The sequence below is a fragment of the Equus asinus genome, chromosome 26 (genome assembly GCF_041296235.1).
Source record: "Equus asinus isolate D_3611 breed Donkey chromosome 26, EquAss-T2T_v2, whole genome shotgun sequence".
Taxonomy (NCBI): domain Eukaryota; kingdom Metazoa; phylum Chordata; class Mammalia; order Perissodactyla; family Equidae; genus Equus; species Equus asinus.
Genome location: NC_091815.1, coordinates 40,055,047 through 40,169,454, shown reverse-complemented (window position 1 = coordinate 40,169,454; position 114,408 = coordinate 40,055,047). Strand labels below are relative to the sequence as shown.

Here is a 114,408-nt window from a genome sequence, read left to right as displayed (position 1 = left end):
ACCTCCACTCCTCCAATGCTCTTGTCCAAACGCCCTTAGCCATCCACTCTCTTTGTCATTTTCTTTATCAATAACCAACACCGCTCCATCACCTCAGTTCAAGCATCTCATTGCCAACATCACCTCCAAAATTCCAGGTCCCTCTTTCTTCTCCTCTGATGCCAAAATCCCTTTATCACTTTGGGACCAACACCCCATTGATTCAACCACTTTCCACTGACCTCATCCCCATCCCAAGGTCACTTTCCAGGGCCAATCACTAGAATCAATCTTCATCCTACACTTGAGTAACTTTTTCATGTTCTTCTTCCTGTTACTCTCTGGGACAAGCCGTACCCTGCACGCGTCTAATTTACATGCTCTCTTCCTCACCTTGAGGACACATTTGCTGGTGTGGATAATCAACTCCCCACTGTCTGTTCTCATGCTAATGTCCTGGGGGGACTCATCTCAGAAGATTCTTAGCTCTGCCCGGGAACTGGACCAGCTCCCCACTCAGCCCCTCCTCCATCAATACCTGCTGCACACCCACTATTCTAGCCTCAGACATCCAACCCTCTCATCTTCATTGTCACTTGATTCCTATATCCTTCATAAAAGTAACGACAAAAGAGAAGAGTTTAATAAATTTTCATAAGAAATTAGGAATAGTTGTTATCTTTTCTATTTGAATTTTTTGATTCTCAGTAAGAAATATGGCACCAGCAGTAACCCAGAAACTTAGCTCCATTTTTGTACCACGCTCCTCGGAGTTTTCATTCCGATGGAGGGAGAGAAGGTAATGAAATAAGCAAAACAGAGAAGCAGTGGCAGCATTGTGATGGAAACAAGGCAGGGATGTGATTTGAGGGCCTATGGGGATGGCAGTCAGTGAGGGCTTCCCAGAGGAGGTTCCCTTTGATCAGAGCCCTGAATACAGACAGGAAATAACCCATGTAAAACCTGGGGTGGAGTGGAGGGAGCAACACCTGCAAAGGCCCTGAGATCAGCTATTTGAGGGGTGGAGAAAGGCCAGTGTGGCTGGAGCCAAGTGATGAAGGGGGAGACAGAGTCACCAAGGGCTTGAAGACCTCATCAGGGCCTGGCATTTCAGAGAACTTTTTGTTTATTCTGAGGGAAGAGGGAAGTGTCTAGGGGTTTTAATCAGGACTGTGCATAACTTCGTATACTCTGGAAGGTTTCTGTTGGCCGCTGAGGGAAGTATTGAAAGGGACTGAAGGATAGTGGAGGGAGCAGGAGACAATGGAAGAAACTGCGGCCACTCAATTGAGAGATGGAGGGATCTGGATGAGGTCATCCTGAATGTGGAAACCCCAAGAAATCACTGTGTGAGTATCTTCCTGGCTCATTTCCTGAATCCTTTCTCTGCCTGACTCTGCATTTCTGCTGCAGGTTCCCATGGCAACCAGAGCTTCGCCTTCCTGACACTCTATCCTATTTGAGAGATGTGATTCATCCACTTATAAGATCATCTGGAAGACACAAAACTGTAGGGAGGAGGGGACCTTTTGGAGGTTGATGGGGAAAAGGGGAGAGGGAGGCTGTGATTATAAAAGGGAGGCATGAGGGAGTATGCTGGGATGGTGGAAACATCCTGAATCCTGATCCTGGTGGTGGGGGCCACACAAAGCTAGCAAAGCGTTAAAATTCATGGAGCCATACAACAAAATTAAGTATTATTAAAAGTACTATTTCAATACTAGTCATCCATTGAATATTATATTGTAGAAGAAGACCCAATAGCAAAAAAAAGGTTTGCTAGGTGTGGTTAAAGGAAAAAAGCAAGATTCCAAAACCCTATCCTCAGTATAATCTCTTTCATGCCAGAAGAGAAACTCAGGAAGAGTATAATCCATGGTTCCCAGACTCTGTGCCAAGATACCCTGCATAGTTTGAATTTGTGAGAAGCAGATAGCTGTCAGATGCCACACAGACAACCAAGTCCCATGGCTCACATTTTCAGCATTAGTCTCACTACAATCCATTCAAAGACATCATGTATTTGTGGAGCCGTGTTTTCAGTGATTGCCGTAAAGAAATCAGGTACCATATGCAAATCCACATGGAATTAGGAATGAGGGGGCACTGTCCAGTCTGATTCTGAGGTGTGAGAGGTTGTACAGTGAACAACATGCACAGACAACATTATGTGTGCATCATCTGCAACCACATCCCTGTTCCTACCTCAGTTTCCTTTCTTTGTCTTTCTGATACTCTCTGTCACTTCCTGCATCTCACTAGAATTCCTCCACTCCCTTTCTCTCTCTGATTTTCTCTATTTCTTCCTATTTACTTCTCTCCTAGAATCTCCTTCTATCTGAATGTACTGTTCTCCCACTTTTGGAATTTCTGTCCCCCTCCCTATTTTCACTCTCCTTCTCCCATATTGTCCTCTTTCTTCTTTTCTTATTATCTGTGCATCCGCAGACTAAGATTTTTATCAGAGTCTATGGAAAGCTCATTTATTTAGCAATCAACACATTTTATGCACAGGCACTGCTCTGCACCATTGGGGAAACAACAACATGATCATTGCAATAATCAGTTGAGTACCTGCAGACACACCACAGACTTAAGGCATTTTGAATTCAGAGATCATATATTCATGTCCACATGTTCTCATTATCTAAATGCTCTATTCTTGCAGCACCCAGCACCTATCATATGTATAAGGGAAGTGACTGTGGAGTGATGGGATAAATACATACCCAGGCTTTATGAGTGGCTGAAAGCACATCATGCCCCCGTTGGGGCCTTTTCTTCTTCTTTAAAAAACAATGGAGCTTGACTTCACTTTACTCCATAAATATGCTTTAAGGTCACCTTTGCACAAGACAGTTAGCATCACCTGCCTCCCTTAGCCGTCATCGAGACCATAGTCTCACTGTGATTTCAGCACCACGGACAGATCTCACATAACAGAGGGGTAGGGCAGATTGAGTCAAAGGCTTAACCATGGAGATAGTTGCCTGCTTTCTCCGTGCAAAGTACCAGTCTTTCCTATAAAGATAATATCGAACTTATGGACAAGGAAACAATGCAAGTAAAGTAATTTGGAGAGTTTAGTACACAGCAGTAGTTAAACATGCCACCTATGATTATGATTTTCAAAATTCTCTGCAAAATGGGAAAGTATGACACCTCTGTCATAGGGGATAGTGTAGAGTCAGCCAGGCCAGGACAGAAGGGAACAACAGCCAGCTGAAGACTTAATATCTAGTCTTTTCCTTGCAATATTCAGCAATGATATGCTGCAAGGGCACATCACATCAGATGAACTGGTTTCAATCTTGCCTGTACCAGTGTCAAGTGGTGGTCTTGGGCTAGTCTGTCACTCTATGTGCTTCAATTTTCCCCTTTTGCCAAATGGGACCACACTAGAGAGCACTGGAGAGGGAAGGGAGGGTGTTGGGAGAAGCAATCATCACCGGGTCCTGAGTGTCCATGCAGCTTCTTCATGGGAATGCCAGGACTGCAAACCAGATGACTCTTTCCCAAGGACAACCTTTAGGCTTGTGTTGGCAGTGAGAAACCTTGCAGCATGAAAAGACGTCTCCTACACAGAGAAAGAGCACACTTGCTTCCACTGACTATAAAGGCAGTAAATCCTCCAAACTCAGTGTTCCTCTCTTATAACACAACTAACTCTATTGATGGCATCCACCATAGGTCCTCTGGGTCACCCCTACGGAACTTGGAGGACATGAAGAAGTGATGTAAAATAGCATGAAGTGTTGACTACTACTTAAACCACAAGTAATCAAGTCCTTTCTCTCTGACTCAGAATTCTCTAGTCTTCTACCAGCATCCGCATAACAGGCTAGTTGATATGTAGAGTGAAATCCCAGATCTTTCACAGTTCTTGACAGAGAGACACTATCCAGGCAGGAAAGTCCAAATCCACAGAGCCCACTAAGGGAGCGATACCAGTGCCTTTGTAATACGCACACCATTCGTGGCTTCTTATGGTGAGCTAGAGGCAGCAGAGGAGGCTACAGTCAGTTCTTCCTGGAGCCTGGCCACTGAGGCATGAAACCAGCCATGAGTGGAGTAGGTCAACAAGTGAAGGGGACCTCTATTCATGTTTTTCTATCCTCCAACTACAGAGAACTTCAGAGGTATACACGCACTTACTGGACATGAGCCTCCTTCATTCTTTGGCTGCCTACTTCTTCCTTTGTTCTACTGCCTGTTCTTCCTGGTAGAGGCAGTAGCATAGAACTACTCTTTCAAAATGTGAGTGAGTGAGTGTGTGTGTGTGTGTGTGCATGAATAACACACTCTCAATAGAAATGTTGAAAAGAATAATTCATTATTCCCAGTGAGAAGTAGACACTCTGAAATAATAGTTTATTTCTTTTCCCCTCAACATCAGAACTTAAAGGTCAATCTTTTTCCCCAAGAGCCTCCTGAAGGCCTCTTTCATGTCCTTGTTCCGCAGGCTGTAGATGAGGGGGTTCATCATGGGGGTGAGGACGCCATAGGAGATGGAGATGATCTTGTCTCGGTCACGGATGGTCTTGTTCTGAGGCATCATATACATGGAGATGGCCGTGCCATAAAAGAGGACCACGACAATCAGGTGTGAGCCACATGTGGAAAAAGCCTTGCCATGGCCCTGCATGGACTGCACCCGCATCACAGCCATCAGGATTCTTCCATAGGAGCCCACAATGAAGGAAAAAGGAGCCAGCAGGGTCAAGGCACCGGTGCCCACCACTAACGACTCGTAGAACCTCAGGTCAGAGCAGGCAAGCTTGAGCAGAGCTGGGAGCTCACATGAGAAGTGATTGATGACCTGGTGACCACAGAACTCCAAGGGCATAGTCAGCACAGGGACCACAGTCAGAAGGAAGGCTGCAGTCCATGAAGTCCCAGCCAACAGGCCACAAAGCTGGGGTCCCATGTGCACAGAGTAACGCAGGGGGTCAACAATGGCCACACAGCGATCATAGGCCATGGCAGCTAGTAGAAGACACTCAACACCACCCAGATAAAGTCCTGTGGCCATCTGGACCCAACAATGTCCTAGCGAGATAACAGGAATGGTTGCCAAGCAGTTGATGAGCATCTGGGGTACACTGCATGTGGTGTAGCACATGTCCAGGAAGGACAGGTTGCTGAGGAAGAAGTACATGGGCGTATGGAGCCGGGTATCACAGTAGATCAGGAGCAAGATGAGGCTGTTCCCAAAAAGGGTGATGATGTAGGACATGAGTAATAGGCAGAAGAAGATGGTCTGAGCCCATGGGTACTGGGAGAACCCAAGCAGAAGGAAGTAGACCTCTTCTGTGCTGTTCTGGCTGTCCATGCTCCTGCTGAAACTCTAGCTGGGTGGGAAAATATGGATCATCTTCAGGGGGTGTTCAGAAACTGGCAGCTTCATATAGATAAGGTTTGACTCTTTCATTCACCAACATGAATGTGCTCCTGCACACTGCTGTCCAGATTTCTGCCACTTTACCCTGCAATCCTGTGTCCGATCCTGGAAACGTTGCCTAATACCTTCTACCATTCAGCAGCACTCAGTGACTAATTCAATTATACAATCATTCATTGATTCATGGATTGAGGGGCTGTGGGATGGATTGCATTATTCATTTGTTGACTATTTTACATACTGGATAGTGGATTATTTCCTTCACTCATTTATAAGTGAGTCATTCACTCATGAATCCATTTAGGGATGCATTCAGTCGTTGTTTCTCTAAAGGATTCATTTACTCATTCAACAAACATTCTTGAACAGCTACTAACTAGGTCCAGGCTTTATCCCAGGGAAGAGAATTACAATGGGAAACAAGGGAAACAGGTTCTGCCCTCACAAGGTTGACAGCCTAAGGGAAAATTGGAAAACCCTAGTGTTCTAAGTTTGGCTCACATTTGTTCTTTAATTGGCTCCCATTTAGCAATGAAAACATTTAAAATCATTTAGAGACGGGATGTGGACCTGCCCTATTCTGATGTGGACTCTCTCCAGCTTACTTATCACAGTCTCTGGGACACTGAATATGTGTGTCAGCTGCCATTTACCATCATGCTGAAGCTGTAGAACCTTTCCTTCTGGCCTGATTCGCCTGTTGAGCTGTCTGCTTGGTGTCCACATTTGTGTTTATGTGTCATGATGGAACAGAACTCTTCTTCCTCTCAAGTGTGGGATATGCAGACAGCTTTCTTTCCTCCTACATCATTCATTTATTAATTCTTTAAGAGAACTAACTTACATTTTTAAGCTTTAAATTAATATACATAAAACTCACTGGTTTTGCAGCTCTGTGAGTTTTAACATATGTATAGATTCCTGTAATCACGCCCAGAATGGAGATAGTTCTGGGTGATCCTCAGGTGTCACTTTTGCCAGAGTTTAAATCCTAGCTCTGTCACTCAGTTGCTGTGTAAACTTGTAAAAGCCTAGTCAGGATCCTGAGTTCATCTGTAAAATCAGAATAATTAAAGAATCTTCCTCACAGGGATGTTGGGAGGATTACTTGCAATATGCTTAAGAAGTACCAAGCACAGAGGCTGCCATGTTGTAGATGCAAAATAAAGGCGACTATTTATTTTATTAATTATCCCCAATGTTCAATTAATCATGTCTAAAAACTTGCAGAAATGGAAAAAAATACTGCAAAGATAGAACAAAACCCATGAGTCCATTACCAGCTATTTCCAACTGTTAATAATTTCACTATAACTCATTTGCAATCTATTTGTGGCTGCACAAAATCATGGAGACACACAGGCACAAATGCATACGCAGAAGCAAAACAGAAATGTATATTTCATCCTATCTTGTTACCTGCTGTTCTTCACTTACCAAGCTAGCATTGATATATTTCCATATAAATGAATCAGACTTACATAATCCTTTCAAATCATGTTGTAGTTCAAGGCATCAACAGGTGTGTCGTGGTTTATGTATTTAATCCATACTTTTGAAATTTTAGATTACTTCCATTTTTAACTACAATAAGTAATACTTCCTTAAGTATTATTATATACACATCTTTGCACACTTGTAAGATTATTTCCTTAGGATAATTAACAAGCAGGGAAATCCCTCAGCATAGGTTAAAGCTAGATATTAAGAATAATATTAATAACAAAGGTGAGGTATAAAGGAAATCTAAAAGAAAAATAGCATGCCCTGCCGTTTATTCATTCAACATTACTTCAACAAATGTTTAACACCCATTTCCCAAGACTTTGTTCCAGGTACAGAGACAAGCAGTAAAGAAGTTAACGTGCCTGAAATCAAAATAATTCCAGTTGGAGTGGAGACGAGATTATAGCCAACAAGCATGTAAATAAATTACCAAACAAACCCCCCAACCCTGAAGTGGGGTATCGTGGGGACTGGGGAGGAAAGGTATGCAGATTGTGCTGGGTTTTGTCCTTGGTGAAGAATTTGAACATCCTTAAGGAAAAGGGTCTGGCAAGGGGACTGATCATGGCCCCTACCTCACAGGAAGAGTCACCACGCTCTGGAAGCCGGTGTCACTGTCACCAAGTCTTTTCACTGCTCATGGTCTCAGCTCCTCATCCGGGAACTGGGAAGAATTGCCCCCACCATGTGTAGATGTGAGTTGGGGGACTGAATGAGAGGAGAGCAGTGAGGCAGGAGACTGGCCAAGTCCATCCTAAACACTGAATAAATACAAGCTCTCCCACCTTTTCCCTTACCAACCAGGAGCTCCCACTGCTCCTGGAACGACCAAAGACTTTGCTCTGTTCCCACTGCTCTCCCTTCCCTGAGAAACTGTATCTGCATGTATCCTTCACCAAGTCCTGCAACTTCTAGGAATTCATCATACGGATATGATCACACACACAAAATGAGAGATCAATAGGACTAGTTTCAAACACAATTTTAAAAAATGTTAAGTACTAGTTTATATTCCGGAAGATGGAAAACTATCTCAATATCTATAAATTTGAGACCAGGTAAAAAAAATTATGATCCGTCCATAACACAAAATACTATGCAGAAAGGAACAGAATAAGGCAACTTTTTATACTGATACAAATAGATTTCTAATGCATTGTTAAATGAAAATGAGGGGGAAGCAAGTTTGATGGAGGCAGTAAGTGGGACGGGAGCAGTGAGTGTGCTACAGTGAGGGAAAGAACAGTGGGCATGCAGCAATTTTTTTAACATGGAGGAGAAAATGTCTGTATACCTTTATCTCCTCCTGTGACCTGACACCCAAATTGAATACTGTCATTTGAAGGGGATGCAGGGGGATATGTGTGTAGGATGAGACAGCACAATGAGAACACTACAGTATCTGCCTGGCGCCTGTAGGAATTTGAGTTTCTGACATGAGTGAAAGTGACCCTGCCCTAATCTGAGAGGACAAAAATGCTTCCCAAGGAACTGATGGAAGAATGTTGGGAGAAAAATTGACCCTGTCAACATGGCAAAGAGGGAGAAGGAAGAGCATACCAGGGAGAGGGAACAGGTTGGAGATGGAAGGATGGAAGCATGGCCGGATGATGAATGAATGGATGTGTGGATGGATGAATGGGTGCGTGGATGGATGGATGGATGGATGAAGAGATAAAGATGTATGGATGCAACATCCTCTTCCCACACTTCTCCCATACCCAGCCACACACCTGGACCTAGAAGGGTCTAATCCAGGAACTTCATCCTTTCCTTCCATGAAGAGACCACACACAAACAGGATTCAGGCTGCTCTTGAACATAGAGGAGAAGAAGAACATAATTCCTAGCAGCGCATGTACAAATTCTTGGATCCCAGCACTTTCTCAAGCAGTATCCCTGAGAATAATAATGTCCCATCTCCCTCTCTCTCTATCTTCCCCTTCAGTCTCCCACACAGCCTTCTGAAAGCCCTGTGGAAATGGAGAGGCAGGGAAAGAACTGAGGAAGCTGAGACAGCTGAGTAATTGAAAGCCCCTTCCCCTTGCAGTCTCTGGAGGTTCCTGGGCACCACCTGGGGAATCGATGCTCATTAGCAGAAGATTGGATGTGAGTGTTGGAAAAAAGAAAACTTTCAGGATCCCTCAGAGTCATTAGGGGAAACTTTCAGTGTGAGTGGTTCCTCTTTCCCACCAGCATCTGTGCTGCTGTGAGTGTGCAGGTGACTGCAGATGGAAACTCACGGTCTGGACATGTGGGTGTGATCCCAGCTACATCATGGATCATTTACAGGGCCTTCTGAGGGTGACACTCCTTATGTGTGAAATGGACAGTGAGATCCCAGTTGTTGTGGCCCCAAGAGGACTCACAGACTTGGAGTGAGAACACTGTGGGTGACTCTGATGTGAGAAAGAGAGAAGCAGCCCTGGACACACAGAGACTGGCACTCACAGCCAGGCCTTGGTGTTCTCCTGTGGAACATCCACAATGTCACAACATACTGACATCAGACAAGGCCATTCTGTGACAGTCATGGGATGAGACATAAGCAAGACCACCTTGTAATCTGTGTGAACACAGACAAAGACGTGCATTGGCCAAATGTAACCAAGGCCTCTCCAACTTTTAGGGTGACTGATACACCACAGTTTTCCCCAGCCTGTCCATGTTTTAGGACTGAAAGTCCTGTGTCCCAGAAACTTCTCAGTGCTGTGCAAACTAGGAGGTTGGTCAGCCTACCTGGAATCTTGAGAAGGCATGTTGCTATCCTTGGGCTTCAGCTTGTGCAAAGCAAGTGAGGGGCTTGGACCCTTAACTGGTTTTCAAAATCTCTCTAGGGAGAAAGTAGGTTTCTGTTGGTTGTTTGTTGGCCCAAAAGAAACAAAGGCAAAAGCAAAGCTTTCTGGGAAAACCACACGATCTCACTTATACATAGAATCTAAAAATGTCAAGTACATAGAAGCAGAGAGTGGATGGCATAACCAGGGGCGGGGAGGTGGGGAGTGGGAGATGTGGGTCAAATGGCACAGAGCTGCAGTTACATGGAACGAACAAGTCTTGAGGTCTAATGTACAGCATGATGACTATAGTTAATAATACTGTGGTGAACACTGGAAATGTGCTGAGAGAGTAGACCTCAGGTGCTCTCATCACACGCAAAAAAATGGTACCTTTGTGAGGAGATGGAATATTAATTAGCATGACCATAGGAATCATTTCACTATATAGTATACACAGTATATATAGTACATAATGTATATACATTGTATCAAATCATCCTGCTGTATGCCTTAAATACATACAATTTTTATGCAAAAGTTACATAAAAAGAAGAAATTAAAGAGGACCTACATAAACAGAAGCATGGTATGAATTTGAATAGTCAATCACTGTAAGTTTCATTTTTACCTGTAATAGTTTATAGATTTTGTCATCCCAATCAAAATCCCACCTATGTATATGTTTGCAGTTATAAGTGTGTGTGTGTGTGTGTGACCAGACCAACTGAATTTAAAACTTACATGGGAACATAAAGGACCAACTCTAATGGAAGGCAATGCTTATCTCAAACCTACAAAAATTAACAGTAAGGAAATCTGACCAACAAATCAGCCAAGAGAGCAAAGAAACAGACCAACATATGGAGGTTTACTTCATTTATAGGAAAAAATGGCATTGTCAAGAAGTGAAGAAAGAACAGCGTTTTCAATAAGTGGCTTTAGTCCAAGTCACTACTACTAAGAAAAAATGTGTGATTTTCTCAGACTCAAACTATTCTGCAAATTAGGTTCCCTCTAGAGTGACGTCAGCATCATGGCAGAGTGAGCTTGCCCGGACTCTCTCCCCTCCAACATACAACACAAAGGAGCAACCATATTCCAACAAAAAATATCCTAATAGCACAGGAATCCTCGGAAACCCACAGCAGCAAAATGACGGAGGGTGGAGAGGCTGGAGCACCACCCCCCCCCCCCCCCCCCCCCCCCCGCAGGAGCTGGAACATGGTAAGAGAGATCTTTGCTCCCTCCCCTAACGACTGGGATCGCGGGGGTGAGGGAAGGAGTGGGGCGGGGGGGGGGGGGGGGGATGTGTGTCCGCAGGATCACCCAGGATTCCCTAGTGCCCTTGCAGCCTGGAGGGAAGCCCTCTAACAGGGTGAAAGCTTTTGCCTGGGGTGACCTCATCTAGCCAAGACCCAGGAGACCAGATAGTGAGAGCTGATTGGGAAACCTGGGTCTGCAGGCAAGAGAAAGTGCCGCCACCCCAACCGGCGCTGTGCCGGCCATCTCGGCTGAAGGCGGAGGGCTCAGAAGACACGGTTCTCAACCCACCCCACCTAATGGCAACAGGCTGTAACTGCAACTGAATAATATCACTGAAGAAAAACCGTACTTCTAGCGTCAAACAATTCATAAAAGCTCCAGACCAGAAGGAAAACAATAAAAACACAGAATTATGTCCTGAGGACTTGGAAATAAATAAACTAAATGACAATGATTCAGAATAGCTATAGTCAGAAAACTCAATGAGGTAAAGGAAAATGTAGAGAAACAAGTCAACGAGTTCTGGAGTTACTTCACAGAAGAGATTGAAACTATAAAGAAGAATCAATCAGAAATACTAGAGATGAAAAATACAGTTGATCAGATAAAACAAAATATGGATTCCCTGAATGCCCGTGTGGACGCCCTAGAGGAGCAAATTAGCATAATCGAAGATAGACAGGTTGAATGGCTCCAGACAGAGGAAGAGAGAGAACTAAGACTAAAAAGAAATGAAGAAAATCTCCAAGAAATAGCTGACTCAATCAGGAAATGCAACATAAGAATTATAGATATCCCCGAAGGCAAAGAAAAGGAGAATGGAGCAGAAAGCTTGCTCAAAGAAATAATAGAGAACTTCCCAAATCTAGGGAATGAGAGAGAAATGTGTGTGGAGGAAGATTTCAGATCTCCTAGATATGTCAATGTGAAAAGACCTACTGCAAGTCATATAGTAGTATGGCAAAAATGAATGACAAAGAAAGAATACTCAGGGCAGCAAGGCAGAAGAAAAGAACCTACAAGGAACCTGTATCAGACTTTCAGCAGATTTCTCTGCAGAAACCTTACAAGCTAGGAGAGATTGGAATGACGTATTCAAAACTTTAAAAGATAAAAATCTTCAGCCAAGAATACTCTATCCAGCAAAAAATATCCTTCAGATAGGAGGGAGAAATTAAATCTTTCCCAGACAAACAAAAGCTAAGGGACTTTGTAGCCATGAGAGCCCCTCTACAAGAAATCCTCAAGAAGGCCCTCATACCTGAAAAAAGAAAAAAAGGGAGAAAGTGGTCACAAAACCAGAGTAGGGAGACACATAGATAGAATCAGAATAGGATAGCAAATATTCAACTATAGCATTAGGATAAAGGGAAGGAAAACACCAAAAGCAAAGACAATCTTGTCACTTTAACCACAAACTCACAACACAAGTTGGAATAAGAGATGGAGGGGAGGGGGAAAGGGACTGAATCAGTCTAGGCTAAGGAAATAAGAGACCACCAGAAAATGGACTATGTTATACACGAGATTCTGAATACAAACTTCAGGGTACCCACTAAACTAAAAAACAGAACAGAGACACAAAAAATAAATAAGTAAAAAGCTAAGAAACCCAGCATAAGAAACTGCAGAAGTCAAAGGGTAGGCTAAAACAGGATGAGAAGCAAAGGAAACGCAGGAAAATCAGAAAATTAGTGACAGAATGACAGCATTAAGCCCTCATGCATCAATAATCACCCTCAATGTGAATGGATTGAACTCTCCAATAAAAAGACACAGAGTGGCAAGATGGATTAAAGAAAAAGATCCAACAATTTGTTGCCTCCAGGAAACACACCTCAGCTCCAATGACAAATACAGGCTCCGAGTGAAGGGGTGGAAGACGATACTCCAAGCTAATGGCAAACAAAAGAAAGCAGGCGTCGCAATATTTATACCAGACAAAGTAGATTTCAAGATAAAGCAGGTAAAGAGAGAAATAGAGGGTCAGTATATAATGATCAAAGGGACACTACATCAAGAAGAAATAATGCTTATAAATATCTATGCACCCAACACAGGAGCTCCAAAGTTCATAAAGCAACTCTTAACAAACGTAAAAGAAGATATCAAAAATAACATAATAATAGTAGGGGACCTCAACAGCCCACTCACATCATTGGATAGATCATCCAGACAGAAAATCAACATGGAAACAGTGGAATTAAATGAAAAGCTAAAACAGTTGGACTTAATAGACATATATAGAAAACTCCATCCAAAAACAGCAGAATACACATTCTTCTCAAGTGCACATGGAACATTCTCAAGGATGGACCATATGTTGGGAAACAAGGCAAGCCTCTATAAATTAAAAAAAAAATGAAATAATAACAAGCATCTTCTCCAATCATAATACTATAGAGCTAGAAATTAATTACAAGAAAAAAGCTGAGAAAGGGACAAAGATGTGGAGATGAAACAATATGCTATTGAACATGCAATGGATCCTTGAAGAAATTAAAGAAGAAATCAAAAAACATCTGGAGACAAATGAAAATGATAACATGCCATACCAACTCATATGGGATACAGCAAAAGCTGTATTAAGAGGGAAATTGATCGCAATACAGACACATCTTAACAAACAAGAAAAATCCCAAATCAACAATCTCAAATTACACCTAACTGAATTAGAGAAAGAAGAACAAAGCCCAAAGTCAGCAGAAGGAGAGAAATAATAAAAATCAGAGCAGACATAAATGCTATTGAAACCAAAAAGGCAGTAGAAAGGATCAATGAAACAAAGAGCTGGTTCTTTGAGAAGATAAATAAAATTGACAAACCCCTAGCCAGACTTACAAAGCAAAAAAGAGAAAAAGCTCAAACAAACAAAATCAGAAATGAAAGAGGAGAAATAACAGACTGCACAGAAATACAACGGATTATAAGAGAATACTGCGAAAAACTATATGCCAACAAAATGGATAACCTAGAGGAAATGGATAAATTCTTAGACTCTTAACAATCTCCCAAAGCTAAATCAAGAAGAAGCAGACAATCTGAACAGACCAATCACAAGTAAAGAGATTGAAACAGTAATCAAAAGCATCCCAAAGAATAAAACCCCAGGACCAGATGGCTTTCCTGGGGAATTCTACCAAACTTTCAGAGAAGATTTAATACCTATGCTTTTCAAGCTATTTCAAAAAATTAGGGAGGATGGAACACTTCCTAACACATTCTACAAGGCCAACATCACACTGATACCAAAGCCTGACAAGGACAGCATGAAAAAGGAGAACTACAGGCCAATATAGCTGATGAACATAGATGCAAAAATTCTCAACAAAATTTTGGCAACTCACATTCAGCAATTCATCAAAAGGATCACACATCATGATCGAGTGGGATTCATACCAGGGACACAGGGATAGTTCAACAACGGCAAATCAATCAACGTGATACATGACATCAACAAATTGAGGAATAAAAACCACATGATCATCTCAATAGATGCAGAGAAAGCATTTGACAAGATCCAACAGCCATTTATGATAAAAACTCTGAACAAAATGGGGATATAATGAAATTACCTCAACATAATAAAGGCCATATATGACAAACCCACAGCCAACATCATACTCAATGTGCAAAAACTGAGCACCATCCCCCTGAAAACAGGAATGAGACAAGGATGCCTTCTATCACCACTCTTATTCAACATAGTACTGGAGGTTTTGGCCAGAGCAATTAGGCAAGAGAAAGGAATAAAAGGAATCCAAATAGGGAGGTAAGAAGTGAAACTCTCGCTGTTTGCAGATGACATGATCTTATATATAGAAAACCTCAAAGAATCCATTGGAAAACATTTAGAAATAATCAACAACTACAACAAAGTTGCAGGGTATAAAATCAACTTACATAAATCAGTAGCATTTATATACTCTAATAATACACTAACAGAAAAAGAACTAAAGAACACAGTACCATTCACAATCGTAACAAAAAGAATAAAATACCTTGGGGAGAATTTGACTAAGGAAGTGAAAGACCTATACAACGAAAACTACAAGGCTTTCCTGAAAGAAATGGATGACAACATAAAGAGATGGAAAGACATTCTATGTACATGGATTGAAAGAATAAACATAGTTAAAATGTCCATACTAGCTAAAGCAGTCTACAGATTCAACGCAATCCCAATCAGAATCTCAATGACATTCTTTACAGAAATAGAACAAAGAACCCTAAAATTCATATGGGGCAAGAAAAGACCCTGAATTGCTAAAGCAATCCTGTGAAAAAAGAACACAGCTGGAGGCATCACAATCCCTGACTTCAAAACATACTACAAAGCTACAGTAATCAAAACAGCATGGTACTGGTACAAAAACAGGTGCACAGATCAATGGAACAGAATTGAAAGCCCAGAAATAAAACCACACATCTATGGAGAGTTAATCTTTGACAAAGAAGCTGAGGGCATACAATGGAGAAAAGAAAGTCTTTTCAACAAATGGTGCCGTGAAAACTGGAAAGCCACATGTAAAAGAATGAAAATTGACCATTCCTTTTCACCATTCACAAAAACAAACTCAAAACGGATCAAAGACCTAAAGGTAAGACCTGAAACCATAAAATTTCTGGAAGAAAATATAGGCAGTACACTCTTTGCCATCAGTATTAAAAGGATTTTTTCGGACACCATGTCTTCTCAGACAAGGGAAACAATAGAAAGAATAAACAAATGGGACTTCATCAGACTAAAGAGCTTCTTCAAGGCAAGGGAAAACAGGATTGAAACAAAAAAACAACCCACTAATTGGGAAAAAATATTTGCAAGTAATATATCTGACAAACAGTTAATCTCCGTAATACATAAAGAACTCACACAACTCAACAACAAAAAATCAAACCCAATAAAAAAATGGGCAGGAGACATGAACAGACATTTCTCCAAAGAAGATATATGGATGGCCAATAAGCACATGAAAAGATGTTCATCATCACTGATCATCAGGGAAATGCAAATCAAAACTACACTAAGATATCACCTTACACCCATTAGAATGGCAAAATAAGCAAAACAAAAAGTAACAAATGTTGGAGAGGTTGTGGAGAAAAAGGAACCCTCATACACTGCTGGTGGGACTGCAAACTGGTGCAGCCACTATGGAAAACAGTATGGAGATTTCTCAAAAGATTAAAAATAGAACTACCATATGACCCAGCCATCCCACTACTAGGTATCTATCCAAAGAGCTTGAAGTCATCAATTCCAAAAGTCCCATGCACCCCCATGTTCATTGCAGCATTATTTAAAATAGCCAAGATGTGGAAGCAACCTAAGTGCCCATCAAGTGACGATTGGATAAAGAAGATATGGTGTATATATATACAATGGAATACTACTCAGCCATAAAAAGGATAAAATCGTCCCATTCACAACAACATGGATGGACCTTGAGGGTATTGCATTAAGTGAAATAAGCCAGATAGAGAAAGATGGTCTCTGTATGACTCCACTCATATGAGGAATTTAAACATGTAGACAGAGAGAACAGATTAGTGGTTACCAGGGGAAAGGGGGATGGGGGTGGGCACAAAGGGTGAAGGGGTGCAGCTACAACACGACTGACAAACAATAATGTACAACTGAAATCTCACACGTTTGTAAACTATCATAAACTCAATAAAAATTGACTTAAAAAATTAGATTCCCTCTAAAGAAAAAGATGAAACTAAAGTGAAAAAAAATAAATGTCTTAGAGGATAATATGAGATGCCTTTCTCTGGAGAATGTTTACACTTCTGAACCAGCACAATTGATAAACTCAACTACTTAGTTAAAGTAGTTAGACTACGTTAAAACTAAGCACTCTATCCCTCAAAAAAAAAAGTCAAGATCCAGTGTGGGAAATAATTTGTCACAGATATATTTCAGAAAGAGCTCATATCCTGAACACAGACATAACTCTTATAAAGAGAGAAAAAAACTTCAGAAAAAAAATTGGGGAAGAAATTTGAACTAACATATCACAAAGGAGAATATGAAAGGCTATTAGTACAAGGAAAAATCCCCAAACTCGACAGCAACTAGGAAAATGCAAAAGAAAACCCCATGTGATATTACTACAAACCCTTGTATACAGCTAACGTCAAAACAGCGCTAACTGCCAAGTTTGGGGATGGAAGATACATGGCAATACCCATTCACTATTACTTGGAATGTAAATTGGTCAACTCTGGCGACAAATTTGGCAGTATTGTTACCGAACCTGAAGTGAGTTCGCTCACCTGTTGCGCAGCAAGCCAATCTCTGACACCGGGTGTGGTGGAAGAAAGTAGGAATTTTATTTTTGCACAGCGCGGAGCAAGGAGAGAGGGCAGCTAACGCTGAAATCCCAAACTCCCCGAAAAGCTAAAAGGAAAGGTTTTCATTTGGGGCTTTAGGTAGGGGAGGGGGAGCATATGGCCTTGCTGGTTGGAGCTTTCCCACCAGCCTGTCTTTGGCCTTGAGACACTTGCAGACAGGAGGGAGCTCATGACCTTGCTGGTCAGCAGCTTTCCCACCAGCCCGTATCTCTTTGCGGGAGGAGATAGTCCAGGTGCTTGTCCTTGACAGTGTCTGTCTCCATGGAGGATGGTGGATTCAGGAGCCACGAAGCCAGAGAGTAAGCAGGGAATGGGTGTTTTGGTTTTAACCCCATATATGCTGGGTTTAATGTGGGGAAACTGATATCAGGGTCGATATCAGTATTTGCTAAAGGTTAACGTACGAAATTCTATGACAAAGCAATTCCGCTCTCACACGTGCATTTGATGGTCGTGCACGGACCTGAGCGCCAAGACAAGTACAAGAACATTTACAGCAGCGTCAAACAGGAACCACACAAATGTCCACTAACGAGTGTGTGAAAAATTTGACCCAAAAAAAGCAATAAAAATGTGCAAATGTCACTTACATGCAACAACATAGTTAAATCTCACAAATGTGTTGACCAAGATACCCAAGAAGATCTAGTGTATGAATTCATGTATATAAAATCCAAAAACAGCTAAAACGAAATTAGACTGTCAGACACCAGGATTGTGCCTGTGTTTTGGGGGAAGACCGAGGGTAGTGATGGAAGGAAGCATGAGTCTTTGAAATACTAAAATAGATTATCTTACTAGACATGGGTATGGTTGTATGTGATTACTGTTGAATAATCCATTGCATTGTAAAATTTTGTTCTGTGTACTTTTTCTATACGTATTATGTTTCACAATAAGAAGGTTTGAAGTAAACAAACTGTTTACTTTTCCATGACTCAAGAGCGCCCCCCAGGGACTACACAGGCACTTGATGAACTCAGAGGTATTCTCTCAAATTAGAATAGAGAAAATAAATGAGATACTTTTATACTGAGTATGTTCATATTTGTTTGGGATTTTTATTTAATAAGACTTTTCCCCCAGATTCTGGTCATTGTGCACATGGCCGGGAAAGGCTGCAGGACTGTGCATATGTCAGCGTCACGCCTCAGTGGGATCCTGCAGCCCTGGCATGGACACAGATGGGTGAGTGACTGAGGCTGGGTGTCACATCAGCTCACCTCCCAGACGGGTGCCTCAGAGCAGAGTGAAATGACACAGGCACGCCCAGCACTCCTGCTGTGAGCGTGGTCCTAGGAGGGTGCGCATTTGACAAGTGAGAACTCTGAGCTCAGAGAGGGGAGTCTCCTGGCTGTCTGGCCCTGAGCCCAGGTCTCTCTCATCAGCACCCCATCCTCTCTCTATGAACATCCAGGGCCAGGTGTCCTGGGCCACCTCCCAGAGGAGGGATTTCAGACCTGGCTTCCCTCTTCCCCTCTTGGCTCGCACATTTGGGGTTTAGGGAGGGTCTTAATAAGGTACATATGGGGCAGGGAAAATGCCTGAGACTCCAGTTTGGTTGTCCATGGAGTAGTCTCAAAAACTCTCTTTCAACCACACACACTCACACTCACACACACACACATACATACACACAGATGAAGAGATGCGTCTGAGTTCTCCTGGGGCTCATACAAATGGGGTTCATAATTACACGAATCACAATATTTCACATCCAACATGTAAACAGATCTGGAAATGACTGTCGTTAAAAGATAGTTTGTTACTCACATTTCCAAGAGGCGGGACCTGCCATGCCAAGAGGGGTCGCATGGGGAAGCACCAGGTGGGTCACCAGGCAGAGTGAGGGGGCTTCTTGATTGTGGCTTCTGTGGGGAGGAAGGGGGAAGGCTGGCTGAGCAGGCTTGCGATGGGCTGGTTTGTATCATTTCAGCGGGCTCTGTGCGTAAGGACTGTTCCTGGGTGTCTGGTCCTGCCCTGGGAGATGAGGGCAGGAGGATAGCCCCTGGGAGTGTGAGAAACCATAGGGGAGGTGGGGGGCCGTGGGCTCAGGATGGGTTGGTTTGCATATGAGGGCACACTCTCAGAAGAGTTGTTTCCCGTCTCCAGGAATTGGCCCGCCCTGGGAGGAGCAGTCCCTCCAGGGTCGGCAATGCCCCAGAAAAAAAAAAAATCAGAAATACAGAAAATAGGGGCCATCCCCATGGTGTAGTGGTTAAATTTGGCCTGCTCTACTTCAGCAGCCTGGCTTCACGGGTTTGGATCCCAGGCAGGGACCTACTCCACTCATCAGCCATGCTAGGGTGGCGACTGACATACAAAAAACAGAGGAAGATTGGCAAAGATGTTAGCTCAGGGCTAATCTCCCTCAGCAAAATAAAAAAGAAATACAGAAAATAAAAACCATGGTTGGAACATACATCCTCACGAAGGCCCCCTTACTCCCTTTGGATCTTAGCCATCTGTGGAGGTGGATGGTTATCTTCACCGACATCACTTCCCTTGAAATTCCAGGGGATTTAAATATCACATAGATGAGTGTTTCTCAACCAGGGGCAATTTTGCCCCCAGGGGACATTTTTGGTTGTCACCACAGGAGGGGGCTGCTGAGATGCAGGGATGCTGCTCAACACCATACAGTGCGCTGGACAGCCCTGCCCCAGTGCAGCAAAGAAGTATCCGGCCAAAACTTTCAGTGGTGCTGAGATGAAGAGACGCTGATACAGATGATCCCTGCCACACCCTGGACTACTTACATATGGATGGCAGCTCCTCCAGACATGTCCTGTCTGAACACCCGTAGCCATGCACTCTCATCGGCATTGATATTATCAGTAATTGAAGTTGATCCATCTCCTGGGCTCAAATATCTCATCTCCATCATCACCTCCCATCTTCCAAGTCAATACCTCTCTTCGCCTGATACCAAAAATCCCTTCATCGCTTTGGGACCGACACGCCGTTGACTCAACCATCTTCCGCTGACCTCACCCCATCCCAAGGTCACCTCCCATGGTCAATCACTAGACTCACTTCCTCATCACACACTAGACTCTCTTTTCCACATTCTGCCTCCTGTTGCTCTCCTGGACAAACCCACCCTGCACAGCTCTGCCTGCCTGCTCTCTTCCTCGCTATGAGGACGCACGTGCTGGTGTGGGCCATCCACTCCCCACTGACTGACAAGGCAGGGGGTACACTGAGAGTCTCTGGGGATGGCAGTCACGGGGGGCTTCCCTGAGGAGGTGACTTCTGATTAGAGGCCTAGATGGAGACAAGAAAGAACCACATAATGACTCGGAGGAGGAGCAGTGGGAGGAACAGCAGGTGCAAAGGTCCTGAGGTTAGTTCTTTGGAGGGACAAAGAAAGGCTGGTTGGCTAGAATCTAGTGATCAAGGGGTAGATAAAGTCAGCAAGGGTTTGGGGATCTCAGCAGGGCCTGGCAGGACACCAAAGAATTTATTCTGAGGAAAGAAAGAAGCCATTGGGGGATTTAATCAAGCTTGTGCCTTCACTTCACTTTCTTCGTTCTCTAATTCATGCAGCTGAATGTGGCTGTGGCAAAACCTCTTGGATTCCACCCCTAAAAAAGATATGTTGGAATCCTAACCCTCAGCCCCTGTGAAGGTGACCTTATTTGGAAGTAGGGTCTTTGTAGCTGGTCAAGTTAAGATGAGCACATTAGGGTGGGCTTTAAGCCCTAATGGTGCCCTTATGAAAAGAAATTTGGACACGGAGACACATGCACACAGGGAGAGCACCTTATGAGGATGAAGGCAGAGATCGGGGAGACGCATTGACAAGCCAAGAAACGCCAAAGATTGCCCGCAGACCACCAGAAGCTAGGAGAGAGGCATGGGACCGAAGAAGCCAACACTGCTGACACCTCGATCTCGTGCTTCCAGCCTCCAGAACTGCAGGAGAATCCATTTCTGTCACTTAAGCGCTCTGTGTGTGGGACTTGGCTACCGCAGCCCCAGGAAGCTAGGGCACTGTCACTTTAAATTCATGATGACTCCTCTCAAGCGGGCTCTGAGTGTTGCCTGGCAACCAGCCCAGCTGGTCCTGCTCCTCACTCTCCTGCTCCCCCTGAAGAACATCCATCCCCTCTGTGCCCCCACACCCAACCCCCATGCAATGTTCTCCCCATTCTCACTCTCCTGGGTGAGCTTGCTTTATTATCCACTGAGAGAGAAGCAACCAGAAGACAATATGCTCAAGCGCTCACTGTCCTTTCTACCCACATGCCACTGTCTGTCCTGTGAACCCTGCCTTCCACTCCTTTGAGCTCATCGCAACCAGCTCTCCATCCACGCAGTGACTCCCATCCCTTCTCCCCACCCCTAGGACACAGCTTTAGAAATCCTCTCCTTTCTCCCACTGCATCAGCCTGGTCCCTCTCCTGGATCATTCGCACCAGTTAACAAATATATCTTATTGCTTTTTTTTAATGATATGGGTTGAATTGTGTCCCCCCAAAACTCCTGTGTTGAAGTCCTAACCCCCAGCACCCCAGAATGTGACCCTATTTCAACCAGAGTCTTTGCGGGTATAATTAGTTAAGATGAGGTCATACTGGAGAAGGGTGGGTCCTACTCCAATATGATCAGTGTCCTTATGGAAAGGGGAAATGGGGTCACAAAGACAGGTACAGAGGGAGAATGCCATGTGAATATGGGAGTTATGCGTCCACAAGCCAAGGAACCGCCTGCAGCGAGGAGAGAGGCCCGGCACGGAGCCTTCCCCAGCGCCGTCAGAGGGAGCCGGCCCGCTGCCACCGTGATCGCAGACCTCCGGCCTCCAGAACTGAGAGAGAACAGGTTTCTGTGGTTTAAGCTGCCCAGTCTGTGGCACTTTGTCCGACAGCCCTACCAAACTCATAGTTTAAAAAATATGTCCCTGAGCCACATTCTCTGCGATGGCCCTATTTCTATCTTTAAAATGAAATGTTAAGAAATATTGACTTCAAAATGTTTTAAAAAGCAAAATTAAAAAACATCTAATCAAAAGTTTACAAAATATGACATTATTTCAACTAGATAATTTCAACTCAACCAAATAACTGTTACTGAGGGATGTCGTGCATTTCGTGTGACAGGGCATCCTGTGGGTGGCGTGTCCGGGGCCTGTGGAATTCATAACGTCGGTGGATGATGGATTCATCTTATAGTTTCCTATCATTTCCAATTTTCTAGTATGAGTACATACTGCCAGAAGAAGGAAAAAAATTCAGTGAATGTTTTGAAAAAATATTTTAATGAAAAAGCTTAGGAAAGATTTGGGATGAAGAAGCCCCTGTCTCCTTATCTCAGTAAAGACTTGTGGACTGTGTATAAATACATAAACAAAAAACCCAAACAGATAGATAAGTAAATAAATAATGTTCCATGTCAATTATATCTCAATAAAGCTGGAAAAATTGATTTAAAAAATGAAGTTCTCAAAAGAGTTTTCTAGACAGCTCGAATGGGTGGACAACTCCATCAATACTGTTCTTACTGTGGTCTACGGCGCCCTGCGCTCTGCAGGGCCCAGTGGGAAATTCTCAGTCTTCCTTGGCCCAGAAGCATGACTTTACCTGGTTATTTATGCTTCCTCCCTAAATACTTCTTTTCTTGCCTGTCGAACACTGCACCTGGTTGTTCTGTCTCAGTCTCCTCTGCAGATTCTCTCTTTTTTTTTTTTTTTAAGATTCTATTTTTTTCCTTTTTCTCCCCAAAGCCCCCCCAGTACATAGTTGTATATTCTTCGTTGTGGGTCCTTCTAGTTGTGGCATGTGGGACGCTGCCTCAGCGTGGTTTGATGAGCAGTGCCATGTCCGCGCCCAGGATTCGAACCAACGAAACACTGGGCCGCCTGCAGCAGAGCGCGCGAACTTAACCACTCAGCCACGGGGCCAGCCCCTGCAGATTCTCTCTTTTCTCCTACATCTTAACTTTGGCCGGAGCCAGGCACCCATCCTTGGACCTCTCATTTCCTCCTCTGAATGAATTTCAATACCATCTTTTATGCTAGCGACTCCCAAGTTTAGACCTTTAGTCCAGTCTCCTCCCACGAAGCCCAGACTCCTCTATGTAACTGCCCTCTGGAAACCTTCAGTTGAGATCTATAGGAGAACTCAAACGTGGCACCCTCACCAAAGAGACCCTAAAGTGCCACCACCCTGTCTGCCTCTCCCACGATTTCCACCACCTCAGTTAACAGTAACTTGATGATTCGTGTTGCTCAGCGTTGAAAACTTCGGTGTCACGCTTGCCATTGTTTCTGACATACAAATTATAAGCCAGTAGTTATCAATTTCTAGCATACTAGATAGTTAACTTATTCAGTCATTAAGAGTCTTTCTTCTTCCAACAGAATAGAAGACTCAGGAAGGCAGGAATTTTTATTTTATTAGGAGATGTGTCCCTGGTGACTAGAGCAGTTTCTGGCACGGTAGGTACTAAAGAGATAGACAGATAGATAGATAGATAGATGGATGACAGATTTGTTGAATGAATGAATAAGCTCTCCAATTCTCATCATAGCCCTATGAGGGAAGTACATTTATTGTCTCCACTTTACTGATGAGAAAATGGAATCTCAATGTATCGATGCTTCTGAAACATTACATATTGTATTTCTGAGACCAAAACCCAGAAATTCTGATCTGGTGAACCTGATTGGGCCCCAGCATCAGCACCATCACCACCACCACCATCATCATCACCATGGTTCCTATATGGCACTTACCAGGTCAGACACCCTTCTGGGTTCTCTGAACTGCACAACACCCGCAAGAGGCGCTGCTGTTCCCAGCATTCTCCCCATCTTACACATGGGAGAAATTAAGGCACAAGAGCTAATGTGGCCTAGCCAGGAGCCAAAGCACAGAAGTCTAGCTCCATCATCCACACTTTTAATTACTGTATTTTTCAGCTGTCTCTAAAGCAGTGCCTTTAATCCGTGGGATGGTATATAGCAGAGGCTCATGTAATTAATCCCATTCATCATAACCAGCATATTTTTAATGAAATAAAATAGGAGAGGCTGGAATGTAATTTTTAAAACAGCAGCGCGCATTGCTATGGAGGATTTCATCCCTGGGGACACCACCCTGCCCTCCCCATAAGCGGGGAGGCACACGGAGGCTAAATCGTTGGCCCAAGGACATTCAGCTAGGAGGTGGTGGAATCAGGTTGGAACCTGGGTCCTGTGCAGCACAACCGCGGCGGCTCCTCACCACGGCTTCATCCTCACCCCGTCAGACCAGCGCCGCGAGGGTTAAAGATAAAGGCGCGTCAGGACGCCGGCTGCACTCCTGGCCCGGGCTGCACCGTCGTCATGGCAACCTTTATCTCCTCCGCTCCCCGCAAGCGGGGCCCCGGCCTCCGAGAGGCGAGCGGGCAGGAACATAGTGTTCCTTTCAAAGTCAGATCCCTTTTCACTCTTAGAAAATTGCGTTCAGAAAAACGCGTGCATTTTAAGTGTATTCCTTGCGCTTCCAGGAGCCCGTTGGCGAGGATTATTCGGAGGCAGAGGGAGCTTAAAACTGCCTTTCCTGGGCCTAAGGGACTGAGGATCCCAAGTCGGCTTAGAGTGACCTTTGTGCCATCCCCGCCCTCCCCCTTGATCGCAGAGCCATCGCTGCAATCTTCTATTTTTTCCATTTTCAAGGGAAAGACTTCGAGCAGGTTTTCCCCTTCTTCCTGTGGGGCAACAGCGCCCTCACGTGATCAATAGAGCCGACACTCCACCTCCTTTGAGAAATGAGGACGCATGTATCTTTGCAGCCTCTTTGGAGGGGACTGAAGAACAAAATTGTATTTATCGTGGTTTACATTTGGCCTATTTCCTTTTAACTTTTTTGAAAATAGAACTTATTGGTGATTTTTCTAATTATACTTAGAGCTAACGTTTCTCATCTGTCTTTCTCTGCCACTTCTCTCTACACATCCCCCTCCTACCCACTTTCCCATGAGACTCCTGCAATGGCTAATTTTTTATGTGTCAACTTGTCCAGGCTCTCGTACTCAGCGACTGAATCAAATGCTAATTCAGGTGTTTCTGTGAAGGCGTTTTGTAGATGCGGTCAACATCTGTAATCAGCTTGCACGAAGTAAAGATTACCCTCAATAATGTGGGTGGGCCTTGTCCAATCAGTTGAAGGCCCTAAGACCAAAAACTGAGGTTTCCCAGAGAAGGAATTCTGTCTCAAGACTGCAGCGGCAACTCCTGCCTGAGTTTCCAGCCTGCGGGCCAGCCCAACAATCTTTAGATCTACCACTGCCCACAGTCACCTGAGCCAATTCCTTAAAAGACATCTCAAGCTCTTGATAGATAGATAGATACAGATGACAAATATAAATACATATGTAGAGAGATCTATATATCTATACTATTGATTCTGTTTCTCTGGAGAACCCTAACTGATTCTATTTATATTATCACCCATTTTTTAAAACTTTTTATTGAGACTATGATAGTTTACAACCTTGTGAAATTTCAGTTGTACCTTATTGTTTGTCAGTCTTGTTGTAGGTGCACCGCTTCACCCTTTGTGCCCACTCCCAACCCCACCCTCCTTTCCCCTGGTAACCGCTAATCTGTTCTCTTGGTCTACATGTTTAACTTCCACATATGAGTGGAGTCATACAGAGATTGTTTTTTTCTATCTGGCTTATTTCACTTAACATAATTCCCTCGAGGTCCATCCATGTTGCTGTGAATGGGACAATTTTATCCTTTTCTATGGCTGAGTAGTATTCCATTGTATATATACACCATATCTTGTTTATCCAATCATCAGTTGATGGGCACTTAGCTTGCTTCCATCACCCACTTTTAAACTGGGAAAACCTAGAAATTAACAGCAACATCTTTCATCACAGTGAGAATCTGGAAACCTCATACGTGCTCTTCAGCTGAGGAGTGGCTCAATAAGTGTAAGGTGGCATTTGTGCACATGCCAACCTTGGACTTCTTTTACCAATAAGGAACAGAGAGATTAAAGTTGTACTTGAGAATACATCATAACATGACAATAATTATGTCTGAAAGGGGCCGACCTGATATGCAAGGTCTGGAAGTAACGTCACTTGAGAAGTAGTTAAAAGATCTTTGCACATTCTTTATAGAGGAGGAGTGTGTGTGTGAGCCCAGACTGTATCCAGTTCACCATATTTATGTGTGTGTGTGTGACAGATCGCAAAACAATGACCCTAATTTTCCATCCCTCCTTGAACCCACCCCCTTTGCGGCATGTCCATTTTTCCACTCCTCGAGTCTGGACTGTACTTGTAGTTCGCTTTGGCCAACAGAATGCCATGAAAGTGAAAACGTGTTCATGCAGAGCCTACAATTTGGTGGCTTTGCAGATTCGGCTCGCTCCCCGGGATCCTACCCAGCTGCATGTGAACAAGGTCAGGCTGGCCTGTTGGAGGACGAGAGACCACGTGGAGCAGAAATAAGCCGCCTCAGCTGAGGCCATCTCAAAGGAGCCAGCCCCCGTCGGCCCCGCAGCTGGCCGCAGAAGCGTGAGTGGGCCGGGTAAGACCAGCCCCGCTGCTCAGCCAAACCCAGCCCACAGCAAATTAAATAAAACATGGTTGTTGTTTATAGGCTCCGTGTTACTTTGCTGGGGAAGCCGCAACAAAGCGCCGCAGACTGGGCGGCTCACACAACAGAAATTCATCGCCGCACAGCTCTGGAGGCTGAAAGTCTGAAACCAGGGTGTCGGCAGGGCTGGTTCCTTCTAAGGGCTGGGAGGGAAGGATGCGTCCCAGGCTCCCTCCCTCACTGTGGATGGACATCCACTGCTCCACTGCCCGTATCCTTTTGCCGCATCTTCCTTCTCTGTGTCCAAATTTCCCCTTCTTATAAGGACACCAGACATAGTGGATTCGGACCCACCCGAATGACTTCATTTTAACTCAGTCACCTCTGTAAAGACCCCATCTCCAAATAAGGTCACATTCTGAGATACTGAGGTTAGGACTCCAACACGTCACTGGGGGAGGGGGCACAATTCAGCCCATAACAGGTAAACATACCTTTATAAAGAAAATGCTTGAAAAATCCTACTTAAAGGAAAGGAATGTTTGAGCTGTTCCCTTGAGAAAAATGTCCCTTCTAATGACTTCAGCAGAGTGGACAGGGGGAAGGTAGCAAATCACTGTAGTAAAACCATCACTGTTTTCCACCAAAGAAAAAATAGTGACATTTCTCTTGGTATACATATGGACTATTCTGCTTTTCTTCAGTAAAATCATACTTGCTGCTGTTTTCTATCAAAAATAAAGCTAATTGGGGCCGGCGCGGTGGTGCAGCCGTTAAGTGCACATGTTCCGCTTCAGCGGCCTGGGGTTCACCCGTTTGGATCCCAGGTGCAGACATGGCACCGTTTGTCGAGCCATGCTGTGGCAGGCGTCCCACATATAAAGCAGAGGAAGATGGGCACGGATATTAGCTGAGGGCCAGGCTTCCTCAGCAAAAAGAGGAGGATTGGCAGCAGATGTTAGCTCAGGGCTAATCTTCCTCCAAAAATAAAGAAATAAATAAAGCTAATTTTAATTAAGAACATGGACTTCTGCTTCTGGCCAAGATGGAGTAACAGGGACCAGATTTCCTCTCCCTTATGAAATAACCATAAAATGTGCAAAATAGAAAATACGCTGGTTTTTAAGACAGTGGACATCAGGCTACAAATGACAGTGATTTCTGAGATGTGGGAAGTGAAGGAGGGAGCCCTTTGATTGCCCAGCTTACCGTCTTCAGAGAGGTTCCAGGTCACGGTGCAGGGGAGGAATTGGGCCAGGCCCTGTGAACCCCTGAGTGGAAGAGACGGAGCTGAGAGTGCAGGAAGACCAAGGTGGCCGGAGTTTGTGGGAAGAGCCCCGAAGGGGATGGAGCTGCAGAGAGAGACCTCCAGAGAGCCGCAGAGTGACCCCTCCAGCACTTAGCAGAGCAATGACCCGAGGCCAGGGAAAGAACCACCCAGAAGGGTTAGAGGGAAGAGTGTGCTCACATCAGGCAGGGACACATATTGTCATAAATGCAGACTCTTCCAGCTTTAAAAGAAGAAAAAGCACAGCCGTGACCCCTACCACCCTCAGGAGATGCTCTTAGCACAGCCCACAGGAACCTGAATTACCTACATCTGCAGCCTCATCTCTTGGCCTTGCCTCTGTCGCAGTCAGCAATTCCCACTAAACTGCCATGTAACAAACAGCCCCTCCACTCAGCGGTCTGCTCCTGGATCGCTCCTCTTGAAGCCCTGAACCACCATGTAGAAGTCCTACCACTCCGAGCCCACTGTGCCCAAGCTGGCCACACGGAGATGTCCGGCCGGCCCCAACAGCCACCATGTGGAGAAGAGCCCAGATCCCAGACCAACGGCCCCGATTGAGTCATCCAGCCATCTCCAACTGTCCAAGCCACCCCAGAGGACACCCCACCATGGAGCAGGGATGAAGCCCTCCCGCTGTGTCCCGCCTGTCTTTCTAAAGCACAGAATAATGAAACAAGCAGAACAGAATGTTTTTCCACGTGATAGGCCTGAGTACAAGGGTCCTTTCCTCTGTTTGAATAACTCCTGCTTCTTATTTCCCGGGGTAGGGTGGGGGGATGGAAGCTTCTTAGTGATCAAAAATGCTGCAGTTTTCTGAACTCCCAACATGGGTTGTAAAGAATATGTGAGCAATATTTTAAAAATACAGTCATGCATCGCTTAACAACAGTGCTGCGTTCTGAGAAATGCATGGCTAGGCGATTCCGTCGTTGTGCAAACATCATGCAGTGTCCTTACACAAACCCCGATAGTACAGCCCACTACCCACCGGGGCTCCGTGGTGCTAATCTTATGGGACCACCGTCATATGTGCGGCCTGTTCCTGACTGAAACGTTCTATAGCACATGACTATATTCAGATGTAAACCTAAACCAGAAAAAAAAACTTCGGTGGCTTAAACCCACAATCCTTTCTTCTCACACTCATGGGTCTGTGGATTCGCCGGGAGGCCCTGCTCCAGGAGTCCCAGGCTTGGAGACACACTGGGCATGTTCTCACCATGACGAGGCCAGAAGCTTCCAGAAGGATGAGGGGAAACACACGTCTCTTGAGATCTACATATAAAATAAAAATTTGCCGTGTAAAGAAAGTGTGTGTGGTGGTTTAACGAGGAACCTGGGGGAACATGAAATCATGTGTCTCACAAGGAAGGGTGTGTTGGTTTTGGTGAGATACATTTATCTTCCACTCTGTGTTCATGTTTCTCTGCTTTCCCAATTATCAAAAAAATCTTTTTTGCCCATTTTTCTAATGGCCAAGGAAAGAATTTATGAAAGTTAACAAGATTCCATCATAGGAAGCATCTCGTAGGAAACTGGCCAATAGTAAATCCTATGTACATGTGAGCTATTATACTCATTTGCCCAAGTCAGTGGATTTGTCATCTTTGCTCTGGATTGGAATTACATCAAATTCCTGAGACAGACGATTTCCATGAATTAACGGTGAACTGTGGCTTGCAAACCCCAGCTCCCATCCTTTCTGTGCTGTGTGGCCTGGGGTAAGTAATTTAGCCTCTCTGATCCTTAGATTCTTTTTTTCTAAGCTTATGGACTCTGCCCCGCCCCTTGAGGCAGAAGAGTCCCGCCCCTATGTTGCTGGCCCCGCCCACCGCTCCCCTGGCGGACACACCCAGGCCCCGCCCCCAGCCGTCCCGCCCTCCTCGCTCTGGTTGCTGGGACCCGTCGTCCCATTGCGTGAAGGCGCAAGGCCTTCTGGGAGTTGCAGTTTCGGTGACCCAGGAGCTGCGGGCCTGAGCGGCGGCGCCCGAGGGGCGCGATGCCTTCTGGGAGTTGTAGTTCTTGGGAGCCGCCCGCGGGCCGTAACTCTGCCGGCGCGTACGCGCAGTCCGCGCCGGCCTGGCGCTTGGGCCTGTCTGCGGTGGGCTCATCCTTGATCTGTGCGGATGGCACATTCGCGCCTCCACGGGACGAGGGGTCACCGGGGATCGGCGAGGGCCCGGTAGGGCCGGAGACCGAGGAGAATCTGACCCGTGCCCACAATGCTGGCAGGAGCCGCTCCGGGCCTTCAAAGCCGTTCCGGAGGCGAGGGCGCCCGTGTGTGGCGTGCGCATGCGCGAGTGAGTGTGCGCAAGTGTGTCTGTGTATGTTCATGATCCCAGCGGCGTGTGCATGTGAGTCCCGCCCCGCGTGTCACCGTGTTTGCATGTGCATGCCCGTGCAACTGTGCATGTGACGCTGAGTGTGAGTCCATCCCCGCATGTTGGCTTGTTGGTGACTCCATCAGTTTGTGCCCTCGCTAGTGTGTTACTTGTTCATGCGACTCAGTGTGTGAGACTGCCCCACGTGTCACTGAGTGTTTGCACGTGCCTGACCCCGGCGGCGTGTGCCCAGGAAGGGGAAGTAGTATGCATAACTGAGCATGTGTCTGTGCATTTGGGGACCTCTGCCCATGTGTGACTTGGGGCATGTGTGGAATTCTCCTGGGTGTGAGGTGTGCGATGAGACGTGTGTGTGTCTGGGTGTGCAGCTGTGTAGGATGGGCCTGCCAGCATGGAGCTGGCGGCCTGGGTGTGCCAGTGTCATTCTGTGTGTGCCTGAGCATGACTGTGTGTGTGGAGGGCCGTGCAGGTTGTGACAGGATGTGTTTGTGAGAGACACCGTGCAGGTATGGCGTCGCTGTGTGTGTGCTTCTGTGCATGGGGAGATCCTGCACACATGTGACTCTGAGCACATGCAAAGCTCTGCCCAGTGCATGTGACTGTGTGTGTTGGGGTGCACCATGGTGGTGATATCCCAGTGCGTTACCTGCCTGTGTGAAGCAGGGTGGTGTTGTGACCTTGTTGTGTGTGCAGCTGCGTGTGCCCAAGACCCTGTGTGAATGCACAAGGGTGACTATAGGTGTGCTTGGAGCCACGAGGGTGTGCGAGTCTGCCTGTCTCCTTGTGTGTGGGGAGGACTGTGTACCACAACAGAAGGGTGTGTGTGGCAGGGCGGGGGTGGTGTAACTGCCCCCCAAAGTGTGCTTGCATGTGACTCTGTGTGTGTGTCTGTGTGTGACGTGACGTGGGTGTCTGCCTCTGAGCGTGTCTGTGTCTCTTTGGCTGCCTCTTTGCGTGTGTGACCATCCTGGGTTCTCCCCGCCCTGAATCCACCTACCCTTCCCCCACACAGAAAAAACGTCCTGCGTTTTGCTCCGTGCACCTGCATCTACCCCACCATCTTCCTTCATGGTCCCTGTTTCTTTCTCCTACAGATGCCAACTGGACCCACTGAGGCACAGTGGCCAGAGTGGGGACCACAGCCTGAGTGACATGGACAGGACCTGATGCTCCCGAGACCACAAGTGGGTACCACTGCCTGCTCTGGGGACCCAGCCAGGCCTGACGGGGCTGAGGGCTGCCTGTGGACGGGGACTCCCATCAGCAGAGTTCCGCTGCACAAGACCCTGCACGACGGTCTGACCCTCCCCCCACCACACTTAAGGGCCCTGCTCTCCGCCTCGGTTGCTCTGGTCCAGCCCCCCAACCCCGGCCTTGTACTTTTCCTCTCTGACCCCAGTCATGGTCTTGCCCAAGGACCCTTGCACCTGCTGTGCTTGCAGCCCAGAACACTCACTCCATCACTTCCATCAGGTCTGCGCTCAGAAGTCTCCTTCTCAGTGAGGCCTGTGCTGGGGGAAGAGCATTCCAGGCAGATGGAACAGCCGGTGCAAAGACCCTGAGGTAGGAATGTGCCTGGCACGTTTGTGGAACAGCGAGGAGGCCTGTGGGTGGAACAGGGCAAGCCCAGGGCAGGCGTGAGTGTTGTACAGGATGAGGTTGGAGAGGTGCCGTGCAGACTGGAAAGGAATGTGCTTTTGTGAAGCCATTAGTGTATTCAAGCCAGGGAGTGAGAGGAAGAGGGAGAAGTCTGGCAGCCTGGGCGTGGGCCCTGGCACTGCCGCGTCTGCGAGCCTCAGTGAGGAATAAATGAACTAATGCATGGCAAGAGCTTTAAGGATGCTGGGCACACAGCTCTGTTCCACAAGTGCTGGTGGTCATTGCTACTGTAATAACATCCTGTGTTGGCTTCAGAGTGGCCGAGACCAGCGCCTCTCAGACGTTCCTGTGCCCACGAATCCCCTGGGGCTCTTGTTGAAAAGCAGGTTCCAAGTCACCAGGCCTGGGGAGGGGCCCAAGCTCTGCATCTGTCACAGGCGATGCCCACGCTGCTAGTCCTCAGGCCAGGGCAGAGCAGCGAACTTTTGCCACATATGTTCATAATCCCTAAAAAATAAATGGCTTAGTTTTGCCTGTTTTTAGGCCTCAATAGCGTCATTCCTGATGAATTCTTGTGCATCTTTCCTTGTTTGCCGACACTGTGTATTTGAGGCTCTGAGCTGCCGCACTAGCTGACGGGCATTCGTGTCGTGCTGTGAGATGTTCCCTCGTGCGAACACACCCCCGTTTATTTGTCCATCCCTTTGCTAGTGGACGGTTGGATTGTTTCTAGTCTTCGGCAGTTACAGACAATCTCAGACAGGGCTGCTAGTGCACACATGTGCACGTTTCTCTTGCTCACATTCCAGAAGAGGTAATTATAGGGCCACAGCAGATGTGCGTCTTCAGTTTTCCTAGAAGATGCCAGCGGTCCTCCCAGGGCATCCTCCCCCCCAGTAGCAGATTATGCACGGAATGTGGGGGCTGCTTTTTCCTGTGTGTAGGGAGCAGACTGATTTCCTCTGGGAAAGAAAACCGTCTCTCTAGGCATGACGGTCAGCTTGGGCTGCCATAAGAAAATACTGATGCGGGGTCGGTGAGCCGAGGAGTCAAAAGAAAGATTTCTTAGACTCTCAAGATCTGGCAGTAGTGCTCTTTTATTTAGAGACTAGTGTGGAATAGCATGGGGACAGGACCCATGGGCAGTCAGAGCTTCTGCTGCCACCGCTTCTGCTGCCCCCGCTGGCATGGGGACAGGGCCCATGGGCAGGCAGAGCAGCTGCTGCTGCCCCCGCTGGCATGGGGACAGGACCCATGGGCAGGCAGAGCTGGTGTGTGGGGACAGGACCCACGGGCGGTCAGAGCTCCTGCTGCTGCCCCCGCTGGCATGGGGACAGGACCCATGGGCAGGCAGAGCTGGTGTGTGAGGACAAGACCCACAGGCAGTCAGAGTTCCTGCTGCTGCCCTGAGTTGAGGGTTAGGGCTAATTTTATAAGGCATGGGTACGTGACTTATTTTTACTGGAGAAAAGAAAAGATGATGTAAAAAGTCATTAAATGATTTCAGTGCAGATGGGGTCTGGTTATTGTGCGGTCATATAACTTTAGATACGAATCTAGCCATATAGATCGGCATGTAGGTGAGGATGCCCTGGGCTTCTCTCCCTGGGGCGGTCCTAATTCATACCATAAAAAAAGTCCACTGGGTCATATAGTTTGGCGTGTAGGCCAGGTCACCTTGGGCTTCTCTAGCTGGGGAAGCCTTAATCCACATCAATACCATAGACTGGGCGGCTTAAGTGACAGAATTTTATTTCCTTGAAGTTTAGGAGGCTGGAAGTCCAAGATCCGGGCGTTGGCACCGTCAGGGTCCTGGTTTGTGGCCCTCCGGCTGTGTCCTCACATGCTGGAGAGGGGGCTCTGCTGTCTGCCTTTTCTTCTGAGGACACTAACCCCATCCTGGGGCCCCACCCTCATGACTTCAGCTAAAGCTAATCACCTCCCAAAGGCCCCCTCTCCAAACACCAGCACTTTGGGGGCTTAGGGCTTCCACATATGAACTTGGGGGGCACCACTCGGGCCATAGCACACGTTACGAGGCTATCTTTAAGAGCTGACAGATTCATATTTTTTCCAGAGATCTTTAAAATTGTTTTCACTTCCGTTAAGTCAGTGGTTCTCAGCCAGGGACCGTTTTGCCCCCCAGGGGACACTTGCAATGTCTGGGGAAATTTTTGGTTGTCACCCTGGGGGTGGGGGTGGAGGTTGAGGGGAGAGTGCTACTGGCATCTGGAGTGTGGAGGCCCCGGATGCTGGTCAACATCCTGCGATGCACAGCCTGGCCCCACCACAAACAGTGACCTGACCCAGCTGTCACTAGCCCGGAGGTCAACACCCTGTGCTAAGCCTTTCCACCCTGTGACAAATGACAAAGCTGTTTGGTTTTTTTTCTTTCTTTCAGATCTGGTAGAGATGTGAAACCGAGGCAGCAGCTTGAGAAGCGGGGATGGAAGGACTCTTGACCGTGGGCGGCCCCCAGGAATCGGAGTTGGGAGAAACCTGGAAACACGGGGCTCAGCTCAAGGGCCGACACGAAAGCTGTTTGAAGCAAGAAGCCGAGGGCCACGAGGGGGACCCCACCGGGGCCGGCCTCCCGGAGCGCGATGAGCTGGGCGGAATCCCAGGAACCAGATTGAGACTCCCCACCCCCGAGGTGGGCAGCAGGCCCCAGAGGCGGGGGCCGCCCAGGAAGAGCCCCAAGCCGAAGACCACAGAGGCCAGCGAGGAGGAGCGCGGTGGCGGCCGTAGGAAGCTGTGGGAGTGCGAGGTCTGCGGCAAGGCCTTCAGCTACTGCTCGGCGTTCACACTGCACCGGAGAACGCACACCAGGGAGAAGCCGTTCGCCTGCAGCGAGTGCGGCAAGGCCTTCAGCCAGAGTGTCCACCTAACGCTGCACCGGCGTACGCACACTGGCGAGCGGCCCTATGCGTGCCCCGAGTGCGGCAAGGCCTTCAGCCAGGGCTCCTACCTGGCCTCGCACTGGCGCGTGCACACGGGCGAGCGGCCGCACCGCTGCGCCGACTGCGGCAAGGCCTTCGCGCGCCCCGCGCACCTGGCGCAGCACCGGCGCGTGCACACGGGCGAGCGGCCCTTCGCGTGCGTCCAGTGTGCCAAGGCCTTCGGCAGCCGCGCGGCCCTGCGCGAGCACCAGCGCATCCACACGGGCGAGAAGCCGTTCGCGTGCGCGCAGTGCCACAAGGCCTTCCGCTTCTCCTCGGCGCTGCTGCGCCACCAGCGCACCCACACGGCCGAGCGGCCCTATGCGTGCGGCCAGTGCGCCAAGGCCTTCACGCAGATCGCGCACCTGGCGCAGCACCGGCGCGTGCACACGGGCGAGAAGCCCTACACGTGCCCCGAGTGCGGCGCGCCCTTCAGCCAGAGCGCCTCGCTGGCCGAGCACCGGCGCATCCACACGGGCGAGAAGCCGTTCGCGTGCGCGCAGTGCGGGAAGGCCTTCACGCAGGTGTCGCACCTGAGCCAGCACCGGCGCGTGCACACGGGCGAGCGGCCCTACGCGTGCCAGGACTGCGGTCGCGCCTTCAGCAACCGCTCCCACCTCGTGCAGCACCACCTCGTGCACACGGGCGCCAAGCCCTACAAGTGCCTGGAGTGCGGCGCCGCCTTCAGCCACGTGTCCTCCCTCATCGAGCACCAGAAGATCCACACGGGCGAGAAGCCCTACCGCTGCGGGGACTGCGGCAAGGCCTTCGGCCAGGGCTCGTCGCTCACACTGCACCGGCGCACGCACACGGGCGAGCGGCCCTACGCGTGCCCCGAGTGCGGCAAGGCCTTCAGCAACCGCTCCTACCTGATCCAGCACCACATCGTGCACACCGGCGAGAAGCCCTACGAGTGCGGCGGCTGCGGCAAGGCCTTCAGCTTCTCCTCGGCCCTCATCCGACACCAGAGGACGCACGCCGACAAGAAGCCCTACTCATGCAGCCAGGGCCGGGAGGCCTTTGCCCAGCTGCCGCACCTCACCCGACACCTGAGCCCCCACCAGGAGGAGAAGCCGGTCGGCAGCAGCGACCTTGTGGACACCGCGCTGGACCAGCAGCAGAATAACGGCTGACGTTTACCAGGGCCTCCTTCTGCCAGGCACTCCTCTGAGCACTTTCACACCTCATTTCCAACCTCAAGGCACCAGGGGGAGATACCCATCGTCCCCATGTTGCCCGTGAGGAAACCAAGGCTCAGAGAAGCTCAGTGACTTGCCCGAGGTCACACAGGGAGGAAGTCACAGGGCTGGGACTGGACCCCACATCTGCCAGACTCCCCTCCAGCGCCTCCCTGGTTCAGAATTACAAATGTGACCCTCCAGAGTAGACCCAGAGACATCTCTGTGGGTCTCTGGCTGGCCTTTTAATTGATGTTATGATTGAGTCGGCATTTGTTCAATAAATGTAATTGAATAAAAGGTCCATCCCCCTTAGTGAGGTTCACATATTAACTAAGCAGGATCTGAAGGAGAAATGTGGATTCTCTAGGACTTAAGACAGTGCTTCTGACATCAGAGAAAATGAGTGGGAGAAATCATAGCAGGAATAGTTATTCTATGCATATATAAGCACATGTTTATACGAATGTTTGTTTCTATCATAAATATGCTATAAAGTTGTATAGTAGACAGTACACCGACGGTGCACGTGGCATGCAGTTTTCCATCCTGCTTTTGTTCACTCGTATTCTGAGGCACCCTGGTTCGTTAGGCAAGGGGATGGGCATTCTCCTTTCGCAACGTTTGGATCTGAGGTCTCTTAGGTAATAGAATCACTTATGATTGTTCTGATCTTCTTGCTGAGGTTTCTTTGGCTCCAGAAAAAAAATCAATGAAAAATATTTTTCAATTATGAGTTAAGAACACCTTTCTTACAAGGTTGACTGACAAATTGTCCTGTGTCATAGGACAACACAGCCCCTTCCGCATAAAAAAGAATTCCCCGTGTTTTAAAAAAAGTTTGTTGTGGTTTTTCAATTATACAGAAAAGTGTGAAGTACAATAAACACCCATACATCCACCTAGATTCAATGCCTTTAAAAAAAATAATTTTAATAAATACCTATACAAATTTTTAAGTATCAAAAGTTACCATATTTTACAATATATATTTGCTTTTAAAAATAGGTCATGAAAATACGTATGTATATTTTCCTGGTCTATTTCAAAGTAAACTACAGACGTAATCTCACCTCACTGCTGGTGCATCTCTAAGAAAAAGAAAATATCTTCTATGGAACCACAATACCAGTATCACACCTAACGAAATTAATAACTTCTTAACATCCAGTGTCCAATCCATACTCAGATTTCCTTGCCTTTCCAAAAAAGTTTGAAGAAGTGACAACCTATCAGAAAATGATGTGCCAAGCCTTGAAAATAACACAACTGATCTTTAATATAACTGTGAATAGTCGGGGGGAAGCTAAGACCTGCAGTGGGGAGAGACAGACACATCTGCCTCCCTGCCCACGAGCTCCCTCAACGCAGCCCTCCCAAGGGAGCTGGTGAGGGGCCTGGGAGAAGACAATCCGTCTGCGTGTTTCACTTCTGGCATCACGTGCACAGGCCTTGGCACACAGTAGGTCCTCAGGAAATGTCAGGTGAAGGAATGAATAAGTGAAAAACCTCTGACCTGGCTCTGGCGTCCTGCAGGGTCAGAAACCACAGTGTCTGAGTCTTCCCTGTGCTCCAGACATCACCTAGGCCACAACACCCAATAGGTCCTCAGGAAGCGCCCGGTGACTGAATGGCTTATCGTACATCTCCAGCCCTGGGAGGCATTCAGGGTCAGGGACCACACAGTTGGTGCTCCCTGGGCTCCAGACGTTGCCGAGCTCAAGCCTCAGCACACAGTAGGTCCTCAAGAAATACCGAGTGACTGAGTGAATACATAGTTGAACATGCCCAGCCCCAGCCCTAGAGCCCTTCAGGGTCGTGGACCACACAGTCTGGCTCCTCCCTCTGACCTTCGCCCAGACCGGGCCTCTGCATACAGTAGGTGCTCAGGGAATGCCGAGGGAACGGGTAAATGAGTGAAATGGGATCCTCGTTTACAGACGTGGGGCTGAGTTCAGCCACCCAAGACAGCAAGAAGGCAGGATCTCGACCGTGGAGAGCCTGGGGGTCAGCCCGGCTGTGGGCGGGACCGTGGGCGGGGCGTCGGTACCCCCAAACCTTCCGCCAAGACTGAGGGGGCCGGGTGGTCTAGTGCGCAGGCGCAGGGGGCTCGCACGCCCCGCCAAGCGCGCAGGTGCCGGGCTGTATTCTCCGGGAGCGGCGTCTTTGCGCTGCTCTGGCGCTGCTTCCCGTGTTGGCTTGTTGGCCGGCTGTGACCTCCTGTGCCTGCAGCGGAGCAGGGCTGGGAGGTGGGGTGTTTGTGACGAGAGTCTGCCCCGAGTCGCTCCTGCTGCAAGGGGAGCTGCGACCTGGAGGAGGAGAGAATCGACCCCCATGCAGCCCGCAGCCCCCGAGGAAGCGGCAGTTTGTTTGTAGTCCCCCCCTGCTGAGGGCAGAGCGGAGCACCGAGAGCTGAGTCTGCCCTGAGTCTCTCCAGCTGTGGAAGGAGCTGAGCCCCTGGAGGCGGAGTTGTCAAAAATATTTGTTTCCGAATTTTTGAAAGTTAGGGATTACAGATAACGTAAAGAAGAAAAGGAATTGGCATTCCGTGAACGCCACAGCCCAGGATGCTGAAGCTGCTTCCTGGTGACGGCGTGAGGCAGTCCCAGCAACCCGAAACCACTCCCGCAATCGGAAGTGCAGATCCTGGGAGTCGGCGCGGTTTCAAGATGAGAATTACAAGCTGTGGGCCACGTGGCGGGCCCGACAGGCGCCCGGGTTATTTCCCTCTGATTTCAGATTTGCCATATTTGCCACCTTATTTCACATATTTCCTCCTCCTGGATGTTTACCAAATACTGTTTGCAGATACTACCTTAGGGCCAACCTGTCCTGTTCTAGGAGGGGCGGAGCATCTTTAAGTGCGTGGGGGAGGGAGCAGAAAAGGTGGGCCCCGCAAGCTGATGTGGGTGTGCGGGGAGTTCGGGGAGACAGAGGCTGAACTTGAACTCCACAACCCCCTCCCCCAACTCCACGTTCCCAGGACTTAGACCATCCAGGGAGAGTCACCAGAGGAGGAGGAACGGCCCTTGAGGACGCCAGATAAGAACAGCATTAAACCGGTATTTGTCAGATACTGATACAGGCTGTAAAGACAAGTGGAGAATTACCTGCAGAGGGAGGTGCTACTCGAGGGTGGTCAGGGGAGGCCTCTCTAAGGAAGCAACACTGGAGCGGAGAGCTGAAGGAGGTGAGGGAGCCATGTGAGCTTCTGGGGGAAGAGCATTCCTGGCAGAGGTATATTCCAGAGCCAGTGCAAACGTCCTGAGGCAGGCACATGATGATCTTGTTAGAGAAACAGCAAGGAGGCCAGTGTGGCTGGAGTTGAGGGAGGGAGAGTGGGAGGAATGGAAACTAGGCCAGTTCTTGTGGGGCTGGACAGCCGTTGTGAGAACTTGGGTTGTTACCCACTGAAGTAGGTGGATTATGAATGGTCTTAACCATGGTTTAAAGGGATCTGTCTGCCTGTGAGGTTCCTGGGACATGATAGAGCCCAAATGAATGACTACTGCTAATATGATTTTTGTCACTATCCTGATTGTTGTCAACATCCCACAGATTTGATTAAGACGCGGCACTGTCTGAGCCAATCACAGCCCTGTCAGCCCCTCTGGCCTGGACATCAAGGACGAGGATGGTCTCCACAGCTGTCTCCCTGTCTCCACCTTTGCCCTGCCATAGGCCATCCTCCGCCATTCCTCCAACAGCGTGTTCCTTCCTCGGGCCTCTCTTGGTCCCTGATCTCAACACCCAGGTCCCTGCAGCAGAGCAGCGATGGGAGGTGGGGTGTGTGAGGAGACTCTGCCCTGAGTTCCACTTTGCCACGTGGAAGAGGTGATCATGGGGTGGTGGTCAGCATCCCCCCAGCCATGTGGAGGAGAGGGACATCACCCCCAAAAGGGAGTGTAACTGTGAGGTCAATGGAGAGGACCGGGAACCAGCCATAAATTAAGCCAATTTCATCCCAAACTTTGGTGTAACATGAACCAACAATTAACCTCTTTGCTTATTTGAATTGAGCTTCTCTTATTTGCAACTGATAAAAGCCTAACAAATGTAACAGCTGAGGCTTGTATTCCTCTCTCTGAAGGGCCAGTTGTGGCTTGTTGGATGCAATCAGCCCGAGTGAGGATGGAGAAAGAGACAATCCCCTATTTTGCCCTGCCCTCACTTCTCCAGCAAACTTAGGAGGGGCCATGGTAAGTCCTATTAAAACAAAATGACACAAAGAGTCTAAAAAGATATGCACACAGAGGAATTTTAAAAGAGCAGGATGGAAATATCAACCAGTATGAGACGGTAAAATTTAAGGAAAAGGATTAGATTGGTTAAAGACGATCATTTTATATTTGACAAAGGATTCAGAATCAGGTTTTAACCAACATTTATTGAGTGCCACTCTATACCTGGCACTGTGCTTGGTGTTTACATATGTTATTTGATCGCAAAGACATAACAGTACTGTCCTTATATGCATCAAGTTACACAGTAGGGAATATGTAAAGCAAGGATTATAAAAATATATTGACAAACAATTGCACTCACAGATTTTCACATAAGCTTACTGGGTTTTGACAAACAGGGTAGGCCAAAATTAAAAAACACAGGAATCTGAGCAACATAATTGACATGTGAGATGATTAATGGACATGTAGAGTTTTGAATTCTACAGACAGAAAATACATATTCATCTTAAATGTCTATGAAACAAGTGCAAACACAGGCCATGTTCTAGTCCACAATAAAAGCTTTTAAAAAGGTTTTGGAAGCAGATATGTTGTAGGCCCCATTCTCTGTTCACAGTGCAGTAAAGAAAACTTTTTAAATAAACCGGATCGCTGAGTTTCCAAGCACTCTTTAGAAACAGTACAATATAGTATTTGGACAACAACATAAACAGGAACATGAACTATCAAACGTAAAGATGTGCACAAGGCTATAACCAGAAGTACATTTATCTATTAACTATACTGTTATTGCAAATAATTTTGTAGGAAAGAGAATATAAATCAATTAAGTACTCAAAAATTGAGACAAGGAAGAAATGACTAAAAAATAACCAGTCTACACTAAAGAAAAACAGATTACAAACTAGAGAAATAATGGACGTAAATTAATCTGAATGCTGGCTCTTCAGAAAAATAATAATAAACTAGATAAACATTTGACAAATCTAATAATGGGTAAACCACAAACAGAAGTCGAAAGGAAGAAAGGGGATAGGACAAAATAAAGAGGATATTTTGTTTAATGATAAAATAGTATGCATAATTAAGCTAATAATCTGAAAAGGTCAATAAAAAGAATATTCTAGAGGATAAAAGAACACTATAAATCATCAAAATTGATGAAGTGAAAAATATTAATAAGCTGATAACATGGAAAGAAACTGAGAAAGCCATGCAAGAATTAGCTGAAACTTCCCCTCCATATAGGACCTGATTACTGGTAAATTCTTTCAAAATGTCAAGGAATTGATGCTTCTCAAGCTAGAGAAACCATTCAAAAGCATAGAAAAGGCTAAAAGTTACTTAAGTCCTCCTAAGATGCGATCTTAGCCATGATACCAAAACTTGACAAAGATAGCACCAATCTTGCATATGAAAATAGAGGCGAGAATCCCACACAAAATATCAAGAAACAGAATTCAGTATCTGAAAAGACTGGTGCACAACAATCCTAAGAATGCAAAGATGACTTGATATGAAGAATCTACCAGATTTCATCCATCCTAAATTGTGCGTTTTTTTCTCCTTCTCTGAAGGCAGGTCAGGATGCATCTTCTAGTTGGTAACATCTTACAATTAAGCAGCATCTTTTACTTTCTCAGTGGTATATAAAATAATAGGTGTTTTGCAATCGATGGTGTCTTAAGTTCCATGAAATACAGTAATGCAAAACCTCACGCCAAAGGTTAAATACAAAATAAAAATCATCTTGATGGATGTTTTAAAAGGTATTTGATAATATCCAATACCCATTCCTGAATTTTAACCAGGACACTTCCTCAACATGACACAGGGCATCTATTTTGACACAATAGCCACCATTATAGTTAAATGTGAAACATCATAGGCATTCCCGTTAAAACCAGGAACAAAAAAAGGACACACACGACCAAGACGATGGTCGTTTGCTGTGGAGCTTTTGGCCACTCCACAAAGCCCTGAAATAGAAAAAAGAAGAGAAAGTATAAATACTGGGAAGGGAGGGGCCACCATTGTTACCTGCAAGAAAATGATCTGGATTATAGGACCGGGAATGAAACAGCACATCAACTGAAAAGCTATTTGAATTAAAAACTGCAATGAAGTGACTAGATATAATATAAAGTAAGAAATAGACCTATGACCTAGAAGAGGAAATATCATAGCAATGGTAGATGTGATTTCAAAATGATATATAGTCTCCCACTTTTAAATACCATACATCCTCCGATGACTCTCGTGTGTGTGTGTGTGTGTGTGTGTGTGTGTGTGTGTGTATTTCTTGACCCAACCCCTGTCCTAAATTCTTGAATTATAAATTTCACTATCTGCTTGCTGTCTCCTCTTGGATTCCTGCTGGGCATCTTAAACTTTACATGTCCAGAATCTCCCACCCGAAGAAAGCTCCTCGTGCAGTTTCCCCATGTCTCTCCCCAGGCCCTTCCAGGCCTCCAGCTGTGGCTCCTTGACTCCTCTCTCTCAACACCCGCATCAGCAAATGCTTTGTATCTTCAAAATACATCCAGCAGCTGAGCCTTTCCAGCCTCTCCCCTATCACCACCCTGGTCAAAGCCACCACCATCCTTGTTTCTTATCTCAATGCTACCGCCACCCCCAGCTTCCTCTCCGTGGCTCAGCCATGGTGTTCCTACCAAGGGCTGAGCTCGCTCTGCCCCAGCCACTCTCGCCTCCAAGCCTTTGCATTACGGATTCCTCTGCCTGCCTGGAACGCCTTTCCCCCCAGATATCCTCAAGGCTTTGTCCATCATATCTTCCCTCTCTCAGTTTAAACATCAGTTCCTTAGAAAACCCTTCACACACTACTCTATTTAGAACAGCACACCCTGACACCTTCCCCCAGAAGACCCCAGCACTACCCCTGGCCCTTACTCAACTTTTGTTTTCTCCTGGCCCAAGGAGGGCAAAGACTTTGGTTTGCTCATGGCTGTATCCCTGTGCCTGACACAGAGTATAAGCTTGTAAATATTTGTCGAATGAATGAATAGAAAGCCATACCATGATGAAGGGTGGGAAGACAAACTTTTAACAGTGGCAATTCTCCAAATTAGCATTGAGTTTAGTGCAATTGCTATTAAAACATCGTGGAGATTTTGGGAATGGACATGACATAATGAGTTATCTGGAAAACTAGGCAGTGGTGAACCTAAAAAAAATCCTGTAAAAGAAGAGAAATGGAGGGACACATACTACAAGATGCTGGAGCATATTACAAATCATGGATGGAATTCACGTCTCCAGTCTTTGGAAAAGAACCAATTCCTCCCTCTAGCCTGCTCTCCGCTGTGGATGCCATCTCATTTCAAACCTCCCTTTCACGTCCTGGAGGGAAGAACCCACATCAGCAGCTCCCAAGCCTGGCAGAGCATCCAAAACCTCTGGAGGGTTTTCCAAGTATCTTGGGCTCCACTCTTGGAGTCTCTGATTCGGTGGCTCTCGGGTAGGACCAGAGAATGTGGGTTTCTATAAAGTTCCTCATAATCCATGCTACAGAAAATTAGGCCAACTGGACAAATATTCATTCTCCTGTGGCGACAGCAACAATGACAACCTAACAGTTCACCAGCTGAGGACATGGGTGAAGAACCATACTATAGAATATTCAGCAGCTGTAAAAAGTAAATTTAAAAAAGAATGAAAGTGATCAACATATATCCATATGGAAAGCTATCCAGAATATATTGGTGAAAACACCAAATGGCAGAATAATAATTTTGCTATATTCTCCTTTGGGGGGCAGGTTAGGAAATACACGTAGTTTGCCGTAGGATTCTATTTAGGTGAAGTTCAACAACAGGCAAAACTAATCTCTGTGAGCAGAAATTAGAATGCAGTTGTCTCCAGGGCAGGGGAGGGAGAGAGACTGGAAAGAAAGATGAGGGAATTGTCGATGCTGACAGCAGCGCTCAGCGGCTTGATCAGGGTGTTGGTTACACGGGCACGTATGTGTGTCAACACTCACTGACCTGTGCAGTTTATTGGAAATGCCTATGCCTCAATTTTAAAAAGCAGAGTATAAAGTTAAGGAAATGTCATAAGTACAGGTCATCTGAAACCCCCAATTTTACACACACAGCACTCCGCATGTCAGAGACCCGTCAGTCCCTCACTTGGTTCTCCTCTGTGTCTCCTCCGGCTGCTGTGGCTATTGGCTGCCAGCTCCATGGTCTGTGCTTATGTCTGTGGTGGCCCCCTTCTTCTAAGAAATGCCTTTTGCTAACGGGAGCCCCCTCCTTGGAGAATTTCCTAGGCTGTAACACATCCACAACCAGCGGTGTGGCGTAAAAGGCCTCCCCATTGGCTCAGAGGAGGACTGGGGTGCTAGTCACACTCCAGAGCTTATGTGGGATCAGGTTGAGGCGGGACTGCAGTTAAACCCATATATCTGCCTCACTCCTTCTCCCCCTTTCCAGCCTCCCTCACCCCCGACAGGTTCACCCGAGAGCACGCTCCCTCAATAAATGCCTTGCACAAAAATCCCAGCTCGGTCTCAGCTTCTAGGAAAAATACGCCTGAAGGATATAGGGCAGCTTTAGAAAACATTCTGTAGAAGTATGACATGCAAAGGGAAAATTGCACGCATCCTAAGTGTACAGCTTGATGAACCTTCAGAGAGGGAATGCCCCGTGTAACCAACACCCAGAACAAGAAGCAGCTCGTGACTAGCACCCCAAGATCCCCCCTCTCATGTTCCCTCCCTCCCTCCCTCATCTAAGCCACCGCAAAGGTCGTGCCTATCTCGATTTTAATGCTGTAGACACTTCTGCCTGTACAGCAGCTTTTACCAGGGTCATTTCTGGGTGTTGGTATTTCTTTTTTATCTCATACACTTAAACAAGGTTTGCATTTGTGACACATGCTGGTATCTTATGGGATGAGAGTGATGGGACTATTTCCTGCTCCCTGATTTCCTGTGGGGCCACAGAGGGGGAACTTCTGCCCTCTTGAGAATGTCAGAAAAGTAACTCCACTCATTCACTCACTCCTCCTGGTGAGAGGTGGAGGGACTCCGCTGACTAGCGGGATGGGGAGAGGCCCTCATCCCTCACCCTCAGTCCTCTCTTGGGATATCTTAGTGGTTAAGAGACATACTGGATTCAGATCCCAGCTCTACCACGCACAAGCTGAGTGACCTAGGGAAAGTTACTTTACCTCTCCGTGCCTTAGTTTCCCCATTTGTAAAATGGGATCAGGACAGATCCTACCTCAAGAACTGTTAAGAGAATCAAATAAATTGAGGTAGCCACGTGGTGAGGGCTGTGGGGCCTGGCAATTATTATTATGAAAGGTCTCTGGTCCCGGATGGCCTGATGTGCTTTCTTTTTTGGAAGGGGGCCACCTGCAGAAAGGAGGAGGCTCTGGCCATGCAGAAAGCTCAGCTGGGTCAGCATCTGACCATGAGGGGCACCCTCGCCCCACCCAAGTGTGTGTTCCGTCAATGGTGGTTGAATGAGCCGGGATGGGCTGAATGAGTGAACGAATGAATGATGTCACAGAGGCCTCTAGGCGCCTCCGCCTGCTCGAGTTTCCTTATCTAAAAGGGAGGGAGACCATGCTAATAACCTCACAGGGCTCATGAGCTAATAATGAGAGTTAGCGACTATCGGTTAATAAAGGAGTCAATAATGAGAAGACCTTAGAATTGCGTCAGGCTCCTAACACGCACGAGGTGAGTGGAGGCTCTCATCTGCATCATTCTCACCCATTTTTTTCCTAACTGGAGTTTCCTGATCGGCTCCTACACCTTCCCTTTCCCTCCGCCTCATCCAACCCCTTTCTTTCCACATGGGCTACGGTTTCTGTAGATCCTCAGATCCCTTCAGTGGCCTCCACCGCCTACGAGACACACCCAACCTCCATGACATGATTTCGGCAGCCAGAGGGGTCCTGTTGAAATGTAAGTTGAAATACGTCGCTCCCCTGTCCAGAGCACTCCTACAGCTCCCACCCTACTCAAGAGTAAAAGCCAAATTTCTACCATGGTAGACAAGACCCTACGTCGTACTCTATCGTCACCTCCATGACGTCGTCTCCAACTTCTCTCTCCCCCTCTTCTCCAGCCACGCTGACCCCCCTTCTTTCCTCACATGTGCCAGCCACACTCCTGCCTCAGGGCGTTTGCACCTGCTTTGCCCCTCTGCCCAGAACCTCCTCCCTCTAGATGTCTGCCAGTCTCACTCCTCCACCTCCTTCACATCTTTACTCCAATATCTTCCTTTCAGAGGGACTCCCCTGACAGTCTTCTTAAAATAGTAACACCCACCCTACTCTGTACTCCTGAAACCCCTTCCTGCTCTGTTTTTCTCCATGGCACTTATTCCCATCCAGTGTAATTTATAGTTTAGCTACTTATTTTGCTTATTTCAGTCAACATCAGTGACAGTAAGCCAAGTGAAGGCAGGCACCATTTCTACCCCATTCACTATTTACCCTCAGTGCCTTGAACACTGCCTGGTATGGAGTGGGGCTCAAAAAATGGTTGTGGAATGAATGAATGATCTCCTCCCAGCCAGATTTTCACGCACATCTCCCACTGCCCTCCCCTTAACTCCAACGTTCCTGCAAATGTGCCTTGCTATGTCATGTTTCCATGCCTTTGTACATGCTGTTCCTTTCACTTGACAGGAAGAAAATATGATTTTCCTCAGGAGTTTCCTCTCCTGCTCTGTTTGGGGAATTTTTGCTCATCCCTAAAATCCCAAGTCTGTTGTCTCCTTCTCTCTGGAACAGTCTAGAAGAAGCCTCTTGGCCCACAGAGTTAACTTCTTCCCCTTTGAGCCATCCCACAGCCATGAGCACTCATTTCTGCACTGTCATGGTTTGCCTCCCTTCCCCCACTGTGAGTCAATAAACATCTTTTCTGGCTTAAACCAACTTGAGTTGTATTTCTGACATATGATCCTCCGGTGCTGCTGAGAGCAGTTATGTGATTTTTCTGATACATAGATAAATTTATAAATAAAAGAACCACTGTTGTTATTTCACATATTGATGCCTTCTACCCTCAAGAGAAAACAGTAGGTCTCTAAATGCAAGGAATGTGCTTGATAATTCTGTTTGGTTTTACTCATAGTATTTGGATTAAAACCTAGTAGGTAGTTAGTGAATGGATGGATATATGGATGGATGATGGTTAAGTGGATGGACTAGTGGTGCATTGATGGATGGATCAATAAATGGGCTGGCAGATGGGTTGATGGGGGGTTGGATAGAGGTGGATGAAGGGATGAGTAGGCATACAGGTGCGTGAATAGCAGCCAAATCTTTACTATGGCCAATAGGGAGTAAATGGATGGATGGGAGGGTGGATAGATGAGTGGATAGACGGATGGGTGAGTGGGTGGGCTGAATGGATGAACTGATCGCATATGAATGCATGAGTGGATGAATACGCATATAGATAACTGAATAAATGGATGGATAGGATGGGTATATGGATGATTATGCAAATGAAAGTTTAGGTAGATGAATGAGCAGACAGATGAATGAATGGTTGGTGGATGTTTGAGGAGTAGAAGGATGGATGAGTGGATGGAGGGGTGAGTGGATAAATGGGAGGGTGAGTGGACGGGAGGGCCAATGGGTAGATGGATAAGTGGGTAGACAGATGAAGTGCATGGATGGATGGATGGTTGGAGGTGTGGATGGAATGGGTATGTGGATGAGTAGGCAAATGAAAGTTGGGTGGATGAATGAGTGGACATATGAATGAATGATTAATTTATGATAAATTAAGAGTTTGAGGGTATATGTGGATGGAGTTACATACACCACATGGAGACCCTTCATTCTGTGTCTGACTAAATACGAATAGGTCCTATTTCCCATGGGAGATCCTTTGGGGCTCACAAACCTGAACAGAATTTTGTGGGACAGGAAAATCCCATGCTGAGGAAGAGAATGTGACAACCCACTGAGATCTGCAGGGCAGAGCATTTGCAAAAGAGGAAAGAACCCCCAACTTACCTGGGAGCCCTCTGACTCATCATCTTCCTCCAAGGAGCTCCACTCCTGGGGACGCCCAGTCTCTTGAGAAGACAGGTCTGGGTGGGGGCGTGGAGGAGAAAGGAGCCATGAGTGAGTGACCAGGCCAGCTGGGGTGGACTCTGCTTGCTCTTCCCACCTGGCATCCTATCCCTTTTCTGCTATATCCTATCACACACACACACATTCTAGCCTATGTGGTTCGCGGGGGTGGAAAGAATACGAGATCTGAATTCTGATCCCGTTTCTATCACTGAGTACCAGGAAGACTTCAAGTGGGTCACCTGATGTGCTCCACCACCTGAGCCTCTGTTCCTTCCACTGTCAAATGGGTAAAATAGTTCCTCCTCTGTAGGCTTCCAGCAAAAACTAAGTGAGGGAGCAAAAGAAAAAACCACAGAATTAAACCGGGAAGATGGAGGGCTGATGGAGACTTCCTCAGCTTCAGCCACCGGTGGAGAAATCTCCCCACATTCAAACTTCGGCATCCTTCTCACTCCTAAACCCAGTAGAACTGGGAGGTCAGGCCAAAGATCGGCATTTCCCACCCTTCCTGCACCCAGGCCCTGCTAGGAGCCCCCAAACCTCCTCCTCACAGCCAGAGCTGGCATCCAGATTACCCATGCCTCTGCTCCAGACCTGCTTATCTCCTGTGGAAGAAAGAAGGACCCCGACCTTGTAGAAGGTCCAGCCCCCACTACTGTCTTTCAGGTGTCCACACCTCAGCAAATGGCACCACCCTTTGTCCAGCTGTTTGTGTCAAAACACCAGGAGTCATCCTTGACGTCTCTCTTGTCCTCCCCTCCCCCACGTCCATCAGCAAGAACTCTGATTCTCCCTAGCAAATGTGTCCTGAATCTCTCCTCTTATCTTGTGTCCACCACTACCACACCCAGCTGGGTCATCTCTCTCCTAGACAGTTGCAGGAGTCTCCTAACTGGGCTCCCAGCTTCCACCCTTGACCTCCTAACCCTGCAATTCATTCTCACTGCAGCTGGACTCAGTGGTTCCCAACCTCGGTGCTAGTAACATTTGGGGCTGCGTAATTCCTTGTGGTGGGGGTCTGTCCTGTACATTGTAGGATGTCTAGCAGCATTGCTGGCCTCTACCCACTAGATGGCAGGAGCATCTTCCTGGATATGACAACTTCAACTGTCTCCAGGCTTGGCCAAAAATCCCCAGGAGAGGGGCAGGGAGGGGAGGTGTAACATTGCCCCCAGTTGAGAACCACTCATTTAGAAGGATCTTTTTGAAATACAAATGAGATCTGTCTTTCTCCTCTTCAAAACCTTCCTAATATTCAAGTACCATACAAACTCCTAACCGCGGTCTGCAAGATGCCCTATCACTGGCCCCGGCTGATGTCTACCTTTTTTCCCTCTCCTCTCTGGCTCCATTCGCCACTCTCTCCTCGATCACAGCAAGCTTGCGGCCACTGCGGGGTCATTGAATGTGTAGCTCTGGCTACATGATGCTGTCCCCAGCTCTTGGAACAAGTCACACACTCTCCTGCTTCTCTCACCTTCCCTGACCACACTTAAGTCACTCTGCATTCATCCTCCTGTTTTACTGTCTTCATAGCTCTCATCGGACATACGTTTCTTTTCATTTCTCAACTTGTTAATTGCCTGTTTTCTCCACTAAACTCTGAGCTCCACTAGGGCCATCTTGTTCACTGTTAGATCCCTGGCCCTCAGCACATAGTAGGTGCTTGTGGTAGCTTTTTGCCCCAAATGGCCTCCAACTTGTTCATCACTCCCTATGTCCACACCCTTGGGCAACCCCCTCCCTCACTCAGTCTCAGCTTGACCATGTGGCTTACTTTGACCAATGGCCCTGAGCATTTGGGTTGCCAGTAGAGGCTAACAAAGTGATTTGGGACTTTCTCTCTCTTGCTGCTTGTAAGAACTCTGCAACCTCCCCCTGTGAGAATAAGCCTGGGCTAGCTTGCTGGGGACCCCTGGCCTGTCATCAGCACCATCAAGCCAGCCAGCAGCCGACACCAGCCAGACATGCAAGTAAGGTCATCTTAGACCAACCAGCTGCCCTGCTGGCTTACTGTGGCTACAATGTGGCTCATATGAGCAAACGCAGGCAAATGCAGCAGGAGAATTGTCCCCTGAGGCCACGTCACATTGCTGACCTGTAGAATCATGAGTGGAGAAGTGACTGTTGCTTTAAGCCACTAAGTTTTGGGGTGACTTGTTGCACAGCAAAAGCTGACTGATACAGGGCTCCATACATATTTGTTGAATGAATGAGTGAAAGAAGGAATGTTGTATCTTTCCCTAGGCTCTGACACGACCTTCTCCCCCACCTCCCATGGGACCCTGCCCCCCTCACCTTTCTCGTCAGTGTCACAGCTGGAGGCCCCAACCTCCACGGCCACCCAGTCTTTGGTGATGGAGGCGCGCTTCTCCCAGGCCCTGTTCTCCCGAGGCAGCAGCGTCTTGGTCCTCTCGGGCTCCAGCAGCCCCCGCAGTTGCTCAGGCCTGAGACCCTGCATCTCCCCAGGAGGTGGAACTTCCAAGGCAGGCGTCTTCTTCTCCACCCGTTCCAGGGTCCTGCTGGCTTCCCCGGAAAACAGGAGTCAGAACCTGAGGACTGACAGGCATTTAGTCACTCAACAAATATTTACAGAGTGCCAGCTGTGTGCCAGACATGATTTCTAGGTGCCAGAGATACAGCAGTGATCAAAACAAAGCTCCCTGGGGGCCGGCCCCGCGGCTGAGTGGTTAAGTTCACGCGCTGCACTTTGGTGGCCCAGGGTTCTGTGGGTTCAGATCCTGGGCGCAGACGTGGCATCGCTCATCAAGCCATGGTGAGGTGGCGTCCCACATAGCACAACCAGAGGCACTCACAACTATAGTATACAACTATGTACTGGGGGCGTTTAGGGAGAAGAAGAAGAAGAAAAAAAATGATTGGCAACAGATGTTAGCTCAGAAACAATCTTAAAAAAAAAAACGCTCCCTGCCCTGTTGGGGGCTTACATTCTAGTGGGAGGAGAGAGACATATAGCCTGTCAAATAGTGACAAGTGCTCTAGAGACAAGTGGAACAAGAATAAGGAGTTTCAAGGTGAGGGCCAGAGGTTAGCGTGTACTCACACACACTCGTTCCAAGCCACGAAGTATATAACCAGAAGTTTTTAGGAAGAGAGAGGACCCCAAGAATCCCTCTGGCTGCAGAATGACCCTAGTCTACCCACCAGCTCCCTGCAGCCCCGACTTTCTTCTGTTGTCATAAAAAAAGAAAAAGAAGCAGCATTTACCAGGTAGGGGTTAAAAAATCTAATTTAAATATTCTTTAATATTCTCATTCTATATCTTGTCAACCTGAAATTCGAGAGGTTGTTTGCAAGAAGCTATCTGAACTAAAATGACCTAGGATTATGTAACCCTTTACCTTGAGACTCAAAAGCTAGCTTTATGTTCTTGTTCTAGGATAGTGTATTATTACCAACCTTGCATGATATAACCCACTGACTGCACTTGTGAACAGTGATTTATTTTAAGGAGTAAATTCTCTTGATGTGAAAGAAAAAGCTTTGTAAGGGTTTTCGTCTTTGCTTAGGTTTATACAAATAGAAATTATTATATCAGATTGTAAAACCACTGGGCAGATACTCTGGGTTCAAAAAGAAGTTAACTCAACAATCAGATGCACATGGGACCATGTTTGGAGTCAGATTCAAAGACAGCTGCTGTGAAAAAAATTTTTTAAGACACTCAAGGAAATTTGATTCTGGTCTGGGTATTCAATGATATCAAGGTATTTTAATCGATTTTGTTGAGTGTGGAAATGGCCTTATAGATAGATACAAAAATGTCCATCTTATTTTTTTAGAGATCTTTTTGTAGTATGTAGGGGTAAATTGACGTGATGGCCAAAATTTGCTTTAAAATACTTCTGCAATGAGATAAAAAGAGATAGACAGGGCTGGCCCAGTCGCATAGTGGTGAAGTTCACGCGCTCTGGTTCAGCAGCCTGGGGTTCATGGGTTCGGATCCCGGGTGTGGACCTACACACCGCTCATCAAACCATGCTATGGAGTCATCCTACATATAAAGTAGAGGAAGATTGGCACAGATGGTTGCTCAGGGCCAATCTTCCTCACCAAAAAAAAGAAAAGAAGTAGACAAAAGGAGGTCAGAGCAAACAAGCAGATGATGATTGCTGAGCCTGGGGAGTGGAAAGATGCTGGCACATTGGTGCTATCTTTGTACCTGTGAGTATATATAAAACTTTTTCATAGTAGAAATTAACATATATGCTATGGGTATGCAGAATATGTTATTTTCTTCTACATTGCCAATCATCATGTAGGTCTTCCTTATGGGGGGAGGGTCTCACAGGCCCCGAAACTCAAATTTAAACTCATTTCCTCACATACCTCTGCTTATTCCCCTCCATCCCCAGCATGCCCTGCCCACTGGGTCCCTTGCTCTTAACCAGGGCTCCACTATCTTCCCGCCAATCTCTGCAGGGATCATCATCGACCTGCCCCCTCCTCATGCGCACACCCGATCAATCACTAAGTTCACCTGCTCTTGCCTCAGAAAATGCTGCCCCTGCTCTGCTTCTCGTCTGCTACCCTATGGTCCACTCTACCCTTGACCCCACTAATCCTGTCCCCTAATCTCACTCCCCAGTCCACCCCACCAGCTTCCTCCTCAAGACCTGCCCTGGTCAAAATGCTTTCAATGCTTCCATATGGGCAGACCCCCAGGTTCCCAACTGCCACAGTCTGGGACAACGCAGGGGGTGGTTTGGGACACACCCGGGACTAGACAACACTGAATCCCAGGGAGAGATGGTTTCCTCCTCTTCAGCACCCTTTGGAGCCTTCGGATCACCTCAAGGAGAAAGTCTCAGTGTGGCGCTAATACGCCTTTAACATCTCTCCCTGTCTCTCTCTCTCTCTCTCTCTCTCTCTCTCTCTCTCTTCCTGCTCAGGCAGGCAAAGTATCCAGCCAGGGTGTAAGGATATTGTTTTATTGTTTTACTTTGCCTATGTTTATTTTCATGGCTACCCTCAATAACTGTAAAAAGAACAAAACAAAAATAAAAAGTGATACCTGGCTTATCATTTATAACAAAGCTTCCCTTTGAAATTCATTGAGAGAGATTTTTAAAGTGAGCTGACTCACGTGCTGAGGGGAGTGTATATTGGCTCTACCACTTTGAAAACTATTTGGCAACATCTACGAGAGTGGAACACATACGTGCCCTTGAACCCAGCAATCGCACCCTGGACGCTCACCCAAGAGAAATGAAAAGCTATATCCACACAAACGCTTGTACCCAGATGTTGCTCTCAGCTGTATCTGTAATGCAAAGCTGTTCATATTCATAGTCAAAGCTACTCGTATTCATAACAAAAATGTGAGCAACCCAGATGCCTATCAACAAGAGAATAGAAAAGTAAACTGCAGTTTACTCATATAATGGAGTAGTATGTGGCAAACAAAGGAACAAACAAATGGATACATGCAACGACACAGACGAATCTGAAAACATATACATTAGACTGAACGAAAAAGCCAGACACAAAGGAGAAAATATAGAAGATTTCATTGATTTTTTTTAAAAAAAAGCCTGGCACAGGTGAAAGGAATCTATACTGATAGAGGTCAGAATGGGCTGCGGCCCTGGGAGGGGGCACAGGGAGCTTTCTTGGGGGTGCTGGAGATTTCTCCATCTGAATCTGAATGGGGACCCCATGGGTGAGGACATTAGTGCAAATTCACTGAGCTCTGCCTTCATTTAACTGGACACCATGCACATCATTTCATGTATTTTAGACCTCACTAGAAAAGAAAACTAAAAATACAAACTGTTTCAATTTCATGTAACTGTATTTGTGGTTTGTTGCACAAGTCAGTTTCAACATATATGTACATAAATGTTGGCTTTGGGAATTGCACATTGCATATATTTTTAAAGAAGATTCAGGTTTTTTATTTTCCAAATATTAAAATATTCAGGGATGAAAATCATATAGAAATGTCATTGGAAATCAAAAGCTTCTAAAATATAAGAACATTTCTAGGCTGACTTTTAAATGTGCATCTTTTCCTAAAAGCAATTCTCTCTCTGAAATAGCTGACTGCATAGTGGTAATTAGATTCTACACTGAGGGCTGAGCAGCCCCAGGACATTTGCAAGTTTCTATTCTGACTCTTTGCAGGCTTATTGGCTGGGACTAGGGTCCACGTTGTCGGTATTTTTTTGCACTGTTTGAACCCAGTTCTGCAGGACTGTCAGCACCATTGTGAGGTCTTTTATGTCTGACTTTTATGTCCTGACTTAAAAGAGCTCTTCGGGTATGTGTTAGTTTCCTATTGTTGCAGCAACAAGTTACCACAACTTTTGTGGCTTAAGATAATGCCAATTTATTACCCTACAGTTCTGTGGGTCAGAAGTCTGAAATGGGTCTCACTGGAATAAAACAAAGGTGTCCGCATGGCTGGGTTCCTTCTGGAGGCCAAAGGGAGGACCCATTTCCCTGCCTTTTCCAGCTTCTTGAGGGACATGCATCCCTTGGCTCGTGGTCCCTTCCTCCATCTTTAAAGCCAGCAACGGTCACGCGAGCCTTTCTCACACTGCATCCCTCCACATCTGACCCTCCGGACTCCCTCTTCCTCTTATAAGGACCCTCGTGATTACACTGTCCCTCCCCACCGAGAATCCAGACTCATCTCCTCGTCTCACATCAGCTGATTAGCAACCTTAATCTCACTTGCAACCAAAATCCCCGCTCCCCATGTCGCCACTGTATTCACAGGTGCTGGGGATGAGGACGTGCATCTTCAGGGAACCGTCATTCTTCCTACCACAGGTATAAAAATGAAGTTGCTAGAGGAAAAAAAGAGGGAGGTGATTTAAAGGAAAAAGTGTAGGTCAGTGCTAGAGAGGGTGGCTAGAATGAAGGAACAGTCACGAATGAGGAGAAAGAACAATGGAGTGTTGATAAGATGCTAACTGTTGCTAGCATGGGGAGTGGTTAAGGGCCTGGCAGGAACTTCCGCTCTCCCACGCATTAGCTGTGTGACCTGGGCAGGTCACTTTCACCTCTCTGAGCTTCAGTTTGCTCATCTGTAAAGTGGGGTGGTGATAATAACAGGCAGCTGCCTCAGAGTCATTGTGAGCTCTCTGCTGAGACAGCAGGGGGTTTCATACACAGGAAGTCCCTGATGAATGAGGAGCAAAAAGGTTTCTCCTCTTCCTGGCATGCCCTTGCTCTTCTGTGTTGGCTTCTGGAAATCCTGCTTCAAGGCTGAGCTGAGACATCACCTCCTGTGTGACGCTGTGAGTATTTGCCACCCATGAGTGTTTGAATGGAAACAACTTTTTTGAACTGTTTCTGAGCCAGAACTTTGTGCCAGATCTGTGCTAAGTACCAGGGATTCGAAGACGAATCTGACACCCTCAGCAGTTCCCATTCTCCTGGAGGAGGAAGATAAGTGAGCAGAGAGGAAGCAGCAGACAGAAACACTAGCAGTAAGGGTCTCAACTCAAATGCCTCCAGGTGTTCAGCAGATCATACAGATAAGATAGGGATAAAAAGATAAATCAAGAGCCCCCCCCCCCAATCTGGTATTTACTTTCACTCTTCTGAAAGTGAAAATGAAGTATGGTCTAGAGAAATTCTTCTCTATTGTAAGGAAAACATAAATGCAACTGAGGCATGGTATGGGGAGAGGCAATAGGGAGTAGTGGGGATTGTGGCAAAGGAGAGATTGGGTGCCTTGTCTGAAGAAGCTGCCCCATTCGGCCCAGCCAATGTTTGTCGAGCAAAAACATGGGCCCAGTGTCTCCCAACTTCCAATTTCTCAAGAGAACACTGGAAACCTGTACTTTTAGATGACATCTTATGCATTTTAAAATGCCAACGATTATTTCAAATGTTTAAAAGGAAGACACTATGTGAGCCACATAGCACAGGTCATGGGGCTGGTTACACCCTGGGGCTGCCAGTTTTAAATCTCAGTGTGGGGTGGGGAGTGTGTAAGGAGTGAGGAGAGGACGCTGTGAGCATATACAACAGTTTCCAAGAAAAAAAATATATTGGCCTTGATGAGAAGGTAGTGAGAGAGAACTAGGAGGGGTTCTGTTTGCTTATTGTTTTATCTTCAATATAAGACATAAATAATCATGTGTTTAGGCTGAGGGGAAAGAAGACAAAGGAGGAGGAGAAATTGCAGGCAGGAGGGGTAACAGTTGGAGAGCCATGGGGTCCAGGTCAGAAGAGGCTGGATCCCCGTGGATGGAGGAGAGAGGACAGGGTGTGACAGGGGCGTGTGTGTGAGGGAGTTCACACCTCACAGCTTTGGCGTTCTGCGTGAAACAGCAAATAGGTCACCCGCTGAGGAAAAAAAAGGACGGAGACACAGTAACAACAACGACCACACAACAATAACAGCAAAGCAACACAGGCAGCCACTGTTTCCAGGAGCTCCCCGTATGTCGGGTACTGCGAGCACTCCGCGCCCGTTTTCTAGTCTAATCCTCTTCCCGGTTCTCCGCGGCAGATACTGAGTCCATTTTACAGACAGAGAAGGCCCTTGATCAAAGCCACGCAGCTCGTCGGAGCTGGGCGGGGATGCTAAAAACCTCACTTCAGCGCCTGCGCTCCTGGCCATTGCAGGGTGGCACACACGTGCCCAGACAGACACACAGGGCACACATGCGCAGGTGTACGCGCGGGCACGCACAAGGACGCAGCGTGCTAAACACACGGGGAGGGCGAACACAGACACCGAGACCCCCGCAAGGCCAGAGCGCGCGCGGATCCACCAGGGCGCGCAGACACACGGGTGGACGCTCCACGCAGGGTCGTTCTCCGCTCCAAGCGCGGAGGCCGAAATTCAAGCGCAATCCACGGGCGGGTAGACAGACCGCGCTGGACGGAGAAACAGCCCCAACCCAGACCCAACCCAGCCCTCTCCCACCCGATGGGCTTGGAGAACCCCTGCCCAGACCCGCATCCCTAGAGCGCCTCTGCTCCCTCACCCCATGCACACTCACACACATTCACACTCACGCGCGCGTCCCCGATCACCACCCGCGCCCCCAGTCCCTTTTCCCCGACCCCTCCCGCCAGCGGAGGTCTCTCGAAGGACTCACCCTCCCCAACCAGACCCTGTCCTGGCACTGCAGAGTTGGTGCTGCAGCAACCGCGACTGCGCAGACGCGGAGGCTGCGGGTGAGAGGTGGGGGGCGTAGGGGAAAGTGAGAGACCTTTTTCCGTCCTCCTTGCCCCAGGGAGCCTGTGCCTGCAGGGGAGGGCGAAGGGGAGCGGAGGGGCGACAGTGACACTTGCCCGCATTGCGGTTGCGGGGGTGTGGTGCTGTGTCCGCCTGATGTTGGTCAAAGTGGGATGGGCGGTCCATCCCCCGCTGATGGGCACGTAGGTTATGTCCATGTCCCCAGCTGCAGACGCCCGCCTTTTAAGGCCAACAACTTTCACATGCCCCAGGTGGTTCTCCAGTCTATAACCGTGATGGAGAGTGGGGGTGGAAGGGAGATGGAAGGAGCTGGGGCAGGAGTGTGGCAGCCCAGGGACCCTGAGGCCAGACCTCCTGGGGTCAGAGTCTGGCTTTGCCATTTGCCACTCATGTGTCCTTGGGTGTGTCACTTATCACCCCCGTGTCTCAGTTTCCCATTCTAAGAGGGAATAATTATGCTTACACCTGCTGGGATTGCTGTGAAGGTAAGAAATTAACACATGTACGGTGCTTAGAATAGCGCCTAATGGTGGCTACTGTTATTACGATTGTCGTTCAGGTTTTACAACGAAATGACTACCTGGCAAATCGCTCTCGTGGAAGCTACATCAAATTTTTAGATTTTTGATAAAGCTATAGGTGGAAAGAAAATGGTCTCTTTTTGTAATCTTCTTTTCTTTTCATTTCATTACGTGTTTGCTGACCCGGTTTGTTTCTTCTTTGTGAACTGCCCATTTATACCCTCTCTATATTTTATTGGTTTGGATGGCTTTTACTTACTGATTTACAGGCATTCTTTACATGTTCTGGATGTTGATCCTTTGCCTGTTATCTCCTGGTCTGTCACTCACTTATCTTTTCCCTTTACTCACACGGTGCCTGAAGTTATGGATTTTGATAAAATCCAAGATACTATTATTTTATGGTCTTCTTCATCCTATTCTCATAGACACACTTTCCTCTATGATCTCATAATTTACAGTCTTGATTCATGTGTTTAGTTGTTTGAACCTTCCAGAATTATTTTTTGAATGGTGTGAGGTAGGGATTTAAATTTCTATTCCAAATGGATAGACAATTGAACAATCTTGGTCACTCAGAAAAACAGTCAAAACAACTGTCATTTATCCAACAAATATGACGAGCAAAGGCATCGCATGTACATTGTCTCATTTGATTCCAACAGATCCAAGTGGTAGGTATTCTTATCCCCATTTTACACAGAAGGGAACTAAGACATAAAAGAGTTAAATGATTTGTCCAGAGGACACACAGCAAGAATATTGAAGGATTGAGGTTGGTTTTCTTAGGTGTTTCCATATATGTCACATAATTGACTGGGGAAACTTCCTTTGTTTAGATGTGTACAAGATGAGTTTCCAGCCATTCCAAGGATAGTTCAGGGTGAAGAGGGGAGAGATGGATTTTAGAGTAAGACTCCTCATTCAACCCTTGCCACTTCCTCTGATAACAAGACATTTAGTGCAGGAGACGAGGAGAGATGCCCCAGATCATGGAGGCTTGGTTGGGGGGAGGTTGAGAGTTTGACCTCTAGACCCAGATCCACTATGCACCAGCTGTGCAACTTTGGGAAGTGAATTAACTGGGTCTCAGTTTCCTAATCTGTAAAATGGGAACAATAATATTTCCTTCCTCATAGGATTATTGTGAACACCAGGTGAGTTAATACACACACCTCATTCAGATTGAGTACTCAAGAAGTGTCATAGTGTTACCCTTATCATTATCGAACACCAGGTCCTCAACATGGGGGAAAATTCCAGGTGTGATCCTGATAGCTCAGATAATTAAGGGTTGTTCTCAAAATAAACTCAAGTTTGAGGGGTTTCGACAGGGTCCTGGTGGGCAGGAAGGGTACTGAATGACTTCTTAGGAGATAATTTCTTACTGAAAGAGAAGAAAGCAGCAAGGAGAAAGTGTCTGGAATCCCAATGCCTTACTCTCATCTTTCTCAAACTTCAGTCTCTTGCATATCCCATTGTCAACTTTTGCCATGTGTCTGCATCAATGGATACCACCTGAAGTTTTCTTCCATTTCCACATAACATCTGTATATAAGCAAAGAGCAATTTATCTCATGTTTTCATTTTAAAGATTTTTTTTCATTTTTCTCCCCAAAGCACCCCAGTACATAGTTGTGTATATTTTTTTTAGTTGTGGGTCCTTCTAGTTGTGGCATGTGGGATGCTGCCTCAGCATGGCCTGATGACCGGTGCCATGTCTGCGCCCAGGATCCGAACCTGCAAAACCCTGGGCCACTGAAGCGGAGCTCGTGAACTTAAGCACTCGGCCATGAGGCCAGCCCCTCATGTTTTCATTTTAAATGAATTCATTTTCTAAACCTTTTTGAAAGTACCTTTGGAAATGGAACTTTTGAGGACTCATAAATAGAAAGCCAGGTTCATGTGCCATAACAAAAAAATGGAAATAAAATCAAGATTAATAAATCCAGAGCTAGATGCTGCTGCTTGATGGGGTCAGTTGAATTATTGGCTGCAATTCGTCCTCCCCCCGCTGTAGCATATCTTCACTCATGCCATAGCCTCAGGGCAAGTCACGGGGCAGAGAAGTAACCTCTCGTTACCGTATGACCACAGCAAAGGTGAAGACTGTTATGCCCACAGGACTTTTCCCTTTGCTGATGGTGCTTCATATCCTTTCACTGTAATCAATCATAGCCATGAGTGTGCCTGTGTGATGAGTCCTGTGAATTCTCCTAGTGAATCATCAAGCCTGAGGGTGGTTTTGAGAACTTGCAATGCAGCCCTCAGACTCTGGACCAGCACTTATGACCACTGCTGTACAAGGAATTGAGTGCTGTTGACATGTCTTTGGAATCCATGACTAGCTGAGAATTCATACACACATTCACTCATTCAACAGATACTTATTAAACACTTGCTATGTGGCAGATGCTGTTCTGGGTGACCAACACAATCAAAGTATATGGCTTAATGAAGTTTAAAGTCTAGTGATGGAAACAGGAAACAAACAAGTAAACTAATAAATGTAAAGTAAAATATAGTTTTTGCTAAATTCTATGAAGTACACGAAACAGATCAATGTTCTAGTAACTGTGAGACCATTTTATAGGGGTGTGGTCAGGGGAGGTCTTTTGGAAGAGGTGGCATTTTTAGCTAAGACCTGGAAAGTGGAAAGGAGCCAGTTATGCAAGAATCTGTGCCAGAGAAGAGCAGGTGCAAAGACCCTGAGAAACAACAAGGAGACAATGTGGCCAGAGTAGTCAGGCAAGAGGGGGAGTGATGGGAGACAAGATCAGAGAGGCGTTCAGGGTTTTGAAAGCCACAGTAATATCTTTTAATGTTATTGTAGGTGTGTTGGGAAGCCATGGAAGGGTTTTGAGGAAGGATGTGATATAATCTGACATACATTTTTAAGGCATCACTGAAACTGCTGTGTGGGGAACGCTCTAGAGAGGGCAATAGGTACAATGGGAAGACTAGTTTGTTGCAATAAGCCAAGTGAGAAATGTTGGTGGCCTGAAGTTAGATGGTGGCAATGAGGGTAGACAGCAGTGGACAGATTCAGGATATACTCTTGGAGATGGAGCTGAGAGAACTCACTGATGGATGGGATGTGAGGAGTGAGAGGAAGGAAGGAATGAAGGAAGACTTTTGAGCTTTGAGCCTGAGCAGCTGAGTGCGCTCAGCTTGAGTAGGATCAAGTATTTTTGTGCATGGAGAAAATCCAGAATTCTCCTTGGGGCATGTTAAGTATTTGGTGCCTGAATTTCTGAGGTTAACTCTAGGAGAGCCTGTATACTCAGATATCAGCACTCAGAGATTCTGGGGTAAGGTGGGAGGGTGGGCTCAGGAATCGGCTCAGAAGAGCACACCCACCTAGAGAGGCAGCAGCAAAAGTAGGCTCCTAGTACTGTCCGCGGTGCTGAACCTTTCAGCCAGACCTGTCCGCGGTGCTGAACCGTTCCAGTCTGTGCTGTCCGTGGTGCTGAATCTCTGGTCTGACTAACTGAGAGCTTTCGCTCGCTCCTCTTTTTTTCAAAAAAAAAAAAAAACAAAAAACAAAAAAACATCCGCCTGGGAAAAGCCTTGCTGTTGCCTGGAAACAAAGCTCTGTGGGCTGTGGCGAGCGTGGGATGAAAGCAGATGAGGGCAAAAACTGCAGGGTCATTTTTAAGAGGCAGCTTTGGCTCTTAAGACAGCAGGACCTGGCTACAACCTGACTTGAATTATTAACAGGGAGTTTCCAAAACATCTCTGAGGAAAATAACACACAAACAGGAAAACAAGGTATAGACGTGCCCAGGATTCAAGCTGTTGGTCACCTTGGGTTGAAGGAAACAGGGAGGAGCTACATAGGTATATGCGAGTTATTGGTAAGGCCCTAGTTTTTATGTTGCAAGGTGGGGTCACAAGAAGGATATTAATGTAGATTTATATAAATACAGCATGGCTATATTTTATGATAACTTGAATTATAAACATTTGAAATTGTGAGCTTTGGGTGACAGTTTTTGAAATGACAAGATGCCTTGCGATTTAAAAATCCCTCAAAACTTCATACTTTCGAATGTGATCACTCTCGTAAATTGTAAAGTGTATTTGTTATTTCAGTATCACTTCAGCTGATGAAGAGACATGCCAACCATCTTTTGTTAGGATTATTCTTGAATTACGTGGGGTTTGAATTGTGCAAGGTTTTCAAGAATTGAGTTCCTAGCATAAAATCCAACCACTCTGGGATTGTTGACTGAAGGAATGAATTAACATGTTTGTTCTTCCCAAAGATCTGGTCACCAGGGAAGCCACAGCTGCTCCTATCACTCAAGAGACAGACATTCATAAAGCACTCATTATGTGCTGGACATTGTAGGGGAGACCCAGGATGCCTGAAGCATATCCCCTTCCCCTAAGAGGATGATTTCCACACCTCTTCAAATGGCAGGAGACTTTGAGGCTCTGACATGACCTCTTTGATCAGCTAGAGTCACTATAATTCGGCTCTTACCTACTTTCTCTCTTTTCATAGAGTTGTTAGCCCACAGGGGATTTTTTGTTTTTGCTGAGGAAGATTTGCCTTGAGCTAACAACTGTTGCCAATCTTCCTCTTTTTTGTATGTGAGCCCATGTCACAGCATGGCCACTGACAGACGAGTGGTATAGGTCCACTCCTGGGAACTGAACGTGGGCTGCTGAAGCAGAGCACACTGAACTTAACCACGAGGCCACCGGGGCTGGACCCCTACTGGGTTTTGATATTCCAAATTCTCTAAAGAAGATGAAGCTCATTACATTATATATATTTTTCTTGCTTATTGTCTGACTCATCTTCTAGAATTTAAGCTCCATGCAGGTAGGGACTATGTGTTTCTAATTCATCCCTGAGCCTCCAGCACCTAGAACATTTTTTTAACCAGATGTCCTATGAATTTCTTTTGAAGGGTTGAATGAATAAAAGGTAGTGTTTGTAAACGTAAAATATCCCAATGTCTTAATGTTGGCAACTCATTAAATTGAAAGATGAGTGACCTGAACCAAGCACATCAGTTGGCTGGAAGCAGCCCATGATCTTCCCAGTTGAATCATCATGATCACGGGGTCCCTGCTGAGCAAGAGTCTGCCATGAGGCCACTCCATGAGCAGGTGACCCTTTGTTCCCTCCTCCAGGCCATTGGCTGCAATCCAGAAGGCAGGGTTGTATGGCACTAACCAGGGAAACTTGTCAGTAAAGATCATCCCACAAGGATAAGAAGCTGCTTCATTCTTTTTAACAACTGCAGGAAATTAATCCCACTGTGTGGATGCATCTAGTTATTGTGGTCATTATCCCAACTGGCAGACATTTAGGTTATTTCCAAACAGTGATAATTTGGGAGCTTCAGACTCCTTGGGAGAAGCCCAAATTCAACTTGTAAATGGCACAGTCAGGATTTAACCAAGGGCAATTTGTTGCCGAAGACCTTGTTGTTTCACTAACACTGAAAATTCTTCAGTTTATTCTGTGGGAAAAAAGAAGGATGTTTGAAGTGAGAAAACTCACCTACTTGTCTAGAACCTTGAAGTATCCAGTCACTTGGGGTGCCTGCGGTGAAATCCTAAAAAGGCAGTGAATTGCCAAGTCTGCTTAGAGAAGGAAATGCCCTTGCCCCCTCCCCACCCCTGCTTTCCTGCAGAGTTAACATTCTAAACACAGAATCTGATAAATCAGGTACTGGAACACTTATTGATAGCTTGTTGTGTCCTCACCAAGATGCCGTCTGTTCGGTAACGTTATTATCCTCATTTTACAGAACAAAATAGATCTTTGTGGACTGATACGGAAAGGTCTCCAAGACACATCATTGCTTGGAGAAAAGCAATTTGCAGAAACACAGATGTAGTCTGACATCACTTACATGAAAACTCAACAACAAATAAAACAATGTCAGATATTTTCTATGGATGCATAGATGCATATGTAAAGGTTTGCCAAATTTAAAACACAAAAGTTATTTCAAAGAAAAAGCTCACAGATTACCAAGTTTATCAAGGTTGCATTTGTTCATTCATGATGAAAAACCAGTAGTTTTATTAAATAATTATCACAGCCAGAAAGTTCATAACATATCTTCAAATCTCAGCATGACAAAACTCAGAGATACAGATGTTTTTGCTTAAGATTACAGGCTTACAGGAAACGTCTTATTATTTGGCGACCAGGACTAGACAGGACGGCCCTGTTATATTTGGTGAATCTCAGCGCGCAAACTAACTTTTCTTCCTGACTTTGGTATGCCATGAATGTGACAATTTTGCTTATAAAAGAAATAGTTGGAATCTTAAAAAGAAAAAAACTGAAAAAATCCAAAGATATTGACAATTGTAAGACATAGTTCAATGTCAGAGACGTTAGAATGTAAAAAAATAAAAAGTGCACTTTTGCATCAATGAAATATATATGACATATGATATATATGAAATATGATGTATACATATGATTTAATTATCACATCTTATTCAATAACAATAATGCATATCTCATAGTAAGTGGCTGATACACATTCAGCATTGTTACTATAGGATGGGTAATATTAGCCAGGCTCATTCTATGGATAAGGAAAGTGTGCTCAGAATCAATGCATTCCCAGATATGCACACACAAATTACGTCTGTTTCTATAGGCACAGATATGCTAGTAAATGAAAAGAAAAAGTGCCCTCCCAGCATACCCCAAATCCACAACCGTCACTCACCTCTAGAGCAGAGACTGGGGTTGACGAAGTGAGATCAGCAGGAAACCTTGCTTTATCAATATGCTTTGACCTTTGACAAAGAAAATGTATTGACTTATTAACTGTCAAGAAATAAAATAACTTTCAAAGAGGGATTCAGAGAAGGTAAGTAAGTCCCCCTCTGAGAGGTGAGATGTGAACTGTCTTGCTCACCCCCGATTCTCAGCGCCTGGCACAGCAGCCACCCTTCAGATAGCTATGAAACCGAATTACCTGCTCACACAGCCAGTGAATAGCAGAGTCGTGACTCAGGCTGGAGATTGACTGGCTCTAAAGCCTGCCCCCGTCCTACGCCATGGCGCAGCCTATTTTTGAAGGTTTCTCAACACCAGGAGTGACAGCCCTCCCCTTCCCAGCCTCACCCCAGGGCTTGCACACTCCCCAGGGAGGGGGCTGGGGATGGCTGGCAGCACCAACTTTGTTCCGTCTTTGCCCTGGGTCTCTGCAGGAGTCCCCTTCTCAGAGAGGATCCCAGGGCCATTCTTGGGAAGCCAATCTGTCTTTTCTTTCTATCCAGAGAGATGGTTGATTCCCATGGAAACCCACATCACCCTTCTGCAGATCTAGACCACCAGTGATGGGAAAGACAGTCCCACCGTCTGATTTCCTTGTTGGCTGGCCCTGTCAGGATCAGAAGAGATGCGTGTGTATGTGTGTCTGTGAAATGCATACACCATTTCTTGACGGCTTCAAAAGAAACAGATAATTGTGGTTGCCAGAAGGGAATCCAGTGTTGGAAGATGAAGAGATCCTTGCTTTTTGTCATAGATTCTTTTGTCCCTTTCGAGTTTTGTATCAAATAAGCTCTTAAATGAATAATAAATAAAGTGGAAAATTAGGTAAATTTTTTAAAGGGTTAGGATAAAATGAATGCATAAAGATCTGGGATATAATATTGACATAGATATACGGTGGCTTAAAATTTCTTTTTAAAACCAAAATCATGTACCTCCATACTTTAAAAAAATCAAATAGTTCTGAGTGGTAAATAGGTGGGAGGCCAGTTGTCTTATTCTCTATACTGTCCTTTAGGCTTGAAGTATTTCATCCTTACTATTTAAAAAGCATCAGGAGGGTCCTAGTTCCAGTTAAGATAGAGTAAGTACATTCTGCTCTCTCTCCTACTGAAGCACGTCAATAAATTAGCAACCTGTACAGAAGTAGGAGCCAGTCTAACTACTTTAATCACCAACAGCTAGCATCCTTTTGGTGATACAAAGGAGGGGACAAGGCAGCAGGAGCAGGGGGCTTCAGGGAGCTTCAGCCAGCAGCTATTTACCAACTTTCATGGAAGGGTCTCAATAGATTACCCACTGTACAGAAGTAGTACTGTTTCTTCATATACTTTTTCTACATATAAATATATGGTTATACATATTAGCTATATATACAAAAGCATACCTATATATACTTTTTAAAAACACAAATGAGAGTGCACAAAAAATACTCAATTGTTGTTTGTTTTTTCATTTAGTACTGTGACTCTGACCTCCTCCCATATCACTATATTCAACCCTTCCTCCCCATCCCCTACCCAGCTGAATCCTAACCTACTAGCCAACCTTCTAAGTACGGACCCTTGGGTGTTGCCAGTTCTTCCTATCTTCCAAGCAAGGCTCCAGTGGACACTGGGGAGAATTTGCTTGCCCCGGACAACCACCCAGCTGTCTTCTCTTTTCTGAGCAGGGCTCTGCTCCAATGTCACCTTCTTAGAGACGGTTCCCTGACTGCCCAAGCTGCAGTAGCCTCCCCCTTCCCTCTCCGCCTTATTACCTCTGATCACACTCAGAGATTAGCAGTGGTGGCTCCCTAAGGGGCTTGGTTCACTCACTGCTGGATTCCCAGTCCTGGGGACAGAGCCTGGCACAGAGTAGGTGCTCAGATATTTGTTGAATGAATGACTCCCGCTCACCCCGAAGTCTCTCATCTCTTGAGATTCCTGCTCATCAGAGGATGCAGAAACGCTAGGTGTGCATATATTAGGCATCCACCTTCTTATTTCTTAGAACAGCCTCTCCCCCACCACTCAGGGGAAAAGGAAAAAAATCACACACTCCTTCTTGCCCCAAATCTCTCCTCCCCCTTTCCACACACTTCTGCTCACAGCAACCTCCCTGTGCTACATTGACTTTGGCAGTGAGAAAATGCCAACTTCATACCTGCCTCTCCTCCTCCACTTCTTCCCACCTCTCAGTCTTTCTGTAAAGCAGGTGATCGCCTACAAATAAACATCCACATTCCCTGTAAGCAGCTTTTTAAAGAAATTTTGGCAAAAGGAAAATTCCCCCTATGAATTTTCATGCCTCGGGAAATATTTATTGGGTAAATGAGTATCTATGATAAAGGAGATGGAAAATCTATCGAGCCCCCTGGGGTGGTGGTGCTGGTGGGAGATGGATGGATGTAATTTCCTCCTAATATTTCTCCCTGGTCTCAGGAGACCAATAAATCCCAGGGAAACTTGTTCTGAAAATAGGCACGGAGGACGGTGGCACTTAAACCTCACATCAACCTTAGGAAGAGATAATGAAATTATTGTAATGATAATGACGACACATCACAGACCCTCCTATGTGTCAAGACCTGCTCTAAATGCTTCCTTGTATTACTTCATTTGATCGTCACAACAACACTATCAGGTAGATACTATCCTTATCCTTATTATACAGATGAGGAAACTGAGGCACAGAGAAATGTAGTCACTTTCCCCAGGCTCCTTACGAGGGTAGTGGCAAAACCAGAATCTGAAAGCAGCCGTCCACCTCCAGGGAGCTCTCATTTGATGCTGCCACTTGCACATCATTGGTCAGAACCTAGTCACATGACCACCAACTGCAAGGGAGCCTGGGCAACACAGCTAAAACCTAGGGTTCTATCACTACGGAAGGAGTGGAGACAAGATGCTGGAGAACAATGGACAGTCTCTACCCACCCCTCCCCTTGGGATTCTTCCATGTAGTGAAGATGAAAAAAGTTAGGAGCACACAGCCACTCCCCCCTTGACGGACCAGGCAGTAATTGAGACAGACATTCTTACCCACCTGAGGTGGAAGTGCCAGTAGGAAAACTGTTCTGGAAAGGTGTATCTGTTAGTTGCTAACTGACGCTATCTCTGAGTAGATAGTGTCTCCAATACCCAGCTGGTACTGAAGAACTGCTTGGTGGTGTGGGGGAAATGCACACATTGGAATTGGTCAGAATTGGAAGGTCTAACCTCCAAAATCTGACAGAACCACTTCCGCCACATTCTATTGGTCAGCGCAAGCCACAGGACAGCCCAGATTCGAGGAGTGGGAAGAGTCCAGCTCTTGATAGCCAGAGCTGCAAAAAAAATATGTGGCCATTTTTAATATCCAAATGAGAAAATTTTTAAAGGAAAAAGGAAAGATGGAGCGGGGATGGGAAGAGAAGAGAAAGGGGCAAAGGAAAAAAACCAGCTTATGGGAAGGGGTAGTGTGAGATTCCCCAGTCCGAGGACCACACACGCGCCCCCAGCGTGGTGGCCACAGCTGTCAGGGGAGGAGAATTCTGCTCTGTCCATCCTTTCTTTGTGAGCTCCAGAACTTTCTAGCTCAGATCCAAGTAAAGACAAAAACACAACCACGTGCTATCCCCATCTTGCTGGCCCTGTCCTGTGGCCTTTCCCAAATTTATTATACCTAAATCTCTCCTCCTGCAGTTAAATGACATGATATGTGTGTCAAGAGTTTCTCAGGGGGCCTGGCACATAGCACACACTCAATAAACAATAGTAGTAGTAATGGTGTTTTTGTGAAAGTTTTCCATTGTGAGGGGCACATCTTATAGATACAAGGCGAGAATTCAAAGGGTTAATCTGTTACTGAACATAAACACAGGTTCTTTTACCTGCCACACAGTGGGGCCAATAACAGAAATGTCAGGCATGAGCATCAGGCAAGGAAAGAGGTTTACTATTATTGAAATGCAGCCAGAGGAGGAGATGGGAGTTAGAACTCAGATCCAATCCCCAAAAGGAAAAAGGCAGGGGTTTTTATCTGGGGTTTTAGGTAGGGGAGGGGGAGGTGGCCTTGCTGGTTGGCACCTTCCTGTCAGCCTGTGTTTGGCCTTGAAGACTGAATCTTGACATTTGAACCTTGAATTTCTGGGGAAGACAGCTCATTCATACACTAAAGAGGGACAGAAAGACCCGGCTAGTTTTGAACAACAAACTTATGTTGAATACGCACAGCTGCAGTTAGCAAAGCTTATCTTATCCAATGCAGTAGCTAGTAGACAGATGTAACTATGAAAATTTAAACACAGCTAGACACTCAGTTCCTTGGTTGCACTAGCCGCATGTCAAGTGCTCAACAGCCACATGTAGGCAGTGGCCACCATATGGGACGGCGCAGACACAGGACACTTCCATCAGTGCGGAAAGTTCCACTGGATAGCGCTGCTTTAGGTCCCAGGCCTTGCTGTAAGAACTTCATGCGAATCTACTCGTGTACCTCACACAACAGCCTGATAGGGAGGTTTCCTTACTCGCAATCTCAGTACAGACGAGGAAGCGAGACTCAGAGAGTTAGGACACCGGTCAGAGGACACAGTGGAATTTGAACGCGGGCAGACCCAGTGCCAGAGTTCCTGTTCACAACCAGCTCTAACCAATCACCTTCTTGTTCTTTTCAGTCTTGTGGAGGCGATTTCCCTTTCTTCCCTTCCCCATCCCCTCATCTTCCCCCTACCCCTCCTTCCCCCTCCTCGGTCCTCCCCTCTTCCCTACACAATCTCCCTCCCACCCCTCCTACCTTCTCTCTTTCCTCTCTCTCTGCTCCCCTTCTTCCTTCCCTTCCTCCTCCCTCTCCCTCCCCCCTCCTCCTCCCCCTCCTCCTACCGCGTCCTTCCTGCCGCCCTCTTCTCCTCCACCCCCTTCTCCTTCATCCTCCTTCTCTCCCCTTTCCCTCCTCCCCCACGTCCCTTCCCTCCTCTTTCCATTTCTCTCATTACTTCCCTCGGCTCTCTTCTCTCCCACCCCTCCTCCTTCTTCTCCCTATCCGCGCCTCCCCTCCCTCTCCTCTCTCCTTCCTCTCCCCGCTCCCCTCTCTTCCCTACCACTCCGCTCTCCAAGCCCCTCCCCACTTTCCTCTCCCTCCCTCCTCCGCGCCCCCTCCATCTCCTTCCTCTCTTCCTTGCTTCCTGCCTCCCCCTCCCTCTCTTCTTCTCCCGCCTCCCCTCCTTCTCCTCTCTCCTTCCTTTCCTCTCCCCTCTCTCTTCCCTCCCTCTCTCCTCTTCCCTCCTCCCTCCTCCTCCCTCCTCCTCCTCCTCCTCCCACCTCCTTCTCCCACCTCCTTCCTCTCTCGCTCTGAAGTCGCGCGGAGACATCCAGGAGCGAGGGGTGGGCGTGGTTTCGCGCTGCGCGGGGGCGGGGCGGGAGCAGCGGGACCGCGCAGGCGCAGACCGCGCTCCCGCCGGCCCAACCGCCGCCAGAGCCCCACCGCCGACCGGTGGCCACCGGTGAGTCCGCGCCGCCCGCCGGGTTCTCTGGTCGGTCGCGTTTCCGTCCTGGGGGAGGACCTCGCGCCCCGCATCACGGGGGGCACCCCGGAGGGCGCTCTGAATCCCCTCCCCTCCGTGCCTCAGTTTCCCCGCCTAGACAGTCGGTCCGGGGACAGCACATATGCAAGGTGGCCCGCGGGGCTCCACCGTTGGAGCTGCTCCTGTTCTCGCTGTTGTTTGGTAATAGTAACGGCGGCGCCGCCCTGGCAGTGGCGGGGCGCTGAGCTGGTGCTTCGGTCACGTATACCCCTGCGGTGGCCCCGTCCCCCGGGCTATCAGAGATGCAGATTCGCGGGCCGCCCCGGAAAGGCGACGCAGACTCGCAGGGGTGGGCCCCGGGGCCGTGGCTCCTCCAGCTCCGTGGGTGATGCTGTGCATACTGACGTTGGAGACACCCTCTTAGCTCAGTAAACCCTCACAGTCGCTCGACCTGGTACCCACTATGATTCTCCCCATTTTGCAGGTGAGGAAACTGAGGCACAAAAAAGAAAAGGCCCCCACAGTGCGACTTAATAACCCCTTAGGAAGCCCTGTGCTGGGCACCATTCTAGGTCTTTAGCTACATGGATTCACTTAATCCTCACGACAGCCCCGTAAGGCAGCAGTACTATGTCCCTAACCTTACAGAGGAGGAAACTGAGAGCTTGAGTGACCTGCCCAGGGCCATACAACTGGGGAGTGGATCCAGACAGTGGCCTCCGGGGTGGGGCGTGTGCCAGGCCACCCAGTGGGGCACAGCCAGAGAATGTTAGAGCTGGAGTTCGTAGGTCGGCCCAGTCTGAGCAGAGTAATTCAGCTTTAGTCTTTAATTCTAGGATGCGAGTTTTTTCAGTTTAACATCTCTGAAATTAGGATATGTCTTACCACTGATAGTATATTGTGGTTTAATCGGCAGATTTTTTTTTCCTTAGATAAAATCATGGTTTCTTTCCATCGATTGGCTCTTACAGTTAATGAAATATGGTATATAGTAGAGTATGCATATGTACATATATAGGGTATTTGGTGTAGTACAGTGTATAGGTGTAATTACGGTATTTAATGTGAGTATCTATATATACACCTTATGTACATGTATATATGGTACCTACTGTGTCTATATACACACCTTATTTACAAGGGTATCTGGTATTTAGTGTTCATCCACCTCATAGACATGCATATACGGTATTTGTTGTGTGCAGTGTCTATGCCCACGCATGTGGTATTCAGAACAGTGATATGTGTGTAATCAGTTTACACATATCTTACACACATGTATCTATGGCATCTAGTGTGCATGATTACACGTCACATACAGGTATACGTGGTATTTAGTACCAGAGCACACAGATATAAGATCACATATATCTTATATACACATTGATGTGGTATTTTGTGTGTGATTGGACCTCATCGACATGTGGATATGACATTTAGTGTGTATACATCTTACATACATGTTGTCTTTCAGTTCATATCCACCTCACATGCATGTATCTATGCTATTTAGTGTGTGATTACAGCTCATATACACATATGTGTGGTCTTTAGAGTGTGCGCACCTATATACTTATGGTATACTGTGTGTGTGTGTGTGTACCTTATATTCCTGTGTGCTTGGTATTTAGTGCTGTAGCCCATGCATACAGGGTACACATATTTTACACACAGGATGTTCTCTGTTATGTATCATGAACATATGGCGTTTGGTATCATGTGCTTGTATATCATTTAGAAATAAACACCCACGGGTTGCTGCTGGGCTCAGTTTTCTTTTTGTACCAACTGGGGTTTGTGATCACAAGAGTTTGAGGGGGAGCTGGAGCCATGTCAGGGTCACTAGTGGGAAGCGAGACTAGTTAGAAATGCAGGTTCCCAGACCCTGAATCTGAGCGAGGTGGGGCCAGACCCTAGGCCCCAGATGACCTAAAAGGCCCTGTTCCCCTCCACCTTTGTATTTCCAGAATTTCTTTTTGTAATGTAAAGTGGCCTGTCGTTGCTGTGGAAAATCAGTTTGGCGATTCCTCAGTAAGTTGAACACAGAATTACCACATGACCCAGCAACTCTACTCATAGGTGTATACCCCAAGAACTGAAGACAGGGACTTAGATAAATACTGGGCCACACGTATTCACAATAGCCAAAAGGTGGGAACAACCCACATATCCATCAGCAGATGAATCGATAAGTGAAGGTGGTATGGTCATACAATGGAGTATTATGCAGCCGTGGAAAGGAACAGAGCACTGATACGCACCACCACATGGATGAATCTCAAAAACGTCATGCTCAGTGTAACAAGCCAGACACAGAGGGCCACATAGTGTATGATTCCATTTGTATGGAACGTCTGGAACAGAAAAATCCATGGAGACCGAAAGCAGATTTGTAGTTGCCAAGGGCTGGGGGGAGGGGTACATGGGGAGGGGCTGCATTGGGGTGATGGAAATGTTCTGGAACTAGACAGTGGTGATGGTTGCACAATATTGTGCATGTGCTAAATGCTGCTGAACTGTGCACTTTAAAATGGTAAATTTCATGTTACATGTATTTGACCACAATAAAAAAAGGAGGGGGGTTTATTGTGAGCCAAATCCTATGCAAGTTGCTGGGATGAAGGCTACTAAAGGGAACCCCAGTTTAGTGGGGGAAAATGTCACATATACAGAGGGTGATAATAAAAAATAGTAACAATAATAATAAAGCATTTCTGTATCCCTTACCACACGGCAGGTGTTGTAAAGGGATTTACTTACACTATCTTGTTGAAACCTCATAATGACCCTGTGAGGTGGATGCCTTATCCCCATTTTCCAGATGAGGAAACTGAGGCACAGAGAGGTTGAGTCACTTGTCCAAAGTCACAGAGTGGGTAAGCAGCAGAACTGGGATTTAAACCCAGGTATCTGGCCCCTGCAGCCTCACAGTTCACCAGCCCAGGGTGACAAGTGTCAAAGGACAGTTGCAGGCAAGGCCTGGGTCAGCGCAGAGGAGAGAGGCCTTTGTTCTCTCTAGAGCCCCATGAGCTGGGTCAGGGATGGCGGCCACCCTACATCTTAGACAAGGAAGCTGACACAGCAAGGGACAGTTGAGGGTGTGGTGGACGTTTTGTAGCTGGGACTGATTTCCCTGTCCCGGGACCTTTGTCCTCGGGGGCCTCTTCCTCTGGTAGTTGAGCTGGACCCCAAGTGTAAGCGGGGCCTGGGGCAGTGGCGGGGGCCCGATCAGTTGGGCCTGAATGGCTCCTAGGTCCACAGCCTGGCGGGGGTGTCTAGGTAGAGTGGGCCTGGGGCTGATCCTGCCTGGAGAAGTGCCCCACTCCCCACCTGCCCAGCCACACAATGGGGTTAGTGTCTGGGTTGTGAGCCCAGGTGGTGTGTCTGCTGCATCTCTGTGTGTTTCTGTGGATGAGAAGGGCAGGGCGGTGGGGGGAGTTGTGTTTGCTGTGTGTGTGTGTGTGTGTGTGTGCGCGCACATGTGCATCTAGGAGGCAGAACTAGGCCTGGTCTCTTACTGTCCCCTCTCTCTCTCCCTCTGCTAGAGCCCCAGCAGCCCCTTGTCCCCCAGTCACCATAGGCAGTGGAGGGATGGCCACCCAGCTGCTGGCTGACGAGGCCCTGGTGAGTAGTGTTGTCCCGTCATCCTCTCATGGGTGGCTCAGCCTGGGTGGCCAGAGAGTCCCATGAGCCCCTGTCCACCCTAGTCCCCTCCATGGCCTGTGTCTCTGTCACCTGGGGCGGGGTGGCTGTGGGTATGACTTTATGCCGAGTCCTGCAAGTCCTCGTAGAGAATCATCAAACCAGGCGATGGCCTTGGGGACCCCAACGCAGCCCTCAAACCCCAAACCAAATCAGCCCCAGCCCTGTAATGATAATGGTCACCACAGTCACAGCACTTACCACGTGCCCGGATGGTGCTGGGAAGGTCCTCCAGGGATGACCCACTGAAGCCAGCACCGTGCCCGCCTCCCACGCTCCCCCCAGCCTGGTGGCCTGGGTGAACCAGACATCTTTGTGATTGCAGGAGTTGGTGACATTCAAAGACGTGGCTGTGGACTTCACCCAGGAGGAGTGGCAGCAGCTGGAGCCAGCTCAGAGGGACTTGTACAAGGATGTGATGCTGGAGAACTTCCGGAACCTGAGCTCACTGGGTGAGGTGCAGGGTTCGGTGGAGGACCTTCCTCCTGGTTCATAGCCGTTTTCTTGGTGTCCTCACATGAAGGAAGCGATGAGGGGGTTCTCTGCGGGGTCCCTTTTATAAGGGCACCGATCCCATTGTTGAGGGCTCTGCCCCTATGACCTAATCACCTCCCAAAGGCCTCACCTCCTAATACCATCACTAAGGGGTTAGGATTTCAACATAGGAATTTGGAGGTGGAGGGCGGGGGCACATTCAGGCCATAGCCGCAGGCCTTGCCTAGAGCCCTTGGGAGGTGCCTAAGGGGGCTTCTCTTTGCTTTCCCAACCCCCAGCCCTCACCTCTCCCAGCTCCAGGAGCAGGTGGCGTGAGTCACATTCGTGTTTTCGGTCTCTTTCAGATTTGGAGTGCAGGCCTGAGACAGACGGCCCAGAGGAGGCTGTCCCTGCTGGAGCGCCCCCCAGGCTGGCCCTGGGAGGGCTGGGAGGGGGCTGCCCCTGGCGCTCTGCGTCAGGAGAGGCCGGGACACCTTCAGGAAGCGCCCCTGCAGAGTGCGGACCCCGAGACCCCCAGCCAGGAATTCCAGAAGAGAGGGGGCCCCACCAGTGTGACCCGCGGTGTCCCGGCTTGGAGAGACCCCGGCAAGCCCCCAGCGGCGGGAAGTCCTGCGTGTGCCGGGAGTGCGGCGAGGCTTTTGCGCAGCGCACTGAGCTGGCACAGCACCAGCGTGCACACGCCCGGGACAAGCCGTTCGCGTGCGGCGAGTGCGGGCGCCGCTTCCGCAGGAATGCCACCCTCGCCGTGCACCAGCGCGTCCACACCGGCGAGAAGCCGTTCACGTGCCCTGAGTGCGGCAAGGCCTTCAGCCAGCGCGCCAACCTCACGGTGCACCAGCGCATCCACACGGGCGAGCGGCCGTACCGGTGCGCCGAGTGTGGCCGCGCCTTCGTGCAGAACATGCAGCTGGTCGGGCACCGGCGCACGCACACCGGCGAGCGGCCCTACAAGTGCGGCGACTGCGGCAAGGCCTTCACCCTCATCACCAACCTGGTGGACCACCAGCGCCTGCACACCGGGGAGAAGCCCTTCGCCTGCGACGTGTGCGGCAAGCGCTTCACCAAGCGCTCGTCCCTGCTCGGGCACCAGCGGGCCCCCACAGGCGACAGGCCCCACCCGTGCAGGGTGTGCGGGAAGGCCTTCCGCAAGAAATCCGACCTGGTCAACCACCACCGCACGCACACGGGCGAGCGGCCCTTCAAGTGCTACGAGTGCGGCAAGGCCTTCGCGCAGAGCATGACCCTGGTAGAGCACCAGAAGACGCACACTGGCGAGAAGGCGTACCAGTGCCGGCAGTGCGGCAAGCGCTTCACCAAGTCCTCCGCCCTCATCCTGCACGAGCGGATCCACACGGGCGAGAGGCCCTTCCGCTGCGCCGAGTGCGGCAAGGCCTTCAACCAGAACGTGCAGCTCGTGGTGCACCGGCGCAGCCACACGGGCGAGAAGCCGTTCCAGTGCGGCGCCTGCGGGAAGTCCTACAGCCAGAAGGGCTACCTCACGGTCCACCGGCGGACCCACACCGGGGAGCGGCCCTTCGCGTGCAAGGAGTGCGGCAAGACCTTCAGCCAGAAGGCGCACCTCTCCATCCACCTGAGGATCCACACGGGCGAGAAGCCCTACCGGTGCAGCGAGTGCGGGAGAAGCTTCCGGAAGGTGTCGTTCCTGTTCCAGCATCAGGCCGTCCACAGCGACGAGAGGCCCTTCCAGTGCGGCGTGTGCGGCAAGGCCTTCGTGCGCAAGTCCACCCTGGTCCAGCACGGCCGGATCCACACGGGAGAGAAGCCCTATCAGTGCGGGCAGTGTGGGAAGGCCTTCCGGCACCAGCCCACACTCACAGCACACCGGAGGATCCACACCGGGGAGAAGCCCTACGAGTGCAAGGCGTGCGGCAAGGCCTTCAGGCGCATCGGGAACCTCACCTGCCACCAGAAGACCCACATGCTCGGGGAAGTGCCTCCGGGCGGGCCCAGCACGTAGAGAAGGCCTTCCTCCCAGATAACCACCAACTGAGGCCAAGTTTCAGCCTGCTCTCTCTTTAGAGTTAACTTAGGGACATCAAGAGATGCCCAAAAGGCTTGTGTCACATTCCCGAGAATTCAGTGAGGACAAGCCACAGCAGGGCCTGCTTCGTGGGTGTGCAACCTGTGCAACCACACAGAGCCCACACTCGGTTTCACGCTCTGCCATCACCATCTCAAAATCCTTATAATCTCAGAAGAAAGGGCACCAATTTTCATTTTGCACCAGGACCCCCAAATTTCACTGGTCCCAGGAGAGAGCAGCCCAAGGTTAGACCAGCGGCCAGACCTGCTTTTGCATGGCCCAAAAGGTAAGAATGGTTTTTACATTTTGAAAGAGTTGTAAAATAAAATGAAAAGAATATGAGACAGAGCTTCTGTGGCCCACAAAGCGTAAAATATTTACCATCTGGCCCTTCACAGAAAGTTTGCCAACCTCAGCCATCAACGAACAGTTATTGGTGGGAATTCCACACTCTTCTTCAACATACTCTGGCAGAGTCACTGTTTGGTCTCTTGCTTCTTTCTGTGGTTCCCTTGGGGTGGGCTTCTCCAATGCAGGTGGAGGGATGCCGGGATGGGGCAGCTCCTCCTTGGTCCCTCCTGCCCGCCATCCTTTTGTTGATCTCCAGCCCTCGCTGTGGCTCAGACCAGCCGCTGTCCTTGGTCCTGAACCCCATCTTCTGGGAGCCACGAGTGATCGGTGTGTCTGGCACTTCATCGAGAATGGAATAAATGCGATTCTCTGTTTAGTGGCTGCTTGTTCACCGCCCGATCTGGGTGTCTCACGCCAGGAAGGTTTGCCCGGTGGGACCTCTTCGTAGCTCAGTCTACACACTCACTGCATTCATTTTCTAGGGCTGCCATGGCAAGATACCACAGACTGAAGGGCTTAAACAACAGAGATCTATTTTCTCACGTTTCTGGAGGCTAAAATTCTGAGGTCAGGGTGTCAGCCGGGCTGGTTTCCCCTGAGGCGCCTCTCCTTGCCTTGCAGACGGCTGTCCTCCTGCTCCCTCTTCACGTGGTTGTCCCCCTGTGCCCGCGTACACCCTGGCGTCTCTCTTCTAACGACACCAGCCATTGGATTAGGGCCCACCCATATGACCTCATTTAACCTCATATAACCCAATTACCCCTTTAAAGGTCCTAGCTTCAAATACAGTCACATTGGGAAGTTACTGGGCGTTCGGACTTCAACATATGCCTTTGCGGGAACACATTCAATCTATAATATCCCCAAATGGCTAGAAACGTAACCTTTTATAACTGTAGCTTACGTCTACATGGTTTGGCAAGCATGAACTGAGCACTCACCTCGTGCTTTGATTGAGTGTCAGGGAGAGCCAGCGCCCCCGAAGCTCCTCACTTTCCTTCCCGCCTCCATGGCGCAGCCTTGGTCCTGGGACGCAGCCAGCCGGCCAGAGAACGCACTTCCCGCCTGCCTCCAGGAGGGGGCGTGGGCCGCTCCACCCCTGGGGAGGGTGAGGGGAGGGAGGCGTCCACAAGAAGTTGGGACTTTGCCGCTTGCCCTTCCTCCACCCACCGCCTGGATGCTGACCCCAGGGCAAGTCCAGAAGCGGTGGATTGAAGATGGTGGAGCGAGCTTGGAATAACTAACGCCCCAGGTCTTAGGAGTTTGTTGCTGCATTTAGTCCATCCTGACCAGCGGGACGTCTGTGACCTCGCCTATCACCTCCACCTTTTGCGCGAGGTCGGGCGTCACCCCCACTTTACAAAGGAGGAGTCGCGGAGGGAGTTCAGCCACCCTCACCTGGTAAGTGGTGGAACCAGCGACTGAACCCAAGATCCCCTGACCCCACAGCCCGCTTGATCACTCCTCGACCCTGCACAGGCTGCAGACCAGGGGTCGAACCTGCTGCTTCCCCCGCTGTAGTCTGTGTGGCCTGTCCAGTTCTGGCCCAAACAGCATTTCGTAAATAAATCTCGAATTCCGTGCCATTTAGAAAACGGAGACACAGCACATAAAAAGTCTGGTTTTTCGGCTCCATGATCTCGAGCAAAGCATTAGTGCTCTGAGCCTCAGTTTCCTCAGCTGAAAAACTGGGATGATAATAGTACTCTAGATAGCAATTACTTATTTGTTAATATCTTATTTTATTATAGATAATAATAGAGCACCATTATTATATTTATTATTTACTATTTATTATTGACAATACAGCTCTATTATCAATAATAAAAAATAAATAAAATCTTCAGGCTGTAGATGAGGCCTGTGCTGGATAAGGCACCTTCCTGACTCGAAGCACGTTATTGTCACAAGAACTCCGTCGGCATTAGCCTGGGATTTGAGAGAGGATTGTCCTCCTGTAATTCCAGAACGTCCCAGAGATTCCTGCCTCACCCCACCCCCCACCCGAGGGCTGCTTGCTGCCTCCCCGGGTTTCAGCGGGAAGAGCCTCCTGTCTCCATATCTGCGGCTGTGGCTCGGGGCCCAACCTCCTGCTCCCACCATTCCCAGGGCAGGAATCTTGGGCTGTGAGGGGCAGATGCTGGGTTCCTGGGGGTCTGGTGGGGTCTCCAACAGTGGGGAATGTCCAGGCAGGTAAGAGTGGAAGGGCTACTTCCCTCCAGCCTGAGTGTCCTGGGGCTGCCGCTTGGCCAAAAGCGGGCATGGAACCTTGTCCAGCCACCCAAGCTGAGGCCGGATTGGGGAGATTGGTGGGGCTGGGGTGACAGTGTATTAACCGTATCTTTTATTTTCTGAGGTTTTGACATCTCAGGTCCTTGTTGACCCTGGAGGGACCGCCTCTCCCAGGGTTAGCTAATTCCTGGAGATGGGAAAGTATTCACTGTAAACGGACTTTTCAAATGCAAACCAACCCAGAGGCCACAGCCACCTCCCTCCTCCTTGGGGCTCTCACACTCCAGCCACTACCCCTGCCCTCAGTGCCCAGGGCAGGTGCCAGACCACTCGGGGCAGCCCCTGTGTCCCAGAGCTGCTGAAATGACTCAAACCAGCTCATCCTAAGCCAGCTCACCCGTTCCTTCCTGTGGGGGCTGTGGATGTGGGACTAAGGGACACAGGTCGGATCCAGTCTCTGGGGAATATGTTAGGTCAGAATGGAAGGGGTGGACCTCAGAAACTCACTTGCTTATTCATGATCCAGTCAGCTAGCATTTATTGAGTGCCTGCCGCTGACTCCGTCATTCAACGAACATTTACTGGGCACCTGCTATGCACCAGGCTCCGTTCTAAGTCCTGCGAAACAACAGTGAGCAAAACGGGTAAACCCGAAGCTGGGCCCCCATTCCAGGCAGGGAGGCAGATGAGAGAGAGGGAAGGTGGGTACCCAGACCAACTAGGGGGAGGAACAGAGCAGGGGAGGGAGCTCCGGTTTCAAAGAGGGAGACCAGGGAGGGTGATGTTTAAGCCAGGACCTCGTGCATTCAGGGTGTCCCTGAGAAACAGAAGCTGTATCTTCTTATATGTCTCATATAGATCTATTATATATATCCTATTATATATCTCATTGTGTATATAGCTTATTATATACATCTTATATATAATATATAATGTATGTTATAATATATTAATATATAATAACATGATATATTACAATTATAATATATAATTATATTATAGCATATATATTATATGTACAGACATTCCTCAGAGATATTACAGGTTCGGTTCCAGACCACAATAAAGTGAATGCCACAATAAAGTGAGTCACACAAATTTGTCAGTTTCCCAGTGCATATAAAAGTTATGTTTACACTATACTGTAGCCTATTAAGTGTGCAATGGCATTTTGTTTTAAAAAAGTACATACTTTAATTTAAAAATACTTTATTGCTAAAACATGCTAACCATCATCTGAGCCTTCAGCGATTCGTGATCTTTTTGCTGCTGGAGGGTCTCATAAAAAGTGCAATAAAGCAAAGTGCAACAAAACGAGGTGTGCCTGTATATCACATACATAAGTATGTATGTTTAGCATGAGTAGGAAAAACACCCACTTCTCCTGGTCACCAGATGTGTTGGGGTCCCCCACACCAAGCAATTCTATGACACCAGCTGGGGGTGCTACAATTCAACTCAACTATCTACCTGGAAATAGCATCAGAGCACACAGGTTAAGGGCTCAGTCCCACGAGACTGTCCCCACCATTTCAGACACCAATTGCAAGTCCAGGTTGCCACTTGTGCTTCTGACCAACTGGCTATAAATCAGAGGTTCCCACAACCCCCTCCTCGCGTTCGACTAATTTGCTAGAGTGGCTCATAGAACTCAGGGGAACATTCTACTTACCAGATCACCGGTTTATTATAAAAGGATACTACGATAAAGGATTCAGATGAACAGCTGGATGAAGAGGTACATAGGGTGAGGTCTGGGAGGGTCCCGAGCGCAGGAGCTTCTGTCCCCGTGGAGGTGGGGTGTGCCACCCTCTCAGAATGTGGATGTGTTCACCAACCCCGTACTATCGGGATTTTATGGAGGCTTCCTCACGTAAGCATGATGAATTGTTAACTCCATTTCCAGCCCCTCTCCCCTCTCTAGAGAATAGGATGGGGGGAGGGGCAGCGCTGTGTTGCTGAAAATCCCACGCTTCTAATCACAGCTTGGTCTTTCTGGTGACCAGCCCTGATCCAGGAGCCCACTCAGAGTCACCTCATTAGAACAAAAGACACTCCTATCACTGAGGAAATTCCAAGGGATTTAGGAGCCCTGTGCCAGGAATCGGCGGCAGAGACCAAATTGTTTCCTAGGGGGACACATTCAGTCTGTGGCAAACCTGTGTTCTGTAGTCTTTATGGAATAAAGACTCATTTATTCCCCACAACCAATGCATGAGGTGAGGACTAGTATTACCTCTATTTCACAAATGAGGAAACAGAGCTTCAGAGAGGTTAAGAACCTGCCCAAAGGCACAGAGCAAGTGAAGTCAGAGTCTGGATTTGAACCCAGGCAGTCTGGCTTCAGAGCCTCTGTTCTTATTGGCTCCCTTATCCTGCCCCTTTTTCTTCATCTATCAAATGAGGGCATCTTTTCTCGTTGTAGTAATAGTAACAGCACACACTCAGTAAGATTATTGACCACTTACTCTGTGCCAGCTTCCATTCCAAATTTTTTACAAGTATTAACTCATTTTGATGGCTCAAGTAAATTATTTAACATGATAAAAATATGATCTACCTTCCTCCTGGGGGTCTCCTGAAGTCTGCATTCGTGGGCTGGCCATCACCGGCTCTGCCTCCACGTGGCCCCACTCTCCAATCCCAGTACCCTCACTTCCCGGCCGTGACCTTGCTCAGGTCTCTGAGGCTCTCTAGGCCTCAGTTTCCATCTGTCAATTTGGATGGTGTGAAGGAAACACCATCGTTTGTGTCAAGTCCTTGGCATCCAATACACATTAACATTCAGGATAAAGTGCTCCCTCCACCCCCTGATGAAGGTGGTGAATTTGCGATCACTTCCCCGGGACCCTTGGGGATGAACTCTCCTCCTCACTCAGTCTCTGTCCAGCGTCCGCTCCACAGCCAGGCCTTCCTAACCACCCACCTAAAGCCACCTCAGGCCTCACCCAGCTCTATCGCCTTCCGCTGCTCTATTCTCCTCCGCGGCCCAACACCGTATTTTACCCTAATTTACCTCATTTAGCGTCTGTCTCCTGCAGTAGAACAGAAGCTCCATCACGGGCGGAACTCACTTGCTCGGTACTGGACCTCCACTGCCTGCTTCTGGAACTGCGCCTGGTGCTCAGCAGATGCTGTTGAACGAGTGGCCTCTGCTAACTCCCCTGGGGCTTCTCTGTCCGAGGGCTCAGTGACCCCATCCCTTCCCACCTCCCAGGGACCAGGTGGCGGTGAGGGAATCAGGAGCTGTGGTTCCTTCCTCTCTCCCCCACATCCTCTCCTGCCTTATGGGAACTGGACAGGGCATGGAAAGGTCCAGTGGGGAGAGACCCAGGGTCTTGGCTCATGAGTCGGGGTGAAGATGCAGCAGAGAGTGGACATGGGGTGACGCAGATGATGAGATGAGGAAGCACAGGAGAAGGTGGAGACAGACGCTGCTGGCACAAGACCCGCCTCTCAGCTCTCGGAAGGGCCTAGAAGGTTACAAGCTTCCATGTGCCCATTTTATTGGAAGACCGTCTTTCGTGCCCCTTCTTGACTGCACGATCTGACTTAACAGGTCTGTCAGAGTGGAGCCCAATGTCATCTCCACGTCATCCCAGATGACAGGACGTCACCTAGGTGACACTTCCCAGCCCCCAAAAGTGTGGATGCAGCCAGCTGCCAATGGAATGAGGCAGGAGTGATGTGGGCCACTGGTGTCCAGGTGCTAAGAGAGTGGACTTACCGCCTCCAGGCCGTCTCCCTCTGGGCTGCAGTTGGAACAAACACGTGGTGGCAAGTGTCTCTGGGGACGGCATAGCAGTGGCATGGAAGGAGCCTGTGTCCTAAACGACCCCATGGAGCGTGGATTGGGCAGGAGTGGGTTTGGGATCTTTTTGTTTAAGAACGAGAGAGGGAGGAGGAGAGGGAGGGGAGAGAGACAGAGAGACAGCCAGAGACCTGGATGGAGGGAGAGGGAAGAGTGGGGGCTTTGTTCTCTAAGGCTCTGTGCCTGTGGGGCCACTTGTGACAGCAGCTCTGCCATCCCCGCCTGGCCAATCAATGGACTCTGGAGATCTCATTACCCTCATTGGGATGACGGGGAGCCCGCAGCACCAAGGGCTCAGATGAAACTTGCACAGAGCCACACAGCTGGGGGCTCACCATCCTCTTCCTCTTCACTTGCCTTCCGTCCAAATGCGTGTCACACTTGTCATCACTCTCACAAGGTCGGCCACACGTGCCCCTGTGGATTTAGTCACTACAAGTCTGTATATCCCCTCTCTCCCAGCCACCCCGCAGCAAGTGGCCTGCGTGACATCTAGTTTGAGGACAGGAATGGAAGTGGGGAGGGAGGCCTATGAGCCACATCAGTACAAGCAGACGTGAGGGGGGACCTCGCAGTCACTCTGGGCCCCCTCTACCTGGCCCCAGGGACTGGCCCGCACTGCCCTGCCCCCACCCTGTGGCTGGGTTAAGGGGGTACAGAGGACAGACAGGGCTGGGGGTCCTTCTGGTGACCAGGACAATGACAGACTTCCCAAAAAAGAGGTCACAAGTGGCAGACCTCACTTCATGACAACAGCCAGAACAGGTGTCAGATTTTAAACCCCATAGCACAACGACACTGGGGCTGCCTTCTCCGCATCAGCCCACTTCTCCCAGATTGTGAGCTGGGTGGAACTGACCCCAAGCCCACGTCAAGGGTGGACGGTGCTCCAGGCCCATTGGGGCAATCATTCCCATCCCCTCTCCACGCTCCTCAGAGAGGAGGAGGAGCCCAGACCTGGACACACGGCACTTCTCTGGTCACAGTGATTAGTTCGTGGGTGAGTCCAACAGAAGGAAGCTTAGGTTCCTTTGTCAATGACTGGAGGAGGTCCATCTCTATGTGGATGTGACTGAGAATATGCACAATCAAGAGGAGCTGCTGGAAAGCACCATGAAACCACGCGGGAAGCCAGCCTGAGGATGAGGCCAACACGCAAAAGGGGAGCAAGAGAATCAGAGAACCACAGCTATGACACTGATGCCGCATGTCTGGATCAAAGCCACCCTGATGCCCACACGTTTGCCAGACATAAGAAGAACTGACCGCCTTGTTTATGCATGCCTGAGTGGTTGCTTTTTCTACTAGCAATGCAAAAGTGTGCTTACAGATATAAAGGATTTCTTAAAATGAATTACCACCAGTGTTAGGAAGTGTGGAGCATTTGGAAACGCCAGGACATTCGTGACAAGTGGCATCAAATGTTAAAATAAAAAGGGTGGTGTAAAAGGCCCCAGAGAAAGGAGACTCTGGGGGAACTCTACATGCAAACGAAGCTTCAGGGCGGCTGCAGGCAACTCACTCGGAGTTACCGTTAAGTTTAAGTGCGGAAATAAGTACAAAAACAGATGGTCTGTGCTCACATGTGGACACTGATTAAATCCAGTAAGTATTTAAATCCGAACATCAAGCCTGTTGGTATTTACTTGCCCTCCACCCTCCCCATGATCATTTAAACTGACTTTGACAGGACAACCCTTACCTGTATCTTTCGCACCAACGACTGTTTAAAATGACATTGGCCTCCCTTAATTAAAAGTTTTATTTTTAAAAAATTTAACAGACCACAATGAGAAACTTTGGCATCTGAAGCAGTTACTGTTATTTGCTAACTCTGAAAAAAAGTTTCTTCTCCTCATAACCATGTGCCGACTTCCACGGCTTATCAGCTTGGAGGCTTCTGGCAGGTACTGTGGGGAGACTGCCCGGGGCTGGGACGCGGGAAGGGCAGAGGGGCCCCCTAGCTCTTATCTCCTCAAGGAAACTCACAGAAGGTGACAACCTGCCATCTGGACCAGATGGAGGGTGTGTGTGACAAAGGGAGAAACGTCCCCATGGTCAGTTATCAAGTCCCCCTCCGCCTCTCCCCACCCCCACTTCACATGGAGGGAAGGGAGACCCAGAGCCACTAAGCGCTTTCTCCAAGCTCTTACCACCACGTTCTCCGAGCTGGGTCCGGAGCCCTGACGCCCTGCGTCCCTGGAGCTCCCGTGAGTTACCAGCCACCATGAGCCCCACCGTGTCCCCAAATACATTAGACCTGTCGGGACTCGCTTCCCACTGGGGACGTGCGGACGCCGCGTGAGGAGGGGGCGGTGTGAGCAGCGCCTGTCCACGGCCCCCACGTCCGCAAAGCGCGACTGGGGCGGGACTCCTCCGACTGTGCTGCCCGTGGGCTCCAGCACGAGAAGCTCGCTCTGCCCGCCCGGACTAAGGGCCCCCCGGAGGCAGACCGCGAGGCCCGCGCCCCTAGGTGTGGATCCTCAGGTGCCGCGTGAGGTTGGTGTTGCGGCTGAAGGTCTTGCCGCACTCGCCGCAGCGGTAGGGCTTCTCGCCGGTGTGGATCCTGCGGTGGACGGTGAGCGACGAGTTCTTGATGAAGGCCTTGCCGCACTGGCCGCACCTGTAGGGCTTCTCGCCGGTGTGGATGCGCTGGTGCTCGATGAGGTACGCGCTCTGGCCGAAGGCCTTGCCGCACTCGCCGCAGCGGTACGGCCGCTCGCCCGTGTGGCCGGTCTGGTGCACGACGAGGGACGAGCGCCCCGTGAAGTGCTTCTTGCAGATGTAGCACTCGTAGGGCTTCTCGCCCGTGTGGATGCGCTGGTGCTGCGTGAGCGACGAGTTCTTGCTGAAGGCCTTGCCGCACTCGTTGCACTCGAAGGGCTTCACGCCGATGTGGAAGCGCTGGTGCTGGATGAGGTAGGAGCTCTGGCTGAAGGCCTTGCCGCACTCGTTGCACACGTACGGCTTCTCCCCGGTGTGGTTCCGCTGGTGCAGCGTGAGCGAGGAGCTCTTGTTGAAGGCCTTGCCGCACTCCTTGCACGCGTACGGCTTCTCGCCGGTGTGCGTCCTCTGGTGCTCCGTCAGGTGCATGTTCTGGCTGAAGGCGCGCCCGCAGTCCCCGCACACGTACGGCTTCTCGCCGGTGTGTGTGCGCTGGTGCACGACGAGGTGCATGTTCTGGCTGAAGGCCTTGCCGCAGTCCCCGCACGCGTACGGCTTCTCCCCGGTGTGCACCCGCTCGTGCTGCGCGAGGGAGGAGGTCTTGCGGAAGGCCTTCCCGCACACGGCGCAGGCGTACGGCTTCTCGCCCGTGTGCGTGCGCTGGTGCACCACGAGGTTCATGCGCTGGCTGAAGGCCTTGCCGCAGTCCCCGCAGCCGTAAGGCTTCTCGCCGGTGTGCACCCGCTGGTGGATGGTGAGGGACGAGCGCTCGACGAAGTGCTTCCCGCACACGGGGCACTCGAAGGGCTTCTCCCCGCTGTGGATCCTCTGGTGCTTCACAAGCGACGAGCTGCGGCGGAAGGCCTTGCCGCACTCCCCGCAGTCATAGGTCCTGGGGGGAGGGCTGAGGGCCGCGTCGCCCGAGAAGTCCTTTCCACGCATGGCAAACGCACCGACCCCCGCTTCTCCTGGATCGCCGGGTCCCGGGGGGATCAGGGTGGAGCTTTGGCTGATGAGGGCCTTGAACTCACGGCATTGGGGGGCTGACTCCCAGGAAGATCCCAAGTGCCCCAGACAGTCCCCTGCGTGTCTCTGCTGCCCCTCCGCCCGGTCACCCAGTGTCCACGCTCCTTCACAGGCGGAACCCCAGCCACCATTCCTCGGAGGTCCTTCCGCGACCACCCCGACGGCCGGTCTGTCTTCCAGAACGTCCTCCCTCGGATCCGATTCTTTCATTTCAGGTCTAGTCTCCAAGTCTGGGGCAGGGGAAAGAGAAGACGAAATACATGTAGTTAACAATGCTGGGAGTCAGGAAGTCCGACACGGAGGGGTGGGGGGGACAGACAGGCACAGAGTGAGGAGCAGACCACAGCCTGCGGATCAGCGGGGAAGCAAGGAGCTGAGGCGGCAGAATCAACCTGCGAAGCCCAGCGAGCAAAGGGAACGAGAAATGTCCCTCGGGAGGGGGGTGAAGCGGCGGCCAGCAGCCGGGCTGGAGGAGAGAGACCTGAAGGGAAACCACAGGAGGGACGCCCGCCAGGCTTGGAGGGGGCGGGTCAGAGGCTCCCCAAACCCGAGTGAGGAGTTACTGCAACGGGCTCCTCACTTCCAGGGTTCATCCTGAAAACCCCCGACCAGGTACGCCTCTCGAAGCATCGAGCATCGATTTTTATTAGAAATGATAAACTAACAGCTGACGTTTCCGGGGCACACGCTGGTTACCCTCCGACCCCGTCCGTGTCCCCGCCCCTGCCACCAGCTAAGCTTCCTCCCTCCCTGTCCTGCCCGCTGCCCCCTCACTCCCGCTTCCGCTGCCCGGTCCTGGAGCAGCAGGTGTCCCTCGGAGCTGGTGCCAGGCCCGCTTCTCTTTGCATATCCCTCCTTCCCGGGTGATCACAGCCAGGCCGCAGCTTCCTTCCCCTCCTGCGTGCATCCTGTTAAATCTCCGCTTCCAGTCTGGGGGCTCTCCTGAGGTCCCGACTCTGTATCATCGACCCAACAGCTCCGCTCCCAACATTTAAAAATTGTAAGATCTGGGCCGGCCCAGAGGCGCAGCAGTTAAGTTTGAATGTTCCCCTTCAGCGGCCCAGGGTTCCCCGTTTGGATCCTGGGTGGGACTTACACACTGCTGGTCAAGCCATGCTGTGTGGCAGGAGTCCCACATATAAAGTAGAGGAAGATGGGCACAGATGTTAGCTCAGGGCCAGTCTTCCTCAGCAAAAAGAGGAGGATTGACAGCAGTTAGCTCAGGGCTAACCTTCCAATCAATCAATCAATCAATCAATAAACAAACAAACAAACTGTAAGATCTTCAACAAAATCTCATAAAAAACGGGACGAGACGGCCAGGGAGTCCCCATTCCTATGAGACAACCATAAGCTGGAGTGGAGGCCACAGTTCCTGCTGCCGCATTTAAACCCCCAGCTGGCCTCACGATCACTTGAGTGCGAGACCTCCCTCCCCTAGGTCTTGCCAAGGGGGTCCGACTGCATTATCCTCTACATGCTGACACCTCCCGAATTTATGCGCCCAGCCCAGACCTCCTCTCTGAGCTCTGCTCACAAATATTCAAAGGCCGACTTGGCGTCCCTCTTGGATATTGCAAACCTAACATATTTGATATGAAACTTGTGATTTCAGAACTCCTGTCCCACAAAAAGCAATTCAAAAGAAAGAAAGGATCGTCAAAGAGACTTAGCAAAATAAGTCAGACAGAGGAGGCCCAACACTGTCCAATTTCCCTCCCACGAGGCACCCAGGAGTCAATTCCCAGAGCCGGAAGCAGAAGGCGGTTCCCAGGCGCTGCAGGGTGGGGGTCAGTGCTCAATGGACGGAGTTTCAGTTTGGGAAGGTGAGAGTTCTGGAGATGGATGGTGGTGGGCTGAACAATATGAATGTACTCGGTGCCACTGAACTGTATACCCAAAATGGTTAAAATGGTAAATTTTATGTTACGTATATTTTACCAAAAATTTTTTTTAAAAAAGACTTAGTGGTCATCTTGATTCACCCCTTTCCTCCACCATCCAGACCATTAACAAATGCCACTGGACACACAAAACAGCCTGAACTGGACCAAATCTCTCCGTCACCACTGCCAACGACCTAGTCGGCCACCACAGATTTCCCGCCCGCGCCCGCACCCTCGGCCTCTCCAACGCAGCCTCCACTCAGCGGTATGAGGATCCTCTTAGAGTCAGACCAAACCCTCCAGCGTCTTCCCAATGCACCGAGATCAAAGCCGATGCTTTCCCACGGCCCGTGGGACGCACCTCCCTCCCGCCACCCTCTCCCACTCAGTTTCCGTCAGCCACACACACCCTGTAGTTCCTTTTTGCTCCCGTGTCCACACCAAGTTCTTCCTGCCTCAGGGCCTTTGCCCCTGGTGTCCCCCCGGCCTTCCCATGGGCGCTCATCTTTCAGGCCTCGGGTGGCATTCATCCTCCACAGGGAGGCCACCTCAGTCCATCCTGTGGTGGAAAGAAGGGCCCTCCTGCTAGTCTCTTGCCTGCTTCATCGTGAGTGCTCATTATGGCCCGTGGCAACTTTCATTCATCCCTTGATCTGTTTATTACCGGCTCCCCTGTGGGAAGTGAGCCCCAGGAGGGCAAGGAGCTTGCCCAGGCCAGTTCCTGCAAGAGTGCCTGGCACACAGAAGGTGCCAGGTAGACAGTTACAGAGCATCTGTACTGTGCCTGGCGTGGCGCTAAGCAGCCTGCACGATCTCTTCATGATCCTGACGACCCTCCGTGAGTTGGGTCCTGTTGGGGATCAGACCCATTTTACAGATGAGGAAAGTGAGGCTCTGAGAACGAAGTCACACACTTCAGGTGACACAGCACATGGGAAGCAGAGCTGGGAATCATGCAGTCCAGAGCTACAGGCCCGAGGAGTCACTGTTTCGCCATGCGTCGTTTTCCCATCCAGGAGGAAAGGGTTTGGGAGACACAGTTGGAGAATGACCCCGGTTCAGTGATGTCAGGGCAGAGAGGGGCTTGGGGCATGAAGGCTGTGGGTGGGACAGGGTTACTTCTCAGTGGGAAGAAAGGAAAGGTGACAGTGGGTTGGGTTTGGGGCCAATGGGGTCTGAGACGCACCGGGGAAATAAACCAGCCAGTGGCTCAGAGATCAGAGTGCGCGGGGAGTCCTGGTTGTGCACACAGGTGGAAGTCTTTGAAGTAAATCCTAACTGGAGACGTCAGGACAGCTGGAGGCAGAAAGCCAGCAAAACTGGAGATTAAGGGGCAGGGGAAAGGCAGCAGCCTCCTTTTCACGGACTGAAACCCTTCTAGAGAGACTATCAGCAAAAAAGCCAACACCCAGCTCTCACCGGTGAAAAGCTGTGAACACAGAGCTCGACATCAGCCAGATGAGAACCACCCCACCACGCGGCTTTTCACCAAGCAGACTGGCAAAAAGCAAAGTGTTCAATGCCCTCTGTGGCGGGCGATGGTGCATGGACGCGGGCCTTCCTGCCCACAGTCAAGGGAAATGTTCACAATTTCTGCAGAAGCCTGTTTGGCAAGAAGCTGCAAACGTGTGAAATGCTATTCATTCCTTTTGGTCTAAATGTGGGTCTATCTTTTTTCACGGTGCTAGGTTTCTTGTTCTTCATAGTTTGTTTTTCCATATTCTGTATTTCTACAATTGTTTCTGATCACAAAGTAATTCACACTTGTTATTAAAGCATCAAACATCAAAAAATAACTTCTGAAAGGGAAGTCTCTGTAATCTCACCCATCTGAGTTAGCAGTTTGGTGTATAGTTTTAGAATTTTTTTCCCCAGTGCATACCTTTTGAACAAATACACACAACACACCTGTACACACACACACATATGAATGCACACCTTTTTTCTAAAACAAGGCTTCCAGCCAAGATAAGAGTGTCAGGGACAAGATTTCCCTCCAGCCTACAACAGGGAAAAAAAGGGCAAAATATATAAAACTAAGGTTTTCAAGACACTGGAGATCAGGCAAGGAAGGGCAGTAATTCCTGAGAGATGGGAGTCAAAAGAGGCAGGCCCCACGCCCACCCACTTACGCACTGGTGAGTCTGCAGGCCGTGGCATAGGAGGGCAAACTGAGGCAAAGCCCAGCAGACTCCTCGAGTTGAGGAGATGGAACTGAGCAACGCAGGCAGGTAGAGCTCACAGGACAGAGTCCAGGAGAGGAAAGCCGGGCAGACAGAGCTGCGGAGATCATGAGGCCCCTCCAGCCCTCAGATTACCGATCAGAACACGCAAGTACAGAAACTACCCAAGGATGGGGAAAACCATCTAAGAGGATCTGAAAACAGTCCCCGGAGCCGACACAGGGCTGGGTTAGTGCCTTCTCACACCAGCGGCCACGTTCCTTACACAGGTAATTCAGGGGCATTGGGCAGGACACTGAGAGGGTCTCAGGAGGATATGTCATCTGAGACAGAGCTCCACTCATAAAGGGAAAAACTGAGAGCAGAGCAAATGACATGGAATTGGTGTCAAGACAGACAAATCGATGGATGAGACACAAGAGAGTCCAGAATTAGAGCCACACATACATGGACAACTGATTCTGACAAAAGCACAAAGGCAATTCAGTGGAGAAAATTCAGTGGAAATTCTTCAATGGAAAACTTCAGTCTTTTCAACAAATGGTGGCGGAACAAATGGACATCCACTTGACAAAGAAGAAGAACTTGAATTAATACTTTGCATATTACAAAAAATAAGTCTAAAGGGATCATAGAATAAAATGTGAACCCTAAAACTATAGAACTTATAGAAGAAAACCTTTGTGGCCCTGAGATGGGCAAAGATTTCTTAGATCTGACACCAAAAGCACAATCCTTAATGACAATAACTGATAAATTGGACTTCATCAAATCAAAACCTTCTGCTCTTCAACAAATGTGCTGGGCACCTGCATATCCACATTCAAAAGTGATCTTTTTACATCATTCACACAAAAATTAACCCAAAACAGACCAAAGACACAAATGAAGAGCTAAAACTATAAAACTCTTAGAAGAAAACATAGGAGTAAATCTTTGTGGCCTTGAGTTGGGCAATAGATTCTCAGATATGACACCAAAAGCACAAGCAACAACAACAACAAAATAAACACACTGGACTACATCAAAATTTAAAACCTCATGTTTCAAACGACGCCATCGAGAAAGAGAAAAGACTATCCACAGAATGGGAGAAAATATTTGCAAAGCGTATCTGCTAAAGGACTTATGTCACTAATGATAATAAATATATAAAGAACATTCAAAACTCAATAATAAGGAACAAACAACCCAACTAAGAAAACAGGCAAAAGACTTGAATAGATATTTCACTGAAGAGAATACACAGATGGCAAATAAGCACATGAAAAGATTCTCAATATCAAGTGAAAACTACAGTGCGGGCAGACTGCGCACCCCGGACAACGGCTAAAATGAACAAGCTGACGTACTAAGCTTAGCGAGCACGCGGAGCGGTTCCAGCCCCACACACGGAAGGAGGAAATGTAAAACGGGATGACCACTTTGGAAACAAGCTTGGCAGTTTCTTAAAAAGCATCTAACCATTCTACTCCCTGGTGTTTACTCAAGAGAAAAGAAAGCACGTGCCTATGGAAAAACGTGAACACACACGTTCCTAGTAGCTTTATTTGTGATAGTCCAGAACTGGAAACAACCCAGATGTTCATCAGCAAGGGAAGGATACACAATTGTGTCCTATCCATAAAGCAGAATACTACTCAGCAAAAAAGCCAACTACTGATACAGACATGAGTGAACCTCAAAATAATGACGCCGAGTGGAAGAAGTTAGACCAAAAAAGAGTATGTACTCTATGATTCCAAGGATATACAACTCTAGAATATGTAAATTAAACTACAGGGACATAAAGCAGACCAGTGGCTGCCTGGCATGAAGGGTGGGCATCAGGAGGGGAGACAGACATTATGAAGGGGCACAAGAAACTTTCCGGGGTAATGGGTCTGCTCATTATCTGGATCATGGCAATGGTTTCCCAGGTATATACAGACGTCAAAATGCGTCAAGTTGTTCGCCTTAAAAATGTGCAGTTAATTGTAGGTCAATTATACTTCCAGAAAAGCTGTTAAAGAAATAGGACCATACCCTCGTTCTGAAAGTTAGTGTTTTTACCCAAAAATATATCAAGGGACATCTTTCCATGTCAATGCCTACAAAGAGTGCTCATCTTTGAAGAGCTGCATGGTTTCCATCATCCTGACACACCTTGATATGTTCAGTCAGTCTTGCAGAGGTGGGCATTTAAGTCGTTTCTCTATTTTTCTTCCCATGTAAAACTTTGCACACTTATAGGAAGATTTCTAAAGGACAGATCCCTAAAAATAGAATTGTTCAAAATTTTGGCTGATAATTGGCTGATAATGCCTGTCTTCCAAAAGAGTTGTCCCAATTTTATGTTCCTAAAATGAGAGAGCCCCTTTCCCTACACCCTGATAATACAGGCTATCATACTGCTTTTTCATTTCCGTGTACCTCATGGGCAAAAACTTTATTTCTTTGACTCAATTTGTATTTCTTTAACTCTTAGTAAGGTTTAAAAATATTTTATAAAGGGTAACCCTGTGAATTTCTACATCTAGGAATCACCAGCTCATAAGTTTTTTTCCATCTTTCTATCACTTAATCTTCCTCTTATTTATTCCTAGGAGCTCTTTATATAATTATAATCCTTTGACCATTATATATGTGGTAAATATTATTCCCCATTTCATCACCTATAACTTTATTTTTAGATTCAAGTAGAGTAATTTAAACTTTTTACATAGCCAAATCTGTCACTCTTTTTTCTTATTTCTTTGTAGTCCTCAAGTGACAGGCTGATGGCAAGTAACTCAGTGAAGCTGCCCCCTTACCCAGTGAGACTAGGTTCCTGTAGTTCTCCAGCATCACATCTCTGTACAGGTCCTTCTGGGCAGGCTCCAGCTGCTGCCACTCCTCCTGGGTGAAGTCCACAGTCACATCCCTCAACGTCACTGATTCCTGTAAGAGGAAACCCACAACCACTCACCGCAGGGCCCTCCTTACAGAGGTCTGGAGAAATGGCCAGAAAAGCTACGAGGATTTAGGGAGGGCAGACAGGACGTATCTGAAGTGATTTCAACTAGGTGCAGAGCTCTGCAGGGACCGACCACTCACAGTTTTCTCAGTGCCTGATTATATTGGGATGGTCCTCAGACAGAAACAAAACAGATAGGAGACCGTTGAGGGAACAAAGTCACAGATTTGAGAAACAGAGAGAAGGAATCAAAGGCAAAATGCTCACAACCCAGTGAATGGACACACGCATCCAGAGCCCAGCCGCAGCAGAATCCTAGATAGAATCCAGTGGTTCAACACACTTTCCTGAGCCCCTGCTAAGCTGCAGGCGCTGAGCTGGGTGTTGGGATCCAGTCACGGAAGGTTCAAGAAGTAGTTCCTCGTGGGAGAGGCAGACGAAAACACATGCAACTGACCCACAATCTGGTCAATACCATCGTGAAGGTCTGAACAAAATCCTCCAGGCGCCGGCGCAACGGCAGCTTTAGGGGGCACCCAGGAAGAGTTGGGAAAGGTGACACCAAGTGTAGTCTGGGGAGAGAGAATTAGTGGGTGCATCCTTGGGGAGAGATTCAGCGGGGGCTGGGGTGGCGGGTGGGGGAAGCTTGGATCAAGACCTGAGGCTTACACGGCAGATCAGCCCACAGGGATGGTAAGCAGCTCACGTGGTGGAAGCGGAGGCGCCGCCTGGCTGATGCCACAAACCCTGCAGGTGAGATGGACATGGCCCAGGAGGTGGATGACGACGACGACGGTGAGGATGTCGACCAGAACGGTGACAAGAGCTATCACTTGTTATGCAGGTGCTATGTGCCAGGTCCTATTCTAAGTGCTTGCTGTGGGTTGAATTATGTCCTCCCCCAAATTCCCATGTTGAAGTCCTAATCCCCAGCTCCCCAGAATGGGAGCTTATTTGGAAACAGGGCCACTGCAGAAATAACTAGTTAAGACGAGGTCGGGGGGCCGGCCATTGGCCAAGTGGTTTAGTTTGTGCGCTCTGCTTCAGCGGCCAGGGTTTCGCTGATTCGGGTCCTGGGTGCAGACATGGCGCCGCTCATCAAGCATGCTGAGGAGGGGTCCCACATGCCACAACTAGAAGGACCCACAACTGAAATATACAACTATGTATTGGGGAAATTTGGGGAGAAAAAGCAGAAAAAAAAAAAAGGAAGATTGGCAACAGTTGTTAGCTCAGATGCCAATCTTTAAAAAAAAACAAGAACAAAACAATGAGGTCATACTGGAGAAGGGTGGGCCCCTAATCCAACATGACTGGTGTTCTTGTAAAACAAACAAAAAAAACTGGGCCACAGAGACACACAGAGAGGGAGGACACGGTGTGAAGACAGGAGTTCTGTGGCCACAAACCAAGGAACTGCCTGCAGCGAGGAGAGAGGCCTGGAACTGAGCCTTCCCTAGTGTCTGCAGAGGGAGCAGGCCCGCCGCCACCTTGCGCTCAGATTCGGGCCTCCAGAACTGAGAGAGAACAAGTTTCTATTCTTTAAGCCACCCAGTCTGTGGCACTTTGTTACGGCAGCCTGAGCAGACTAATAAATCTGTCTGCTTACTATTACATCTCCAGTGTGCAGAAGGATGCCTGGCATACAGCAGGCACTCAATAAACAGCTCTGGAATGAATAAATGGATCCATGAGTAAGGATGGCTTGAAGATTAAATGAGTTAGTCCATGTTTGACACTCAGAACAACGCACAGCATACAGGAGGTGCTCAATAAGCGTCAGCTTCTGTTACTGACACTCACAGGTCCTTGGCTCTCACTAGAGCTCCCACCCAGGGACCCTGAAGCATGGCTCACTGTCCCTGAGCAGAGGCCTCGCCTGCTGGCCGGTCCTTCCAAGGTCCCACATGCCCGGCGATAGTGCACCCCTGCTGGCCTTGTCTGCCTCGTGGGCCACCACTTGATGAGGGAGCAGTCAGGCCAGTGGTGAAGAGTCCGGGCTTGGGAGCCTGGCAGCCTGCAATGAAATCCTGGCTCTGCCCCTCCACGGCTGTGTTTCCTTAGGCAACTGTCTTAACCTTTCTGAGCCTCGTTTCCTCAATGGGCTTCATAATGACAATGTCCCCCTCAGTAGCTGTCATGCGGGTGAGATGAGGTAATGCATATATGGTTCCAGCGCTGTGTGGAGTAAGATCCCCTTGAACATCAACTACTGCTATTATCATTTGATTAATTTTGACATTTCACATATATCTTATATATATATATTTATTTTTATTATATTATTATTATTTGATTCTTTGGCCCATATATCCTTTGGCCAGCCCAGCTATTACTTTTTTAAACCACTGACTGGAGGAAGGATCAACATACAATAAGTGGAACACACTTCACGCATACAACTTGGTAAGTTTGACATAAGTGTACACCTGTGAAACCATCGCCACAATCGAGGCCATAAACTTATCCATCACCTCCCAAAGTTTCCTCCCGCCCCCTTCATTTCTTATTTTATTTTAATTTTTAAAGTGTAATAATTCCTTCTGAAAGTCTTCCCTAAGTAGGCCCCACTTCAATTAACTCTCAATAGAATATTGACTGAGCAGGTTCCATGCACCAAGCCAGGGCTGGCACCAGGAATGCACTGAAAACAAAACAGTCCTGGGGCCCACGCCTTACAGCAAGGACGCTGGGAGGGCAGGCGGCAGGGGGAGGCTGGGAGGGCAGGGGAGGCTGGGAGGCCAGGTGGCAGGGGCACCCCTCCTCTGCCGAGTCGGGGAGATTCCCCTAGATGTGGGTTTAACCCCTAATGTGCCGCACCCCTCTGAGTTCTTTGCATGTACATGTCCGAGGCCACTCATTCTAGCGCCTCATCTATTTCAGCTTCCTGTCTAACGGCACAAACCAATAAACCACAAGGGAAACCTCACCAAATTCCAAAGAGCTGAAATCAGATAGGCTGTATTTTTTTTTACCTATCAGAAAGTAATTACTGTACAACTGATTAAGAAAAAAAAACTTAAACCAAAAATTCCAACCATATTGAAATAAAAACAATTACAAGTCCTTCTAAACAATGTAGGTAAAAGAAGAAATCAAGACAACGATCACAGCAAGTTAAAAATGAGGACAACATGGTGCAGCCCCTTTGGAAAATAGTTCAAGAGTTTCTTAAACGGTTAAAGAGAGTTATCACATGGCCCAGCAATGCCACCCCTCGGTCTACACCAAGAGAACAGAACACCCACCCAAACAAAAAACTCCCACACTAGTGTTCACCGTGGCACTGCTAAAAATAACCAAAAAGTGGAAGCAACCCAAATGTCCATCACCTGGTGACTGGATAAATAACACGTGATCTGTCCATACAGTGGAATATTATTCAGCCATGAAATGGAATGAAGCTCTGACATAGGCTACAACATGGGTGAATCTCGAAAACAAGATGATCAGTCAAAGAAGCCAGACGCCAAAGATGACATAGCGTATGATTTCATTTGTATGAAATGTCCCGAATAGGCAAATCTAGAGACAAGAAATAAATCAGTGGTTGCCAGAGGCTGGGGGTCGACAGGGGAAAATGGCAGTGAGTGCTAATGGGTACACATTTCCTTTTGGGGTTTAAAGCATTTAAAAATGCTTTAAAATTGTGGTGATGGTTGTGCAACTCTGCAAGTATAGCATAAACCCACGAATGGTACACTTTGGGGCACATGGGGTGTATCTCAATAAAGGTGTTAACAAGGACAGAACAAACCAAAACTCACAGCTAAGTGAAGTGACACATTTAGACACTAAAATAAATTCCAGGTGGATACAAAAGATTCAAAAGTTCGCTGTTAACATCCAAGCGATAAATGGAGAGAAGGAAGCAAACAGAGGCGCTGCGTGGCCTGTGGACGGAGAAACCCTTTAGAGCTTAAAGACAAAGGAGGACACCACAGAATCAACAGGTTCGATTTTAAAAATATGGAATGCTTCTGTACTTAAAAGTATGAAAGAAATAAACAAACAGGAAACCTGGGAAGAATATTTGCCACAAGTATTTACACACACACACACACTTTAGAGTCTTTAAGAATGCTGAGATTTCTGTGCACTGGCAAAGGACAAGACAGATAACTTACCCACAGAAATGGCTAATAACCATTTTCTAAAAATCAAACCTCACTAATAACACAAACAGTGCTACTGAGAAAGAGATCATGTGACACCCTTTGTCACCTACCACACTCAGGGTTTATACCATTTGTCATTTATATCCATTTATCATTTATATCCAACGTGCAGCATAAACACCCGACAATGGCAGCATAAACCGTGAGGCTGGTGGGAAGACAGACTGCCCCAACCAACTGAGCAAGTACTATGGAGACTTATGAAAGGCCCCCAAAATATCCAGCCCAGGGTTCCTCTTCAAGGAATCACTCCAGAAGAAATCATACAAAATTCACGGAAAGACTTATGCCCACCCGTGTCCCTCGTGACATTATTTAAAACCACAAATAACTGGAAACAAATGTCCAACAAAAGGGAACCAGTAGGTGAAGCAGGGATGGCCACTAGATGAAATCTTTATGTAGCCTTTAAAACGGACGTTACCGAGGAGTTTTTAACCATCTGAAGAAACGCTTAGGACGAAATCTTCGATGAAAAAGCAGGATATGAAATTGCTTAGCCAGAGCAATTCTTATTTTTGCAAAACAACACACATCCAGGGAAAGAGACAAACCTTCGAGCATGGCTGTTTTCTGGGGTAAGACCACAGTGACTCTGAATCTCTTAGCTGGTTCTTCTGGGTTTTCTGAGCTTTTGACAACGATTATGCATTTCCACACCTACCAGGAATTTTCTTTTATGATTTACAGTATCAAAAAATGATTTTAGGGGGCCAGGCTTGTGGCCGAGTGGTTAAAGTTCCACGCGCTCCCCTTTGGCGGCCCAGGGTTCGAGGGTTTGGATCTCCACTCATCAGCCATGCTGTGGAGGCATCGCACGTACAAAGTAGAGAAAGGCTGGCACAGATGTGAGCCCAGGGCTAATCTTCATCATGTACAAAAAAGAGGAGGACTGGCAACACATGTTAGCTCAGCGCGAATCTTCCTCACACACACAAAAATAAAATTTAAAAATTTAAAAAGATGATTTAAAACAAAGTCAAACCCACCAATACTGGACGAACGTTTGGGCACACTGACTACGCAGCCAAAACTAAGGCAGGGGAAACACCTACTGCATACAGCTCGATGAAAAAAACCCGCGAGATCAAAATGGCAGAGCCAAAACTTGGCCAATTTTTAAAAATAACAAGCAGAGAAGGGAGACAATAAATGAAGACAGAAACACCCACATGGTTATCTCTGGGTAGAGGGACTAGGGGTGAATTATATTGTCTCACCTACACTCCACTGGATTTTCCCCATATTTTATAAGAAGCATTTATACCTATTTTTTATTATGAAATATTTCTTGCATAAAAGAAAGTTTAAAGAAGTTAAAGAAAAATGCAACCACAGCCATACACGAACCACCCACTAAAATGTCATAAAACATCTTGGGAGAGCCGAGGGCGCGCGTGCCCACACCAGGCCGCTTCTCCCTCTGCCCGGAGGCGGCCACTGCCTTGTGTGCAGCCTGTCCCAGCGCTGGTAACTTTGTCACACATGTGGGTGTGCAGAAGGGACATTCAGTGCTGTCTGCCCGCTGTCACGCGTCCAGCAGGGGCCTTTTGCACACTTGATGTACAGTGTCTAAGCCACCACCTCCCAGGTGCCCACCAGGGCAGGACTGGTCACTCCCGAGCTGTCCTTTCCCCCGCAGCTGACTGAAACCAATATCAGGGCACTGTCCTCCCGCATCAGGGCAGACACAGCCCTGGGAGAGCGGGCCAGGGCCGTGGGCCCTGGAGGGGTCAGGGAGTCAGAGGGTCATCCTGGGCTGGAAAGGACCGTGAGAGGGCGACATGACTCACCAGGGCCTCGTCAGTCAGCAGCTGGGCGGCCATCCCTCCACTGCCCATGGTGACCAGGGGACGGGCGGGCTGTGAGGGGCAGAAAGAGGGAGGCACGGTGAGACCAGGCCTCGGCCCGCCTCAAAATGCGGACAGGACAGAGCAGGATATGCACACACATTAATAGCAGACGCTTAGGGTGCTTATCACACACAAGGCACTTGACAAACATCTCTCATTTAACCCTCCTAACGCCCCTACATGGTGCGTATGAGTTCCACCCACCCCATTTCACGGATGAGGAAACTGAGGCCCAAAGAGATGAGCCACTCGCCCAGGATTAGACAGCGGGGATTGGAGCTGGGCTGAGTGCATCTGGGCCCACGTGCTTAACCACTAGGCTGCACTGTCTCTCAAATGCACGTCCGGACACCACACACGTATACGCCCAACACACACGCAAGCGCGCACACACACATACTGCCAATCCCACAGACTGTGGGAGCGACAGGACCCGCTGCCTGCCCCTGGCTGTGAGTACCAGCCCCAGGCCCCACCAGATGCCCCAAGACTGTCCCCACCCCCGCGGGCGCCTGCCCACTCCTCACAGGGTTCCTGTGAGGCTCAACCCTGCACACGGTCAGAGCTCAGCACACCCCTGCTGCTCTGGATCACGGCTCCTGTAAGCTGAGCACGTTGCGAAGAGCAGGACGCAGTCGCCCAGGGCTCCCAGCAGCAGGGGGGCACGCCGCAAAGTGACACGGACTCTCCAGGGAGATGCACCCCAGCCCGATTCCCTCCCAGTCCTCTGACACGCTCAGGAGAAAAAGGCTCCACGGCAGCCAGCAGGTCCTCACACCCCCCCCCCACCCCTCCCTACTCTCCCCTTTGAGCAAAAGCAGAGCTCAGGCCCCCGACATAGGCAGACCATGCGATCTAGTGAGAATTACCTGGCTTTATTTCCATTTGTTTTACTGCTTGTCTCCTTTTTTACAGCGATGCCCAGCTTCCATTTACAGCAGTCACACAGAGTGCTCTTCTAAACCAAGCTGATTTAATTAAAAAATAAATAAACCAGTGAGCCAATTTAAATAAAAGACAAAATAAAACATAGGACAAGTGGCACAGGTTAGGGCAAATTCTTAGAGTTTAAGACATGGTTCAGATCTGGCTCCACAGTGACCTGCCAGGACTTGCATGCCTCCCACGACAGGAAGCTCACTACCTGTGTCACCAACACCTCTGACTGGAGACAAGTTTTCCTTTTGCTGTAAGCCAAAATATGCCTCCCTAAATCTCCAACCCCTCAGGATCAGCTGGAAAAACCCCAGATCTCACCTACACAAAAGTCCTTTAGCTACTGCGCCATTTCTCAAAGTGCCAGAATCCCTAGGGATGCTTATTAAAATATTATTCAGAATATACATTCCTAGGCCCCTGCCCAGTCCCTCTGAATCAAACCATCTGGGATGAGGCCCCGGAATCAGAATTTCCAAACAACTGTGATGATTCTGATCTTCTTAAAGTCAAAGAAGAGTCTTTTTGAAGCCAAATAGCCCCAACTTTCATAAGCAAAATGCTAAGTGATTTTCACTGCTCGGGGGCATCCACAAGGACAGGCTGGCAGAAGCCGCTAGAGCCAGGGTTCTCCCCCAGGGGGCGATCGGCCCGCAGGAGACATCTGGCAATGTCTGGAGACATCTGTGGTTGCCACAGCCTGGAGGAGAGGTGCAGCTGTGGGCATTTAGTGGGTGGAGACCAGGGATGCTGTTAAACAACCTACAATGCACAGGACAGTCCCCACAACAGAGGGTCAACAGCGTGGAGGTTAAGAAGTCCCCTTGTAGATGAGATGGGTCTTAGAGCCGGGGGCTCGTGTCCCTCCCCACTTCACGTCTGCACACTCCCTAGCACCATGCCCGGCCTGCAGTCAGCCCTCAGTGAACATGTCCTCCAGCTTCAAACACCCCAGTGGCTTCCCATGAGAAGCATGACAAATCACCCCATCCTCACCACTGGACTTCCCCACTCCCGCTCTGCTCCCCCTGGAACGCTGGGCCCCAGGCACACTGGCCTTCGCACCTGCTGTTCCCCCTGCCAGGAATGCTCTTCCCATGGCTGGCTCCTTCACACGTCAGCTCAGATGTCACCTCCTTGGAGAAATCTCCCACCTCCAGGCTCCTGAGTAAGGGCAGCACCTCGCCCCCACCCCCACCCCCTATCTTCCTGCAGCACACCTCATTATCGACAACTCCCTTCTTACAAAGATGTTTTCAAGTTTGTCATCTGTCTTCCCTCCACCAGAATGGAAGCCTCGGAGGAGCAGAGACAATGTTTTTGGATTGTGTCTCTGGCATCTGGGACAATGTCTGGCACACGGGAGGCGCCCAAACAGCGAGATGAATGAATAAACAAGCCAGCTTCTAGCACTGGCCAGGACACAAGGACAGGGGCTCCACACACAGCTGAAGGGACAAGCGTCCCTCAACCTTTCTAGAAAGTGGGCTGACAATATGCAAAGCCCATAACCCAGCCACCCTGTTCCCAGAACTCTGCCCGGAGCAACCAAAGCTCCACGTAAAACGTTATACATGGAAAAAAGATGCTTATTGTAACACTGTTCCAAGAGGCAAAAATGAACCAACCAACAATCATAAAAAACCTGGAAACAAAGTAAGTACCCAACAGCAAGGGCACAGTCACATAAATGGCAGGCACCCGTTCTAGGAAATTTCAGGCCGCCTCTAGAAAGCAGGAGTTAGTCTGACGTCACAGATACATCACGTAGGTAAGTAAGAAAAGCAAGTTGCCCAGCTTCACACATACCTTTCACCCTCTGTGGGAAAACAACCCAACACACGTGGGGGGGGTGGGGTGCTCTGTGCGTGTGTCCAGGCCTGGGGAAGGCCGTGGAATGGTGGAATGAGGGACACCAGCTGGTGCCTGGAGGGCACGCAGTGGGAATGCGAAGGGGGACTTATTAATGTTTTCCCTTTGTATTCTTTTGTTTCCCTGGGTGCAGTGACTTCAGATTACTGTCACACTTTTTTTAAACAGAATTTAATCTAAAAAAGTGTATTCTTTCTGGACTAACCGTCTCTGACTCTTCTCCCTGCACTGGGAGGCCAGCGACACTGGCTCCTCTGGCCAGACGTGGATGCCACCAGAGCCGACTAACTCAGGAGGCAGAGGGAGCCCACGGCCCCTGGTACCTTAGCAGCCCACGAGAATGTCTTAATTTCTTCTAAAATCATAAGAAAAAAAGGTGACCCTAAACCACCCTGGGTTACATTTGTCTTTACAGCAATACAATCGCAAACTATTTTTTTTTAATGGAAAAAGGAGCCCACGAAGGCAACAAAGTCACCACAGTCCGGAGAGTGACATGTGCACGGGGCTGGACATGTGCACATGTGACAGCTGAACCCGGTGTGGCCTGCGATCTGTGTGGCTGCAAAGCCAGTGGCTTCCTCATTTCTCTTCCTCCCCTGAGCTTCCTGGCATTTCCTTCCTTCCATTGTTTCTAACTTGAGATTGCCACGGGGAAACAATCCTGCAGCTTTACCTCAGAGAGCGGAAAGGAAAAAAGATTTCCCGTTCGTCTGGTGGTCAAGGGTGAGGGTTCTGGAACCGGGATGCCTGGGTGTGGAGTTGGATGATTCACTTAAGGACTCTGAGCCTCAGTTTCCCCATCTATAAAATGAGGACGAGGCGGGCCTACCTTGGAGTTACCATAAATGGAGGCCTATAAATGAGGTTGTCCCAGCAAAGTGCACCGAATAGTGCTTCGGGCACCCGATACACACTGTCTAAACAAACCAAGCCCTGGTCAGGAAGGGTAGGGGACAGTGACCCTTCAGGGGACGCTCACCCCCACTTTAAGAAGGCTCTGTTCGAGGCGAGAGAAGAAACAACCCCCAGCCCCACATCCTGTCACCACACACTTCCTGCCCTTCCAGGCCCCCAGCCCCTCCAGAGGCTTCTATGGGCCAGGGAAAGCTGTGAGGGGAGGAAGGGGCTGGGGGCTGGGGGTCCCACACTAGGACCCACGCGGGCAGGATGGCAGGCAGCTCTGCTGGGCCCACCTGTCCAGGTGTACACAGTCTTTCACACATGTTTGGGAGGGGCACACCCAGACGCACCCACACACAGTCACACAAACACCCAACAACACGCGAAGAGAGAGACACAGGTGGACACACAGAGACAGGTAAAGACACGGACTGGGGTGGACCCTGGGAGAGATACACCCCCACGCTCACAAACACACTCACACCCAGAGACAGAGACACACAGAGGAAAGACTAGACACAGGTGGACACCCGGAAGGCACCCTCACCCTGACACCAAGGATGGAAATAAAGGCAGACACACACACACACACAACCAGAGACACAGACACAGTCAGTCACCCAGAGATACCCGCAAGAGACAGGCAAAGACCAGACACAGGTGGACACCCAGAGAGACACCTGCCACAGAGACACCACAGAGAACAAGACAGAGAGGCACACACACTCACACGAAAAGGCAAGGACACAGGGGCCACCCAGACACACACACGCAGAGACGGCCAAAGCCGGATCTCGGCCCAGCAGTCACAGGCACGCACAGACCCGCCTTCTCCCCGACACATCGGACCAGGTCGGCGACAGCTCTCTCTCTTCCTCTCCCGGCCCGCACACCCTCTCTGAGTCCGGGCCCGCACGCCCTCCCTCCAGCTGGCACCCGCTCCCCCGGGCCCGCACCCCAGCTCTCCGGCCCGCACCCCACTCCTCGGGCCTGCGCGCCCTCCCCGCGCCCACACGCCCCTCACCTGGGCCAGCCCGCCCCTCCCCTCTCCTCCCGCCCCGCCCCTCCCCCGCCGCGGACTCACCGCGCCGCTCCGCCAGGACAATGACCGGCGCCCGCGAGGCCCGCCCGCCCACACTGCGCCTGCGCGGAAGGCGCCGGACTACACTTCCCAGAAGCCCGCGCGCCGCCGCCTGGGCTCGGGCCGCCTCCGAGCGAAACCCAACAGACCGAGCAGAGCCGAGTGTAGCCGATCCCGAGACCCGACCGCGCCCATCTATCTCCCAGAGGTCCCCGCGGCACCGCAGCCAAGGGGCGGGTCTTGTGGGGGGATTGACAGGGAGGGCGGGCAAGGGGGTAAGGGGAGAGGGAGAAGGGTTGGGGGTGGGCACAAACAGTGTAGGGACACACGACAAATAATAAATGTGCAACTGAAATTTCACAATGTTGTAAACTATCATAATCTCATTTAAAAAGAAGAAAAAAATGTTATACAGTAGGCATCTTTTTCGTTCAGCATAATTCTCTAGAGATTCATCCAAGCTGTTATACGTATCAATAGTTTGTCACTTCATTGCCTGGTGTTATTCCATGGTATGGATGTGCCACAATTTGGGTACCACATCTGGGATGCTTCCAATCTGAGGCTATTCCGGGTTTTTTTCCTTTTCTTTTCTTTCCATTGTGGTAAGAACACTTAACATGACACCTACCCTCAAATTTTTAAGTGCATAATACAGTATTGTTAACTACAGGCACGATCTTGTACAGCAAATCTCTAGAACTTAATCATTTTGCATAGCTGAAACTTCATACCCGTTGAACAATAACTCCCTTTCCCTCTCCCTACCACCCCCTGACAATCCATTCTACTCTGCTTCTATGTTGTTGACTATTTTAGATACCTCGTATAAACGCAGTGTTTGTCTTTCTGTGTCTGCCTTATTTGACTTAGCACAGTGTCCTCAAGGTTCACCCATATTGTTGCGTATGGCAGGATTTCTTTCTTTTTTAAGGCTGAATCATATTCCATTGTATATTATACCATATTTTCTTTATCCATCCATCTGTCAATGGACATTTAGGTTGCTTCCACATGTTGGCTATTGTGAATAATGCTGCAGTGAACCAAGGAGTGCAAATATCTATTCGAGATCCTGATTTCAATTCTTTTGGATAAATACCCAGAAGTGAGATTGCTGGATCATATGGTATTTCTATTTGATTTTCTGTAGGAAACTCGATACTGTTTTCCATAACGGCTGCATCATTTTACATTCCCACAGCAGTGTCCAAGGGTTCCAGTCTCTCCACACCCTCACCAACACTTTTGTTTTTTTGATGATAGCCATTCTAACAGGTGAAGGGTGATGTCTCTTTTGTGGTTTTGACTTGCATCTCTGTGATGGTTAGTGATGTTGTACACCTTTTCATATACTAGTTGGCCATCTGTATGTCTTTGGAGAAATGTCTATTCTATTCAAGTCCTTTGCCCACTTTTTAGTCAGGCTTTTTTTAGCTAATGAGTTGAAGGAGTTCCTTACATATTTTGGATATTAACCCCTCATCAGATATTTGGTTTGCAAATATTTCCTCCCACTCTATAGGTTGCCCTTTCACTGTTGTTTCCTTATTATGGGTTATTGTGTGAACATAAATCTTCATTTCTGAGGAATAAATGCCCAGGAGTGCAATTTCTAGATTGTATGGTATTTGCATTTTTAGTATTTTTTAAAAACAAACTGCCAAACTGTTTTCCAGAGTGGCTGTACCATTTTACATTCCTACCAGCAATTTATGAAATATACAGTTTCTCCAAATTCTTGCCAATATTTGATGTTGCCATTATACATTTTTTTATTTTAGCAATTTTAGTAAATGTGTACTGACATCTCATTGTGGGGTTTTTGTTTCTATTAACAGACTTTATTTTTCAGAACAGTTTTAGGTTTACAGAAAAATTGAGCAGATAGTACAAAGAGTTCTCATATACCCAGCTTCCTGCACACAATTTCCCCTATTATTAAACACTGGCATTAGTGTGCCACATTTGTTACAATTAATGAACTGATATTAACACATTATTACTAACTAAACTCCATAGTTTACATTAAGGTTACTCTTTGTGTTGTATTCTTCTGTGGGTTTTGGAAAATTCATAATAACATGTATCCACCATTACAGCAGCATACAGAATAGTTTCACTGCCCTAAAAATGCCCTGTACTCCATCTATTCATGCTCCTCCATCTTCATGAGCCCCTGGCAACCGCTGATATTTTTCCTGTCTCCATAGTTTTGTCTTTTCCAGAACGTCATATAGTTGGAATCAAACAATACATAGCGTTTCCGGACTGGATTCTTACACTTAGCATTTAATATGCATTTAAGATTTCTCCATGTTTTTTTTTTTTTCCCAGCTTGATAGCTCATTTCTTTTTATCACTGAATAATAATCAACTATAGGTACCACAGTCTGTTTATCCATCCACCTACTAAGGGACATCTTGGTTGCTTCTGTGGGGGATCGGGATTGGCCACCTCAACATATGTCTTTTTGGCTTGCTTATTTTTGAGAACAAGACTCTGAAAGAAACTTTGACCTACCCCCAACTGCCTAAAGAATTTAAAATAGAATGGCCTGTTCCAGGAAGGAGCTAATACCATAAGATAACTGTAATGTAAAACATGTCTCTCAGGTCACATTGTCTGTAGTTGGCCCATTTTCACTTCCATCTCCATGGAAGTTGCCTTCTACCCCCTTGAAGTCCCAAACCACTGCCCCCAACGTCCTCCTTTGTCTTTAGCTGAAGATGACATTTAAGCTGACAGCTCAGCCATTTTAGCGAGTTACCCAATTTCCTGGGTTTCTCCCACGTATACATGTTATAAAGCTTTGTTTGGTTTTCTCCTGTTATTCCGTCCCATGTGAATTTAATTTGTAGCCCAGCCAGAAGGACCTAGAGAGGGTAGAGGAATTCTCTTCTCCAACTCTTCCATCAAACTTCTATAAAGATCCGTGTGCAGCTTTCTGTGTGGAAATGTTTTCAGATCGTTTGAGTAAATACTCAGGAATGTGATTGCTGGATGGTATGGTAAGACTCTGCTTAGCCTTGTAAGAAACTGCCAAACTGTCTTCTAAAGTGCATTCCCACCAGCAATGAATGAGAGCTCCCATCACCCCACATCCTTGCTCCACACCCTCACCAGCATTTGATATTGCGAGTGCCTTTTGGATTTTTATCATTTTAATAGGTGTGTAGTGGTATCTCCTTGTTGTTTAAATTTGTGGTTCTCTAACAACATATGATGGTGAGAATCTCCTCCTATGTTTATTTCTCATCTGTGTGTCTTTGGTGAGGTGTTTGTTCAGATCCTTTGCCCATTTTTCAATTAGGTTGTTTTCTTATTGTTGAGTTTTAAGAGTTCATTGTATATTTTGGACAAAAGTCCTTTATCAGACATGTATTATGTCCTTCACCTGTCTACAAAATGTAGACAATTCTACATTTGTATGAGAACTCAAAGTCCCTGGGGGATGGAGGAGGCATAAGATGGATGGGCCTGGGTCCCTGAGACACTGAATGGAGCAGAGCCTCCAGCCGTTACCACCTGTGATAAACTTTTACTGGGATACGAGACTGCACTTTCTTCTTAATTTGCATTAGAGACCTTGAAATCTGGTGTTATAAGCTGACTTGTATCCCCCCCAAATTCATATGTTGAAGCCTCGACACGCAGTACCTCAGAATGTAATCATGTTTGGAGATAAAGTCCTTAAAGAGGTGACCGAGTTAAGACTTGGCCACTAGACTAGGTTCTAATCCAATCTGACTGATGTCTTTATAGGAAGAGGAGATTAGGACCCACAGACATGGAGAGGGATGACCAAGTGAATTCACAGAGAGAAGGCAGCCATCTACACGCCAAGGAGAGAGGCCTCAGGAGAAACCAACGCCCCAACATGTTGATCTTGCCTCTAGAACTGTGAGAAAACAAATTTCTGTGTTCAAGCTGCCCAGTCTGTAGTATCTTATTATGGCAGCCCTACCAAACTGATGCACTGGGGGAGGGGCAGCCAGAGGCTCTTCCAGAGCTGCCAGAGCCCTGGGGCCCTGTGGGTCTGAAGTTCCTCTTCTGGGCACACTCACCATCCCAGCCTCACCCAGCCACTTCCAGCTGGGGCTTCCATTCTCTGCCTTTGCTCTTCCTTCCCAGAAAGAGGAGCTCTGGGAACCACAGGGTACCAAGGCAGTGTGTGTGTAAAGAGTGAGTGGGCCCAAGGGGAGGCGGACAGGGAAGGGCTGCAGCCTGAGCCTCTGTCTCTTCTAGAACATCTGGATCAGGACCCAAGATTCCAGCCAGCAGTGTGGGAGTTGGGTGATGCTGAGGCGGGCCTGTGTGTCCAGGTGTCCTGCACCTCCCTCCATCCCCCAGCATGTCTTGTCTGATGTGTTCCCAGCTCACAGGCACTGGTTCTGTGATGAGACTCATTTTTCTGATCCAGTGGCCACAAATGACTCAGCCCAAAAAGTGCCAGAGGAGACCCAGAGCCAATGCGTCTGCTCAGGGACCCCCTGAGCATCAGAGATGCCCAGATGAGGAATACAGGGACATACTACTTCTAGGGAGAGAGAGGGGACCTACTGTCAGAGCATTACCAATATGACGGGCTCTTAGTGCCTGTGCCAGGTATGGACTTGGTTTCTGGGAGGACACAAGGGATGGAGTGTGGGCTCCCCCTCTGTGAGCCAGGCTAGTATCCCATTCACGAGGATACCATGACCTAATGATCTGATGACCTAATCCCCTCCCAAAGACCCCACCTCCTAATACCATAACCTTGGGAATTAGGTTTCAACACATGAACTGGGGTAGGGGAAGGAAGACATATTTAGTCTATAGCACCGTCCCTGTGGAACAAGGGGAGCTCTGGCCCTGGGCCTCACTGCTCACAAAGCTGGCTTCCTCATCACCTATGGCCCCACTTGGATCTTCTACACCAGCTGAGCAGACCCTTCCCATTCCCAGGACTCTTCCCAGAACCTTCCAAATCCAAGAGCTGGGGTCTGTGTTCTTGAATCCGGCAACCAACTGTCTCCTCTGATTTAAGAACTGTGACCTCTCCAGAGGCACAGCCCTGGCAAGAGCATAGCGGAGTGGCCAGGCTGAGCCTCCCCTCCCATCCTCAGGAGCCCAGGGTGAGAGTCCAGCTGGTACCCAATTTTTACATGCAATTCTTTTTTTCTTTCTTCTTCTTTTTTAAAAAATTAGATTCTGATAACTTTTTTCTCCTTTGTCACTTTCTGGAAGTCTGGAACGATTTGCAACTTTTTGTGCATTTAGCTATTTACAAAACATTCATGCATTTTAAAAGATTATTTCATCACTTCATCTTGAGTCTTGTTCTAAAGACTCTTGTTCTTCTTGTTCTACTTAGTAAAGCAACATTTTCAGGTTATCTAAATTTTTCTTCCCCAAAGAAGGAAATACTCAGCACCTTTTTTTTTTGGTTAAGAAGATTGGCCCTGAGCTAACATCTGTTACCAATATTCTTCTTTTTACTTGAGAAAGATTGTCCCTGAGATAACATCCATGCCATTCTTCATCTATTTTGTATGTGGGATGCTGCCACAGCATGGCTTGATGAGCAGTGTGTAGGTCTGCACCCAGGATCCAAACCTGAGAACCCTCGGCTGCCGAAGTGGAGTGTGTGAACTTAACCAGTATGCCACCAGGCTGGCCCCAGATAGCACATTTTTTAAAAAGTTTCAACTGATAGGTTTATGTAATTGATTGATTTTATGGACCCCAAGAAAACCTTACACCTGTTTTATGTGTTTTCAAAATAATGTGTGCTTTCTAAATTTTGATTTTTCAACGTTAACATTCATTTTAAGCCACTTATGTCTATCTAACCTGTTGAGGCACATTTTCTCTCACCTTTCCTTTAAAATAACTCAGAATTTTATTAAAGCCTCTTATTTCCTGTGAAAACACTATATTTTAAAATGCCAATAATGATATTAACTAAAATCTCCGGACTATTGGGTAGAAAAAAATCCTCAATGATGCTAGTCCCAATTTGAGTTACTCTGAATCATTTGTAAGTCAGACTGTCTCCTTTTGGGAATGTATTCATGTTTAGTTGAAGAAACAGCAGCCTCCAGATGACCATTTATTGCTCATATGAGGAATGTTCCAGAACGTTCTATGAGGTACATGCAATCTGAGTTCCAGGCTCCTTGGATCTAAGGAGCACAGACACTTCATGTGAAGGCCACATCTGGAGCAGGCGGTGGGAGTTTTTCCCGCTGTGATCTAGAAATGTTGATTGCCTCAACTTATCACATGGCTCCAGTGTCACCTCTAGACCAACTTCCTGCAAAGGTCAAGGTCAGTCCTTCTGAGGTAAATTGCCAGAAACGTTTCTCAGTTGTCACAACTTCTCTCTAGTAGCTCTGGTGTCTCTTCCTCTTCTTATAAGGACACCAGTCCTATCAGATTAGGGCCCCACCCTTAGCACCTCATTTAACCTTAATTTCCTCCTTAAAGGCCCTACCTCCAAATACAGTCACATGGGGTTTAGGGCTTCAACATATGAATTTGGGGGAGGGGGAGATAATCACAATAAAATATGGAATTTAACCAGCATCTCACTTTAGCAACCCACAAAAGGAGTCTCTCAATTTGGTTTTGAGCAACCTTAACCCTACGACTTCAAACAGTCTAAGACATCTTTCAACAATGTCATACAAACACCCTTAGTTGAAATTTGGAAATTCAAGATCTGAGTTTTAAATTACACAAAGCAGTTATCTACTAGCATCATATACAGGCTTTGGGCTTAGCATCTCTCTTCCTCTTTAAACTGTCATTATCCAGGACCCTAGAATCACCGCTGTTCATCTCAGGTGGCTACGACTAATAATAATTCACTTGGCTTTTTGCCCAGTGTACACCACAAGTTGTTACTTTCCTAGGCTAGAAAAGAAACGTGAGTTTTACCTGCCCCATCTCTCCCAAAAGCCAACCCCTAACACCTCAAAATTTCCAAAGATTCTACTGCTTATTATCGAGTCTTCATTCCAAATTCTGAATTGGTTGTTTCTTTAATTGTAAGCAAATGAGCAATGTAAGCCAAAAATGAAATATTGGAAGGATAACGGGTATTCTGAGGAATTACAGCCTTAGAAAGCACAAAAACTAGGGTGGCTCCAAAGATCACAGCCACGGGAACATTGGCATCATCAGTTTAGGGAGCTGCCATTGGATGACACAGATCCAACTGCTTCTTTTAAACTCCAGAGGGAACGGGATTGGCCAGGTCCATCAGAACCATATGGCAGGATGGCCAGTTACTCAAAGGAAAAGAAGAGGTGGTGCAGTCAAAAGGAGGAGGCAAGGAAAACTTGGCAGAGAAAAACAGAAAAATATATATTTTCGGTTTTATTTTTGATATTACAATTATGAGTTTATACTAGAAAACAGGTCTGAAAAATTTTTTTCATATCGTATAGCACAGCTATCTTCTATGACTATATACACATTTATATTTCCTTTTTCAACAGCTGCATAGAATTCTATTGAATGAATAAAGCATGACTAACTTACCCATTTACCCATTACCCTAATAGTTTCTAATAGTTGACGCTTGAGAAAAAAGTTTTTTGCCATTATACATTTAGCTACCTTTGTACACTTTGGTTTCTGAAGAGTATTGATTCAAATGATATATACATACAGCAATTTATATAACTGACAATGGAACTGTCTTGTTTTTCACACAGTCACCAAAATTGGATATTATCACTCTTCTATGATTTAAAATCAATCTATTGGGGGAAAAAAAAGTAGATATATCATTTCATTTTTCATTTCCTTGACTACTAGTGATATTGGGTAATTTTCATTAGCTGTTTTTATTTCATCTTCTTTTAACCAGATGTTAGCTTTGTCCGTTTTTCTGCAGAGTTGCAGGTGTTACTGATTTGTAATAGTGCTTTGAATGTCAGGGGTTATTATCCTTTGTTATATTTGTTGCAAACATTTACCTTCAGTCTCTCATTTGTCTATTAATTTTGACTCTGATGTTTTCCAAACATGCTATTTAGTTTAATGTCAGCTCCTGGGTTATGTGTAATGCTTAAGAAGGTCTGCCTCAAACCAAGGTTATACTGTTTTTCTTGTACTTTAGTATCTTACATTTAGATCTTTAATCTTTCAGAGCTTCATTAGTGTGTAAAGTATATATCTATGTCTGTCCAGAGAGCTAAGTGTCCCAACACCATTTGATCATCTCCCCCCTGCAATGAAAAATTCTTATCAGATATAAGGAGAGTCTAAAAGCTCCATGTGCTCTGGATAAGCCCGCCCATCCTCTAGCCTCTATCCTAAAGTAAAGAGGGACCCCAAAGCTCCATTTTCTAGCAGTCATGTCCTCTTGGTAAGAGCTGCCCTCATGTGGCCTTCTATACTGCCATAGGCAGCAGTCAAGAGGGAACCCAGGAGCTCTGGGCGCTCTAGGTAGGAGTCCTCCTGCAGAGGTGGGGGTAACTACTAAAGGGCACGGGATTTCTTTTGGGATGATGAAAAGCTTGTAAAATTAACTGTGGTGATGGTTTCACAACTTTGAACATACTAAAAGTCATTGAATTGTATACTTTAAATAGGTGACATGTATGGTATGTGAATTATATCACAATAAGGCTCCAAAAAAACAAAACAAAACAACAGCCTTAAATCACTATTGATAAAGAGTGAATGGAGCTCTCATGATCCTTGTTAAACCATCAATTCTCTTCCTCCAACACTCAGAGCAGATTAATTATCTGCCTTGGAACTATTAAGACTACAGTCACACTTCGCATAGTGACGTTTCAGTCAACAACAGACTGCATATGCGATGGTGGTCCCATAAGATTAGTACCACCCAGCCGAGGTGTGTAGTAGGCTATACTATCTAGGTTTGTGTAAGTACACTCTGAGGTTCACACAAAATCGTGTAACGATGCATCTGTCAGATATCTCCATTGTTAGGCAATGCATGACTGTATTCTCATTATGCTCTTTGTGTCTGACATTACCTCTCGCTCTTCCCTCACCCTCTGCCTCTAATGCCCATAAGTTCTGGGGGTAGGAAGGCACCCTCGACCAGCACTCCCTAGCTCCCTCTTTAGACCATTTCCTGTCATGATACACATCACATTCTTACTACATAGTATGCATTTCAATTTTTTTTCTTTTCCCACCAGAGCTGAGGGCAAAATTTTTTGTACATTTTGCATCCTGCTGTCTCCCCAGCACCTAAAGTAGTGCCTGACACATTAGTAAATGCTCAATTGATGTTAACTGAATGAGTGCTACATTCCCAATGCAGTACTACATTCCTTGCTATATGACAATTCTACAGGTGGTCAGAAATCAGCTTTTCAACTTAAAAATACATCAAGATCTTTACTGTAATATCAATAAATTTACATATTTAATTTGGGGAGAAATATCTTTGTCAGACTGAGTCTTTCTATATAGAGACATGTCTAGCTTTCCATTTACTCTATTTTTAAATATTTAAAAAGTAAGTTTAAGCTTTAACATCTACATTCATAAGCCAATTGCAGTATATGTTTTTGTTTTGGTATCAGTCTCACAGAACAAGATAGGAAGCTTTACAGTATTTTATGCTCTAGAACAATTTAAATCTCACAGGAATTATCTCTGGGGCTTTTCTACAGGTGAAAGTGTTCAACTACCTTTTTCAGTTTAGTTCATGGCTATTAATCTATTAAAGTTTTCTAGCTGGTTTATTCTAGTTTTTAATACTATCCCCTGGACTAGTCCTACATTCTATCAAATGCTTTTGTTCTAATTGGCCTATTCTCACTTTTAGGTGCCAGGTGGAGTGAGAAGTCCTCAACAATGCTATGTGTCCTATTCATACAGACAGTGGT

General features: G+C 47.8%; 5 protein-coding genes across 27 annotated transcripts; 2 read left to right on the top strand and 3 right to left on the bottom strand.

Moving 5' to 3' along the window:
• Window positions 1-4,378: 4,378 nt before the first annotated feature.
• On the bottom strand, window positions 4,379-5,311 carry LOC106847382 (olfactory receptor 13H1-like). Its single transcript, XM_014866636.2, has one exon. The coding sequence runs from the start codon at window positions 5,309-5,311 to the stop codon at window positions 4,379-4,381; it is 933 nt and encodes a 310-aa protein (XP_014722122.2).
• A 24,808-nt stretch (window positions 5,312-30,119) lies between these two features.
• On the top strand, window positions 30,120-36,909 carry ZNF835 (zinc finger protein 835). 10 transcript variants are annotated; one of them, XM_014866682.3, is made up of 4 exons: window positions 30,120-30,418; window positions 31,555-31,756; window positions 31,934-32,023; window positions 34,461-36,909. In XM_014866682.3, exon 4 carries the CDS (start codon window positions 34,506-34,508, stop codon window positions 36,129-36,131), a length of 1,626 nt encoding a protein of 541 aa, XP_014722168.3. In that variant the 5' UTR covers window positions 30,120-30,418; window positions 31,555-31,756; window positions 31,934-32,023; window positions 34,461-34,505; the 3' UTR covers window positions 36,132-36,909. The 10 variants fall into 10 exon arrangements, with proteins under 10 accessions (XP_014722168.3, XP_014722169.3, XP_044615199.2 ...); XM_070499570.1 differs by having other exon boundaries at window positions 30,131-30,472; XM_044759265.2 differs by having other exon boundaries at window positions 30,143-30,418; window positions 31,555-31,644.
• A 3,634-nt stretch (window positions 36,910-40,543) lies between these two features.
• SMIM17 (small integral membrane protein 17) lies at window positions 40,544-70,278 on the bottom strand. 12 transcript variants are annotated; one of them, XM_070499603.1, is made up of 6 exons: window positions 65,044-65,085; window positions 64,852-64,921; window positions 63,660-63,714; window positions 50,729-50,989; window positions 48,368-48,444; window positions 40,544-42,342 (listed from the first exon to the last, which is right to left on the bottom strand). In XM_070499603.1, the coding sequence occupies exons 4-6, from the start codon at window positions 50,889-50,891 to the stop codon at window positions 42,232-42,234; spliced, it is 351 nt and encodes a 116-aa protein (XP_070355704.1). In that variant the 5' UTR covers window positions 50,892-50,989; window positions 63,660-63,714; window positions 64,852-64,921; window positions 65,044-65,085; the 3' UTR covers window positions 40,544-42,231. The 12 variants fall into 12 exon arrangements, with proteins under 12 accessions (XP_070355704.1, XP_070355705.1, XP_044615222.2 ...); XM_070499604.1 differs by lacking the exons at window positions 63,660-63,714; window positions 65,044-65,085 and adding an exon at window positions 70,200-70,278 and having other exon boundaries at window positions 50,729-50,982; XM_044759287.2 differs by lacking the exons at window positions 63,660-63,714; window positions 65,044-65,085 and adding an exon at window positions 70,200-70,254.
• On the top strand, window positions 70,201-77,356 carry LOC106847406 (zinc finger protein 420-like). The gene is made up of 4 exons (XM_014866681.3): window positions 70,201-70,368; window positions 73,935-74,013; window positions 74,417-74,543; window positions 74,931-77,356. Exons 2-4 carry the CDS (start codon window positions 73,981-73,983, stop codon window positions 76,562-76,564), a joined length of 1,794 nt encoding a protein of 597 aa, XP_014722167.3. The 5' UTR covers window positions 70,201-70,368; window positions 73,935-73,980; the 3' UTR covers window positions 76,565-77,356.
• Window positions 77,357-84,772: 7,416 nt separating this feature from the next.
• ZNF71 (zinc finger protein 71) lies at window positions 84,773-104,675 on the bottom strand. 3 transcript variants are annotated; one of them, XM_070499573.1, is made up of 5 exons: window positions 104,545-104,675; window positions 100,619-100,717; window positions 99,690-99,758; window positions 93,576-93,702; window positions 84,773-86,944 (listed from the first exon to the last, which is right to left on the bottom strand). In XM_070499573.1, the coding sequence occupies exons 3-5, from the start codon at window positions 99,735-99,737 to the stop codon at window positions 85,494-85,496; spliced, it is 1,626 nt and encodes a 541-aa protein (XP_070355674.1). In that variant the 5' UTR covers window positions 99,738-99,758; window positions 100,619-100,717; window positions 104,545-104,675; the 3' UTR covers window positions 84,773-85,493. The 3 variants fall into 3 exon arrangements, with proteins under 3 accessions (XP_070355674.1, XP_044615182.1, XP_070355675.1); XM_044759247.2 differs by lacking the exon at window positions 104,545-104,675 and adding an exon at window positions 101,751-101,889; XM_070499574.1 differs by lacking the exon at window positions 93,576-93,702.
• Between the last annotated feature and the right edge of the window lie 9,733 nt (window positions 104,676-114,408).

Excerpts from the sequence above, each read along its gene's own strand:
- LOC106847382 (XM_014866636.2), bottom strand. The coding sequence starts at position 5,311 with ATGGACAGCCAGAACAGCACAGAAGAGGTCTACTTCCTTCTGCTTGGG.
- ZNF835 (XM_014866683.3), top strand. The coding sequence starts at position 34,506 with ATGGAAGGACTCTTGACCGTGGGCGGCCCCCAGGAATCGGAGTTGGGA.
- SMIM17 (XM_070499604.1), bottom strand. The coding sequence starts at position 50,891 with ATGCAGGGTCTCAGGCCTGAGCAACTGCGGGGGCTGCTGGAGCCCGAG. Across the intron at positions 48,445-50,728 it reads CTGTGACACTGACGAGAAAG|ACCTGTCTTCTCAAGAGACT; the intron begins GTGAGGGGGGCA and ends GCCCCCACCCAG. Across the intron at positions 42,343-48,367 it reads ATGAGTCAGAGGGCTCCCAG|GGCTTTGTGGAGTGGCCAAA; the intron begins GTAAGTTGGGGG and ends TTTCTATTTCAG.
- LOC106847406 (XM_014866681.3), top strand. The coding sequence starts at position 73,981 with ATGGCCACCCAGCTGCTGGCTGACGAGGCCCTG. Across the intron at positions 74,014-74,416 it reads TGCTGGCTGACGAGGCCCTG|GAGTTGGTGACATTCAAAGA; the intron begins GTGAGTAGTGTT and ends TTGTGATTGCAG. Across the intron at positions 74,544-74,930 it reads CCGGAACCTGAGCTCACTGG|ATTTGGAGTGCAGGCCTGAG; the intron begins GTGAGGTGCAGG and ends GGTCTCTTTCAG.
- ZNF71 (XM_070499573.1), bottom strand. The coding sequence starts at position 99,737 with ATGGGCAGTGGAGGGATGGCCGCCCAGCTGCTGACTGACGAGGCCCTG. Across the intron at positions 93,703-99,689 it reads TGCTGACTGACGAGGCCCTG|GAATCAGTGACGTTGAGGGA; the intron begins GTGAGTCATGTC and ends TTCCTCTTACAG. Across the intron at positions 86,945-93,575 it reads CAGGAACCTAGTCTCACTGG|ACTTGGAGACTAGACCTGAA; the intron begins GTAAGGGGGCAG and ends CCCCTGCCCCAG.